We start from the raw sequence: 117,028 nt of genomic DNA, 5'->3' as shown, positions 1-117,028 counted from the left end.
TTAACAGCCTCTATGCTCCCTCCCCCCCCCCCATTTTCCCATATGAGATTCACCAGTTTAGGAGTTCTCAGAAAGAATTAAGGGACTCATCCAGGTTTACACAGTTAGTATGGGTTACAAGTGAAACTTGAACCCAGGTCTTTGTTCTGACACCAGACTTTCCATGAGGTCATATTATCCCTCTTCTCTTGTTTTCAGTTTTGTTTCTTTTGGTTGACTAGTTGAGTTAAATTATTGCTCTGAGTCAGTGATTCTGCCAAGTCCTGGATTTACAAAGAAGGGAAAAAACACAGGCCCTGCTCTCAGGGAGCTTTCAGTCTATTGAGGGAGACAACAGGAAAATAACTTCACGGTACAGAACTATTGGATATTTGGAAGGGATTTTCAGTGGGAAGGGACTTCAAGAAGTAAAAAGATTCTAAGACATCCTCCAAACTCTTGGTAATAAAGCCTCTTTTGATTGGAGATTTTCTCATCTTAATTGGAGTACATCTCGTTCATTCTGGGACCTGGGACTTGTGTTCTCATTAAAATAGAGACAGGCTTGGCATATGATCAGGCATGACATACAGTGTTTCTGTGTGTGTGTGTGTGTGTGTGTGTGTGTGTGTGTGTCTGTGTATGAGCACCATATCCAACTGCCTAAGGAAAGAACAGCTGGCCCAGCTCTAAGTGTCCCAGCTGGCTATTGGTCAAGTCAGCCTGGGAGTGACCGCTGCACTTCCAATGTGGGTGAGATAGAGAAACTCAGTGTGGGAAGGGCAGGGCAGCAAAAGTGAAAAGAAAGAAGGGAAGGGACCACCAGAAAAGGGGTCATAGATCCCCATCTATTTGAGACTAGATTTTTGCCCCCTCCCACCCCCTAAGTCTAAGGGAAGGTCGTGTCTCAGAGGGCCTGCTATTCTTTTCTAGACTTCTGCTGTTCCAACCTAATGGACCTAGTCAAGGACATCCAGAAGAAAAGTATTGGCATCTTCCACCCTTCCATTGACTGCATTGAGTTTGTGAAGCGGTACCTTCAGAAGAACCTTCCCGAAGATATTCACAAGGTGGCCTCCCAGAGGATGGGCATCTCCCTCACTCGGCTGCCAGATATAAAGAATGTGATTATCACCCACTTTGCCACTAGAGATGAACTCATCCAGGTGGGTCTTTGTGGCTGAGTCCGGTTTGAGCCTCTAATGAGAGAGTGGCAGATTGGGCAGCCTCAGAGTGCTGCCAGTCATCCCTGGCTTTGGTCAGGAGATCTGACTTTGATCCTAAACTGTTACTGACCAGAGCTGTGGGACTTTGAGCAAGCCCCTGCAGGCTTGAGCATCCTTCTTTGAAGGAGTCAGGCTAGGTAACCTGGCTCTACATCCTTTGATTTCCCAGTGGCCTCAGGAGTGGGTGTAGAAGGTGACAAGATACTTTTCAGGTTGGGGTGAACATTACTGGAATATCTGCCCTCTCTGGGAGGATCGTTCTGGCCTACTTTGGGGAAAATGGCTGCTCTGGCCAGGAGGCAACTGCCTGGAAGCACATGTTTATCTTAGACCAGGGTGTCAGGCTTAAACAGAATTGAGGGCCACAGACCCATCCAAGAGGATACCTCTGGGAAAACAGTGACTTATCCAAACCACGGATTAACATTCCTTATGGTATCGAAGCACACTTGGGAATGTGATGGTTGTAGGGTGTCCCAACTCAGGTTGGTCCTTTTGCCCTAGAGCCCTTCCTGCCTTGGGTTGAGAGATCAGACAGAAGGGCCTCCAAGGCCTGTCACTTCTGTTAAATTCATTTTGTGACCACTGTTTGTAAAGTTCCGAGTAGGCACCAGGAGGAACAAGACAACTAAGGTAAAGACCCTCCTGACAAGCAACATCTAAAAAATGATGTGAGCTAAGCTTGCAAGTAACTGATATGAGAGAAAGGGAGCCAGAGGGGTCTTCTTAGGAGAAACTCAAGGAGGGAGCTGCCACTCTCACGGGGGCAGTGGAGTATTTGGAAAGGTGTCCTGAGGACATAACGGGAAGATGAGAGTTCAGAGGCAAAAAACTGGGACATCATGAGCAAAGATGGGCCAACAGCAATGGAGGGGTTGGTTTTGACTGGTCCAACCATGGCATGAAAGTAGGAAGGCTGAACTGGCAGACTTAGGTTTTCTTATTTTCTTCTAGAAACTATGGGGAACCATTTCGGGCTGGGAAAGATGTGGTCAGACCAATGCTTTAGGAAGATGATTTTGGCAACCATGTGGGAGAGGGAGACCCAAGGCAGGGAGAACAGGTAGGAGGGTGTTGTGATAATGCAGGAGGGGGGCGATAGAGACTGGCTAGGATGGCATTTGTTTGAATGGGAAGGAGGGACAGATATAAATATTGAAGGGGGGGCTGGCAATGGGATGGAGAGGGTGAAAAGGGAAGAATAAAAATTGATTTTGAGTTTGGGTGCCTGAATAACTGCAAGGATAGTGGAGCCACCAAGGCAGAGAAGGGAGGGGAAGGACCATACTTTAAGGAGAGCCAATCTAGTTAGGATGTTGAAATTGAGGAGCAAGTGAAGACAAGCAAGAAGTGGTCAGACATGTGGGATTAGAACTGAGGAGGGACTAGAAATGAATTGAAATCATCAGTATTGAGTTTGTTGCACCCTTGAGGATAGTTAAGACAGTATATAAAGCAAGGAACAACCAAAAAACCAGAGAGAAAGAGAGAGAGAGAGAGAGAGACAGACAGAGACAGAGACAGAGACAGAGAGAATGGTAGGAAGAAAGTCAGAAGAGATCAGTGTCTCCAAAAACAAGGGGGCAAAGCATGTGGTGGATGTGCCCTACTGTGTGGAATAGGTCATGAAGTAGCAGTAGGGTCAAGAAGACCAAAGACAGAGAAAAGGTCACTGAACTGAGCACCTAGGAAGTTCTGAGTGAGTGGACAGAGCCATTTGGTTGAGATGGGCACCTCAGGAACCAAGTGATAGTACTCTGAAGTGGGAGGCTACCAATGGGGACCCCTTTTTCATCTAGTACTAAAGGGTAGGAAGAATAGAGGATGATAGCTTAAAGAGGTGAGACTCCAGGGAACATCGTTGGAGTCTGGGGGGGATCAGACTCAATTTTGTTGGTAGAGGGGACGGAGATTGATGGAGGATTGATTTCTCTAGTAGGCAGAGAAGCTGATTTCTTTAGCTGGTAGGAATGGCTTCATAAAAGTTGAGAAAAGACTAGTCCTCCTGATTCCAGCCAGAGCTCTATCCACTGTACCACCTATCTGTACTCCTTTGTCTCTGATAATAATCAATCTGGCCACCAATCAATCCATCCACCAATCACCAAGCATTTATTCAATGCTAATTATGGCAAGCAAGACCCTTGGCACTGGAGATGCACCAGAGACACAAAAGTCAAACCAACCCCTGCCCTACAGGACCCTACATCCTTAATTTGGAAATCTGTTTTAGGGCAGCTAGGCGGTGCAGTGGATAAAGCATTGGCCCTGGAGTCAGGAGGACCTGAGTTCAAATCTGTCCTCAGACACTTAATAATTGTCTAGCTGTGTGGGCTTGGACAAGCCAGTTAACCCCACTGAACTGCAAAAACATTAAACAAAACCTGTTTTGTTTTCATTTCATGGAATGATCAAGCATTTCCCATAACATAGAATAATAAAAAGATGTCTACAGATCTTCCATGAGCAAATAACTATTTCTTCCAAATACACAGCAAAGTTAACATGCAAAAGAGCCCCCAAGGAAATCATGAGGCTCGTGCAGCTTCTCCTTGAAGGTGTGTGTGCAATGGAACCTTTCTTTCCCTTCTTCTCCTTCCCAGGCAGTCATCTGCAGCATTTTCTTCCCCTTCTACTGTGGTGTCATGCCTCCCAAGTTTCGGGGAGAGGTAAGTGGGTGGGTGCTTTTCTAGGTCCTTGAGAAGCTCTGGGAAGAGATGGGAAGGACCAAGCACTAACTACATTGGGTGTGGCTCCTCATTGGGTGACTGAGGGTAAACAGAGGGGGTCCTGAGTGAGTGAGGTCCCATCCAGCTCTATGTCTATAGACTGGCGAGTTAAATGACTTTAGGTAATCATAACTAGCATTATGAGAGCCTGTTAAAGACTGCAAAGCATTTCATATATCTGAACTCGCTTGGTCCTCCCAACAACCCTGGAGGGCAGGAGCTATGATTCTCCCCATTTTACAGAGGAGAAAACTGAGGCACAAGAAAGGAGAAGTGATTGAAGCTGGAGTTGAACTCTGAGTCTCCTAGTCTCCAACTTCTATTCTCTTTCTCCTCTGGTCTCAGTTTCCCCCTCTGTAAAATGGGGCTGGACACTAATTCATCTAAGATGGTCTCCATTCTGTTAGTTATGACTATGTAATTAGCAAGGGGCAGCAAGGTGAAAGAATTGGGGATGGAAAGTACTCTATCTTGATTTATCCATCTGAATGCCTGATATCCTGGGGGCGCCTTTGGGCACAGAGGACTCCGCTTCCCTGGTTCAAATCCAGCCCCAGACCCTGACTAGCTGTGTGACCCTGGGCAAGTCACCTAACCCTGCTTGCTTCAGTTTCTTCCTCTGGAAAAGGAGCTGGGGAAGGAAATGGCCAGCCCCTCTAGGATCCTTGCCAAGAAAACCCCACACAGAGCCATGGAGAGTCAGACACAACAAATGGGATTTCCTTCCATAGAACAGAAAGACGTGATTGCTTCCATGTTGTCCCTTCAGCCACAGTACTGAGCACAGAGTGGGGCTGAATACGTAATGAAAGCATTAATAAAATGGATGAATGAATCAATGGAAATGGAAAGGGCCAGCTGCCTCTTCGAGTCTCTTGGCAATGATCCTGGCCAAGATGCTCTCCTCTCCTGAGCCTCAGTTTGCTCACCTGTCCACTGGGGCTAATGAGGCTTGCACCTCTCTCTCCTGGAGCTGGGCAATCTAGAATCCCTGCAGAATGGTGGCTGTGGGTCTCATTATCGCAATAAGCAGAGGGCAGAAGGGGGTTGGGTGGGATTGTGTCTAGGCATCCACCCTTCAAGCTGACCTCTCTCTTGTTCCACTCAGCGATATGTGAATGGAGCTCTAAGTAACAACCTACCCTTCTGTGATTCGAAGTAGACCATCACCATCTCTCCTTTCTACGGGACTGTGGACATCAGCCCGGAGAGCGATTCTGCCAGTATCCTTGAAATCAACCTCTGCAATGTCAGCTTGCAACTGTGCGTCAAAAACTTCCATGCTGGGATATTGAGTATCTTCCCTCCAGAGCCCAAGGTACAGCCCCGTTCTTCTCTGGCCCACCCTTAGGCTGTTTTCAGGGTCTGGGGGGCACCTAGAGTTGAAGAGCTCTATCTGGGGCTGCCAAAAATCCTGGAACTAAGCAGCTCTATGGCCTTGGTGGCAAAACCCATTACATACGGTCACCACTCATTTAATCCCTCCAATAATCCCATGAAGTAGATACTCTTGTTCTACCCATTTTGCAGATAGGCAAACAGAGCACATAAGTCTTGCTTATATTCACACAACAAGTAAGGAGGATGTGAACTCCGGGCTTTCGCATTCTACCTTCAAGTTTCAAGATGCCTTCATGCGGTTGATCTGGCTTCTCTTACATTCAGTTCTGCCTCTGAATCTATGGTCTTGGGACCTCTCTGGGCCTCAGTTTCTTCATCCGTAAAATGAGAGGGTATAGTCGATGGTCTGGAGACACCACTTTCACCATCAGAATGGGTCAGGAAAAGCTTAGGCTGAGTTGCTCCACGTAGCCCAGATGGACTGGGCTGCTCCAGGAGGTAGTGAGCTCCCCATTGCTGCAGGTCTTCCAGGCAAGCCTGAATGATCACTTTTCAGAAATGTAGGAAGTCCTGTAGAGGAGTAGGTTGGACCAGAGCCCTCTGAGGCTCTGAGCATGGGAGAATCTCACTGAGGCCAGCTGAATGCTGTTGAATTATTGGAATATATTAAAATCCTGCCCATTTCCATCACTTTGGAGCTTTAAAATTTACAAAATGCTTCTTGCCCCATCAAAGCCATCAAATAGATAGCACAGGTATTAATATTATTGGCACAGGGCTTAGTGCCTGGCAATCACTTAATAAATGGGTTTTCATTCATTCGTCCCAGCTTAACACATGAGGAGGATGAGGCTAAGAGGGGAATGACCACACAGCTAGTGAATAGTAAGCCCCAGAATGGACCTCCAGGCTTTTTTCGCCTGTGCCAGGTGGTTTCTGCTAGTCTGCTGCCTATCACCTTGGCAAGAGAAGCAAAATTCACTTTTGCATCATGTCAGAAAAATGAGTGTGTTGTATGTATTTCTGTGTGTCAATGTAACATGAGTGTGTTTGTATATATGTCTCTTTGTCTTTGTGTGTGTGTGTGTGTGTGTGTGTGTGTGTGTGTGTGTCTGTAAGACCACTTTTGCATACCCAGGAGACTTGGATGGAGCTCAGAAGTTCAGCTCAAGCTGGCAGCTGCTCACAACTCACTACCCCCCCCCCCCCCCACTGGGTTCAAACTCTGGGCATGGTCTCAGGCTGGTATGATCAGGGTAGGCTGCTTCCATGAGGATGGAATCCTAAAACCAGGCTCGCCTCTTCTCTTACATTTCCCTCAGCGTGCTCCTAGAACTGGAAAAATGCCCAGCTGTGATTCCTTGGGCTGGTGCCATCACACTCCGGAAAGGCCCTGAGCTGGGTGGGGAATGGCAGTGGGAAGGGGCATGGGCCCTTGAAAGTACTTTCTCTTACCTCCAACATGGCTTCTGGCTGTCTTGTGTTTGCAGGTCCTGGCGAATGTTTGCAGACAAGGCTATTTAGATACTTTGAGGTTCCTGGAAAGACGAGGTATGTCTTGGTTGCTGTGGAGCTCAGTGACAGGTTTATTTACAAGCAAACATGGACTGGGGAGATGTTTTCAGGGTGGCATGGAAAATATGCTACAAAAGAAAGCAATTGGCTCAGGAGGCAGATAATTGCGTTCAAATCCCTCTCTGATGCCTCCTCTCTGAGTGGTCTTGTATAAATCACCCCTGAACCTCAGTTTTCTAACCTGTAAATTTGTGGGGTCAGAGTAAAGGGGCTCTGGGGGCTCAAATTGTACAGCTTGGCTCTTCAACTTATGACTTCACCTCTAATCCTGGGTTTTCCTCTAAAAGGGATGATGATACAACTACTGATCTCACAGCAAAGTCCAATATGAATTGGAACTATTTTTAAATTATTATCTCCTCACTAATATCCTCTTCAATGCCTTCCCCACTGAGGCCCAAACTCTGACCAGTCCTGGATTCATGTTTCTGTTGTCCTAAATCTAGTCTGGCCAAGTGTGATGTGGTCACAAGGCACTTCATTTTTCCAGCCACAGTAGTTCATGGAAGAAAATGTGTTAAAGTGGGAGGAGGGACTGGGGTGCTGCAATATGTGTTCATGAAGGGAGACAGGACTCAGGGATACCATCATGCTTAGTAACCAGAAGTACGAAGACTGAAGGATGTCTGATGCCAAGTCCATTGCTACTTTTATATCCCTACAGTCCAGACACCATTCAGATACAGACAACAGGAGATGGGAGTGGTATCGGTGACCTTAAATCTGTCCCTTCCCCTCTCTATAACTCCAATTGATCCTCTATAAAATGAAGAGTTTGGATTAGGCTTCCTTTCTGCTTGAAATCCATGATCCCAAGTCACACGCAGCCTCTCACAAGTGTCTTCATTTATAAAACAAGGGTAGCAATTGTTTTTTTAAGGGTAGCAATTCTTGAACTGCCTGATTCATAGAGGTGTTGTGAAGTGATTTATGAATCTTAAAATGCAAAAGAGAGAACAGTTCTCCCTGTCTTGACACTCTGTTGTGCACTCACATCTTCATGCATATATGGGTATCCACATGCATGATGCCATGTTCAGGATGGGAAAATGGTCTGGTTTATGGTATTTTTCCTTTGTGATAGCTGGCATATCATTCTTCATCTTTTCTCCTTCCTCAGGTCTTACAAAGGAGGGGGTCATGGCAGACTTGTCCAATGGGGTGACTCCAACACCTACCTCCTTAATTTGGCCAACCAGCAGTAATGCGGGAAGAACTACTTGCAATGAGGAAGAGAGAAAGTCAGGGGAGCCACAAATCAACTGGTCCGTGCCCAATGTACTCATCAAAGACATAGCAAAATTTGAGCTCTTGTCTCCAGATCTTGAAGCAGGTAAGACTAATTCAGCCAGACAGACAGCCAACCAGCAGGAATGCATCAATCAATCAAACAGTAAGCCATTTTAGGGAGCATTTTAGTGGCACAGTGGATGGAGTGCCAGCCTCAAAGTCAGGAAAACTCATCTATCTCAGTTCACATCTGATTTCCAACACTTAACTGGTTGGGTGTTTCTGGGCAAGTCATATAATCTGATTTGCCTCAGTTCCTCATATACATAGTAAGCTACAGAATGAAATGGCCAGCCACTCCAGCAGCTCTGCCAAGAAATCTCAAATGGAGCCAGGAAGAGTTGGACCTCAATGAACATCAGTGAACATATAGGTTGTACCAGGAATTGAGATGGGTTCTAGGGCTCGAAGTACAAAGAATTAAATAAGCTGGACTTGGACGAGTTGCAGGGCTTCTTCTGGATTCAAGACTTGAGTTTTCTGGGCAAGGTACCATGGGGCCATAGATGTAGACAAGAGCTTCTTTCTCCTCCAGAAGTTTTCCTTCTACCTCTATACTCTTCTCTCCTAGCTTTTCCCCTACCTTTCTAACTACTCAGTCTCCCTGTCTCCTCTCCTTCCTAAATGGGAGTTTTGTCTTTGAGTATTGTCTTTGACCCATGAGAGATCCTGGCATCACCCTGAATATCTGAAGGTTTGGTTCAATTTGATCCAAGTTTCCTTGGATCCTGCCCATGTTCCTTCTTCTCTTACTATCAGAATCTTCTTACTACCTTCCTTCCTTGCTATTGATTCTACTTTTGAAATTTCTCTCACATTCGTTCCCTCTTCCGCTCTCTTATTTACAGGACCTTTGATCTGGCCTCATCATTTCTTCTCAGAATTATTATATTAGCCTATTAATTTATCTTCATTTCTGTCATCTCTCTGCTCTCCGAGCTATTCAATGTATGGTGCCCAAGGAATTATCCAAATACACAGGCTTGATCATATTACTCCCCAGCTCAAAAATTGTTAATGGACCCTTGTGGCTGGAGGATAAAGCTGAAATCCTTGGCCTACCAAAGAGGATTTCCATAATTAGGTGTCTATGATAATCCAGCATCCCTTTCTCTTCCATGCTTTGTGTAATTTTTGTTTCAGTCAAACTGATTATTCACTTCTCTTGGAGTATTTTTCCTACCACCTTATTTTGGGGGGGAGGGTATAGACCTGACTTCAAAGGCAAAGAATGGGGAAAAATTCCCCTATTACTGCCTCTTGTTTTGCATTGTATTGTCTTAAGAGAGTTAGCTAGAGGTGGCTAGGTGGCATAGTGGATAAAGCACCAGCCCTGGAGTCAGGAGTACCTGGGTTCAAATCTGACCTCAGACACTTGATAATTACTTAGCCGTGTGGCCTTCGGCAAGTCACTTAACCCCATTGCCATGCACAAACCAAAAAAAAAAAAGACAACAGAGAAAAGTTAACTGACTGGTTCATCAAGATTGCCTAGTCAAGTCTTGGGATCCAAAGTTCTCAGTTTGAATTGATTCTGAAATTGAGCTACCAGAGTGACCTTGAACCAATCATTTACCTTTCTGGGTCTCAGTTTCCTTATGTGTAATATAAAAATGTCTCAGTATTTTCTTCTCCCAGGGAATTTTTGAGTAAAGCACTTTGTTAATCTTTAACTGCAAGAGAAATAGGTGAACTTCTTTATTCAAAACTGGGGTTCAACGAGCAGGCAAAACAGGGCCCCTCAGTCACTGGGCAATCTAACTAGGTTTGGGCTTCTCCGGCAGCAATTAGACAGTGACTAAGGCATTGAGAGACACTTGGAAGAGAAGATCCAAGCTCTGTGGAGCCCTGAGGAATTGTCTGTTAGGTGACAGGGAGCCCGAATCCCTGGCTTGTTTTGTTAGGCTCCATTAGGAAATGTGGAGAGAATGGGCAAGAACCCAGTTTGTGGATGTCTGAAAATGACCACTAGTGAGTGGAATATTTTGTTTTGAAAACACTCGGAGGGATTAGAATGACTGTGTGTGCTAATCCCAGGTCTGCTGACTGATGTTTTAGCAAGTTTAGGGAATGTCCTAAGGAAACTCCTCTCTGAGTCACAGGAAAATGAGGGGATTAGACCAGATCAAGTCCAGGCCCTCTTCCAGGTCTGACCATTCCTATTTCAGTGTTCCTCCTAGTCATGGCCTTCCTTGTTTGATAGACTTGGCCCAGGCTTGAGGTTCTGGGGTTTTCAATCGAATGTCACCACATGTTGTTGTAGCCTTGCAGAGATCATGTGAAAAGCCCAATGGATTCTTTGCCCGATTTTCCCGCTCAGTTCCAGGCCAAATACTGACCTACACATTCTTGCCCTGCACGCTGCCCTTGGCGTATGTATACTTTAAGTCTAAGAGGTAAGTGAGATCTTGTCATGGGGTGAGAGACCCTGTGAGGAGGGGGTCAGACACCACTTTGACAAAGAATGAATGTAAACTTTAGGGCCATGGGTAATAATCACAATTTTGATCCCATATGAAGGTTTGTAATAAGAAAAGGTTGGAATCCTTATTGAGGCGCAGGGAGAGCCCAACAGTGCTTGAAGTCATATAGATTGGCAGTAGGGAAAGGCAGCTTGGTTTTGGTGACTTTCTCCAAGAAGTCTCTACAGTGAAGTAGTGGAAGTAGAAAATGGAGGCTGAAGAGCCAGGGCGGAGGGTCAGCAGGCTGGGGAGGTAAAATTGTCTGGAAAATCTAGATGTTGCAGCCAGAAAGGGACATTAGGAAACAGACCCTTGCACCGGCAGCCAGGGACTTTAGAACATAGAATGTTCAGGTGTAGGACACAGACAGCACCGGAAGGGATCTTAGAGCTGAGAGGGACCTGAGAACAGGGGAGGTCAGGGTTGGGAGGGACCTGAGAACAGGGAGGTCAGAACAGGGAGGGACCTGAGAACAGGGAGGTCAGAGCTGAGAGAGACCTGAGAACTGGGGAGGTCAGAGCTGAGAGAGACCTGAGAACAGGGAGGTCAGAGCTGAGAGAGACCTGAGAACAGGGAGGTCAGAGCTGAGAGAGACCTGAGAACTGGGGAGGTCAGAGCTGAGAGAGACCTGAGAACAGGGGAGGTCAGAGCTGAGAGAGACCTGAGAACTGGGGAGGTCAGAGCTGAGAGAGACCTGAGAACTGGGGAGGTCAGAGCTGAGAGAGACCTGAGAACTGGGGAGGTCAGAGCTGAGAGAGACCTGAGAACTGGGGAGGTCAGGGTTGGGAGGGACCTGAGAACAGGGAGCGCTCTTTGAATTCTTGTCCAAGTATCTCCTTTTACAAATGCCAGAACCGAGGGCAGAGAAGGGAGCTGGCTTTGTTTGCTCATGGTCTCCCTTAGGCTCTCAGGCCCTGGAAGCCCTGGAGAGGTGGCTGTCGTCTTCCCAGAGCTCTCGACACCTCGGAGTCATTCCAAGTCTTCTCCAGAGACTGATTCTTCTTTCTCTTCTTCAAGAAGTCCTTCTCCACCTAGAGAACTGTCTTCCAAATCTCCCCACCATGCTTGGGAGCTCCTCTCTCCCCACCCTGGGCTCAGATCTAGGAATATCCCCCTTTTTATGTGGCCCAAATAAGATTTTCTCTGTTAATTCCTAACAACTTAAATTTAAAGCTGGAAGGGGCCTTATGCGGTGTTCTATTCTAAGCACCCTAGGGCAGTCAGGTGGCCCAGTGACTAGAGCACTGGCCTTGGGCTCAGGAGGATGGGAGTTTGAATTCAGCCTCAGCCTTGAATCCAGATGCTTGACACTGACTTAGCTGTGCAACCTTGGCCAAGTCACTTCACCCTGACTGTCTCGCATCCAGGGCCATCTCCAATCATCCTGTTCCATACCTGGCCACTGGACCCAGGTGGCTTCAAATGAGTAACTGAGGCTGCTGACTTAGCCCCCTCACTCAAATCCAAGTCATATGCTTGTCCTGGCATCACCTCCCTGATGTCCCTGTCTTCTTCTATAGTGGAAGACAAACATCATCATCATCTAAGCACCCTCATTTTATATATGAGTAAACTGAGGCCGAGAGGGTTTAAATGACTTGTCCAAGGCCACTAAGCTTGTAAGCAAGATTTCTGATTCCAGGGAGGGTATATTATTATCCCCTGCTGCCCCTCTTTGCTGCTGACTCCCAGTCCCTTCTTCCCCATCTGTTGCAGGATAATCAGCTGGATTCCAGAGGCCCCAGAAGATATCCTGTGGATGCATAATGAATTCAAGAAATTTGGCAATTTTGTCTTCTCCGAAGTGAAAGACAGACTTCTGGGGTCAGACGGGCAAGCAGGAGTGGGAGGTGGACCACCAGACCAAGGCATGATGGAACCAGGCCCTGAGTCATCTCTAGGGTTTCCTTCCTGTCCTTCTCTATGCTCAAGCTACCCCAGTGAATAACAAAACAACACTCCATTTTTCCTTGGTCCCTGCAATCTTTCTACCTTCGGTTTTATTTCTCCCATCTCTTTGGGCATCTAGACCTAATGTCTCATCATACCCTGGCCATTTACAAAGGAGTAAACTGAGGCCCTCAGTGGGGAAGTGACCTGCTAATGCTCATACAAAAAGTCAGTAGCAGTATCTCTTACACAAAATCCATTGCTCTTTCCTCCTTACTAAACCACAACATTTTTCTCTGAAGGGAGACTTTCCCATGGGGGACATGCTTTCAAGTGTCCTTCCTTCCTCTTCCTTGCTGATACTTTCCCAAGAGTACTGTTGAACGATGGAAACTTAATCATTAGGATACTGACTGAGTTTGATATTGATGCCACCCCCCCTGGATGCCCAGGGTCCCCCAAACACCTCCACAAACTGTCTTCCTCCCTGCCAGGAGACCAAGAGGGGGTTTCCCTTCAAGTCAAGTGGGGACTTGAAACACAGGTTCATTCATCCAGAGTTGGAAGAGACCCCAGAGATTAAGGTATCATACCCTGAACTTGAACAAGAATCACGTCTACATTAGCATATGGCCTGGAAAATAGCAGGTGTTTAATAAATGTTTATTGATTGACTGATAGATCACAGTGAAAGAAAGAGCTGGGCCATTCAGTGGTTATAGTCATGACTGTGGAGTCAGGAAAACCTGAGTTCCAATTCTGCCTTAAACAATTATTATCTGTGTAACTGTGGACAAGATACTTTACATCTCTGTGCCTCCCTTTGCCCATCTGCAAAATGGAGACAATGAGCACCTACCTCATAAAGGTGTTGTGAGAAAGAATGGAGATAGCTTTTTCCAACTTAAAAGTATTCTATCAGTGCTAGCAAGAATTACAAGTGGCCAGATCCAGGATACCCACCCAGCTTATCTGATGTACTCAGAGCTCCCTTCCAGCTTCTGTCAGCTCCTCCAGGATAACCCTTCAGATAATGGAAGATGGCAAAAATGCCTACAATTAGCCCAAGGAGACAAGTATTGGGAGGATCACTCTCCAGGTCTTCTGGCTTCTGAAGGGCATTCCTGTGGGAGGTTTGCTTTATTCTCACCAGGCCAACTGGGAAGCAGTGATGGGAGAGGAAGTCACTGAGAGGCAGGAATTGGCTCCATATAAAGACAAGCTTCCAACCAATCAGAACTGTCCAAAGTTTGAATGGAATGCCTTGGGAGGTGATGAACTCCCCCTCCCTGGAAGGCTTCAAATGAGGAATACTTCAAGGTGATTTCTGCTCAGGACTGGGTTGAATTGCAGGCAGAGTTGGGAAATTATTGGTGAAGATGCTCAATGGCTGCAAATCTCTGATTTCATTTAAACCAGAGTTCTGATAGGCTGAAAATGATGAGCTGATAGCCCTTCTTTTTTTTCCCAGGTGGCAGATTTTTTTCTTCTGCTCCTTCTATTGCATTGCAGCCTCATATTTCCCAGCCTTCCTTGTGAAACCCTGACCACTCCAAAATGCACATATCGTTGGAAGAAATTGTCCTGCCACCCCAACTCCTCAGGGCATAAAATGACTGACAAAATGGGAAATGACAGCACAGTCCTTGGAGGCATTGCCCTTCCTTCCTAATCAGTTCCACCATTCTTGACCAGAAGACAAGAGTAGGAAATGCCCATCACCCAGCCCTGGCTCCTGGGGGTGCTGTCTGGTTGGGCATCTCTGGTCAGGAGATGCCCTGGGGTTATGTCTTCTGTTCCTTGGAGTTACTAGGGGACTGAAATGGTCTTGATTTAATGCATGGGGCATCAGAAATGGTAATAAACCCATGGTTGAGTAATCGATCTCATTCAGACCCCTTATCTTCCCAGTTCATGTCACCCCTCTGTTTACATTTTTCAATAGTCTTGCCCTATCTGCTAAATTTCTGCCCCCTTTGCCTGGTAGTCAGGGCCCTTTATGATATTATTGGACTTGATCTTTCCAGTCTTTCCATATGTGATAACCAACCAGACCCTACACAGATGAAACATAATGGAGCATTTCAGTCTTCCAGATACATCCTGCTTCCTATGCTTGGTGTGCCAGATCCTATCTTCTATGCTTTCAAATCCAATTCAGATGTTATTTCCTTCATGAAACCTTCCATAATTCCCCCTAATTAGGGAAATTTTTCTTAGTATTCACAGAACCCTTTCTTTGCATTTCTTCTATGAACATCCAAGATGCCAATGGACTTGCATTCTCAGTTATGATCACAGATCAACTGTTAACAAGGCAGACCCTGGGCATATGTTCAAAAGGCAAGACTCATTGAATAATTTAACAATAGAGATAACACTATTTGGACCCCTGAGGGGTAATATGAAGTGCAACATAAAATTTTGATATATATGCTCACTAAAGGTCATTGGTACCATCATGGAGAAGGTCTAGCATCTTCCAAGTTGAAAAGGGTTCAAGTTTTTTAGATATTCTGGTTCATAGTTAACAACAATAGCCACAAATAGAATCAAAAATAATAAATAACAGTAAATTATACCCAAGAATGCACTGTTAAAAGACCCAAAATGAGATCTATAAACATTCAAATGTATTTAGAATGGTGCTTGCTTCGGCAGCACATATACTGAAATTGGAATGACACAGAGCAAATTAGCATGGCCCCTGTATAAGGATGACATGCAGATTCGTGAAGTGTTCCATATTTTTGAAGAAAACTAAATTGCTAATATCATAAATGAAAAAAGGTGAACTCACTACCAATGAGGAGGAAATTAGAGTAATAATTTGGAATTATTTTGCCCACCTCTATGGATAGGCAAATGGATGAATATTTACAAAAAACAAAGTTGGGCAGGTTAAATAAAGAGGAGATTAAATACCTAAACAACCCTATCTCAGAAAAAGAATTTCAACAAGCCATCATTTGAAATCCCGAAGAAAAAATCTCCAGGCCCTGTTGGATTCACAAGTGAATTCTACCAAAGATTCAAGGAACAATTGGTTCCAATGCTATATAAAGTCTTTGGAAAAATAGGGAATGATGGGACTCTGCCTAACTCTTTCTAAGAAACCAATAAGGTGGTGATACCTAAACCAGGAAGAGTTAAACAGAGAAAGAAAATTATAGACCTATCTCCCTGATGAGTATAGATTCAAAAATCTTTAAAAAATCTTAGTAAAACAATTACAAGTTATCACTAGGATGATACATTTTGACCAAGTAGGATCTATCCCAGGAATGCAACCTTGTTTCAATATTAGGAAACTGTTAGCATAATTAATTATGTCAACAACAAATGTATCAGAAATTATATTGTCATATTAATAGATGCTGAAAAAGCTTTTGACAAAATACAGCACCCATTCCTACTAAAAACCCTAGAGAGAAGAGGAATACATGGACTGTTCCTTAGAATAACAAGCAGTATCTATCTGAAATCATCAACCAGCATTATATTCAATGGGAAGAGGCTAGGGGCATTCCCAGTACAATCCGGGGTGAAACAAGGGTGCCCATTATCACCACTACTATTCAATATCTTATTAAAAATATTAGCTTCAGCAATAAGAGAAGATAAAGAAATGGAAGGAATTAGAATTGGGAAGGAAAAGACAAAACTTTCACTCTTTGCAGATGACAGGATGGTCTACCTAGAGAATCACAAGAAATCATCCAAAAAACTACTGGAAACAATTAGCAATTTTAACACAAAGTTGCAGGATATAAAACAAACCCTCACAAATCCTCAATTTTTCTATATATGTCTAGCAAGATACAGCAGGAAGAGCTAGAAAGAAAAATACCATTCAAAGTAACCTCAGACAATAAAAAATGCCTGGGAGTCTATTTGCCAAGACAGACTTAGAAACTTTTTGAAAACATTTATAAAACACTTTTCACACAAATGAAATCAGATTTAAATAACTGGGCAAACATCAACTGCTCATGGATAGGTAGAGCTAATATAATAAAAATGACAATTCTACCAAAACTAAACTACCTGTTTAGTGCCCTCCCAATCAAAATTCCAAAAAATTACTTTAATGAGTTAGAAAAAGTTGTAAGTAAATTCATATGGAGAAATAAAAAGTCAAGAATTTCCAGGGATTTAATGAAAAAAGTGGAAAAGAATGGGGCTTAGTTCTACCTGATCTAAAATTATATTATAAAGCATCAGTCATCAAAAATGTTTGGTATTGGCTAAGAAATAGAGTGGTGGACCAGTGGAATAGACTAGGTGCAATAGCAGGAAGTGATTATAGTAATCTGCTGTTTGATAAACCCAAAGAGTCCTCTCTCTTTGATAAAAACTGCTGGGAAAATTGGAAGTTAGTATGGAAGAAACTTAGATTAGACCAACACCTCACACCCTATACCAAGATAAGATCCAAATGGTTACAGGATTTAGACATAAAAAAAACAATACTATAAGCAAATGAGAAGATCAAGGACTAGTTTGCCTGTCAGATCTATGGAAAGGGGAGCAGTTTATGACAAAGGAAGAGATGGAGAACATCACCAAAAACAAACTAAGTGATTTTGATTACATTAAATTAAAAAGCTTTTGCATAGATAAAACCACTGTAACCAAGATCAAAAGAAATGTAGTCAATTGGGAAACAATCTTTACAACTAATGATTCTGACAAAGGACTCATTTCTAAAATATACAGAGAACTGAGTCATATTTTTTTTAAAAAAGCCATTCCCCAATTGATAAATGGTCAAAGGATATGCAAAGGCAATTTACAGATGAGGAGATCAAAGCAATCCATAGCCATATGAAAAATTACTCTAAATCATTAATTATTAGAGAAATGCAAATCAAAGCTTCTCTGAGGTACCACCTCACACCTCTCAGACTGGCCAATATGACCAGAAAGGGTAATGATCATTGTTGGAAGGGATATGGGAAATATGGAACACCAATACATTGTTGGTGGAGCTGTGAAGTCAACCAACCTTTCTGGAGAGAAATTTGGAACTACGCCCAAAGGGCAACAAACATGAGCATACCTTTTGATCCAGCAATACCACTACTGGGTCTATACCCTGAAGAGATGATGAAAAAGGGTAAAAACATCACTTGTACTAAAATATTCATAGCAGCCCTGTTTGTGGTGGCAAAGAATTGGAAATCAAGTAAATGTCCTTCAATTGGGAAATGGCTCAGCAAACTGTGGTATATGTATGTCATGGAACACCATTGCTCTATTAGAAACAAGGGGGGATGGGAATTCAGGGAAGCCTGGGGGAATTTGAATGAACTGATGCTGAGCAAGATGAGCAAAACCAGAAAAACACTGTACACCCTGTCAGCAACATGGGGGTGATGTTCAACCTTGATGGACTTTCTCGTTCCATCAATGCAACAACCAGGGACAATTTTGGGCTGTCTGCAATGGAGAATACCATCTGTATCGAGATAAAGAGCCATGGAGTTTGAACAAATTTCAAGGACTATTCCCTTTAATTTAAAAAAAAAAGATAAAAAATAAGAAATGTAGTAAATTGGGAAACTATCTTTATAACTAATGATTATGACAAAGGACTGACTTCTAAAATATACAGAGAACTGAGTCATATTTAAAAAAAAGCCATTCCCCAGTTGATATATGGCCAAAGGATATGCATGGGCAATTTACAGATGAGATCAAAGCAATCCACAGCCATATGAAAAATTGCTCTAAATCATTACTTATTAGAGAAGTGCAAATTAAAGCTTCTCTGAGGTACCACCTCACACCTCTGAGATTGGTCAATATGATCATAATTTCAAGGGTCATTGTTGGAAGGGTGTGGGAAATATGGGACACTATTACACTGTTGGTGGAGCTGTGAACTCATCCAAGCTTTCTGGAGAGAAATTTGGAAGTATGCCCAAAGGGCAACAAAAATGAGCATACCCTTTGTTCCAGCAATACCACTACTGGGTCTATAGCCTGAAGAGATGATGAAAAAGGGTAAAAATATCACTTGTACCAAAATATTCATAGCAGCCCTGTTTGTGGTGGCAAAGAATTGGAAATCAAGTAAATGTCATTCAATTGGGGAATGGCTTAGCAAACCGTGGTATATGTATGTCATGAAACACTATTGTTCTATTAGAAACCAGGAGGGATGGGATTTCAGGGAAACCTGGAGGGATTTGCATGAACTGATGCTCAGTGAGATGAGCAGAACCATAAAAACACTGTACACCCTAACAGCAACATGGGAGTGATGTTCAACCTTGAAGGACTCGCTCATTCCATCAGTGCAGCAATCGGGAACAATTTTGGGCTGTCTGCAAAGGTTTGGATTTGTTAGCAACTTGGGTAACTCTGAGCTATTTCCAATACACTTGATTCCTCCTCTTCATTTCTGGGCCTGGCTTTTGGTTCATCTGCAGAACCTTGGTAGAACTATGCACATGGATGGATAGCCTCAATGTGTTTTCTGGTCTTTGAAACCACAGGCTGTGATAAATTCCATTTGGATTATAGATTTGGACATAGGCAAAGGTAGAAAAAAGGTACTATTGCCTTTATCTGAACTGTGGATAGAAAAGAAATTTCTATTTTTTGAAGAGATTGAATTACAATAATAGTCAATACTAATGGGCTATCTTATAAAGATTATCTCATTTGGCCCTCACAATAACCCTAACAGGGGCTTATTACTATAGTCATCTTATAGATAGGAAAATTGAAGCCCAGACAAATGAATTTGAAGCAAATTTCAAATAGTTGAAAAACTATTCAAGCTCCATAATAATCCAAGAAATATAGATGAAAATAAATGTCTATAGTATGACCCCATGCTCTTAAAATAGGTTTAAGTTAGAATAAAAAAGATGTCAAAACTGGAAGGGACCTTAAAGCACTGAATGTTGGAGTTGGGAGGGAGTTTAGAACAGGGAATGCCAGATCTGGGAGGGGCCTTAGGACAGAGAATACCAGAGATTAGAACATGTCATAGCTGAGGGAGATGTTAGAACATGGCATCAAGGAACTGGGAAGGGATTTAGACCAGAATGTCAGAGTATTAAAGAACTGGGAAGGCCTTTAGGGCAAAAGATAACAGAATAGGCAAGACTCTTAGAACAGAAGATGGTAGATCTAGGAAGAACCTTAGAACATGGAATGTATGATATCCAACGGGCTTTAGAACAGAGAATTTCAGAGCTGGAAGGAGTCTAAGAATGGAGAATGTCAGCTAGGAGGGGTCTTAGAGCTTCAACATTCTGCTCTTTTCATATTAAAGAAGAAATTAATTACCAGACAGATAATGACTTTGCCTAGGGTTAAACAGACAGCAGAACAGAAAAGCATTATAAGTGTTACTATTCTCTAGTAGTCCTCAGGAGCTGAAAAAGTTAGGGGTTCAGCAGAGGGTATATACTCTCTCAGGAGCATGATGGCAAAGTCCAAACAGTTCAGGGAAATAGCAATTTTGTAGCTGAAGAGGACCTAGAATCTAGGTCTCCTGATACTAGGTCCACTGTCCATTGCCAGTACCAAACTGCCTCTCCAATGCCCATTTTCACATGCTTCCCTCCCTCTGTCTTGGGTCACTACAAGAGAGACCTATATCCTCCTTATTAATTAATCCTATTCCAACCCCATCCCCAAGAATCCAGTATTTACATTCCATTCCATTCCTTCTCTCTTTTTTTTAGGTTTTTTTCAAGGCAATGGGGTTAAGTGACTTGCCCAAGGTCACACAGCTAGGTAATCAGTAAGTGTGTGAGGTAGGATTTGAACTCAGGTCATACTGACTCCTGGGCCATTCCATTCCTTTTCATGCACTGTTTTCCCTGTATCTCCTGCCTAGCCTTCACCACTCCCTCATAGATGAATGGGAATTGAGTCACAGGTTATGGTTAGAAAGAGAAGCTGGAAATATTCAGTGAAGGTAGTTTAACAAATAACAAACAAATCTAATACAATGGATTTCCCTTGTAGTCAGTACTCTTCTTGATAAAGGGAGGGGACAAGGGGCTTGGTAGGTGAGCTCTCTGCTTGATGGGAATCCAAGGTCATAGGGAGTCATTTGGAAGAAAGGGAGAATATTTACTTATTCACCAATTCATTCATTTCATAGTTTTATTTAATAAATCCATTCATTCATGATCTCTCCCATTTTTTCCTTCCCTTCCTCCATACCTGTGCAGCTGCTGAAAAATGAATTCATTGAGGAAGGAAGGTCCTAGTTTTAGTCCTGGAAGTCTAAAAGGTAAGTCACCAGAATTGGGATTAGAGGACAAATTTAGACATCATCAAAAGAGGAGATGTTGTTTAGTGAAGATGATTGAGGGAGGGAAGCAATGGGGGAAAGGAATATTCTGATTAGGGAATCAGTCGTGGTATGAGATAAAGTGTAGCTAGTATTCACAGATTTGAGTAAACTAAAGGAGTAAGAGAAGGAAAGCAGGGCAGCTAGGTGGAGCAGTGGAAAGGGCACCTGCCCTGGAGTCACCTGAGTTCAAATCTGCTCCCAGACACTTGATATTGACTAGCTGTGTGACCTTGGGCAAATCACTTAATCTGCCATTGCCCCACAAAATAAAAAACAGGAGAGAGAGAGAGAGAAAGAGAGAGAGAGAGAGAGAGAGAGAGAGAGAGAGAGAGAGAGAGAGAGAGAAAGTTTGTTAATTAAATAATAGGCATTCCAAAGCAGACAGTGAAATAGTGAATATTTCTAGAGGGGGAAGCCAGGAAGCCAGGAGACAATAGGGTTGTAGTAGATAAAGCCGAAGCAACATTAAGTCTTGGATATTAGTTTCCAGGGATTCAGGGTCACTGTGATGAGAAAGAGTGTGGGTCTCTTGAGATTCAATCTGAAAAGGGACCATTCAAAAGTGGGATAGGTTCCCTTGGGAAATAATAGATGTCTCCAAACTAGAGATCTTTGTTTAAAATAAATTTCTAAAAGATAAATACAATTAAAATAAATTTCTTACGTTATTATTGTCCTGAAGTGGGCAGACACCAGCAACAAGCTTGAAGAATTACATATGCAACAAAGAACAGAAAACGACCCAGCATGAAGCCATGATTTTCCTTTATATACCATTTGTTGTGGCATTGCTGTTGGTCAATTGATTCGGATGTGTCCAAACCCTCATGACCCCATTTGGAGTCTTCTTGCCAAAGATACTAGAATATTTGCCACTTCCTTCTCCAGCTCATTTTTATAGGTGAGGAAACTAAGGCGAATAGGGTGAAGGGACTTGCCCAGGGTCATATAGCTATCAAGTGTCTGAGTCTGGATTGGAACTCACAAAAATAAGACTTTCTTCCTGCCTTCAGACTTGCCATTGCATTCACTTTGCCAGTAGCCTGCTCTTTTTTGGCACTAGGGGCTTCAAAGTAGCCAATGAAGGGTCACTGGACACAGAAGTTATAGAGAGGTCAACTTTTTACAAGTTGGACCTAGTGGGCTCCAAAACCTCTTCTGGCTCTGAGCTTCTAATTCTATGAATTGGTCCAGCCTGTAGTGTAAACACATTACTCACATTTCTGGTGAATAAGATGTTAGTTTACAATACACATGGTGTGAAGCAGCAAGGAATCATTCAAAGCAAAATCTCCCAGTTCAAAACAGTCTAGTCTCTTCTTCTCATTTGATTCTGAGTCCTTTCAAAATATATTTACTGATGGACCAGTCTGTGGTCTAGCTGGGTCTCCAGTTGCACTGTATTATCTAAACCACTTGGATTTTATATGTCGTTTATTGCACTGAATTCTTTGAGTGGTCATAGATTTCCTTTAGGAGGTTCCAAAGCATTCTGAGTCTCAATAAAATCCATTCCATGGTACCTGCAAAAAAAGACCCTGCAGTCTTAAGGGACTCCCTCTTCCATTTGGACTTGGAATAGAACATCATATCAGACAGGAACATTTTTAGAGAGCTTATGTCTTCAGACTTAATGTTTTATTTAACCCTTCCCACTACTTACAGTCTCTTTTCTAGGAAACATCTCAGCACTGACATTCTATGTTCTAAGATCCCCCTTGGCTCTCATTCCCAGATCTAAGCTTCTTTTCACATCACTCATTTTCCATTTTAAAGCCCATCCAGCTCTGACATTTCTGTTTCAAGGTTCACCTCAAATCTTAATACCCATTGGGAGGGTCTCTCCCCATTATGATATGTCACAGTATAAGGTTCATCTCATCTGTGACATTTCTTGTTCTAAGTGCCTTCATAATTAAAAACAAAATATTTTCTACTTTTTAAGACACTTCCCAGCCCTGACATCCTACATCTGACTATTACTGTTGCTGTTTTTATCATAAGGTGCTGCCTACAATTAGGGGAAATCTCCCTTGATAGACTGTAAACTCCAGGAGGGTGCAACCACGTCTTTTATGTGAAGTAATTTCACAGCACAGAGCTCTGACCATAACAAGAACATTCTCAGTTTTTATCGAATGGAATGCACTTGACCTTTGGTCCAGATCCAGGAGAGAAAGAGAAGGCTGATGGGAATGTTTGGGTCACCTGTGGCAGCTAAGAGCATCTCCAGTTCCTGTGTGACTTTGGGTCAGGCCCTTTCCATTCTCTGGATTCCTTATGGGGTATCTATGGCTTCATCCAGATCGAATTCTTGCAATCTGGGATCCAGAATAGGGTGGCAGGTTCAGGGTTAAGGGAAGGCGGGGCTCGGGGCTAGGGTGGTTCCGAGGGCTGGGGCGGAGGAGGAGGCGGGGAGGAGCCACGGGTACATTACGTCACCTTCTCTTGAGCCCTGGTGCTGCGGGTGCGGGGCTCCTCTCTGGGGCGCGGTGCTGTTTGTGTCTGCGTGTGTCTGTGTGTGTGTGTGTGTGTGTGTGTGTGTGTGCGTATGTGTTTGAGAGTCGTGGGGGAGAGGCACCCCGCCAGCCTGGAGAGTCTCTTTTGGTCCTCCACCCCCGCATGCCCAGAGGCGGGGCCTCTGGCCAGGGAGCTCATTCCCTCTGCGTGTCTGTCCATCTGTCCCCTGGAGCATCCAGACTTGCCGGGGGAGGGAACCCGGGGGAGGGAGGGAGGGAGGGAGGGGGCCTGGGGACCAGCTGAGCATCCAGTCAGGGTTCCAACCAGCCGCAGGAAGAGGCGGCACGAGGAAGAGCTGGGGCCAGGGACCCAGGACCAAGGACAGCGGCTGCTCCTGGCTCCGCGCAGCATCCCTCCCTCCTTCTGCAGGAGGCAGTGGCTGGGCCCCGGCGAGAGAGGACCAGGGGCCAGACACTAAGGACCAAGGACAGCGGCACTGCCTGGCCTGGCACCGCATCCTTCCTGCCATCCTCCCAGCTGGAGGAGAGAGGAGAATCTGCTGCGGGAGCGGCGGCGGGGAGGTAGGGGGGCAGGATGGCGGAGAGCGAGGCGGAGACCCCGAGCACCCCAGGCGAGTTCGAGAGCAAATACTTTGAGCACCATGGGGTCCGGCTGCCGCCCTTCTGTAGGGGGAAGATGGAGGAGATCGCCAATTTCCCAGTGAGAGACAGCGACGTCTGGATCGTGACCTACCCCAAGTCAGGTGGGAGCCTCACTCCTTCCCTCATCTAACCTCTGTGGGGTCATCTCTGACCAGAAGGATCCCTTCCCCCACTCCTTTCCGTAGCTCCTCCTTTGGACAGGGAGGGTGGGGCTGTGGGAGGGCTTGGCTGGCCCCAGAGCGGGGTGGGGCCAGAGGGGGATGGGGAAAGGTTGGGGAGCCTGGGGTAGGGGGTGGGGAAGGCATGGAAGTGGGGAGGGGGTGAAAGAGAAGCTTGACTCCTGGCTATCAGAGAATGGAAAGAACCTTAGGAACTGCCTAGTTCAATTCCTTGTTTTGCAAGGCGATTAGGGATCCTGGGTCTCAGAGAAGGTAAGGGGTTGGCCTAAAGCCATACAGGAACTAAGGGCCTGAGCCAGAATTGGAACCCAGGTCTTTGGACTCCAAACCACAGATTCTTCCCATAGCTGTTTGTGAGGTGTGTGTGTGTGTGTGTGTGTGTGTGTGTGTGTGTGTGTGTGCGCGCGCGAGCGCGTAAATATTTGGGGGGGGAGACACTTTTGTTTTTAGTTTTTACAAGGCAATGGGGTTAAAGTGGCTTGCCCAAGGCCACACAGCTAGGTCATTATTAAGTATCTGAGGCCGGATTTGAACTCAGGTCCTCCTGACTCCAGGGCCAGTGCTCTATCCACTGCGTCACATAGCCGCCCCTGGGAGATATACATTTAACAGGTACCTCTGACTACCCAAGATGCTGGCAGACCCTGGACTTTCTTTCACTTTAAATCGGGTCTTCCAAAAGAACAAATTTAGTTTGACTGTGCAGGGTTGGGTAATAATACTCCAAATGCTGTGCAACAAAATCTCACTTCTTTAAAATGAGGGACCATCCTGCAGATCCCTTTCCAACTGCAACATTCTATGAGTGCTAGGTTGGAAGTCAGGAGATCTGGGTTTTAGTCATGCTTTTACTTCCTCTGTGACTTTGAGTGAATCACTGTTCCTCTCCAGGCCCATTTATCCACCTGAGAAATAAGTGTTTTGGTTCAGGTGGTCTCTAATATCTCTTCCATTTCTACCATTTTATTAGCAGGAAGGTCCCCAGCTCTCCCTGATAGGTTAAAATATCAGTCAGAATTTATTCCGTCTGTGTGAGACTCAGGAATCTAAATCTTGTGTCAATTTAAGTCACCCGGTCCAGACTGAGGGATGATACCCTCACTTCACAGAGTCATATCCATATATGATTTAGTGTGACCTTGGACAACTCGCTTCTGCTGTTTCCATTTCACCTCCAACCATACCCAAGACTGAAGAGCTGTTTGATTGCCAGCAGCTGTGGGAGCCTTCTGAGGAACTAGTCTGGTTAGAAATAAGAACTAGAAACATCCATCTTTATCAGTGACTAGATTCCAAGTGTATGTCCAGTGTTTTCTAGTGAATAGAAGGAAAAAAAAGAACCAGGGAAGCACAGTGGGAAAGGACTTGGATTCTAGGCTGGGTTCTAATTAACTCTGGAATAGCAGGATCTCAATTTCTCTTTCTATAAAATGAGAGGGATGAATTCTTGCTATCTAATGTCTCATCCAGACCACATGATTGCATAAAATTTAAGATTTGGTTTCTTCCCTCAAGGAGCTTATAATGTAGTTGGGACAAGATATATAGCATGAGAAGAATAGAGCTGGACAAGGATCTCAAGAGACCATCAGGGTTGCCTCTTCTGCCTTCATGTAGGTTAAAGGCAACATTATGCTAGGAAGTGCTCTGGAGACTTCCCCTCCAATGTTATGGAGCACCGAGTTCAGCCCTGTCTAATGTAATGATCTTGACAGGAAGTGGGTCAGAGTTATTGAGTGGCAGTCCTAGCTTCCAGATAATGAGCTTCACCAAGGGCACAGAATCTGGATCCTCCCAACTCTGCATCCTCCCCAGCTCTGCATATAGCACATGCTTGAGGTTGATTTCAAGAATGAATAGTCCAGGGATGTCCCAGGGGTGCTGTGTTGAACTCTACCCCTGCCCTAAATTGCTCCAGACAATTCTACTTTTGAAGCTTTTGGGGTCTATTTTTAAAAAAACTCTCCCTGATAATCTCCAAGGACCAAGACTCCATGTCCTTCCTATAGAACAGTTCTTGAGCACACACAAATTCACCTGGTAGTTCTATAATGGGGCTCCACATAAGCCTCATCCTTTCTTCAGGTGAATGAATTTTAAAAAGTTATTGCTCCCCCCCATCCCAAGTCTTCTCCACCTTTCAAAAAAGTTAAATGTACTTGGGGGGGTGTCACAGCTTTGAATATCAACTTGCTTTGATTCTTTGGTGTTTGTGGTTTCAGCCATAGTGCTACTTGCTTGCTTCAGAGAAACAGATCACCCCCTAGCCAAGCCTGCCAATCTTGTGTCTGAGTGATTTCCTACTTAAAATCCCATGAAGGAGAAGGATGGACTGGGGAGGGCTCTTTATCTAGTTTTAACCTTCTTTTTGGCATGGACTCTTTTGGGGAAATTTCTTAGGACAATGTTTTTAAACAACTGAATAAATGCTCAACTTCAGTTAGAGCTTAGTGAAAATAATGATGACATTTTTTTTCCATCCAAGTTCAGGAACCCCCTGAAATTCCTTGTTTTTTAAAATTTATATATTTTTATTTTCATTAAATATTTCTTAAATGCACTAAAAAACATTTAAAAATCATCCTTTAAAAATTTTGTTTCAAATTCTGTTCCTTTCTTCAACTTCTCTCCCTTCCTTGAAAAAGCAAGTAATTTCATATCCCTTATACACATGAACATGTGGAAAACATATGCTTCCATATTAGCCACATTGAAAAAAATTCACAGAAAAAAAACAAAAAGTAAAGTTAAAGTATGCTTCCATCTGCATTCAAAGTTCATCAGTTTTTTCATAGTTCATCAGTTTTCTCTCTAGAGGTGAATAGCATTTATCATCACAGGGTCCTTGAAATTGTCTTGGATCATTCATTGTCGATCGGAGTAGCTAAGTTTCTCACAGATGATCATCCTTATGGTATGACTGTGGACAGTGTTCTTTTGGCTCCACTCACTTCTTAGTTTTTGTATTGTTGTTCAATTGTGTTCGACTCTTCATTTGTTTTGGGTTTTTTGCTGTTTTTCTTTGCTTCAGTCTAGTCCAACTCATCATGACCCCATTAGAAGTTTTCTGGGTAAAGAAACTGGAGTGAGTTCCAATGGTCTTCTCCAGTTCATTCTACAGATGAGGAAACTGAGGCAAAAACAAGGTTAAGTGGCTTGCTCAGGATCACACAGATAGTATCTGATCCAGATTTGAATTCAGGTCTTCCTGAATGTTCTATCCACTGTTCCAATAAGTAGTGCTCTCATTTCCTGTGCTTCCTATTCCTCTAACTCTTCATAAGTTTTTCTGAGAGCCTTCTGTTCGTCATTTCTTATATCACAATCTTATACCACAACTTACTAAGTCATTCCTCAATTGATGAGCATCCCTTTGATTTCGATTCTTTGCCACCGCAAAAGAATTGCAATCATTATTTTTATACATATGAATCCCCTCCTTAAAGAAATATAGACCTTGTAGTGGTATTTCTAGGTCAAGGGTATACGCAATTTTATAGCTCTTATACATTGTCCTCCAGAATGTTATGCTAGTTCACAACTCCACCAACAATGCATAGTATCCCTGCTTTCCCTTTTTCCTTTCAGTATTTCCTCATCTTCTTTTTTCTGATTTGTGTGAGGTAGTAACTCAGAGTTGTTTTAATTTGTTTCTCTCATCAATATGACTATTGACAGTTTTGATTTCTTTGTCTAAAAACTGCCTGTTTATACTTTGACCATTTAATCAGCTGTGGAATGGCTCCTATTTTTACAACTTTGGCTCAGTTTCTTGTATATTTTAGAAATGAGACCTTTATCAGAGAAACTTGCTGTAAAAATTCTCCCCTCCCCAGTTTCCTCTTTTCCTTCTAATTTTGGCTGCATTTATTTTGCTTGTACAAAAGCTTGTTGATTTCATGTAATTTTTTTTTACTTCCTGTGACCCTCTCTATCTCTTGTTTGGTCATAAACTCTTTCCTTCTCCATAGATTGAAAGGCATATTTTCCCATGTTTCCCTAATTTACTTATGTATCACTCTTAAGTCTAAATTATTTGTCCAGCCTGACCTTGTCTTGGTATGACTACCTATTAAGGAGCCCCACTTTCTCTATATGGATCAGGTGCTGATGCCCCTTGGTATGCCTGCCTCTTCTAGCATGGCCTCTTTCCTGCCTTTCTCTTGCCTTTTCTATCTGATGCATTCTAATCTGCTGAGGGCTGCCAACAGAAAGCATCAAACTTGTTAAAACAAAAGTAAGAATAAATAGCTTTTATGTTACATCATGAGGGTTCTCCTTTGATTAGGATGATTTAGTCAATGGACTTATGGCAATTTGTTTCCAACTCAGCTGTCTCTGGTCTTCCCTGATCCTAAGCTAGAAGCATTCAGTTTCCTGCTCTTCTTTTCCAGAACACTTAGTTCTTAGCTATCTTATGGCACTTATTCTACCTAATATTATAGCAGGGACATGCTGTGAGGGGAGACAGAGAAGGCAGAGAGAGATATGCCTCTCTTCTAACAGCAAAGGATTGAGTACATATACTAAGTGTGTGCCAAGTATATGCATTCAACTCTTCTCCATCAGAAGTGAGACACTCCTGCCTTCTCTCATCACATGTCTCGGTATTATAGCTATCTCCTTCACCATAAATTCAACCTCTCAAGGGCATGGATCCTCAGAAAAAGGCTGCCAGAAGAATCAAGTGGCCCTTCCTGTTTCTTTCTTTCTTTCTTTTTTAATTTAAGGCAATGGGGTTAAGTGACTTAAGTCACACAGCTAAAAAATTATTAAGTGTCTGGGGTCAAATTTGAACTCAGGTACTCCTGACTGCAGGGCCCATGCTTTATCTACTGCACCACCTAGCTGCCTTGGCCCTTCCTTTTTTCAAAGCTGGGATCTTTTGTAGTCTTCAGTCCATCTAGTGAGCCAGAGGAAGGGGTGCTGGTAAAAAAAACTTAACTAGCTCTTTGAAAAGCATGACCCTACTCTTCAGTTTAATCAGGTATTAATAATCTCTTCCATCACTTTGTAAAATCCAGATAATCAACAAAACAGCAAGTCATGCTTTGACTTTGTAGTTCCTGCCCATTTATGAGGGACCAATATCCAGACTGAAAATTTAACATTTGACTTTTTCAAGCTAACTCCAGACAAGATGCAACTCAGGTGAAGGGGAAGCTGAGAAAAAAAAATGATGAAAGATAATGGTGTGTTCAGACCTTGCTGAAAGCTACCTGCTATTCAAGGCCATATCCCCAATCAGGTCTAATGAGCCACAGCTGGTGCTAACAAGCACGTTTGGAGAGTAGTCATGGAGAAGTAAAAGGATCACTGACTTGGTCTGGAGGGACCTTCATCTCAGTCCTGCTTTAGATGGTTCTCAGTTGGGTGACCCTGGGTAACTTCCCTTACTTTAGGGAGTTTCCATATATACTCCTATGTATGGTAAGTAGAATAATACTTATAGGACCTACCTCCTAAGATTGTTGTGGGGAAAGCCCTTTGTAAACTGTAAAACCCCTGGAGAAATGCAAGTTGTTAAGTTAAATACTCCCCAAAGGACAGAGATATTTAAAACAGTCCTTCTCCTGCAGCATAATACCTAGTTAGGAAGACATATCCAGTGAAACCCTTGAAAGAATATCCAACAGACATTATCATGTCCATTTATGATGGGGAAAATGGGAATCACTTTATCTATAACTATTAAACATGAGACACAAGTTCTTCTGGCCTTCAGACCAAGACTCTTTGAATCATGGGTCCCAAAGACCTTTGAAATCATATCCTAGATCTGGAAGTGTCTTTGAAGGGTCATTCAGCCCATCCTTCTACCTCAATGTTGCCTGTAGCTAACTCTGCTGAAACAGTCTGTAGAAATTGGAGGAAAGAGCATTCATGGACCTTCACTATGGCTATCCAGATGGAAACAGCTTTTTCCTTCTCCAGATAGGGGCTGAGGTTAGGAATATGATAAAAACAGCACAACATTCTACCTTCATCATAACCAGTATTAATTCATTCATTCTCTCCTCCATCCACTCAACATACATGTGTTAGGCACTACATTAGCTGTTGAATTGAAGATAGAAAGGCGGCAAGGAATCAGTCCCTGCCTTCCAGGAGTTCCCATTTTTTTCAGAGAATCAAGTATGTCCACAAGAAAGCAAATACAAAGTACTTCATTATATCGCTTTTCCATCTTCACATCAACACAAAAAGGAAGTCTTAATTTTATACTTATTTTATTGAGAACTGAGGCAAACTGAGGTTAGGTGACTTGCCCAGGTCCCACTGCTAAGTGTCTGAGGCAGATAAGAACTGTCTTCCTGATTCCAAGCCCCTTTCATTCACTCAGCAGTCCAAATACAAAGTAATTGGAGGAGGAAGAGGGTGGGGAGGAGGAAGGCACTACTAGCAATTGAAAGGAACAGAAAAGGCCCTGAAAAATGGAGATGAAGATGGAGGGCATTTCAGACCTGGGTGACAGCCTGGGCATAGGCAGGGAGACAAGAGATTAAATGTGCCAGGTACATTAAGGTCAGCTTTGCTGGAAGAATTTATAAGGGGAAGGAGCTGGATTGTGGAGAGCACCAAAGCAGATGAGATGGGCAGGGTTTGCTGAGGCCAGAGCAGTTGCTGGACCTTGCTGTGAAGGGTGGGGCACTTACTCAGCCAATCAGACTTCTAGGGGTTGGCCTGATTGTCTTAAGACCCTGCAGAGCCTCCAAAATGAGATCTATAATCATTCAAAAGGGTTTAGGCTAACATCTACCTGAGACAAACCAAATGGATGAAGCATGACGCTTGTGCAGACTATAACATGTAATTGGACAGACAGCCCACAGAGCTGTCTCAGGGTAGGCAGGACTATTTTAGATATGCAATAAATTCTTGTTGAATTAAATGAAATGTCATTGTCACAGAAAAGCAAATGGAGACTTAAATATCTTAATTACCATATTTATACGATAGTACATAGTGAATAGTTAATACATATTTGATGTACAAATGAATATATTCTGTTTTCCCTTCTTTGCTCTGATGAGGTCTATAGGTTCTTAAGTATTCAGTCCATCACCATTAGAAGAAAACACTGGTTCAGGAGTCGAAAGCTCCAAATTTCTGTCCTACTTCTGCCATTTAATTATCTTGTCACCTTGGTCAACTCACAAATTCCCTGGGTCTCTATTTCCTCCTTTGTACCATAAAGGAGGACCAGATGATTTTCAAGGTCTCACCCAGATCCAGTATTCTATGTTCTGAGAAAGTCAGGTGGTCCAGTGGATAGAGTACTGAGTCTGGAGTTAGGAAGTTCTGAGTTCAAATATAACTTAAGATATTTGATTGTAAAGTGCTTAGCACAGTGGCAGACAAAGAGTAGGCATTTAATAAATGACTGGTTTACTTCCTAAGGTCTCTTCTAGCTCTCATGGTCTATGTTCTGAGATCCCTTTAGATTGCCCAACTTTTAAATAAACTACCCAGTTCAATATTGCCCAGCTTTTAAAAATTGAGATCCTGTGTTCTGTGCTCAGTCCCCATACTTGGTTCATTATGGCCCCTCTGTCCAGTAGTGGCAGAACCCAGGAGATTCTATGTTTTTTTTGGGGGGGGGGGTTGCCTTTATTTATTTATTTATTCATTCATTCATTCATTCATTCATTCATTTATTTATTTATTTATTTATTTATTTATTTTCATGGATATACACATGTATATTTTTAAGTTTCAAAATTTCCTTTGACCCTCCCTTCCCACTCCCCTCAATGGCAAACTTCAGGTTAGCATTGTACATACATCTTTTGATAAACATTTGCATGTTAGTCATTTTCGGTATGAGGAATTAGGATTAAGGGAAATAGATAAATAAGAAATAATTTTTAATGAAGTGTTAATCAGATTCTAAAGGGTTGGTTCTGTTCTGTTTTGTTTTTCTTCCTCTGGTTGGGGATAATATAGTCCATAGCCAGTCTAATACAATTGTCCTGGTTCTCTGGACTACTGAGAGGAGCTGCTTCCATCAAAGTTGTTCATTTCACAAGGTTGTTGTTGATGTGTATATTGTTCTCTTGGCTCTACTCCCTTTGTTCAGCATCAGATCCTGTAAGTCATTTCATTCTTCTCCAGAGTCCAACCATTTATGGTTTCTTATGGAACAATAGTATTCCATTGTTGGTGGAACTGTGAACTCATCCAACCTTGCTGAAGAGAAATTTGGAATTACTCCAAAAGGGCAACAAAAATGTGCATACCCTTTAACCCAGTAATACCACTACTGGGTCTATACTCTGAAGAGATGATGAAAAAGGGTAAAAATATCACTTGTACAAAAATATTCACAGCAGCCCTCTTTGTGGTGGCAAAGAATTGGAAATCAAGTAAATGTCCTTCATTTGGGGAACGGCTTAATAAACTGTGGTATATGTATGTGATGGAACACTCTTGTTCTATTAGAAACCAGGAGGGATGGGAATTAAGGGAAGCCTGCAGGAATTTGCATGAACTGATGCTGAGTGAGATGAGCAGAACCAGAAGAACATTATACATCCTAACAGCAACATGGGAGTGATGATCAACCTTGATAGACTTGCTCTTTCCATCAGTGCAACAATCAGGGACAATTTTGGGATATTTACGATGGAGAATACCATTTGTGTCCAGAGAAAGAATTGTGGAGTTGAACAAAGACCAAAGACTGTTACCTTTCATTTAAAAAAAACCCCATTATCTTATTATGTAATTTTGCTCTCTTATACTTTATTTTTTCCCTTAAGGATATGAGTTCTCTCCCATCACATTCAACTTAGATCAGTGTATACCATGGAAACAATGTAAAGACTAACAGACTGCCTTCTGTGGGGGGTGGGGGGAGGGAAGGGAGATTAGGGGGGAAATTGTAAAATTCAAAATAAATAAAGAAATTTAAAGTGGGAAAAAAAGAATAGCATTCCACAACATTCACACACTGTAACCTGCTCAGTCATTCCCCAATTGTTGGGCATCTCCTCAATTTCCAATTCTTTGCCGTTAGGAAAAGAGCTTCTATGAATATTTTGGAACATGTAGGACTTTTCTCTTTTTCTATAAATTCTTTTGGATATAGACCTAGAATTGGAATTGCTGGATCAAAGGGTATGAACAGTTTTATTGCTCTTTGGACCTAGTTCCATATTGTTCTCCAGAAAGGTTGGATCCATTCACAACTCCACCAGCATTGCATCAATGTCCCAGTCCTCCCATAACCTCTCCGGCATTAATCATTTTCACTTTTTCTTATCTTGGCCAATCTGATAGATGTGAGATGATACCTCACTGTTGTATCAATTTGCATTTCTCTAATCAATAATGATTTGGAACATTTTTTCATATTATCATATATATGTGTATATATATATATATATATATATATATATATATCTCTTTAATTTCTTCATTTGAAAGCTGTCTGTTCATATCCTTTGACCATTTATCATTTGGGGAATGACTGGTGACCTTATAAATTTCATGCAATTCTCCTTTTAAATTTTTTTTTTTAGTTTTTGCAAGGCAATAGGGTTAAATGGCTTGTCCAAGGCCACACATCTAGGTAATTATTAAGTGTCTGAGGCTGGATTTGAACTCAGGTACTCCTGACTCCAGGACCAGTGCTCTATCTACTTTGCCACCTAGCTGCCCCCAATTCTCTATATATTTTAGAAATGAGACCTTTATCAGAACTCCTGGTTGTGAAGATTATTTTGCAGCTTTCTGCTTTCCTTCTAATTTTGGCAGCATTGATTTTATTAGTGCAAAAGCTTTTAAATTTAATATAGTCAAAATCATTCATTTTTGCAGTTTACCATGTGATCTAATTCTTGTTGGTCATAAATTTATCCTCTTTCCATAGATCTGATTTTATTTGAGCGAGGAATGCTTTATAATTGTGCTCATACAGTTTCTGAGTTTGTTTTCAGAGGTAGATTCCAAATGGAATTTCTCTTTTCATCTCTTGCTCTTGGGCTTTGTTGTTCATATATAGAAATGGCCATGATTTATGTGAGTTTATTTTATATCCTGCTATTTTGCTGTATTTGCTAATTGTTTCAAGGAGTTTTTTAGATGATTTTCTCAGGTTCTCTAATATACTATCATATCATCTGCAAAAAAGTGAAAGTTTTACTTCCTCATTGCCAATTCTGATTCCTTGAATTTCTTTTTTTCCTCTTATTGCTACTGCTAGCATTTCTAATACTATATTGAATAGTAATGGTGATAATGGGCATTCTTGCTTCACCCCTGATTTTATTGGAAATCCTCTGAGTTTATTCCCATTATATACAATATTCCTTGATAGTTTTAGATAGATACTATTTATTATTTTAAGGAAAACTCCATTTATTCATAAATCTTCCAGTGTTTTTAGTAGGAATGGATGTTGTATTTTATCAAAGGCTTTTCCAGCATCTATTGAGATAATCATATGATTTCTGTTCGTTTTACAATTGATACGTTTAATTATGATGAATATTTTCCCAATGTTGAATCATCCTTGCTTACCCAATATAAATCCTACCTGATCATGCTGTATTATCCTAGAAATAACTTGCTGTAGTCTCATTTTTAAAATTTTATTTAAGATTTTTGCATCAATATTCATTAGGGAGATTGGTCTATAATATTTTTTTGTTTTGGTTCTTCCTGGTTTAGGTATCAACATCATATTGATGTCATAAAAGGAATTTGGCAGAACTCTTTCCTTTACTATTTATTTAGATAGTTTATGTAGAATAGGAATTAATTGTTCCTTAAATGTTTGATAGAATTCATTTGTAAATCCATCTGGATCTGGAGACTTTTTCTTAGGGAGTTTAATGATGGTTTCTTTAATTTCTGAAATGGAATTATTTAAGTAATTTATTTCCCCTTCTGTTAATCTACACAGTTTATATTTTTATAAATATCCATCCATTTCACTCAGGTTATCCAATTTATTGACATACAGTTTGGCAAAGTAACTCTGAATTATCTCTTTAATTTCCTCCTCATTGGTAGTCAGTTCACTCTTTTAATTTTTGATACTATTAATTTGGTTATCTTCTTTCTTTTTTTTAAATCGATTAACCAAAGGTTTTCTATTTTATTGGTTTTTTCATAAAACCAACTCTTAGTTTTATTTATGAGACCAATGGCTTTCTTGCTTTCAGTTTTGTTAATCTCTCCCTTGATTTTCAGAATTTCTAATTTGATATTTAATTGGGAATCTTTAATTTGTTCTTTTTCTAGCTTTTTTAGTTGCATACCCAATTCATTGATCTCCTCTTTCTCTATTTTATTCATATAAGCATTTAAAGATGCAAAGATTCCCCCTCAAAACTACCTTGGCTGCATCCCATAAATTTTGATATGATGTCTCATTTGTATCATTTTCTTGCATATAATTATTAATTATTTCTATTATTTGCTGTTTGATCCACCCATTATTTAAGATAAAATTATTTAATTTCCAATTAGTTCTTGGTTTATCTTTCCATGAACCTTGATTACATGTAATTTTTATTGCATCATGATCTAAGAAGTGTGTATTTATTATTTCTGCTTTTCTGTATTTAATTATAAGGTTGTTGTGCCCTAGTACATGGTCAATTTTGGTGTAGGTGCCATGTACTGCTGAGAAAAAGGAATACTCTTTTCTATCCTCATTAAGTTTTCTCCAGAGATCTATGATATATACTTCATTCACTTTCTCAATTTCCTTCTTGCTTATTTTGTTGTTAGATTTATCTAGTTCTGAGAGAGGAAGATTGAGGTCTTCCATTATTAAAGTTTTGCTGTCTATGTATCCCTGTAATTCACACAACTTTTCCTCTAGGAATTTGAATGCTATACCACTAGGAGCATACATGTTTAGTGATGATAGAGTTTCATTACCAATGGTGCCTTTTTAGAAAATGTAGTTTCCTTATCCTTTTTTTTTTGCAAAGCAAATGGGGTTAGGTGGCTTGCCCAAGGCCATATAGTTAGGTAATTATTAAGTATCTGAGGCCGGATTTGAACTCAGGTACTCCTGACTCCAGGGCTGGTGCTCTATCCACTGTGCCACCTAGCTGCCCCTCCTTATTCCTTTTAATGAAATTGATTTTTGCTTTTACTTTATCTGACATTAGGATCACTACCACAATTTTTTTACTTCAGCTGAGGCATAATATATTTTTCTTCTACCTTTTACCTTTACCCTGTGTATACCTCTCTACTTCAAATGTGTTTCTTATAAACAACATGCTATAGTATTCAGGTTTTTAATCCATTCTGCTATCCCATCCTTCATTCTCAAAGAAGACCATGACATCAGGGAAGTGATACCATGACAAGCACATGAATAGGATTTGAGTGAGAGGGTGCTGTATTAAGTCACCATCCTCACTTTTTCCTCCAGAGTCATCTGGGTCCAGTAACCAGAAATGAATCAGGACAACTGGAGATGGCCCTGGATGCAGGGCAGTCAGGTTAAGTAATTTAAACAAGGTCACAGCTAGTAAAAGTCAGAGGATGGATTCGATCTCCAGTCCTCCTGATTGCAAGGCCAGTGCTCTATCCACTGCACCAACTAGCTGCCTCCAGAGGATCCAGGGCTAGCCCTAGACCTAGACTCAGGAAGTTCAGCTCCAGCTTTCATCACCTCATGCCTGGGTTATTGAAATCAGTTGCTGGGGGGGGTGCCTGACTTCCTCAAGGTACTACTCAATTCAGTCCATCCTCCACTTCTAAGCCCTCTTCCATTCTAGGGCCTCCCTCCTCAATTATGTCCTATTTATGCTGCCTGTAACTTGTTTGCACATATTTATTGACGTGTGGTCTTAAGTTATGAGCTCCTTGAGAGGAGAGGCTGTTTTTTGTCTCTTTATGTATCTCCAGAGCTTGGTCCAGGGCCTGTTATAAATGGGAGTTTAATATGTGTTTATTGACTAACTGTATAACTTGTATTATATACACAGTTGCCTTCATGTTTCCCTAAATAGAATGTAAATTCCTTTAGGTCTTAGACTGTGTTTTTTAATATTCCTTATGTCTCTAAGGCTTGGCTTAGTTCTTGGCAAAAATAAGCTCTTAACAAATATTTGTTGATTGATTGGATGGATGGATGGATGGATGGATGGATGGATGGAGGTAGCAATGTATCTGTGGCCACCTATCTTGTAAGACTCTTGTCCATATCTTCCCTTAACTTCACCATAAGAGGCCCACCCAAGTACTGGAGATGTTTCTGGATTTTTCCTGATGTTACAAGGATGCCATATAGCTCTTGGATTGTTCTCTGGTCATCCTATGCCCTTGTTATAAGACCGGCCCTTCTTCTCTCTCTTTCAGACATTTTCCTGATGACAACCTTTATGCCTATTCCTTGGGGTTCCTCACCGATCATTTGTTTTAGCCTGCTCACCCAGATTAACCTCTGTGTGACTCTCCTTTTCACTTCTTTGAAGAGTGTTGTATCCTGTGCTTCACAGTTATAGACAAATCCACTAGTACAATGTTGGTGTGAATTAGATGAGCTTTTGTGTCTAGATATTAAAAAGATGGACTTTTGTGGCAGTAGTGGGAGAGAATGTTTCTGAACAATCCTGTGTGATTTTCTAAATGTAACCCAGCCTGGTCATTGCCTTGCTATCTATCTGTAGGGGCTAGCTACATTATTCAAGAGGGGATGTAGCTTGATGTATTGGAAGGAGCATCGGACAGGTTGGACAATATTGGACGATAGCTGTGATGCTTGCAGTGACTGTATTTTTTTGATTGACATTTTATTTTTCCAATTCTGTAATATGAAAGTTTTTCAGCATTCATCCACTTGCATCTTTATGGTACACACTTTTTCCCCACTATCTCTTTCCCTACCTCAGTGGTAAACAGTCTAGTGGATGTACACATTCATTTGTATTCAACATGTTTACATATTAGCAATTTTGTGTATAAGGAATTAGGACCCAGGGAAAAGAAAGAAAACCAGGGGATAGGAAGGAAAAATATAAGAGAAATTTTTAAAAAGTGAACGTAAGTATCCATTCAGATTCTGTGTTTTTTGTTTTTATCTGGATGTAGATGGCATGGTCCCTAACAGGTCTCCCAGGGTTACCCTAGCTCATTGAACTGCTGAGAGGAGCTGCATCCATTATAGTTGATCTATTTACAATGTTGTTGTTAATGTTCACTCAGTATCAGTGCCTGTAATTCTTCCCATGCTTTTCTCTAAAGCCCAACCAATCTTGGTTGCTTATAGAACAATAGTATTCCATATCATTCATATACCATAACTTGTTCAGCCACTCTCCAGTTAATGAGCATCCCCTGGATTTCTTTGCCACTATAAAAAGAACTGCTACAAATATTTTGCAATATGTAGGACTTTTCCTATTTTTATGATTGCTTCTGGATGTAGGTCTAGTGTTGATATTTCTGGGCCAAAGGGTATGAGCAGTTTTATTGCTCTTTGGGTATAATTCCATATTGCTCTTCAGAATGGTTGGATCAGTTCACAACTCCTCCAACAATGCATTAAAGTCTCCCCCCCCCAAAAAAAACCCCATTGTTTTCCTATTTTGTTATCTTAGCCAAAGTGACCAAGTTTCAAATTCCAGAATGGGAAAGCTTCTATTGGGGGGGGGGAATCCAGCTACTGGAGCCCATATTAGTCTTCCCCTCTTTGAAATCCTGTAGCCCTCAGTCTTCTGGGGCCATACCACTTAGTCTTCTCTACATCTTTCCCTATAACTCGGGTTTATAAAGCACTTGAACATTTGCATAGCCCTTACTTACATCTGATCCTCACAACAATCTAGTGAGTGAGGCGCTATTGCTATTGTTTTCATGTTACAGATGAGGAAACTGAGGATGTGAGAGGTTAAATAACTTACTCAGAAGCAGGCAGCCAATGAGCATTTATTAAGTATCCGCTATATACCACACACAGAGTATACAAAAGAGACCTGAGGTGGTTCCTGTTCTCAAGGAGCTTTCATTCTCATGGAAAAAACAATAAGCAAACAAGTCATATATGGGACAGATCATAGATCATTAAAAGAGGGAAGGCACTAGAATTAAGAGATTGAGGGGGCGGCTAGGTGGGGCAGTGGATAGAGCACGGGCCCTGGAGTCAGGAGGACCTGAGTTCAAATGTGCCCTCAGACACTCAATAATTTCCTAGCTGTGTAGCCAGGCAAGTCACTTAACCCCATTGCCTTGAAAAACAAACAAAAAAAGAGATTGAGTTACACAACTCTATGTGTCTTTATCAATATTTGAAAGTGGATACATTTGGCTCCAAGTCTTGTATTCTATTCACTTTGCATCCACCTGCCTTAAAGCCAGAGTCTCTCTTGGAGATGAGCTGGCAGCAATGGCACCACACCAAGCCATCAATCAATGTTTATTAAGCCCCACCTACATGAAGGGAGTTGGGGATATCCTTTCAAGACCCGAGGGCAACCATTTAAAAGTAGGGTTTTGTGAATGTGCCCTGGATCCCACTAGGGAAGTGTCAGTATCAGTCAGAGACTTCAAGTAGTGTCACTTCAAAGGGGTGGAGATGGGCAGGAGAGGGTGACAAGCAGTCAAGAATCTCAGAAAATGGGTCCTTCAGCAATCCTGTGTTTGTGAAAGGTCTGTGTCCTTTATTTGTCCTAAAATCATGGACTATCTGACTTCGGAGGAGCCTTGGAGATCATTTCATTTAATTCCCTCTTCTTTCAGAGCTCAGAGATGGGTAGCGGACTTGTCTCAATTCATAGGCTTAGTGATAGAGACCCTTATCTCCAGACTCCAAATCCCTCTCCTGCCTAATAAGGGTTTCTGGTTCAGCAGCCTCATCTCAAGAAAAGCAAGAACTGAAATTCTAGAATCAATTCAGATTTTTTTTCCTCTTTCAGCATTTCTGATAGAACATTTACCCAGGGCAGGGGGTGGGCCTGGGAGAGAGCTTTGTGAAGCAGGTCAAGTGACTAAATGGGGTAAGGAGGAACAGGTTATGAGGAGAATCACAGCTGTTCCTCTTCTTCCTCCTGCAATCCTCCCTGCTGAGGAAATTGTGCAAAGGATAGCTTAATCTAAATTGACACTGTTGCTTTGGATCTAGGAAGACCATTCCCCAAATCTGGAACCAAATGAAGCTTTTCAAATTTTATGGTTTTGTGTTTTATCTTATCTTCTCCACTCCAATTAAAATATATATATATATATATATATGTACATATATATATATATATATGTATATATAAAACTAAATCCCCAAAGAAAGGTTTAAATATAAAGCTACTTAGAAACAAGCCAAGATAATATATTAAACATTATTTATAATTTGAAAAAATCCTCAACCTCATTAATAGTCAAAGAGATGCATATTAAAATAACTTCAAGGTTCTACATCAGACTCATCAAATGGCAAAAAGAATTAAATGCAAAAGAACTTAGTGATGATCAGATTGTAGAGAAATAGGCCCGGTCCTTCACTGAGGGTTGAATTGCAAATTGATAGGACCTTAGAAGAGAACAATTGGCTGGAACGTGAAGTTACAAAAAAGAGTCATGTTCTTTGGCTTAGTGATTCTATTCTTAGGAATAGACCCACAGAATGTTATTAAAAACAACAACAGAAACGAGCTCTGCTCAGAGACATTCATTTTTCATCTTTCAGCATTATATGTCACGGCACAAAACTCACAAGCAACTAAATGTTCGCTAGGATACCGCATAAATGATTTGGATACTTATGTATGGAACATCATGATGCAGTGAAAGCTGATCGTAATGCAAAGTGAAAAGTCAGCACCAGAAGAAGGGAATGCATGCTAAAACTCTAAGAGGGAAGGGGAATGATAGATTGAAAATCCTGATGGGGGGGAGAAAAAGATAGGAAAGTCTAGGCATTGAAATGGATGAAAATGGAAAATAGTCTCAGTTTCCACTGTTCTTGCTAGATCTTGTTTTTATGTCATCTACATTTCCCATGGTACCTCCTTCCCAGAGTGCCATTCTTCATAGTGAATAAAAAAAGAGTAAGAAAAATCAGTTCAACAAATCTAATACCTACTGAGTCTGATGTTAGACCTGAACTCCCTCACTTCTGCAAAACTCTTTTGGGGAAAGAGATAAATAAAGCCAATGGAGGTGGTTTTCTCTCCAGAGTTCCCTCTAGCCTTCAGGTCTGATAGGTTCCAGTAGTTTTCAGTCCAAGAGTTCCAGATACTTCCAATGCATTTGACTTTAGGCAAATCACTTATCCTCCAAGGCCCTCAGTTTCCTTATCTGTAAAATGAGAATGTTCAATAAGTTGACCCCCTGGCACTCGATGAGGAGTTCTTTTGTTTTATGTCCCAAGTCCCTTTGGAAGTCTGGTGATGCCTATGGATTCTTTCTCAGAATCATGTTTTTAAATGCATAAAATAAAAAATCAATAGGCTGAAATACTGTACTCAAAATATTTTAAAAATCATGGAGCCCAGTTTAACAATTCCAACTTATATTTAAATGGTACTTAGAAACATCTTATTTTATCCTCACAAAAGCCCTAGGTGATGGGTACTTTCTTATCCTCATTTTGATGATGATGATTTAATGATGATGCTTGTTCTTCATCCTCAAAGAAGACCATGACATCAGGGAGGTGATGTTATGACAAACACATGAACTGGATTTGAGTAAGGGGCCATGAGAAGTCACCAGCCTCAATTTCTCCTCCAGAGCCATCTGGATCCAGTGACCAGATGGGAATTAGGACAACTGGAGATGGCCCTGGGTGCGAGGCAGTCAGAGTAAAGTGATTTGTCCAAGGTCACACAGCTAGTGTCAAGTGTCTGAGTCCATATCCCAACTCCCATCCTCCTGACTCCAAGGTCAATGCTCTATCCACTTCACCACCTAGCTGCCCAATTGAGAGATGAGGAAAGCGAGGCAGGCATACAGAGATTAAATTATTTGCTCCGAGTCACCCAGCTAGTAAGTGTCTAAGGCTCGATATGTATGACTGCCCTAGAAGGAGAACCCCTTCTCTAGATGTCTGATAATATAATCCCATGATTTCCTCATAGCCTCAGAATTCTGATGGCCTTCATTGTTTTCTGGCCCCTAAATTAGATCCAAAGTTCCAACTGCCTTCTTCCCTAGAATCCCAGTGGCTTCTCATCTTGCATTCCAGTGGGGTTTGGATGGAACCTGACATTTAATCTTCTCCTACATCAGTGCCCAGCCCATAGCTGTTGATTTCTTGTCCTTCATGGGGGCTCAGCAAGCTGCTCCCCCACATCCCTGCTAAGCACATTTGCCTCCTCTTACCTACCCAGCAAGGTGGCTCTGAGCACAGCCGCCCTCCTGCTTTTCTATTTTTAAACCCAGCCTTCTCTGAACCTCAAACTGGATTTGTTGTGGCAATTAGACTGCCTTGCATCTGCAGTTTCAATTATGACAGTCAAGCCCCCTCGATGGGGGAAGGGTGTGAACAGTGGGTGGAGGGGGTACCCTCCTGCTCAGTCACTTGTCTTGGCAAAGGCCTTTGTTTGACATGGAACCTTCTCCTTTCCCACCCCTAATCATTCTGGGCCTAAATGGACTCATCTTTTTGCTGAGCCCAGGAAGGCAGTGACCCATTCAGAGAAGGGACCAAGAATCTGTTATACCCCATGGAGCTCCAGAATTCTGAAATGGGCCTAGCCTGAGTAGCTATGCAGGGGTGGAAGACTGGCCCAGACTTGGACCTAAGCAGGAATCCCCTCAGCAGACTCAAGTGGGTGTTCAGATGGTGTCTCAAGATCCCCAGGGGTTCCTCTTTTTAGTCAAATTAGTCCCTTCAAATTTTCACCTGAATGACATCTTCTATTTGACCCTTTCCATGTTACTTCCCTTGCAACACTTGGATCTACCCAACTGGCCTTTCTGTTCCTCATATATGGCACCCCATCTCCCGTTGCCACATTTTTGCCTTGGCTGACTCTTTGCCAGGAATGCACTCTTTCCTTGCCTGTTCCCTTCCAAACCCAGCTGAAACCCCATGAACAAATGAAACCTTTCCTGATTGCCCCAACTGCTGGAGCCAGAGCTACCTTTGTAAAAATCTCTCAGTCTCTCTCTCTCTCTCTCTCTCTCTCTCTCTCTCTCTCTCTCTCTCTCTCTGTTTTTTTTTTGTTTTTTTTACAGTAACAAATTTTTTCATTTCACTTTTATTTGCACTCTAATGTCATATTTACTCTCATGCCATAAGCTTTTGTTTCTTCAGTTTCTTCTGGGATATCTTTTTCTTTTGAGCAACTTCCTCTTCTGGTTTAGGAACAATTTGTTCCTTTTCAGTAAGTATCATCTCAATATGGCAAGGAGAACTCATGTATGGGTTGATTCGGCCATGAGCCCTGTAAGTATGCCGTCTCATTTTGGGAGCCTTGTTAACCTGGATATGCTCAATGACAAGAGAATCCACATCCAAACCCTTTAATTCAGCATTGCTCTCTGCATTTTTAAGCATATGCAGCAAGAACTCAGCACTCTTTTTTGGCCGACAACCCTGTGTCCAACCCCACTGCTTAGCCTGGGCACACCTGCCAACGCCACCATTATATTGACGGAATGGAACACATTGTTTCTTCAATGTGACATCTTTCAAATACTTGGTAGCTTTTCAGATGTGCATGCGCTTGATGGCTTGAGCTGTTTCATGGGTGTTCTTGAAGTGGACCCGGAGATTTGAACCCCTTGACTTGCATGATTTTGTGGGGTTCTCTGGATCAAGAGAATACCTCACCATTTTAAATGATTACTCAGGACGGCTCAAGGGAAGAGCTCTCTTGGTTTTTTTTTAACAAAAGATCTTTACATGGGCATGTTTATTCCCCTTCTTGTCCTTGGACCCCAACTCCCACAGCCTCTGGGTTGACTTAGGGAGGAAAAGTGAGACAAGACGAACATACCACATATTTAGCTAGATGTGTGTATAGGTATAGATAGATATGCACAGACATGTCCTACAGAGATACAACTATGTACAGAAGAGTCACAGACTAATTGAGGGAGGGGCTGAGGAGAGGATTGATTTATGTTGGAGGTGCCCCCCTCCAAGATAAAGCTCAAAGGACACCAGGGATTCTGTGAGAAGAGGGGCAGGGCAGACAGAGATGCTATATCCAGTGACAAGGGTCATTTCTGAAGCTCTAGGGCACCAAAGGAAAATATAATTCGGGGCCAGGTTGTGAGAGTCCTAATTCTAGGCAAAGGAGTTTCTTTGTATTTGACTCTAGAGATGATAGGGGGCCATTGGCCTTTAAAGAGTATGGAGTAGGTGGGGGAGGTATCACACTTAGGAAAACCCTTTGGAGAAATTGGAAATATCAAAAAATCAAGTTGGCATCTGTGTGGCAGTTGTAACTTGAACACCCATGGGGATTCAGATGGCTCCTGCTGCAGCATTCAGTCTGAGAGCCCTCTGAGCCCACCTGTGCCTTCTGGGTTGAGGCCAAATGTCTTAGAGACCCACAGAATCTCAAGGCCCAGGCTCCCAGAGTTGAGAGGGATGTTGGACATCATCTAGTCAAGTCCCCGAGGGACGAGACCAAGACAGAAAATGTGTGTTCTAGTCAGGGGCAGCATCAGGCCATGGGGTAAGTGGGCTAAGATTTGGGGGTGACTATCAGTTTCACAATTCATTTAGAAAATCTTTCCTAAGTACCTTGGTAGTTGCCAAAGTGCCCTTCAATGGGGGAGAGGCTTTATTTATCCTTGGGGTCCTTCAGGAAGCATCACTGGCCTAGAGAGAACACGCAGCCAGGCCCCTTGACTTCCCTACCTATCGTGATATTTCAAGGACCCATTCTCATGCAGGGGAGCAGGGCTGCTTCGAGCATTCCCACCTGCCAGGGCAGACTTCCCAAGGCCAGAGCTAGGCAGGTCAGAGCCTGCACTTGAAGAGCTGGCTCTGAATCCTGGAGCTGACAGTTTTCTAGGGATATGACCTGGGGCAAGGCGTTTCTTGGTTCTATAACTATAAAAGAGGAACCCTTGTTTCTTTTTTCATGTTTTTTTCAAGGCAAACGGGGTTAAGTGGCTTACCCAAGGCCACACAGTTAGGTAATTATTAAGTGTCTGAGACCGGATTTGAACCCAGGTACTCCTGACTCCAGGCCGGTGCTTTGTCCACTACGCCACCTAGCCGCCCTGGAACCTTTGTTTCTATATTGCTTTCCCTACCAGTATATGAGGAGAAAAATACTTTGCAAACCAAATTCCTTTTGGATATAGCTTGGACCAAATGGTGTCTGAGGTCCCCTCTAACTCTTGAATTTTGTCAATTGATGAGTCTGTGAAATCATCCTGGAAAGAAAGGGTGGTAGTGAAAGTCTTCCAATGCCAAACAGAGCTTTTGAAACTGATGCTGGAGGCAGTCTTGGTGGCCTTGCTTTAGGAACATCAGTTGGGCAGGAAGGATCGGAGAGGGGAGGCAGGATGGCTTCTATTTGAGTAATTAAGGTGAAACTCAACTAGTGAGTAATGAGAAGGGGATGTTGTAGGCAGCAAGGCATGGTGGGTGGGGATGAGGGAGAAGGATGGAGGGGGAGTGACTCCAAGTTTTTGCCCTCGAGTCTCTGGAAGGGAGGTGGTGTCCTCCCAGAAATGGAGATGTAAGGGGGAGGATGGGTGTAAGGGGCATGATGACATGGAGATACTGAGCATTGTGTAATGTGCTTTTGGCTCAGACTCCTGGAGCTCTCTGAAGGATAACATTGAGTTGGTGTATTATGTAGTGACTTCTAGGTAAGTATGGCAGATGAACTGAGCTGGAAAAGTCTCTGAATGAGAGGGGCAGGAGCTTCCCCGACCTCTGAGGGTCAAACTACAAGCAAACAGAGGCAGTGACATGTGTTGGAAAGAGTTCTGAACTGGGATCACAGGGCCTGAATTCAAATCCTAACTCTGCTCCTTGTCCTCTGAGACAAGTCCTTCTCCCCCTGGCCCTCAGCTTCCTCATTTGTCGAATAAGGGGGTTGGACAACCTGAACTCTAAACTCCTCCAAGCTCGAGTAGAAGATTGTGACTCAGGACCCAGAAGTAGTTCTCCCAAAGAAGAGCTATCCCCAAATGAAGTGGGCTGCCCCAGAGATCTGCAGGCCAAGGCTCAGCCTTCTCAGGCAAGAGGTCATAGGGCTCTTGTCCAGTCTATACTCAGAGAAACCAAATCTAAGGCAAGCACCCGGAAGTGAGCTGCTGGGCAGACAGCTCATTCTGTGAGAAAGAAGTTTAGGCTGTAGGGAGAGGGAGGAAGACATTCCCAGATCCTCTCCCAGGACTCCCAAGGGAAAGCCCCACAGAAGGGCCGGGAACCCAAACCATCAGTTCAGACTAGGAGACTCCTTCTGAGAGCCTCAGAGGAAGGGCAGTGTTTGAGGCCTGAGGTATTCTCTGAAATTGAGGCTGCCATGAATAACAACATCACTGGAGTATGCCAACCATGTAACCCATATGATCTCATCTGATTCTCACAACCTCAGAGGAAGGGGTGGGAGATAAAAAGAGTTCTCCATTTTATAGGTGAGGAAACTGAGGAAAAGCTAGTAATCAATCTTCCCTGATTTAAGCATCTATGATGTTGGAGAACAGGACTAGGTTCTGTGGCTATAAAGACAAAAATGAAAGAAGGAATATATTTGGGGGAATATAATTGATCAGAAGACCCAGGAATATCAGGGGAATCAGTTGGGGGAGGGGATAAGCTTTCAGAGAGAGAGGTTGACTGCTGCTCATCCAGAATTCAGTCTTCACTCTCTTCTGCAGAGATGCTGTTATCGATGTGTCTTTGAAACAGTCCATTAAGGAGAGGTGCTTTTTTTTTATGGGTTCTCTTCAGAGGTATTTTTGGTTTTCTCCATTTGCTTTCTCCCAAAGGATTCCCATGCAGACTTGAGACGTTCTGGGAGTAAAGCAACTGACACAGTGAGGAAATCATGGAATTGTGGACTCAGAGTTGAGAGGGTCTTCTGGGGCCAGAGGGATGATGGAGCAAGCTAAGTGGGAGCCCGGACATCACCTTATTTTCTAGAGAAGGATGCTAAGTGAAGAGCTCTGCCCAAAGATATCTAGTAAGCTAGCAGGGGGCTCAGGTTTTCTCACTTCCCAGACTGGCTCACTTTTCACTATATTGCTCTGGAGGACAACCTTGTTGAGTCTGGATTTCCAAAGGAGGCATCTGACAAAGTCTAAGTGGGCCTCAAGCAGCTGAGAGACAAGGACATTTACGGAACTGGGGGGAACAAGAGCTACAATTACTGCATGGCTCTGCTCTGGCCCAGAAGCAAGCTCCAAAGTCTTTCCTGAGTGAGGAGATAGAAAAAGAGGAGAAGGAAAGCATGTCTTCCCATCTTCTGAGCATCTTAATTTTCTCAGCTTTGATGCTTCACCACTCCAAGAATCCTGCATCCGCCAACCTCTTCCTTGCGCTTACCACTCCATGCCACTCTTCAACATCCTTCTAACTTCTTTATTTCTGCTGAGGGCATCACCGTGCTTCTAGGCTTGGAGTCATCCTTGGATCTTCCTCTCCTTCATTCCTCAGAGACAATCAATCAACAAGTCAGTGTTGATTCTGTTTTCATGACCTCTTTCATCTGTGTTTCCTTCTCTCCACTCACACATAACTACCCCTCTTGTCTGGACCTTTGCAATCTTCCTCTGACTGATCTCCTTGCTCTATTCCTTATACCTCCTGCCTTTCTTTCTTACCCTTGCCTCTTAGAGGCCCAAAGTTCTTCCTAATCTCAGTTTGAGGGTCAACTCTTTTTTTTTTGCTTTGTTTTGTTTTTAATTTATTAAGGCAATGGGGAGGGGATGTTACCAGCTAGGTAATTATTAAGTGTCTGATGCTGGATTTGAAGGATTTGAATTCAGGTCCTCCTGATTCCAGGGCTGGTGCACTATCTACTGCACCACTTAGTTTCCCCCTGAGGGTCAACTCTTATGAGACCTTTTGTGTATTCAGGGATCCTACCTCTTTGCTTTCTCCTTTCACCCACTCTCCAACATTTCAACACAGTACAAGGAGCTTTCTCCTCTTCTTCCTGAGCCTTCTTTATTTTCACACTAAAAAGAAACCTTCGACCATTTGTGGAACATGACATTGTCCCCACTAATCTGGAGCATGGAGGACAGTCTTCAAGTCCTTTGCCTTCTTTTCAAAGAGAGAGACCATCATGCACTCAGAAGCATATTAATCTCCTGGGCATAAATTCAAATGTCCAATTCTTTGTAGGTCATTGCAAATTCTCCCTGTTTTCCTCATCTGTTAGAAGTGAGATCCCCAGTCCACTTGGTTCTCCCTGGGGAGCTGTAGTGAGGGCCATAAGCTCTAACATAGGTAGTTTTCTGCTGGGGTCTGTAGAGTCTGCTCTTGGCTCCTGACACAGCCCCATAAATACTGCCATGAGTTGACATTGAGATGCCACAGTACAGAAGGGCATAAAAGTCCAAACTCCTCAGGAGGAGGGGAGAGGAAGAGACCCATACTGAGGCTGAGACCCCCACTCCAATGGATTTCTTGTTAGGGGCTTAGCTGAAATGCTCACTTCTTTACCCTGCTCTAAGTTAGGCCCCACAGGGCGCTGCTCAGTCTCTCACCCAATCAGAAGAGACTCCCTGACATACCTTGCTGGGTGCCATTTGATATATTCAAAGACCTACCCCTAGTTCTGACAAACTGATTAAATAAGCAACATTCTTTCTTACCTGACACAGGTAATTACTTTCAAATGGGATGGAATAATCACCCTTACATTTTAATCCACTTATTTCATTAATTATATTTTTCTTCTCCTGGAGTTTCTTCTTTTACTCTTTCTCCTCAACTCCTAGGCTTCTCTTTCATCTCTTAAGGTCCTTGATGTGGAATGAATGAATTGGAGATGGCTTCCACACCCCTTTCCTCTCCAATTATCCAATATTATGTATTCTTCAAGATCCAAGCAAGTCCTGCTTCTGCCATTAAGATGGTCCTGATAAATTCTGGTCCACATGGATTTCTCTCATCCTGATTCAATGGCAAGCTCCCTGAGGGCAGAATCTGGGGTAGTTCCTATTAGTATACATAATAGAAATTTAATTTATGCTTATGAAATTCCATTGCATCATTGACTTCCTGAAGCAATTATAATCCACATCCCACCATGCTAGCACTTTCAGGACATTGGCACTCTGATCAGAACTGTTGGAAGTGAGTGACTGCTGCATATTACCTTTCTGAGCCTCAATCAACCCTACTAACCTTTGTTAAGCAACTGTTTGGTGCCAGTCATTCTATTAGATATTGAGGAGGCAAAGACAAAATTTTTTAAAAAGCCTGCCCTTCAAAGACTTAGGTTCTACTGCACTCAGTTCTCTGTCCTGTAAAATGGGGACAATCAGATTTGTCTGTCCTACCTCACAGTGCTTTCTGAAAAAAGTGCTTTGGAAATTCTTAAGAGAAGAGATCAGAGTTGGAGATGAAGATTTTTGAGTCATCTATCTAGAGACAATTTCTAATTTTGTGGGAACAGGCAAAATAACCAAAGGAGAGAATGTCTAGAGAAGGAAATGAAGGGGTCAAGCACAGGTATTTGGAAGACACTCCCATGAAAGGAAGTGGAAGAGGACGAGATGCTAGCAAAGGAGATAGAGGAGTGGACAGACACAAAATGGGGAGACAAAGGAAAGTGAGGTGTCTCTGAAGACAAGGATAGTTGGTGTAGGGGAAGAGAGACAGAGGTTGAAGAGGAGTCAAGGAAAATGAGGGCAGAAAAATACTTCTAGACCTGGGGATCAGGATGTCTTTGAGGATATTAGGACAATTTCAGTTGAGTGGTATGAGTAAGATTCCACTAATAATATAGAAATAATATAATAAATTAAGGATGATTAAGTGTCTACTACATGCTAGACACTAATGGGACAAATACAGCTCTCAAGGAGCTAACAAATTATCAGGGGAGACAACATGGATCTCTCTAAATACATACAAAATAAAGACTTATCCCAGCAGACTGCTAGCAACTCTCATTGTCTGGTTGAGATATAGCCAACCAATTCGATGGATCTCCTCAGTCTATAAGAAGATTCATTGGCTCACAGTACCAGCCCCTTGGTTACTCACCAAGCTTCTGTGAAGTGAACTTGAACCAGGCAAGCAATATTGTATATACCTGTATAATCCACCAGAAAGGGCTATTGCAATCCTGCTCTAAAGACTGACCTCTCATTGTCTAGGAATCTCCCTAACTATCCCTCCCCTCCCTGCCATTTTTACAAGGCTTAATCACAAAAGAAGGAGAACAGGGGAAAAGTTCTGGTCATGAAACCAGAAAGAAGCCATGTAGGAGCAGAGGGTGGTCAGCAGCATTAAATACTTCCAAGAGGTGAAGGACAATGGCAACTCTGGAGGGTGCAGTTTTAGGTCAGGAATGAGATTACAGACAAAGGATTTAGAAGAAAATGAGAGGAGAGGCACTAGACACTGAGTATTTTCAATAGATTTATCTGGGAAAGGGAAAAGGAATAAGGGATCTCACGGATGATAAGATTTAGGTTCATTGATTTTGTTGGTGCAAAAGCTTTTCAACGTCATGTCATGAAAGGATGCGTTTTCTCTGCCCCTGTTCCCTTTAATTGGTTAGGAATTCTCCTGCCTGCCCAAGCCCAATCCATGCTCTGGACTACAGCAATGAACCTGATCTGGCAGACAACTTCTTCAAGAAGTTTTGCAGTAGATAGAAAGAAGAGCATCTGGAAAGACCAGAAGGATCCAGGAGATGGATTATATTGTTTAGAACTGAGGAGACTGGAGTGTGTTTTTAGGTACATGGAAAGGGCATGACTGCTGCAACTTAATTATGGAGTAGAAAGGAGAGAGTAATGGGTCCATGGGTGTCCTAGAGAATGGCCATAGTGACCAGAGGGATAGAGACAATGGGTGATGCTATGCTGATGCTGCTAAAAGGTCTTAAAGAATAGAGGAGGGTGATGGAAATGGTTTGACTACTGAAATGGATTTTTGGAACCTGTGTTCCAGTTAGGAGTCTCATCAGGGAGTCTCAATGATGCCCTAAATCTTTGTGAAAAAGGAGGACAGAATGCCCTGCTCCAAGTGTGTGGGCTTGTAATTATTTTTCTGAGGACTCTGAGATATGACCTATTAGATGGGCCCCAGACCCAAAATAACTTCCTTAACAACAGAGTCCCACTTAATGCTTAAATATGTCATATGCAGAAGGAGCCAGGGAAGTACCCAGGAGGTATCCCAGAGTTGGGATACCCTTGTCAGGAGGGCGAAAGGCCACCTATTTCATCAGCCCCTTTAGCTACTCCTTCTTCCCAACCCAGGCAGCGAGCACTGTATGGTGTTCTGTTCTCGGAACGTATTTGTGACTAGATTGACAAGGAGAGTCTTTTTCCATGCTCTAGACTCTCAAGGGCAATTTGGTACAATGGAGAGGGTATTAGACTTGCAGCCGTGGAGCCTGGGTTCAAACCTTGCCTCAGACACCAGTCACAGGAACCACGTCACCTCTCTAGGGCTCAGTTTCCTTATGTAGCAAGTGAGAAGGTTGGACTCTGTGACTTTCAAGGTCTTGCCAAACTCTAAGGCTATGTCCTGGGTTCTAGTTCTAGTTCACCTTTTGCAATGCTGTTACATGAGGATCCAATAGGTGTTGCCATATGGGCTAAGAAGTGGCGACACCAAGATAAAACTGACATCATCCCTGCCCTCCAGGAGCTTACCTTCTACAGAGAGGTAGAGAGATCATATGTGAAGGGAAGCCAAGACCCCTGGGGTGGACAGGCAGATTGAGCTGTCTGGAAGAAGCCAGAGAAGGTGGTCTAGGTGAAGACTGCACTAAGGAGGTTGTGGGAATGTCCTATACAATGGACAGCAAGTCGTGAACTAGTCTGTGTGGCTTCACAGGGGACACCCATGGTCCCATTATTTTCTATGGTTAGGGTTAGGATCAGTTTTCTCATCTGATTATAATAAGGAGTTTGGATAAAATGGTCTCTATTAGCTTTATTTATTTTTTTATTTATTCAAGGCAATGGGGTTAAGTTGACTTGGCCAAGGTCACACAGCTAGGCAATTATTAAATTTCTGAGGTCAAATTTGAACTCAGGTGCTCCTGACTCCAGGTGGTACTCTATGTGCCACCTAGCCCCCACCAATAGTTTTAAATTCTGTAATAAGTTATAGAGAGGCTTAATATAAGGAAGAATTTTCTAATCACTTGTTCAGGTGTTTTCAGGTATGTTTGACCCCTTTTGGGGTTTCCTTGGTAGAGATGCTGGAATGGTTTGCCATTTTCTTCTCCAGCTAGTTTTGTAGATGAGGAAATTGAGGCAAATAGGGTGAAGTAACTTGTCTAGGTCACTTCTGGTGAGGAGTCACAGATAGTAAGTGTCAGAGTCTGGTTTTGAACTTAGGAACATTGGTCTTCCTGCCTTCAAGCCTGGAGCTTCATTCACTTTGCTGTCTAGCTCCACCAGTTTTCTAAAAACTAGAGTTATTAAACAATGGAGAGAGTGTGTGAGAGGTAGACATAGGAAAATAGGCCCAGAGGATTAATTATGATACTAAGAAATCATTTAGGATTTGAGGGTAACAGAAGTAGGAAGCCTCATCTTGAATTCTAATCTGGTCTCAGACACTTCCTAGCTGTGTGTCCCTGGATGAGTCACTTCACTCTGTTTGCCTCAGTTTCCTCCATTTTAAAATAGGAATAATAATAGGGTTGTTGTGAGGATCAAATGAGATATTAAGAACTTAGCACAGAGCCTAGACCAATAGTAATTACTTTTTAAATACTTATTCCCTTTCCCTTCTACCCGATTCCAATGAACTCTTTTTGGGAGCTCGCCATATGGTTGGGGCTAGGATTCTTGTCCTAGCCCATTGGCGAACCCTAGCTCTATCTTCATGCAGATTGACTTTGGTCCATTGGCCAAACTTCATATCATTCACCTTCTTTGAAAATCTTTGTGATGGTTGCAGGGAGCCCCTCTGCCCATGCAGCTGATCTCAAACCACCATGAGGCGCCTCCTAGGAAGGAAGGTTCTTTCCTGGCCTTGCTGGCAGATCCCCTCTGCTCAGGGAAAGAATGGCAAGCAAAAAAGATAGCCAGAGCCTGGGAATGATAACTCAGGTTCATCTGAGCTACCAGGTGTGAATGGTTAGCGCAGCTATGAGGGGGCAGTTCTCTCTTCCTCTTCCATCCCTCCTCCACAGAATGTTTTAGAGAGAGTGAGAGTGAGAGTGTGTTCTATGCCACATGTTCTGGAGAGAGGAAGAAGAGTATAACAGAGGAAGTTGTCTTTCCCTGCGAAGTCTGCTCATGGAGTGACTCTTCCTGGCCAGTGGTCGATCCTCTTGTGATGTGTCCTCCTCCCTCCCCAGGCTACCATTATGGGACCCTATACACAGGGATGATGTATCATCCCAAAGTTCCAGGTTCTTTAGTGCTGAGTGTGTGTCCCCAGAAGTGCTGGAGACTCTTCATGTACCATAAGACAGTCTCCGTAGACTCATCCTTATGTATGCTCCATGAGCATATACCAATCGAACTCCTCCTTCACAAGCTGGCAAGGGAAAGAGTCTCTGATAATAAGATAATTGGAAATCCTGGTACGTGGGATTGGCCGAGAGAAGAGGGCACTTGGGTGGGCCATGGTTACCATACTGAAATAAATCAGGGGCTGTCACAAGACAAAATTTGATGACATGTGAGCTTTCAGAGGGGATGGCCTTAGTGGAAGTGATGAGGATGAAGATTGTAAGCTAAAAAATGATTAGAGCTGTCTGCCTCCTCTCCCAGGTCCTGGGGGTGTAAATAATGAAGAGACTGATGGTCACCAGATGAAGATGTTACAGAAGGGACCTTGGATGAGTGAGGGTTGGCTCAGCTGACTTCTAGGTCTCTCCCCACTTTGAGGCTCCACAATTCCATGGTTTGAAGAAGAAGGCCCCCAGGGGATCCTCGATCCTCATCATTTCAGACAGAAATTGCTGCAGCAGTAGATTTCCTTGTAATAAAGGAATCTCCCTCCCCCACCGCTTTTTCCTGGCTTTAATATTTCATGAGGATGAGGTGCAGTAGCCAAGGTCCACAAGAGTCTTTTAATGTTCAAAAATACTCCTCTGGCTCATCAGCCTGTGGAGGAGAGAGGGGCAGTAAGCACTAAAAATAAAATAGATATAAGGACCAGAATATGTAAAAGACCTTTCTGAGAATGATATTTCTTCTGGAGGCAGGCTGGAAACGGGGCTATTTCTCAGCCTGGAAAGTCCAGTCAGAGATTTAGAGCTGGGGTCTTAGAGGCCATCTTAGAGATGGGAAGACTGAGGCTCAGGGAAGTAAAGGGAAGTTACAAAGGTAACACATGGGGGAGCCCAAATTTAGACATAGGTCTTCTAGCTCCAAATCTGGGGGCTCCTTGTCTCCCCAGCCACCTGAGTACCACATCATGGAAAGTATTGAGGCTAAGGTTTCATCTAAGCAATGAGCTTGTTGGGCATGTCCTATGCATAGAGCACTGTGCTCTGTTCTAGAGGACAAATAAAGGAGAGAGAGAGGAGATGGTGCCTGCCCTCATGGAGCTGCCAGCTGGTGGGGGGAGAGAAAAACTCAGGAGCCAACGAAACCCCTGAACATCCTCCGTCTACGGGGTGGAGCTCCTTATTCCCATCAATGGCAGTTCTGGCATTGCTGACCATCATATTGACTGCTCACTTTCTTTCTTTCCTGTTCCTCCTCCAATCCCTTATCAAGTCCTACGGATTCTGAGCCAGAACCATTTTGTTCTTCAAGGCTTGGAATGGGGCAGGAGTGAGGTCTTGAAAAGTGGGTAGAGGAAGGTGCAGGCCTCCCAGGCATGGGAGCAATCGTGTGAACAAGGGAGAGAAAGTTTGGAGAAAGAGGGAAATGGTCAAAACTGTTTCATATGAATCTCAGTAGAAATAAAGGGAGAGTGGGGAACAGTGAAATCTATCCTTAAGTAATGAAGGGTTCTCATGCGCACAAGGGATTTGATGGACTGCACTTGGGACCAGGTGATGGCTCTAGGAGCAAGAGGGTGAAGTTGGATAGAGACTGGAAGGAAACAGAAGGAAATATAAGGGGGGGGGGAACCTTCTTAAAATTGCAGACAACCCAATATAGAATGGGACATTTTGCTAGGTAGTGAGATCCCTGTGACTGGAAGTTTCCAAGGAAAGCTAGATGACCACTTGTCAGTGAGCCCATGCTCTAAGGACATTAATGTCACAGAGTTTAGATGTTTCTCAGGGAAGAGTTAGAATGGATGAATACCGAGATTCTGATAGGATTCTCTGGGCTGGGTTCTGGAGATGAAGATGCATTTCTGTCAAAAGGTTAGGACTGGATAGGCAGAAGGTAGGGGGAGGAAAATCCAGTTCAGATTGGGCCCAATCACAGGGCAGGAAGAAGACTGTCAGATTGGGGAGAGACAGTGAGAAATGACGAAGTGAAGGCTATGCTCGGGGGGGGGGGCCTCAGGAGAGCTGCGGGGCAGAGGGGAGCAGACCATGAAAAGTCACCAGATTGAAGAGTGTAGTCTGATCCACTCTCCATTTCTGATGAAAAGAAACAGAGATGTCAGAGCTGCTGTTCAGAAGGGAAGAGAGTGGTTCAGAGAGAAGCAGCAGTGCCACGTGCTCCCAAGGGGAAAAGAGGCCAGATGCAGTCTTTGTGGGCAGCCCTCATGACCCCTGGCTGGGGGGGGAAACAGCAATGGGTGGCTCAGGATGTGGCACAGCATGCACATTCTAGCAGGAAGGCTCCAACAGACGCAGATTTTTAGGCATATTGCTGATCTAGTACAAATAGGAGATTTTCCCAGCACCCATGGGAGGAGATAAGATACTTTGGACCAGCAAAGTGAGGGTATTATCTTTTTTTTTTTTTTGGCAAGGCAATGGGGTTAAGTGGCTTGGCCAAGGCCACACAGCTAGGTCATTATGAAGTGTCTGAGGCCAGATTTGAACTCAGGTTCTCTTGACTCCAGGGCCAGTGCTCTATCCACTGTACCACCCAGCTGCCCCTGTCTCTTTTTTTTTATATTTTATTTATTTATTTTTCCAACTATATGCAGTGGTAGTTTTCAAAAATCATTTCCTTTGCAAGGTTTTGAGGTCCCTATTTTTCTGCTTTCCTCCCCTCCCTCCCCATTCCTCCTGTCAGAACACAATCTAACACAGGCTGTACATGTGTAACCATGCTAAACACAAATTCATATTAATCATGTTGTGAAAGGAGATTCAAATCAGAATGGGGAAAAACATTAGAAAGAAAAAATGATATATAAGATAACTTTGAAAAATTAAAGATAATAAGCTTTGATCTGCATTTCCCTGGATCTGGACATTGTTTTCCAGCACAAGTCTTTTAGAATTGTCTTTGATTGTTATATTCCAAGATGAAACAGTCCATCCTGCTTGCCCATCACCAGTGGTGCCGCCAATGGGTACATTGTGCTTTGGGTTCTGCTCACTTCACGTAGCATCAGGTCATACCTGTCTTTTCCAGGCTATTCTGAAGTCCCATTGTGAGGGTATTTTCTGAATGGCCTAAAGAGGGAGAGGAATGAAGGGCCACTACCCAGGTTTGACCTGGGCCTTCTGGGCAGAGGGAGAGGACAAGCTTCCTTTCCAGGTAATCCGTCTTCACCTCCATCTCTTTAGGGAGCCTGGGGCCCACTCCCTCAAACCATTGATCATCTGTCTTAGCAGACAATCGGTGAAGCCCGAGGGCCTCAGTCCACAGGATCATTGGGTGGCTCAGATGGGATAACATGGGTCCCAGAATCTTCATCTGAGAGTCCTGGCCATCTGAGAGTGGTCCTTGCGCTCAGGGTCACACAGGCACATGGGGGTGGCTCATCCCTTTTCTTTTCCAGGCACGGGCTTACTCCAGGAAGTGGTATACTTGGTGAGTCAGGGGGCCGACCCAGATGAAATTGGCTTGATGAACATCGAGGAGCAGCTTCCTGTCTTGGAGTACCCTCAGCCAGGCCTGGACATCATCAAGGTGACTGGCTGGGTCTCCCTCCTGGGGGTGCCCTTGCTCTTTGGGGACACAGTGGATACTCCAGACTCTGAGTTGGGGGGAGGCTCCCATCTGCTTCAGCCACTGGTTGGGTAGTTTTGGAGAAGCTATTTAGCTGTTCTGAACCTCAGTTTTCTCATCTGTAAAATGGGAGTGATGATAGCCCTCAGAAAAAGGGCTGTTGTCAGCTTCTCTGTAAAGCAATCAGTAAATCATAAAGCCCAACATAAATGCCTATTGTTTCTATTGTTATTGCTGTGGTTATCAGACCCTGACATCATAGAATTCATAGTTTACTAGGGGCAGGAGACATAAATAGCAAAAATGAAATAGAAAATATGGTAATAATACATTTTATAAATTTTTTATAAAAATTTAAATATGAATGCCTGTAAGACAGTTTTATAAATATTTCATACCATATAATAAGGAATATGGAGGTGTCCTAAAATAGAATGGACTCTCCTAGTCTGGTGCTTAGGTAAGCGGGATCCCTTTGATGTCTGAGTTGGCTCAGGTGGCTACTGAGGTTGCTTCCATTTCTTAAAATCGTGATTCTGTGAAATGCTCAGTGTGTCCTAATAGAGCTTCCAGGCATCAACTTCTTAAGGGCTGAGACAGTGTTTGCACACAGTCAGTGCTTAATAATTGTCTGTTGAATTGGACCAAACCACGTGAGAAAGATACAAGTGCTCAATGGGGTCTTAACCATCAGCATTGTGGGTTATAGGTGGATACATAAAATTGGTGATGGATACATAAAATTGGTGATGTAGAAATCAATCAACAAACATGGATTAAGCACCCACTGGGTATCAAGTTGCACGTGCTAGACATGGGCGGGGGCACCAAAATAAAAATGGGAGCCCCTTCCTGGAAGGAATTTACATTCTATCAGAGGATAAAATCAGGCATGTAAATAAGCAAATGGAATATATACAAAGAAGTATAGGTTAGCAAGGGAAGAAAGTTCTGCTTTCAAATCCTGCCTCCCATACTTACTAGCTGTGAGATACCCAGCAAGTGTGCCTCAGTTTTCTCATTGGTAAAATGGAGATAATAATACCACCTCCCTCCTAGGGTTGTGAAGATCAAGCGAGATCTGTGTAAAGCCCTTGGCAAACCTTAAAGATAAACCCAGTGCTGTGTCCTATGACTTGTATTAGTGCTCCTTGTACTTCTGACCTCACGGGGATGGTCAAGGAACACTCTTTGTAAACACTGAACCTCTGCAAGCATAATTAGACCCATTTTACAGAGGAAGATTCAAAGGCAGATGAGTCCTTAGATGTCATTGGGTATCTTACAGAAGGAGAAACAGGGAGACTATTTGCTTCCTACCTCACAGGGTTGTTGGGAAGAAAATCATCTAAAGCTGTGGGACATGATTGATAATTATGGATATTTATTCTTCCTGTCCTTATTCTCTTGCAGGAGCTCACATCCCCTCGACTCATCAAAAGCCACCTCCCATACCGCTTCTTGCCTTCAGACCTCCACAATGGGGACTCCAAGGTAGCGGCCTCTAGGTGTTCCCTAAGCTGTCCAGGTCAGCTTCGGGGAGCTCAGGAAGAACTAATAACACTGTCTTCCTGTTGGCAGGTGATATACATGGCTCGCAACCCCAAAGACCTGGTGGTGTCTTACTACCAGTTCCATCGCTCTCTGAGGACCATGAGCTACAGGGGAACATTCCAAGAATTCTGTCGAAGGTTCATGAATGATAAATGTAAGAATGCATGCCTTTGCAGGATGTTTCAAAGAATTCATTAGGCATTTTAGCTTTGTTTAAAATGACGACTGGTTTGTCAGTGCCATTCATTCCCCTAAACATTTTTCAACCTTTCCTAGATATAAAGCCTCATATTGGATGCTGGGAACAATGCAAAGGCATTTGAGTTATAATTCTGCCCAAATGGAACTCCCAGGACAGCCAGAATGATTGGAGAGGAAATAATTCACCCTGCTCCAGAGGGTCAATGGTTCTGGGCTCTTATCGGTGTGGAGTAGACTGGAGCCCCTCCAGGCCTGCCCATCCTGTGCTTGTTCATGAGGTTTCCAAAGGGAAGCCACCCATTGTGCTCTCCTGTGACATTCTTGCCTCTCAGAGGGTCTGAGCAATGTGGAGTATGAGCTGTCCACTCTCTTCTGATCTGTCATTTTTTCCCCTTTTTTTCAAGGCAATAGGATTAAGTGACTTGCCCAAGGTCACACAGCCAGGTAATTATTAAGCATCTGAGGTCAGATTTGAACTCAGGTCCTCCTGACTCCAGGGCTGGTGCTCTATCCCCTGTGTCACCTAGATACCCAGGCCATTTCTTTTTTGACACCCTTTGCCCTGATCTTCCTCCTTCACATCCTTATGGCTTGCTCACACTCACCTCTACATTGTCCTTCTATGAATCCCAGCATCAAGTCTTCAGAATCAGAATGTGAATGGAACAAGTGCATAGGAGAGGAGTGAGGAAAGAAAGTGCATTTCCAATGGGGGGAATCAGACCATGGAAGACTTCCTAGATGAAGTGGCATTTAAGCTTGGTTTTGTAGGATGGAGAAGGTTCAAGGAGGCAGACTGTGTTACAAACACAGGGACTATCATGAGGTGAAGTGCTTGGAGAGGGAGGAGTATGCTTGGGAGTTGACAAAAGACAGCATGAATACCCATGGGGAAGATGGGAAAGATGGGACACCAGTGGATGGGAGGCCTGGCACTAGCAGTTAGGGTTAGGGTTAGGGTTAGGGTTAGCCTAGAGCACCAGTCCTGGAATCTGGAGGACCTGAATTCAAATCCAGCCTCAGGCACTTGACTCTTACTAGCTGTGTGACTCTGGACAAGTCACTTAACCCTGTGCCTCACATCCAGGGCCATCTTCAGTTGTCCCGGTCCATATCTGGTCGCTGGACCCAGGGTTCCAGAGGAGAAAGTGAGGCTGGTGACTTAACACAGTGACCCTCACTCAAATCCAATTCATTTTCTTGTCATGGCATCATCACCTCTCTGATGTCATGATTTTCTTTGAAAATGAAGGACAAACATTATAATTCCATTTTCAATCTTTCTGTTTCTAACCTAATACCAAACTGTTTTGAAAATTACAACTTTGTAGTATAGTTTTAAATCAGGTTTTCTCTCTCTCTCTCTCTCTCTCTCTCTCTCTCTCTCTCTCTCTCTCTCTCTGTCTCTGTATTTTTTTTCACATCCTTTTTTTCCCCCTCTCCAGATCAATTTTTTTTTGTTCTATAAAGTAGTCTTATGGTAGTTTGATTGGTATGGAACTGAATAAGTAAATTAATTTATGTAGGAATCATTTTTATTATATTGACGCAGCACACTCAAAACTAATTTCTCTGACTATTTAGATCTGTATTTTATATAATTGTCTTTATAAAGTTCCCGCATGTGTTTTGGCAAGTAGACTCTCAAGTATTTTATACTGTTATTTTAAATGGGATTTTTCTTTCTATCCCTTCTCTGCAGAAATGCTAATACTTTGATTCAGTTTATTTTTATATCTTCCAATTTTCCTGAAGTTATTAATTTTTTCAACTATTTTTTTTCTAGTTGACTATCTGGGGTTCTCTAAATATACCATTAGATCTACAAAATTGTCTTTTCCTATTCCTTATATTTCTTTTTTCTTCTCTTAATGCTATAACTTGCATTTCGACTACAATATTGAATAGCAGTAATGATAATATCTTTGCTTTACTCCTGATCTTATTGGAAAGGCTCCAACTTGTCCCCATTGCAGATAAGGCTTGATTTTGAGTTTAGGTAAATTCTGTATATCATTTAAAAAAAATTCTGTTTATTCCCATGCTTTATAGTTTTTTTTAAACAGGAGTGGGTTTTATATTTTGTCCAAAACTTTTTATTTTTGCATCTACTGAAATAATCATACATTTTTTGTTGTTTTTGTTATTGATATGTTCAATTATGCTTGCAGTTTTCCTAACATTGAACCAGCCCTGCATTCCTGATATAAATCCAGCCTGATTATGGCATATGATTTTTTTTGAGGGGGGGGATGTATTGCTGTAATCTCTTTGCTTGCATTTCCTTAAAATTTTTTCTTTGCATTACTATATACTAGGGAAACTAGTCTCTAGTTTTCTTTCTCTGTTTTGACTCTCCCTGATTTAGGTATGAAGACCATATTTATGTCATAGAAGGAATTTGGTTAGGTGTTCTTTATGGTTTTTTTTTAAATAGTTTATATAGTATTAGAATTAATTGTTCTTTAAATGTTTGGTAAAATGCATTTGGAAATCCATCTGGTCCTATTTTTCACCCTCTTGTTTGGCAGTTATTTATGGCTTATTCAATTTATTTTTCTAAGATATGATAAGTATCCTATTTCCTAGTCTATTAATCTGGTCATTTAATATTTTTGTAATTATTCTTGGGGCAGTTAAAGTGGTGCAGTGGATAGAATACTGGGCCTGGAGTCAGGAAGATCTGATTGATCTTGGACACTAATTAGCTGTGTGACCCTGGACAAGTCATTTAGCCCCTGAGTTCCTCATTTGTAAAATAGGGACACACTAAAGAAATGGCAAACCTCTCCAGTATCTTTGCACAAAGTCCATGGAATCACATAGAGTTGGACATGACTAAACAACAACAAATATTTATATATTACATTAGGTCAGTTTTATTGTTATTGCTTTAAAAACAATCCAGTTCCCAGTTTTGTCATTTTAAAAAATTTTCAATTTAGTTAATCTTTCTTTTGGGTCTCAGGATTTATTTTTTAGGTTTTAATTTTTGGGGAGTGTTTAATTTGTTGGTTTTCTAATTTTTAAAAATTGAAAGTCCAGTTTTTTTGATATGCTTTTTTCTTTTTTTTTAAATTGATGTAAGCATTTAAAGAGGTAAAATTTCCCTTAGTGTTCCAGCTGCATCCTGCAGATTTTGTTACATTGCCTCATTGTTGTCATTATCTTTAATGAAATTATTAAGTTTTGATTTTTTTCCTTGACTACTCATCCTTTTGGATTAATATATTTAGTTTCCATCTGATTTTTAATCTCTATTTTAAAGATCTATATTAAAATAAATTATATTGCATTATGGTCTGAAAAAGATGAATTTAATATTTCTGGTTTTCTGCATTTGTTTCTGGGTACCTGGTTATGCATTAACACAAGGCCATTTTTGTTAGGGTTCCATGAACAGCAAGGTAGAAATACTCTTTTCTATTCCCTTTCAATGTTCTCCAAAGATCTGTCATATCTAATTTTTGTAAAATCCAATTTATCTCTTTAACTTCTTTCTTATTTATGTTCTGGTTATTTATTTCATTCTGAGGAACAAATTGAGGTCCATTATTTACTTATACTATTTCCTCCTGTGAGTCATTTAACTTTTCCTTTAAGAATTTAGATACCATTTGGTACATACATGTTTAATATTGATATTCATTTCTTATATAGCTTCTCCATTTCTCTCTTAAAGTTAGCTATTTTTTGATTTTGCTTTGTCTGCAATTATGATTGTTCTCTTTGCTTTTTTTTTAAACTTCAGCTGAAGCATAACAGATTCTGGTTCAAGTGTGCTTTTCATAAATAACATAACTTGGATTCTGAACTCCAATCCATTTTACTGTCCTCTTCCATTTTATAAATTATGTCATCTCAGTCCTAATTCCAGTAATGATTTTCACTATGCATTTCCCACCATCTTATTCTATTATACTTTTCCCTCTCTCTTTTTTTTTTTGGTCTCCTCTTTGAGGGCCTGTTTTGCTTCTGATACTGCTTCTCTTAATCTACCCTTCCTCTTATTTCCTCTCTTCCTTCCTTTAACTCCTTTCTCTTCCACTTCCATTTTGAATCAGATGACTTTCTATATCCAACAGTATTATGTGTATTCTTCCCTCCTTAACCAGTTCAGATGAGAGGGAGGTTCAAGAGTTGCCCGTTCCTCCCATGACTCCTTCATTGTATTAACACTTTCTTACAACCCCGTTGATAAGAGAGAATTTTCCCATTTTTCCTTTCTCTTCCTTCCTTTCCTAATGCATTTGTCTTCCTATTCTTTCATTATTCCAACCTCATCTGAGGTCTTCTGTCTCCCCTCTAAGACCTCTGAAGATAATAAAATTCTGAGAGGCTACAAAATCTCCCCACATAAGAATGTAACCAGAAGTCCCTTATGAATTCTCACTTATGTTTGTGTTTTGATGCTTCTCTTGAGTCCTGTATCTGCATTTCAAGGTTTGACACAGTTTTGCTCTTTTCATCAGAGATACTAAGAAGTTCTCTGTTTCATTAAATGTCCATTCCCCCCTTTAAGATTATCCTGTTTTTCTGGGTAAGTTGTTCTTGGTGGGAAGCCTCTCTCCTCCCCTCAGAACTTCAGAAGCTAGGCTAACTAAGGCATGGGACAGGAAGCTGCCAGGTACCTCCATCTTTGGAAGTGAAACCTCTCTTAAGATCCCAATAGCTTTTGTTGACTGAAGTGTCACACTGTGGATTCATATTAAGCTGGCAGTCTCTGACACTCTGCTCCCTGCCTTTCTCCTCATTCTTCTTCAGAGAATGTTTATGATGGAATCATGGTGCTTTAGAGAAATAAAGAATTCACTTTGATCATAACTGGCCCAGAGAATGTAGGACAGCTCAGTGCTTCTAGGTACGCAGGAGGGAAGGAGATCTGGATAGCCTGAGAAGATAGAATGCTGTCAAGGAATGAGAACAATGAGGATATAGGGTATGGGAGGCATTGGGAAGGGGGCATCAGGAAATCTTGATATAGGAAAAGTCCAATGGGCTATTATCCCTGAGAGCACTGAAAGTCAGATTTTGGAGAGACCTAAGAACAAAGAAGTTCAGTGCTAGAAGAATATCATCCATCCTCTCCTTCCACCCCTCTGACAGAGAAGTTGAGACCCAGAGAAATTTAGTGACTTGTCCAAGGTCAGAAGGAGTCCATAGCAGAGATAGAATTTAAATCCAGGTCCTCTGAAGGACGTTAGCAAACAGGAGTGCATTAATTGGAAGACCACCATTGCGGAGAGTTGTAAGGCCGGTTAATGTGAAGATCACAGAAAGAACTAGAGACCCTTAGCTTGCAGATGAGGAGACTGATGGGGCTGGATGGGCTGAGTAGTCCCAGAACTGTTGTTGAAGAGGATTCTATTTTTCATTATCATCACCATTACTGCCACCACCTTCACAGTCATCACTATAAGAAGGCTGGTGTCAGCTCTGTTTCAAGAATAATTAGAGGCTTCCCAAAATGGAATGGGTTATCTTCAAGAATGGGCAGGACAACTGCCCACGTGCTGGGGAAATTACTTTTTAGGTGTTACCTGGGCTCTGGAGTTGTTTTGCTCCATATCTGGGGGACATAGCAATGGGAAAGAGGTTTCCTCTGCCCCAGGCCTGCTATGGACAAGTCTGTTCCTTGTTTCTGTAGTGGGATACGGTTCATGGTTTGAGCATGTCCAGGAATTCTGGGACCATCATATGGATTCAAATGTGCTTTTCCTCAAGTATGAAGACATGCACCGGGTGAGTAGGGTCTGGAGACACCAATGCCCTGGACTTTTGAAGGCAATGACTGCTACCCTCAGACAATGGTTCCATCATGCTCCTCCTCATCAATGTGAAACCTCATACCTTTTCATGGATTCACTCTAAAATTGAATTGGATCATCCATGGGTAGGAGCACCTTAAGGGGTGAGGAACATTAGACTTGCTCCATATATCCCATGTGTGTATCTATACATCATCCTTGTCTCTCATGAACATAAGTCATGGGTGTGCTTTTAAATATTAACATATAGACAAATACTCTCATGCCTAATCTCTGCTTCTCACAAGCACAAACCCATTCACCCACTCCAAAGTAATTTTGTTTGTTGCTTGAAGAACAGACAAGTTAGTCTTTCTACTAGGTGGTACAGTGCTGGATCTGGGGATCAGAAAACCATTCTCTTGGGTTCTTAATTCTTTTTTTTTTAATTTAAGGCAATGGGGTTAAGTGGCTTGCCCAAGGCCACACAGCTAGGCAATGATTACGTGTCAGAGGTCAGATTTGAACTCAGGTCCCCCTGACTCCAGGACCAGTGATCTATCCACTACACCACCTAGCTGCCCCCTGGGGTCTTTATTCTTTTGACTGGTAGATGCCCTCTTGAATGGTCTTCCTCTTTGGCCTTTTCTAGAAATGGCTGAGAGTTGGAATCTTGGCTTCAAACTTTGGACATTTGACTGGGTCACATTCCTCTCTATGCCTCATGTGTAAGATGAGGGGGCAGTATTAAAGAAGATTTTTTAAGGATTTTTCTGGCTTCCAATTTTATGATTCATTTTTGAGAGGAAGCAACTGAGGCCCAGAGAAGGACTTGCTGACAGACAAATATCTCTTTAAATGTCAGATCCAGTTTTCAAACTCAGGTATATTGATGACAGTCCAGGATTCTTTTCAATCTCCCACTCCATACAATGGTTTGAACCATCCCCACAAAACCTCTGAACATCTCAAGGTGGGATTTTGTCTTCTCCTCCTCCTGTTTCTCTCACAGCCTCTAGAATGTAGCTGGTTACCTATAGGGGCTCCTAAAAGACCTACTGTCCAACTGAAAAGACAGGCATTTTAGGAGCCCATAGAGACTTAGCATTTCAGTGTCAAGAGAAGGAAGCTGAGAGAGAGACCTCAACAAGAGGGCCAGTTCCTCTGGGTACATCTACATGACCTTGAGCAGTGATTTCCCCCTCCTGAGGCCTTGGTTTCCTCATGTGTAGACTAGGTGGTTTTTCAGGTCTCTTCCAGTTCTAGATGACATGGCTACAGGTGCATAAGTTGCACCCATCATTTCCCACTTTGATGATCTAAAATGTGTCTTCCTCATGTGTCCTGGGCTCCAAGCCTGCCAGCTGATTCCTGCCACATGGACGATGCCCGGGCAGCTCTACCTTGCTGTCTTCTCAGCTCTGGTCCAGTGACTCCCTTCATTCTCCTTGGTTCTTGGAGCTTGGCCTGGTCTACCTCTCTAAGGGTGGAGGGGGGGTGAGAGGGGAGGAGGGACCCCTTTGCAGGGTCCTCATGCTTCTGTATTTCCCTCAGGACCTGGCGACAATGGTGGAACAGTTGGTGAGATTCCTGGGGGTATCTTATGACAAGGCCCAGCTGGAGTCCATGGTAGAGCACTGCCACCAGCTCATTGATCAGTGTTGCAATGCGGAGGCCCTTCCTGTTGGGCGGGGTACGTTCTTTTCTTCCTTCTTCCCATCTGGCTTTATCACCACCATTGCCAACACCCTTCCTGTGAACAGAGAGCCCTGTACTAGGGACTGAGGCTGATCCAAGGGACCCTGCCATCATGCTAGTCAGACAATGACAATGTGCAGTGTTACCTGCTAGGTAAGTTATGTGAGGGAAGGGGAGGCTGGCCAGGGGGGAGGTCAGACCTTTGAGAGGGAATCAAAGATGGCATCCTGAAGGCTTCTCAGGACTCACAATTGACCACCAACCTGGCTCAGGCTGCCATCAACTCTGGCCTAGACCCATGCAAGAGTTATTTAATTGCCATCCTCACCTCAAGTTTCTTACCACTCCAATCCATCTTCCACTCAGGTGCCAAGGCACAGGTGTGACCTTCTCTGTCATTCCCCTTCTCAGTAAACATCAGCAGTGCCTTGTTGCCCCTAGGATAAATTATAAAGTCCCCTGTTTGGCATTAGATGCTCCTCCTGGCCTAACCTATCTTTCTAGTTTCATTAGAACTATGGAGGACAGAAGGCCATATTGGCTTCCCTTGTATTTCACCATAATCCATCTCCTACTTGGGCACCTTTCCATTATGCTAGGCCTTTGCCTGGAACACCCTTCCACCTTTCTGCCACCTCTAGGAATTACTAACCTCTTTTCAAACTCAGCTAAGGGGCCTATTTTCTTCAGAAGGATTTTTTCTGGACCTCTAGATGTATTTATTCTCCAACCCACCAAAATTATTCTTCAGATCTGTGTATGTTACATTCCTCCAGGAAAATGTAAGCTCCTTGAGGGCAGAAACTGTTTCCTTTTTTTGGATCTTTAGGACTATTCATAGGACCTGGGCCATAATATACACATAATAAATACTTGTTGAATTGATGTGAATCTTTATAGTCCCTTCTAGCTTCAAATCCTGTGATCACTTAATCCTCAGTTTTTTCCTTAGCCAACATCAGTTAGACTTCTGCATCTCAAGATATAAAAACACAGATTCTCTAAGTGGGATTGGATCTCAGAGGCCTCCAACTCACTCCTTTCTACAGCATTCCCATGGAATGCCAAGGCAGCCTGGGTCCGAAAGATCAACCAACAAGCCAGTCCCTGTGTGGCAGATATGTTGCCAGCAGTTGGAGATATCCCGTAGTAACAGCTGGCATTTCTGGACGACTTCACACCTGGTAGAGCTACTGACACACCTAGTCTTATGAACAGACCTGCAGGGAGGCCTTCTCCCCGTTGGGATTGTTTATATTTGCCCATCACCGTTCAGTCCACCCATTCAAGATGGACCAACACCAGGTTCCTCCTGAAAGACTTACAGTCCTTAGCTCCTGCCCTTAGGGCCCAAACAGAACAAGACAGTCCTTTCTGTCTTGTACTACCCCTTCAGATCCTTGAAACCTGCTGCCACATTTCCCTCAAATTACTCACTGATCATCACCCCACCCTGGCAACTCTCTTCTCCAAACTCTCTCCCACTCGCCAGCAACCCTCCTAAAATGTGGCACACAAAGCTAAATCCAATATTCCCAATGAAATATGCCCAAAGCAAAAGACAGCAGTACTACTGCTTCTCCCTAGATTTGGACACAATAATTGATGATTCAAGGCCAACAGTAAAGCAACCATCAGATCCTCTCCATTGCTAAGGGATGACCAGTATTCTGATTGAAAAAATATCATTTTATAATGATTAGCTACATTTTTAGGTATAGGCAAACCTTTTAATAGCTAGAATGAATCATTGAGTGGCAAATGTGGATTTGGTGATGTGTATAAACAAGTCACATTGAACATTTTCAGTGGGAATAGTCCATTCTGTGGTAGATTGGTTAATTTCCACAATTCAACAAACCCGGTAACTGCTCTCTTTCATTATCTTCTCTTGAATAGAAGAAGCCTTTGAGTGGTCCTGTCTTTTCTTTCTTGTTGTTATCCTTAGGAAAGATGAGATAAGGCAATCTAGTTTTACCAGATTTCCTACCCAGAGTGACAATTTTCTTTAGCTGTGAACAAAGTAGGAAGGGCAAGGTCTATTCTGAGAACCACCCCAGCCAAAGCTGGCTGAGTAGGTTTTCATGTTATGGAAAGAAATTTTTCTTTTTAGTATGCCACATTCCCTACATTGCCCTATGAATGAATCACAGTTTTAAACAGAATGAAACTGAGGCACAGAGTGGTTAACAGATATACCCAGGGTAGCACAGATAGTATATATATTAGAGGTGAGATCCTCTGTTACTTGGTAGTTGCAGATTAGGTGGCAACACAGAGAAATTCTTTCAATTCTCCTGGGCTTTGGCCAATCTACCACTGAACTCTGTGCCTATATCAGAGAAGCAAATGTCTTTTGGGACATCCCTTCTAGACATCTGAGTCCTACCTTGAGAACTGCATTTTGTGGAATCCACCCCATCTGGAAAGGGCTAAGCTTGCAGTCATCAGGTCATGTATTACTTGTGCTTCCTTGGGCAGCTCACTGCCCTCACTGGGCTTCAGATTCCCCCTCTGCAAGATGAGGGGTTAGATTAGATTACATTCCCTTCTAGCTGAACCTCTAGGATCCTTTAAGGTTATTCTAATGAAGAGAAGATTTAATAGGCAAAGGTACCTATCATTATTGAAAGGTCACCATGGAAGAGGGAACAATATTCTGCTGCTTGGTTCCAAAGAGCAAGACTATTCCAGAGAAGCATAGATGGCTTCAGGAGGTAACTAATCAATTAATGAATAAACAAGCATTTTTAAAGAGATGACTCTATGCTGGCACTCTAAGGAGTGGAGACTGGAGGATGACTGGTTCCTTCCTATTTGGGTCTAGGCTGGACTGGATGACCTTGGAGGATATCCCCACCAGCACTAATATTCTATGACCCTGTATTCAGATATGGTTGGGATCAAGTCATATTGCCCCAAACCCAACCACCTCAGTCAGTGAAAGTTCCAACTGTTGAAGCATGATTGTCCTATAAATTATTTGCTGGTTCTATTCTTAGCCCACCATGTTCTAAGTAGAGTCTGGAGTCTGGTGTTTTCATTGCTCAGGGTTCCCAGAGACCCTGGGATTTGGAAGTTTATGATGTAGGCATGTAGAAATCGAATGACATCTTTTCTACTTTTTATTCTAGGAAGAGTTGGGCTCTGGAAGGACATCTTCACTGTATCCATGAATGAGAAGTTTGATCTGGTATACAAACAGAAGATGGGAAAGTGTGATCTCGTCTTTGACTTTTATTTATAAAAGAGAGAAAACTCAAACTACAAAAAACTTTGCATGCTCGCAGCACCCATGTCCTGTACGACTAGCTAGAAGCCCTTGATGCGTTCCCTTATGACTTGCTGGACAAACATTGGTAGCTCTGTGTAAAACAACTGGAAAAAGCCAACAGCTAAGTAACTATAGGCCACGTAATTACCTTCAGTCCCAAACAGCCCTCTAACTGTAGTGTTTGACGTCCCTTATCTACTCGTATGAACGTAAGCTGTTACAAAAACATGCAGCTGTGATGGACTGTATCATATATAAAGTACAAAGTATGTAACATATATGCAATTAGAATGTAAACCTTCTCAACCCCATCCTGATTATTGTATTTTATAGAGCTTTTCACCGAGACTCTGAATAAACATAGTCAACCAAATAAATGTTCATTTCAGAGGGGAATCAGTGACAAGCCCAAATGGAATTCTAGAATGATCTCAGGGGTTAACTGTTGTATTTATTTTTGTAGTTTTATCATAAAGGGCACAATTATCTGGTTCTTAGATGAGCAATGCTCCAAGATGGAGGGTGGGGATGGGGTGAGAGTCTGGAAGAAAGCTCTTCCTTCTTTGAGTTTATTATGGCTCGGACTTTGGTGTCTCTTCTGAAATGTAGGCCTATATCCTGTTTCATGTAGTTCCCAAACCTTGTGAAGGTAAGGCATTACTAAAAAACAATGCTAGAGGAGCAGTTAATTCTCTAAGAATGATGTTATAAATCAGACAAGAAGCAAAGTGGTGGTTAACAGTGCTTGAATGCCAGAGGCTAGCTCAAATCACTCCTAACGATCAGATATGGTCTGAAGCAAATAGCCAAGTCGCACTAGGGAGGGCTTGTGCTAAGTAATAGCAAGACTGAGTTTTATCACATTAATCACATCAGCACAAGTTGGTGTTGACTGGGCCACATCCTGTGGCGTGTGCCCATGGATGGATAAACTGGCCACTAGGTTTTTCAGATGGGGAAGGGCTTTCTGCATGACTTCCTTTGGGTGGACTTGGAGGCTTGTGAAGGTTGTTAGGAGAACTTTGACGAGGGAGGCCTAGAAAGAGGAGTTCAGCACAGGGACACGTAATACAATTTGAAGTATTCACATGGAAGGTGACATTTACAATAACAGAGAACATTAACCATAACTGCAACTGGAAATTATGTTTTACTCTGTAGCTGCCTTTTTTTGTCCCCTAAGAAAGCAGTCGACTGAAACCGGCAAGCAGATTGCCAGCTATGAGACTTCTAAAATAATCTCGCTTTTTTTCCCACATTGTTTATGTTGTTCTGTCTGTATGTGAGTCCCTGGCTGCAGGAGAAACTTTGCAAGCTTGACACTGTTCTTGCTCCTGTTTACATGAGCCCTGACCTCATGGTATCTGAAGGGAAAAGGTGATAGCGTCATCGTCTTCCCACCAGACCCGAAGCACAGGGAGCCCAGAGGGATAAAAAAAGAGACTCTCAATAGCATCAGAGAAAGCATGGGGGAAAGGAGAACCAGAAGGGTGGTAGGAAGGGATGTAGGCAGCTGCCTCCTGGTTCTGAATCACCTTCTTGATGGGAGCTGGAGGAATGCCTGCCTCTTCTAAGATCAACCAGCGACTGAAATACAGCACTTACCCAGGGTCTAGGACTAGACGGGCAGATACCACCTCAAAGGGCTCAGTTCTGTGCTGCTTTATTTGAAACAGGTGTAGACACTGGATTTATACTTTTATTCCTTTTTTTAAATAAAAAAATGAAAAACTTGTTTGGAGAGCAGGTGGCCGAAAGTGTGGCCGGGCACCATCTCTTGTCTAGCTGTGTGTGAGGCTGCTTTCCATGAAATTTCATTTCTATTTTTCTATTTTTCGTATTGTATCTTAAGCACTACGTGTTATTTCTGTGCTTGCCCGCTTGCTTCTCTAATAAAGACATATTCCGTGCCTGGGGTCCTTTCGAATGTCGCCGTCATCATAGTCTATGAAGCTGTGACGTTTTCTTATTCACAAAGGGCTTCAGACAATCCAGGTATTTTAATCAGGGAAAGAAACTGATGCCCAGCAAGGGACCTTACTCACCCAATATCACCCTGAGGATGAGGGTCAGAGCCAGGACTGGAGGGTAAGGCTTGAAGGAACCTTGAGAGGTTTTCTGTCTAGAGCCATGAGCACTTAATAAAGACTCGTGTCTTTCTAATCTTGTTCCACTGAAATGCCATTGTACCAACCAAGTTAACCTCTGCAGATTGCTGCAGGGACTGTCCCACATAAGCACCCCCTTATCCCTGACCTATCTCCCTTTGTCTAGGCCAAACCCCTGTTAGAGGCTTCATTAAGGTCAAATTCCTTTGCAAAAGTAGAGTTCTTGGTCCATGAGTTACCTACAACAACCTTTACATTTCTTGCTATCCATGGGTGGCTCTGCAGTCAAACTTCCTAATATCTACTACATCCTATTAAAAATTCTTGGAGCCTGTTAAACTGCCAGAGTTTTAATCTCATCCCACAGATACACCAGTAAGCAGAAGAGCTTACGGTCTCTGTGGTCTATTTTTGGGTATGTGTTGTCTCCCCTGATTGAATGCATATTACATTATGATACATTTAGAGCCAGAAGGGACTTCTCAGGTCAAGGATTCAAAATGCTTCATTTTAGGCAGAAGAATCTGAGGTTTGGAAAGGAAAAATGACTTGCCCCGGGGTCTCACAGATAGTAAGTGTCAAAGGGGGGTCTTGACTTCAAACAAATGCCTGCTCCAATACACCAAAGCTGGGCCAAGCAAAGTACTTGGTACACAGAAGGAATTTAACAAATGCTTGCCTGCTTTATCTCAAGAAGAAAAAAAGATAGGAAAATACTTGTAAAGCCTTGCTGTACGTTTAGATGCCAAATTGTACCAGAGGGAAATAATGAAATTTAAAATGTATTATAAAGTAATAATTATAAATATTACAAAATAATATCTAGTGTAAGTTAAACACTAGAAAAGTAGATCAATGAGACAGACAAGACACGGAAGCACAGAGATAGTTGGACTTAATAGGATAATGTTTTATAAGCCTAAGAACATAAATTTCTTAGGGAAGAATGATAAAAATTGTTGGGGAAAATGGAAAGCCAGTGGAGCTTTAATTAAATATAAATCAACATGCAGCACCATATTATACAATAAATTCAAAATACATATTTGACGTACATTAAAGGTCATGTATTAGTCACAAAATTAGAAAAGAATTGGATCAGATACTTTGATATTGATAGCTCAGGAAGTGAGTTCTAGAAATGATCATAAAAGATAGAAGACGTTTAATTTTGACTTACCTGAAAATGACACATTTTTGCATAAATAAAATTAAGCAACTAGCATAAGAAGGGAAAGCAGTCAACTGGTGAAAACAATCTTTCAAAAGGGTTTGATATCCAAGATATCCAGGGAACAACCCAAATCCTTAAGTTCAAGGACTGTGGACTTGTAGTCAAAAGATCTGAACAAATAATTCACAAAAGATGAATGGCCAACAATCGAGAGATTTAGGAAAGACTACTCCAAATCACTAAAAAGAAAAGAAATAAAAGCCAAAAGAAGCCTGAGGTTCTGGGAGGAGGACAGACTCGATTATCTTGAAAACCACTAGGCTGCTAAGCAACTTCTAGAAGCAAAAGTCCTACTTCTGTACTTTCTTTTCTCTATACCATTTTTATCAGGTTATTCTACACATGTAAGCATTTTTTAGGTGGTTTTTTTTTGCAAGGCAATGGGGTTAAGTGGCTTGCCCAAGGTCACACAGCTAGGTCATTAGTAGGTGTCTGAGGCAGGATTTGAACTCAGGTCCTCCTGACTCCAGGGCCGGGGCTGCATCCACTGCGCCACCTAGCTGCTCCTATAATATTCTCGACAAGTCTATTAGAAAGGAGCAGGTACACTTGTGCAAGCAAGAGTCCCCATGATGGGGGGCAGCTAGGTGGTGCAGTGAATAGAGCCCCGGCCCTGGAGTCAGGAGGACCCGGCCTCAGACACTTAATATTCACCTGGCTGTGTGACCTTGGGCAAGTCACTCTTAACCCCGTTGTCTTAAAAATAAAAATAAATAAAGAGTCCCTATTAAGAACGATCCCTTGAGGGCTAAAGCAAGAAAGACCCCCGTTCAATGATCCTCTCCTGTCCTCAGGGAAGGCCTGGCATGAAAATGTGGGCTCAGCAGAAGGGCTGGCCCCGTCCTGTGGCTGATGCGGACGCCCCTGAGGGGGCCGGCGCTGTGCTGAGGGCATCAGTCCTGGGAAGACTCGGGCACCTTCCACCAGATCCATCAGCCCTGGCAGGGGCTGGGCTCCCGTCAGCGTTTGGGAAAACAAGAGCATGAAGATGGCGACAGCTCCTGCAGCAGCATGGGCGGCGGAGGATGAGGAGGGGAGACCCAGAGGACCGCGGGGCAGAGGGGTGCCCCCGGAGGTGCCCGGGGAGCGTGGGGAGAAACACGGGAACCAAAGCTAGGCGGACCACGCGGAAAGCTCGCCCCCAGGGCACAACGTGCAGTGGGAGTGGGCATGTGACGTCACTGATGTCTGGCGGCCTGTGGGGGATGGGAGTTGCGCCCAGGCCACATCAAAGGCTGCCCCGGGGAGGGAGAGGATACAAAGTAGCACCGGGCCCGCCCCTCGCCCCTAGGCCCCGCCCCACTCCCCGCATCCTCAATGAGCCCCGCCCTTCAGTCCCCTCTGAGGCCCCGCCCCATCCCCAGTGAGGCCCCGCCCCATCCTCAGTGAGGCCCCGCCCCTCGCCTCCCAGGCCCCGCCCCATTCCACATCCTCAGCAAGGCCCCGCCCACCCCACGTCCTCAGTGAGGCCCCGCCCCTCGCCTCCCAGGCCCCGCCCCCATTGCACTTCCACAATGAGGCCCCGCCCCTCGCGCGCCTCTCGGGCCCCGCTCGCTAGCCCCTGCCCCTTGCTCCTCGGAGCCCCCCCCCCCCCCCCCCCCCGCCATTGTGCCATTCTTTCTCTGAGGGTCCCGGGCCAGAGGCCCAGCCTCGGCTCCCCCAGCCAGCAGGCCCGCTCCGGCGCTGCGCCCTCTCATTGGCTCGCTGGCGCCTCCGGAGGGGCCGGATTGGATGGGGTCGAAGCGCGGGCTCCGGAAGTCCCGCCCTCAGCCCCTGAGGTGCGAAGAGGCGAGGACTAAAGGGGGAGGAGGCGACTGGCAGGGGTCGCGGGGAGGCCTCGGCCGATGCCCCCTGCCCAACGCGCTCCAAGTCTCGGCTTCTGACCCCGGAACTTGGTGAGAGCTCTTCCCTGCCCCCCGTAGGTCATTTGTGAGGAAAGAAAGGGGGTCCCCAGAAGCCGGGGCCTGACCCCCCCCCTTGGAGAGCACGTGGGGACGCCCCTCATCGAGGCACCCGAGGGGCCCAGGGACCACCCAGGCCCCCCAGCCCGGACGGCCACTGACCCGGGAAGCCTCGGCCAGGGCCTGGAAGCCCAGAGAGCTGGGCCGCCCCCACCATCCAGCCCCAGCCCCAGCCCAGCCCCAGCCTCTCCTTCACACTGGCCTGGAGAGCCTTCTCCACAGTGACCAGCATGGCAGGCCTGGCCGAAACCCTTCCTGGAAGACTCCTGAGACCTGCCCCCGAGCCGGGGGGACGGGGTGCCCCGTGGGTCCTTACAGAGCCCGAGGGCCGGCTCTCTTACAGAAGGTTGGTGGAAGAGTGGCCGAGACCAGGAGAAGGGATGGATTGGGCAGCATCTGGGCCCCCGAGTCATTGGAGCCTCCGCAAGGTAGGGAAGTCTATGTTACTAGATGTCATGTGTAGCATAAACCATACAACATATGTAAACCTTCTTAGATGCTCTTCCTAGGCACACTATGTATACTGGCTTTGTTCATTGCCGGGATCAGTCTGAATTAAGCCTTGGTTACCTTTCTTGTTTTCAATTTTCTTCATGAATAATCAGGGTCAAGTGACTTGTCCAGGACCTCTAAGTGTTACGTGTCTGAGGCTGGATTTGAACACAGGCCCTCCTCTCTCCATTGTGCCATCTAGCTGCCTTGGTTTCCCTATCTTTCAAACTAAGGGTTACTTGGGATTTTCTCTAATGCCTCTTCTGGTTCTAGAGCTATAATCCTGTGATCATCTGTTATCTCATGAATTTCTAACCAGCTACTGGCAGTGCAAAAACTCCTATTTTAAAGATAAGAAAAATCTGAATTTCAGAGGTAGAGACTAAGCTAAAGGCACAGATGTTTATTCAGGTCTTTTGACCTCCAAGGGACCTCCTTGCTGTCACTCTCCCCAGCCTAAAAAGGCCTGACTATTTTTGTCTTCACAGAGGAAACTGAAGGATTGTTTAGTCCAGGAGGTTTCGTTCATTGAAATTGTTATTGCTGTTTGGACGTTAGCTCTTTTAGTTATTGAGCCAATATTAAGCTAGCCCAAATGAATTTGGGTTTATATTTAGAGTATTAATATTTTATAAGCAATTATTTTCTCATTAAATATGTAACATCATGAGTTAAAATTTCCTAGATCTCTGTGGCTGTCATCACACTCTGTCTTATATTGTATAAAGTTATCGAGATCCAACTTCAGAGTCAGGAAAACCTGTGTTTAAGTCCGACCTCTGACTCATACTAGCTGGGTGACCTTGGGAAAGTTACTAAGTTTCAGTGCCCAAGACAGCTCTTTAAGATCCTAAATTGCAGAGCAGATTGTTACGCTGCCTCAGTGGAGGGAGTTTTCTCATGTGGAGTTCTCTATAAAAAAATGAAATATGTACACGTTAGACAGTTATTGAGGATAAGAACCAACTTTTATTTCAACCATGTACCCCCCTAGGCTCCAAGTCAGTACATTGCAGATAGACTCATTATAAATATTTATATGAATTGACTTAGCTAGAAATTTCCATTATGTATTGGGGTCAAAATGTGCTTTTGGAGGAGCACATGTCCAATTTTATAAGGGAATTTAACAGGAAAAAGAATTGTTTGTGCAGAAATTTGATTTCCAGGCCATTTATCTTGGAATGTGTGTATGCCCTAAAGGCCCTTGCATCCCTAAGTACCTGGCACTCTCTCCCTTCTCAAGGAGGAGTCCCTAGTTGCTCAGCTGCTAGTGCCTTCCTCTCTGACATTACTTCTGATTTTTCATGCATATGTTTGATGTGGCCATAGCTGTTTACATGTTGTCTCCATCAAAATGTTGGCTTCTTGAGGGTGTGATTTTACCATTCTTTGTATTCTCAGTACTTAGCACAGTGCCTAAGAGAGTCACATAAATAAGACGGAGGAATGCTACAGGTCTATTTCATGTTAATTTTATTAAGGTGTTTTCCAGAAAAGTTTAGTTACATGATTTGTGTACAGCTCTGACATAGAAAATGAAGCTTTTGATATTTGGGGACAAAAAGCTCTCAAAAATTCTATGGTTTATTTGCAAGCATTGCTCAATCCTAAAATGGGCAGATTTACATGGACATCACCTTTCAGGTTTAATTTACTAAGTTAATAATGTTCATAGCCACCAGCAGCAGTTAAGTGTACTTAAGATCATTGCTATGGTACAGGATTCAGAGGCAAAAGAGACCTTTGGGAACATCTTATTCCTCCCTGTTCTTTTACAGAAAGCCTAAACCTGAGACCTAGACAAGGGAAATAGTTTATTCAAGGTCATCTAAATAGTAAATAGATCCAGGAGTCAAATGTAGGTCTTGTGAATCCCTCTTCAGGGCCCTTTCCATTATACTCTGCTGTTCCTGCCCTGGCCCAAGTACTTCCACATTATTATTGAGTCCTGAATTGTCTTGATGCCTGGGGTCTGATAGATAAGAGCCTGACTGTGTGGCCTGGGACACTTTCTCTAATGGGGGATGCCATACCAAAATGTTTTTCTGGTTCTTTGGTAAGAAGGATGAGACTTTTTATGCGCCCAAGGACCTCTTTTCATTTGCATCCTATTGCTTAACTCTGAAAGCACAATTGATCCTATAACACATTCCCTGGGATCGATTGAATGTGGCAAGTCCTGCCAGGTTGGTCAGTCTTAAATGGTAAAATGAATAACCCAGATTTTTGCTTCCTTTTTTTGGAGAATACTGTAGGGAGCTGCTGCTGCCACACCAACTAATCCTGAAGAACAATCCAATGAGAGGCAGCATGGGAGCCTGAGATCTCCCAGGAGACCCTGGCTGGCTAGGTGCCACTGTTCTCATTGCCCTGTCTGTCCAGTATTGATGGCAGTAATGGTGGAGAACCATTCTCTCATCTTCAGACATCTGTTCCTTTCCTCTTTTGAATAGGGATCCTTTTTGCTGAAGGGGGTTACTGCATAGACATACAGACCTCTGACCTCTAAACCTCTTCCCCAGATGCTGGAAAGATCTCATAGGCCATGCAATCCTTTTTCTAATTTACATCTATCAACCCTGAAACTTCTTTTTGGGATTTAAAAACAAAACACTGAAAAGAATTTTTTTTTTTTTTTAGTTTTTGCAAGGCAATGGGAGTTAAGTGACTTGCCCAAGATCACACAGCTAGGTAATTATTACCTATCTAAGGTCAAATTTGAACTCAGGACTTCCTGATTCCAGGGCTGGTGCTCTATCCACTGCACCACCTAGCTTCCCCTGAAAAGCAATTAAAAATACATATAAAAAGAAACTAGCACAGGCAAAGAGAAGAAAGATCTTTATGACTTGAAGCAAAAAAGAGCCAATTTCTCAGTCATTTAAGAAAAAAATGGTTTATATTTTTCTTTAGAAGAGAAGCATTTTCATATGGTACATATCTAAAGAACAGAGGAAGACTTTGTTGCATTTTTGGTGGTTCCTCTAGATTTACAAAAAGATGTGGAAGAGAAGGCATGAATAAATGGCAGTCTATACTATGAATGATATATCCACAGTATACAATGACTTCATGTATCTAATGAAATGAACTGTGGGATTAAATGAATTCATTTTCTCAACAACATATAACTTTTCTGTATCTGAATCTCATTCAGAGTTTGGTGGGATTAATAATGACACCAAAAAGAGAAAGAGGATGTAGGTTGTTGTAAATGAAATCATCTTGCCTATAGCCTTGGATTCTTTCTCAAGACAGAATTCAGTGTGATTACTAGCTTTTAGGTCTACCTTCAAAAGCCAGTAGAGTGTTTTCTTGAAGTCCATTGGTCTTGGATTTAAATGGAAAGAAGCTGATGCTACTTAGCCTTCCCTTTGCTTTCTGAGAGCTAGCCTTTGGAATGAACATATCCAGGAGGGACCCTTATGCATTCATTATTGTGTACTCCATGTGAAATTCAGATATTAAAAATGGAAAGAAGAATTTGTGAACTGTTGAACTTATGCCCTCAGATTGAGTCTGTGCAAACCATACATCCAAGAAGGCAGTCTCCTAATACTTATTATTCCTATACTTGGTTTTGCATAGGAAAGGTTTTCTTTTTTGTTGTTGTTGTTGTTGTTTAGGTTTTTGCAAGGCAAACGGGGGTTAAGTGGCTTGCCCAAGGCCACACAGCTAGGTAATTATTAAGTGGCTGAGACCGGATTTGAACACAGGTACTCCTGACTCCAAGGCCAGTGCTTTACCCACTACGCCACCTAGCCGCCCCAGGAAATGTTTTCTGAAAGAATTTTCTACTGACTCCATGGAAAGTGGTAATATAACCTACAAATAAAATTATTTCTTTCACTAATGAGCCTCAGTGGGGACAAAAACCTTTGTTTTCAAGATCTTACAATAGTTTTTGACCCAAGAAAGCAAATCAACCATGTTTTCAGTCAATTTGAGTCAAACATAACTTTCTCTTTTGATGTTTTATTTCTACAGAGCTTGAGGAGGGTTTTGTGGAGAAATCACACTATAAAATTTACAGCACTACAAAAAATGTGAAGTTATATTGAAATTTAATATCCCCCAAATATATTACTTATAGGATATGAATTTATTATAGGGGTTAACATTTTTCCCAGAGGAATACATCTCTAATTTTATAATTGGGTCAGTGGTAAGGAGAAAATTAATATACATAAATTAGTTTTATAGGACAACTGTGGTCAATCTATCCTAAGATACTCTTCTGGCTCATTTAAGAGAATACCATACCACACTGAGTTTGGCTTTTTATTTTGATCTGTGTCTAAGGGAGCATTCCCCCCCCCCCCAAAGAATGGACAGATAAGAACAATGAGTTCCAATTACCATGAAGGTGGTTGAAGCAGGCTCTGTGGAATATTTAGAGCTTGGTCAGACATCAAAGATGCCAAGGTCATCACTACATCCTGGGCCAGTGCCAGTCATTTTGATTTATGTCTTGCTACTGAACTTTGATGACTCTGGAAGAGAGTAAGACTGCTAACTCTGCACAACTTTGCTTCACTTAAGTTCAGTTCACATACAAGTGAAGATATTACCCATCAGCCACTATTTTACCCCAACTTTGTGATATCATTGGCCCTTTTCGAAATCAAAGGATGAGCAACAGCAACAAGGGATTTGTTGGGCTTTAGCTCAGCACCATGTTGAGCTAGGGGGAAAATGAGTCTATGATAAAGTACCGACTCTGTCAGGAGGTCTGGGTCCAAGTCTCTCATTTACAAGGGGTGTTTTCAAGGGAATGTAGCAAGATAGATAGTAGCAGTTCATGGACTGGGGTATTATGTGTTTCCCATAGGCAAGGTCCAGCTCTTATACTTGTTAACATCCCCTGGGATCTGACACAAGTCCTAGAATTTAGAAGGTGCTTCATGAGTGATTATTGATTTTTTTGTTAAGTGTTTTCTTTTGGAGTGGCACTGTGCTTGGTTTTTATTTTTGTTTTGCTACTGGACAAGGGGAACAAGGAGCATTCTCTTTTAACCGGTTCAGTAACCTTTTTGTAGACAGACTTCTTTAGTTCCATGGATGCAACAATTTTGCTTTTATTTCTAAGGTTCAGCTTCTCGATCAGAGAACTATTTTATTATCTCTATATCACTGACAGTGAAATGAAAGACAGACACATATAGCTGGGAATTCAGTTTTGATTCTTAAGAAATTGTGTTGTCTTCCATACTCATCGGGATGCTAGAGAAGTATTTTTGTTCAGGTTGGTTTAGATGGCTTCTAAGGTCCTCCCCCCCCCCCCCCCCACCCCACCGGTATGTATGCTCTGAAGATCCAGGGACCTTTCACTTTTACCAGTCTTTCTTCATTATCTCAGTGTTGAAAAGGTGCCTAACATAGGTTCATAGGAGTGAGAGGTAGAAGGCGTCTCAGAAAAGGAGTTTCAATAGCCTTGGTTTACTGCTAAGGAATTCATGAGTAAGAGAGAGGAAGTAGCATGCCTTGGGTCTTAATAGTAGTAGTAGCAGAGCCAGATTTCAAAGCCAGGCAAGCTGACAGAAACTCCAAGCAGCAGGGAAAGCAACTTGTGTGGGCGTCCAGGGATGTCATAATAATTCCTTGTATTTGTATTAATGTTTTCTATTTCTCATTGTGCTGTGTTGACTGTTATCTCATTTGGTTCTTTCACATTACTGAGGTAGGCAAGTCACATTGCAGATAAGTAGACTGAAGTGCAGAGGAGTCTTTGATTGATTATGTCCAGGGTCAAAAACCAAATTGTAGTGGAATAGAGACTTGAATGCAAATTTTCTTACTCTAGTCCAGGAGAGCTCTTTTTTACCACAGCACTGGGGAAATCCTGAATGAATATAAAATAGTAGACCATTCCTACTGAGGGTAATTGGAGGAATTTCTACAGGAGCTAAGCAGTTGTACTTTTTTTCTGAGCTATGGAAAAGTGAATCAAAGGTAGACTGATTTCTCAGGAGATCCTTGCCCCTTCAGTTGGTGTTAAGCCTTGGCTGTCTCTGACCCATTTGGATGTTATCAGGTATTAACAAGAAAGAATGCTCCAGGAGATGTCACAGGCTGTGGTTCTCAAGTGGAGGAGTGGTGGTTGGAGGGGAAGAAGGCTGGAGTTTGCAGAGGATTTTGGCTCAAAGCAAGGAAATATTCCCTTTAACAAGAGCCAGGCTAAAAATGGAGGCTCAAGCCAGTTCCCTATCTGCCAGCTGCCTTCTGGTAGAAGTCGAGCGGGAATTCCTCTGTTGTATGGGTTTGACTTAAGAAATCCTTTCTAACTCTGAAATTCCATGATTTCCACCATGTAAGGGATGGTAGTGCCCTTAGTTTTCAACATGATCTTGGTAAAGGCACAGGGAGGGAAAGTAAGTCTGTTGCTTCAGAGAAGATGCTATCATGGATACTCATAGACTTTTCTTAAGAAATGAGGACTCATACTTTGTGGCTAGTATGGAAGATGAAGAAAAGAAGTTTGGGGATGTGAACTTGCAGACAACATTTAGGGCTGGGTGGGAAAGTTGATTTTGCAGCATTTACATTCCTAGGCTGTTAGAGCCCACTGAAACCTTAGAAAGCATCTGGTCCAACTTAAGAAACTGCCATATCATATGGCATGCCCAAGGCCAGACCAGTAATAAGTAAGCAGAAGACTTCACTACTGAACCCTCTTAGCTACAGATTCAGAGCTTTCCTTCCATACCTGCCTTTAAAGTGTTAGGCTAGTGGGCACAGATGCTCCATTTTACAGAGGCCAAAGGAGAAAACTGACTTGGTTGAGTTCTTGCACTAAGTTCACAGCCCAGCAGAGTGTATTCCTGACTCTCATTGTAGTTCCATTATTCATACTTCTTCAGGAAGGCTGCCTGTTTCTGGTACAGAAAAGGGGAGGGAGTCCAGGGCTGTCCCTGACTTTTAGATCAGTCAGTAACCAGTTTTATAGAATGAGAGCATGAGTAGAAGGTTCAGACAGCTAAACAGATATATGGTCAGCTGTAATTGTTTGAAGTGTAGGAGGATGTCTTGATGTGAGTTTTGGATGAAGTCAAGAATCAAAGCATCTAGTTTTCATTGTTCTTAATCAACCCAATTCAATTCAATTCAGGCCACTTAGATAAGAGATTAAACTTAGAGACTCAATAATTATTTTACCTCAGGACTTCTGCCCTTTCAACCAGGAAACTTCAGGGTGCTGAAGGGAAGGGGCCTTGGTTTTAGACTCAGGGGACCTGGGTTCAAGAGTAGGCTCCTGTTACTTAACTCCTCTATAACTGGTCAAGCATTTCCCTTCTCTGGCTTCCTTTGTAGAATAAGGGGTCAGAACTAGATGACCCTTGTGGCTTCTCCCATCTTTATAATCTGTGGTCTTAGGAAGAACTCTACCAGATATTATCCATAGTCTGTATCTTAACAATAACTGACATAATCTGGGGTTATAAAATACATTAAGTTTCATATCTTTTAATATATACCCAACTGCTTTTTTTCCATGGCAACACATTTCATATTCCTAGCCTTTGCATTTGCCCAGACCCTTCTCTATTAGGAAGCTTCCCTGAGCATAGTCATTCCAATCTGGCTTCTGAATATTTCTGTCACCAGTCTAGGAGAAAATTGTGATGCAACAGATAGCATATGAGAAGTCTGAAGCAGAAGGGACCATATGATACAGAATGTTAAAGCTGAAAAAGAACTGAAAACATCAAAGATGACAGTTGGAATTGGCTTGTGAACATGGAATGCTGAGTTAGAAGAGATCTCAAAAACCATTTAGTCTAATCTCTTCACTTGACAGAGTGAATTCTCTCCTTCCCTTTACAATTTTCAAGTTATTCATGAAAACCTCTCTTCCACCAATACCTTATTATCCTTTCGAACCCTGGTGTCTTGAAGTTCATGTCTTTGGAACACAAGCTCTGACAACTCTGGCCTATGGAGCTAAGGAGGCTTTGAGTGTAGGCGTTATTGTAGGCCACTCCATGGTCCATTATCTCATGAAGACCTTCTACTCAAGTTTGAGGCATTCTTGCCAATGAACTAATGAATTTTTGTAAGCCTAAAGGATTAATTAAAAAAAATAAACCATATATAATTATATTCTGTACTTGGTGGAAATTGATCAGCCTATTTGCCTTAAAGGTGTTGTTGGTAGTGAGGGGCATTCAGCTTCAGAAGAATGGACAGCCTCATGATGGAAAGATTGGAACTTTTAGCCATTCTTTGTGTGTTCTTAGCATAGGACTGCACAAGATTCTTCCAGTTCTTAAATTAAGAGTACTAGAAGGATCTCTGGACTGGGACCTGGAAATTTGGGTTTAAGCCCTAGTTTATTCACTAACTCTCTGTTTGACCTTGGGTGAGACCCCTCCTACCCTCTGTACCTCATTTTGCTTGACTGTAAATGAAGTGGAAAGGAGTATTTATATAGTATCTACTATATGCTGGGCACTCTGTGTAAATTAATGACTGCTTGAGTGACCTCGAAGGTAGCTCTGATATTTTAGATATTTTGTTTTAAAGGATTGACTCTTTAACTAGTGCTCTTTGTATAGAACATCAATCAGCAATGTTAATACACCAGACTTCCCTACGATGTCCTGGTGGTATAATTATGTATCACAGTCTCATAACAAGCTTTTTTGGTTCCTTCATCACCAAAGCCTCTTGAACAGATTTCAAGGCAGATTTGCTCAATACCAACTAGTGAATTCTTACATATTTCTCTTGAGACTAAGCACAGGCAATGAGAAGTGTGCCAGCAATGATGTTTCAAATGTTGTGTTTCCCTTTTCTAGAGGCAGTGCAGTGGCCGTTTTGCTGGACTTGGCTCTTAGAGGCTTGGGTTTGAATCTGGGTCCAGAGACTAATTTGCTCTGGAGGATAAAGTAAGGCCTTTCCTCTGCTCAGTTTCAGTTTTTTCCTCTGTGATATGAGGGGTCACCTAGAGCAGAGCTGTCAAGCACCAGGTTAGGGAAAGTGGCCAGGATCTGCTAGAGATGTAATTTGGAAATATTTAGTAAAATAAATAAGAATATGGTAAAGATAACATGTGGTTCTCAAACCCTCAGAGATCCTTTTGGAGGCACCACTGATTTAGAGCATTTCTCAGATTCTTTGAAACTCTCTTACTCTTAAGAGGTCTCTCTGAACTGGTTTCTTTCTCCATAAATTGGGGGAAGGCTAATCCTTGCACTTTCTCAAATCATTAGAGAAATGGGAGTTTATTTAGTTTTACCAAGTAACTTAAGATTGAAAAGACTGACTGAGAAAACTGTCATTCCCCATACTCAATAGACTCCTTTTTGAGTGTGTGTGTGTGGGAATAATGGCAAGTTGCAAGGCCTTGGAGCAGTGATTTAATCATTTTAGGACAACTTTTTAAAAAAGGGTGTGTGTGTGTGTGTGTGTGTGTGTATGTGTGTATTGTATCTGGGAGAAGAAATGTCTGCATAATTAATATTTCCAGTCACTAAGGTAGTATTTCTAATGTACCCACAAATAGAAGTATATATATTTTTATATTTATATATAATATATATAGTACTTAATTAAGATGCTCTTTTGTGGTGAGGAAAATATGTATTGCCCCCTTCCCCTCCACAACTTTTAATCCATTGTATTTTCAAGTTCTTCAGAGTCCAAATAGCAGACAAACATGGGCACTGTATCCACAGCAGGAGAGACTGAGTGTGGGAAGAAAATCTCAAAAAACATACACGAGGGCAGATAAAACCTGCGCATGTGGAACTTAATTTTTGGTAGATTGTGGAACAAGTTATACGTCAGTATTCCTTGTTCTTTTCTTGTTTGGCTTCTACTATACCCAAGTCTCTAGGAAACTAAGGGGGGGGGAATAACACAATTTAATTCCTTTCCCCCTGAAAATTCCAAATGCAGAGTTCAGGTGCAATTCAGATTCCAAATGCTGCTTCTTCACACTGGACTTCTTCCCCTCCCAGAGTGTATTGGCACCAGTTGATAAGGGTTAAAGACTTTCTCCTTGACTCAGAAGAAGAGTACTGCATGACTTCCTAGGAAATAAAGAAGTTTGGGGCAAAGAAGTCTTTTTTCCAAACAGACATTTTCAGATTGCTGAAAATTGATATTGCTGGTACAGGCATGCATCAATCAATGTCTTCATCTGGGCATGCCTGTGGCTCCTCACATTCACTGCTAGGTAAAAATATCCACCCTTATGGGTTTTTAATGAATATAAAATGTTAGCAAGATTCTTCTATATGGTACTGAATTCAAGAATTCTGGAAGAGCTTTTCACAATCAGCAAATGTTTCTACTGTGGAGGGAAATAAAATATTTGACACAAATGAAAACCCCAAAAGAAAAATCCTCTCCCCGAGCAACTGGACCAAAAATATCCCCAACCATTCCCCAATTGCATAGCTCTAAGAGAGTTATTTGTATGGTCGTAGAAATCTGGAAACTTTGGACCGTAGTAGCTTGATAAATGATCTTGGGAACATCTCCTTGGATTCTTGTGCTGTATACTTGAAATAGTTTTGAGGATGTGCCAACACATCAAAGAGGGCTTTAATCAACTTCTTGTCCTGTGGAAGAAGAAATAAATAGCATAAGGAATATGATCATTTTGGAATACTCTGAACATGACTTTTTAACAGCTTCTTTGTTTCCAGCTCATTGTCTTTGTTCCAATTTGAGCTTTAATCAGTGATAACAACAATGTTATCATGAGCCAGCATCTCCTTCCTGGTCCTCTTGCATAAATGACTTGGGAGACTAAATATTCTACACTTCATGTATGATAGTGGATAAAAATTGTTAGTTGTTGTACACTGGAGAAGAAAAATGAAAGAAGCCAAATCAGAGACAAAGTAGAAATGGCACTCATAGAGAAAAGAATTGATAATGGAGATTTTAGCTATATTGTGCATTGGGGAGATAGAGCCAAAAGAGGGAGGACACTAGAGATGTATCATTGCCTTTTCTGAGAAATTATTGGACTGCTAAGAAAAGCCACAAAGGAAACAGAAATTGCTGAAAAGAAAGAGAAAAGACAATTCCACCCCACTTTTGGCAGAGATAGGACTTTTGGAAGCATGCTCATTTGCATAGCAGTGATTTTCATTGGAGCTGTTCAGATGAATGAAGGAGAGTATATATAGAGAAGGAAAGAAGTTTAGGGACAGAGCCAGAAGACACAGGCAAGAGGAGGGCAGGAAAGAGATGAATGATAGATTCAGTCAAGGAAACTCAGAATTGTCAGACTGGTAGGAATATAACCTAGATAGATAGTTGTCCTTTGTATTCAAAGAGGACCATGCCAACCAAGTTTATGGTGGCATGACTTGCACGTTATGTTTATTATAGCAAGGAGTATATTGTACAAAGAAGACATCTCACTTGTCTTTTTCAAAAACATTTCATCCAATGACCTGATTTGCTAATACCAGGATTTCTGATGATGGTCTGAATGCATCTTGATTTCCCCTCCCAATATTAGTGAGGAACCTCAGCATTCTAGCAATGTCAGTCAAAGTATAATGTGATATCTGGTGATAGAGTAGTGATTTATGGTATATCTTTTTGTTGTTGTTGTTTTTGCAAGGCAATGGGGTTAAGTGGCTTGCTCAAGGCCACACAGCTGGATAATTATTAAATGTCTTAGGCCAGATCTGAACTCAGGTACTCTTTTTTTTAAGGCTTTTGCAAGGCAAACGGGGTTAAGTGGCTTGTCCAAGGCCACACAGCTAGATAATTAAGTGTCTGAGACTGGATTTGAACCCAGGTACTCTTGACTCCAGGGCTGGTGCTTTATCCACTACACCATCTAGCCACCCCTCAGGTACTCTTGATTCCAGGGCCAGTGCTCTATCCACTGTACCACCTAGCCACCCCAATTCATGGTATATCTAAGCCTGAGAAGAGAAATGAGAGTACTGCAGGAAAATCATGAAAACCAAGTCAGCAACTTGGTGAAGTAGTGATAAAAATACCGAAGAAAATAACATCTTAAAAACCAGTTTGAGTCAAATGGAAAAAGCAATAAAAGGCCAATAAGGAGAATAATGCCCTAAAAAGCAGAATTGACCAGATGGAAAAGGAGATACAAAAGGTCTCTGAAGAAAACAACTCCATCAAATGTAGAATGTTGCTAAGGGAAGCTGATGACTTTCTGAGAAATCAAGGAACAATAAACAACCAAAAGAATGAAAAACTAGAAGAAAATGTGAAACATCTCATTGGAAAAACAACTGACCTGGAAAACAGATCCAGAAGAGATAATTTAAAAATTAATGAACTACCTGAAAGCCATGATAAGGACAAGACCTAGGTTTCATTTTTCAAGAATAGTCCAGGAAAACTGCCCTGATATCCTAGAAGTAGAGGGTAAAATAGAAATTGAAAGAATCCATCAATCACCTCCTGAAAGAGATCCCAAAATGAAAACTCCCAGGAATATTATAACCAAATTTCAGAACTCTCAAGTCAAGGAGAAAATATAAGTAGCCAAAAAGAAAGAATTTAAATATCACGGAGCTAGGATAATACAAGGAGTTAGGGATAATACAAGATTTAGCAGCTTTGACTTTAAGAATTTGAAGGGCTTGGAATATGATATTGGAAGGCAAAAGAGCTTGGATTACAACTGAGAATCAACTGCTCAGCAAAACTGAACATACTCTTTTGTTTGTTTTGGGGGGTGTTTTGCAAGGCAGGGGTTAAGTGACTTGCCCAAGGTCACACATTTGCCCAAGTATTAAGTGTCTGAGCCCAGACTTGAATTCAAGTCCTCCTGAATCCAGGACCAGTGCTCTATCCATTGGGCCACCCAGCTTCCCTTGAACATCCTCTTTCAGGGGAAAAGATCGATATTCAATGACATAGGGGACTGCAGGAAAAATATTGATGGACTTGTGATAAAGAATGGTATCCATCCCAAATACAGAGCTGAATACAGACTGAAGCATGTTTTTTTCTCACCTTATTTTTCTTGAGGTTTCTCTTTCTTTGTGTGTGGGGGAGGTATGTTTACTTTTACCTGACTATTGTAGTAATGTTTTTCATGGCTACACATTTTTAAATAAAAGTACCCTTAAAAAAGTAAACCAGTGAAAAAGAGGTTTGGAATAGGGGAAATGAAGTTGTTCAGGGATGTGTGGTCTTGGTGTTTATAGTATAGTCATAGATTTTTTAAAGGTATTTATAGTAGAGTCATCAGAGGTGGAGGGGAAGAGAGAATGGTGGTGAATTGTATTCAGGAGTAAGGCCAAGGTTGAGGTGGGTCCTGAGACTGAAGACCTGTCCATCAGTCTGTCCAGAGTCCATCAGTCAGAATTTAAGAGACTACTATGTGACCAGACATTATATGCTGACTGATGGAAATAGAAAGACACAATGGAAACAATTGTTGACATGGAGGAGTTTACCTTCTGTCCGTGGAGATAAAACACACAAATACATGCATGCATGCATATACATGAACTAAGCATGAGGTAAAGGAGATCAGGAATGGGTTCATATAGATGTTATTTGGGCAAAGCCTTAATGAAGGCTAGAGATTCTAAGAAATAGAAATTAGGAGGGAAAGCATTCCAGGGACAAGAAAGGATGAGCAAGAAGGCTGAGGTTAGCTGTACCAATGAGTGCTCAAGAGGATTACATGTAATAGGGTCGCATTATAACAGGATTTTGTGTTTTATTTTGTGTTTATTATATTTTGTGAATGGCTTCTATTACTTTTTTTTTCAATTCCAAATTCTCATGCTCCCTCCACCTGCTCTCTACATTCTTTATGGTCCCTATTATACATATAAAGTCATTCAAAACATATTTCCACATTAGCCATGTTTTGAGAAAAAAAAGGCAAGAAAAATTAAATGAAAAAATTTGATTCAATGTGCATTCTAAGTTTATCATATTTCTTTTCTCATGTGAATTGCATCTTCATGAATTCTTTGAGATTTTCTTGGGTCATTGTGTTGATCAGAGTATCTTAAGTCTTTCACAATTGGTTATTATTACAATGTTGTTATCACTGTGTACAGGGTTCTCCTAGTTTTGCTGTAAAGAGCCATTGGAGCTTTTAGGGAAATGAGATGTAAGTTAGGGAGGTCATGATCTATTGTTCCTACAAGTATTTCTTCTCCCTCTGCCTTTGAACAGACTGTGCCTGTGCTTGGAATGCGTTCCCTCCTAACTTCTACTTCTTAGAATCTCTAGCCTATTTAAGCACTTGGCCCAAATGACATCCCTTTGAGGCCATTCCTGATCTCCCTTTATTCTATGTCTATTTAGCATATATCTGTGTGTTTGTGTGTACATATGTTCTCTCAACTGATACAGTGTAAACTCTTCAGTGGCAAGGAATGAGTGCTTGACTTTGAGGAGGATAGAGTGGAGAAGGGTGTCTTGAGACAGAGAGACTAAGAAGGTGGCAATCATCTGTGTGGAAGCCTGAGATTGGGCAGTGGTCACAGTCTAAGTGGAGAGAAGGAAATAGATATGAGGAAGCCGAATTAACAAGATCTGGCAAATTATGGAACATGAGTTGCTGAGAATGATCATGAAGTCATGAAGCACCAAGAGTGACTGGAAGAATGTTGAGAACATGGAAAGAAATTGAAATATTGAGAAATTGATAGGTTTTTTAATATAATGACTTTTCTTTTGGACATGTTGAGTTTGAATTGCCATGGGGCTGAGGCTTAAGAAAGAAGCCAGGGCACTGTTATAGATTACTAAGGTTAAGTAAAAAAACTGAAGAATTTAGGATTATGAGTATTTTCATTTCTATTACCAATATAAAAAAGGGTATTTAGAAGAGGAGGGTAGGTAGGTGGTACAACGGATAGAGCACAGGACCTAGAGTCAGGAAGACTCATCTTCCTGAATTCAGACCTAACCTCAGACACTTACTTGCTGTGACACCCTAGACAAACCACTTCATCCTGATTGCTTCAGTTTCCTCATTTATAAGATGAGCTGGAAAAGGAAATGGAAAACCATTCTGGTATCCTTTCCAAGGAAACCCCAATTGGGATCCTGAAGAGTCAGACATGACTGAAACAACTGCACAAGAAAATTTAGAAGAAGACTTAGGAAGTTAATAGTTAGCTAAGATAGTTCCTGAAAAATGGGATTCAGCACACCTTAAACTATAGGAACAGTGAGCTTTTGACCGAGAATGGAGGCTACCTTATAAGGGACTGGTAGAAGCATATATAGTCAAGATGCCTTTTAACTCAAAATGAAAGTGAGGAGAAAAAACTGAATTTAGATCTGTACAGTTTGGTATTTTAGAAAGTAGCAGGTGCAACACAAAGAGAAAAGACCAGGAATTCATAGGAAAAAATATTCACAAAGAGAGGCAGCAGTGAAGTTCATGGACTTTAATTCTTTGCACAAATGAACAAAGCATGAGCAATAGGAAAGGCAAAAAGTGTAAATTTGGCTTCACAGGTGTGTTGGAGACTCAGCTGAGAGCTCACTTTACTTAAAAGGAGCAGTAAAAAAGTAAAGTAAAAGGGACTGGGGGCTGCAGAGAGGCAGGCCAAGGGTGAAAATAAAATTTCCTTATCATTAGGAATAGAGGCTTCCCTTCACTAGATATCCTCAAATGAGGATTTAATGACCACTTAGCAGTATTGAAAAGAGGATTGAGTCAAGACTGGGTTGAACTAATTGGCCACTAACACCCCTTTCACTTCTTACATTCTAGGATTCTATGGATTGACCTCTATTTGGGTATCATGACTGGCAGATTCATTTTTCCATCTATTGCTCTTTGTTGAGGTAATATTGTTCATGATTTTCAGTTCAGCAGTCATTTATTACTACCTCCTCCATGTAAGACACTGTGCTTATGTTAGAGGGATAGAATGACATATTGGACAGCCTCTGTTCTCAAAAAACTTACCTGTCAAGGGACTATAACATGCAAGGATAAGTATAATCTTAGGGAGGGGAGTGAAGGAGTCAATGGAGGAAATTAGATAAATGGCTATAGGGCAATTTGAGGAAGGAGAGATCACTTTGAACTGAAGAGATCCAGAATGAGAAAGTATATACACTGAGCTTTGAAGGAAGATGAAGATTCTAAAAAGTGCCCATGAAGAGAGTATGTATGCCAGGCATGGGAGACATCTTGTACTAATGCCCAGGGGCAGGAGAAAGAGTAGTTAGACTGGATAGAAATTGAGGAACAGCAGCCAGGAATCCAGTTGAACTGGAACATAGAGTGCTGGAGGAGGAGTAATATGGAATAAGGGTGAGGAGTTAAGTTGGATCAGGTTATGGAAAGGTTTAAATCTAGGGCTGACAAGTCTGTATTTGTTTTTTAGGTTTTTGCTAGGCAATGGGGTTAAGTGACTTGCCCAAGGCCACACAGCTAGGTAATTATTAAGTGTCTGAGGCCAGATTTGAACTCAGGTACTCCTGACTCCAGGGCTGGTACTCTATCCACCTAGCCACCCCCAAGTCTGTATTTTCTCCAAAGGACAACAAGGAGATCGGGGTCTAATGTTTTGTCTGTGTTGAGCTTGAGATGCCTATGGTGCGCCAGTTTTTATGAAGGAGAGTGATATGGTCCATCTTCTGCATTAGGGATTTAATTCATCCAATACTTTGCTAGGTGCTGAGCACCTAGAAGATGACTCTTGCCCTCAAGGTTTTGGTTTCTTTCAAAGTGAATAATGTCAATACAGATTGGTTCAGTATCTCCAATATGTACCAATTCACTGGTTGCTGGACAAAGGGTTTCACATTCAAAGCCCTAATAGTTTAGTGAATATTTGTAGGCAGTTTAAAAACAGTATAATTCTTAGGTTAAGGGTCATTTAAAAATTGTTAATGGGTTATCATAGATGAAATAATTCATTACTTAGTGAATGACCTGTTAATGATGAATCGCCCTATATTTAGCTAGGATGAGGCTTAGGCAGTAGAGAGTATGTGTTACTAGGGATTTGTTCTAAGCCTTTCCAGTTTGCTAGAGCCAGTGCTTGCATTCCATTAACACAGTCTCTGAGAAACTGGGTCACTTCTCTTCTATGAGGAGTCATGAGAGGAAGACTTTTATGGAGGGCAGTTTGTTTTATCACTACAGAAATACTTCTTTGGCATTTTATAACTTTAAAAATATATGCATTAATAAGAAATCAAATGAAGAAGTCTTCATTTTGCTTTCTATAATGTAGCACCCTAAATAGTTGCATTTCTTGCCTTCCCCAAAGCTTGCTTTGCATATCTTCATCTAGTCCAATTCCTTCATTAAATAAAAGAAGACATTGAGGCCTAGAGAGGAAATTTGGCTTGTCTGAAACCAAGAGTGAGTTAGGATAAACCTAGGACTAGAACTCTGGCCTCTGCTCCAAGTCCAATATTCTTTTCACTATGGTTACTTTCCCCTAGAGCTGCTGCTGTTCTAGGACTGAAGAATCATGGAGCACCCTAGCTGGAAGAGACTTTCAAAGTCTTTAGTTCAGTCTACAATCCTATTCACACCGTCCACAGCAAAGAGCATCTTAAACCCTTCCAGTGATGGGGAATTTACTACTGTTCTCAGCTCATAATAGCTTAGTGTCTGACTTCTGAAACTCCCTGAATCAATGGAGGACTTGAGGCATCTCATCAAACCTCTACTTTCTCTCCTCCTTTAGCTATGCCAGAATCATCTTTGTATTGTGGAATGGGAGCTGTACATGTTGTCAGGTTTGAAATTTGCCTCTGACAACCACCAGCTGAATGACCATGAGCAAACCATGTCATTTCTCTGGGCCTCCAGTCTTTCTCTTTCAAGGGAGCAGATATCTAAACCATTCACTTTGCAAGGCTAGAGTGGTGATTAAATGAAATGTGTACAAAGTGCTCTCCTCTACTGTGGTGCCTGTCACTCCAGGCATTTTCAAGTGAATGGGACAACAGAATTGTCAATTCAGTAGTCAGACCTCTCTCAAGGAAGAAGTGTGCATAGAAAGGGGTGGGGTGGGGGCTTTAGGGATTCATCAGTCCTTGAGAAACAGAAATTCCACCTTTCTGCTTTCATTTGCACGCTACTTATATGTCAGAAATTCCTGCCCACAGGGATTTAAGCAAAGCACTCACTTTTAAAATTTCCTGATGATTTTCTGATGCATACAATCTTCCATCTCGGACTATATCTTCTATTAACTGTTGATAATCCTCTGTGAATTGAAAGCAGAGAAGAGGAAAAGTGATTCGAGAGCATCAACTGGAAGTTGCTTCCTTCTGCCCCCTCCCAGCCAAAAAGTTACTGAGCATCTGTTCAATGGAGAGCCTCAGGCAGTCCTGGATCTTTATCTCTCTGTTCTCAGCACAGACTTGTGCTGTGAACCACCAGTCTGACCCTATTTTGTCAATTAGGAGAGTGCCTTGCCTCTAGTAGATACCCAGTAAATATTTGTTGAACTGGATTGGAAATAAAGATGGGAAATGATTCCAGCCTTACCATCATAGGTCACGTAGGGTACTTGGAATCCTTTGCCGCTGTTTCCTTCATTTGATTTAAATTGAATCCAGAGCTTTCGAGACCGAGATGTGAAGGCTATGGGCCTCTCATAGGTCTGGCATGTTTCATAAGTGGTGATGGATGTGGGGGAGGCTGCAAAGTGAAGTAGACATCACCATATTGGAGGCCATCCTGCGTTTTCATCCCTGGGGTCTGCCTGACATTGCCAAGACAGTCATTTAGATGTAAGGCAAGGGTGTATAGACACCCTGGGAAGGGGGGAGGATCTTTCCTTTTTGTCACTACTTTCTTCCCAGCTGCTGTTTTCAATCCATTCCCAAGTCTCGTTTTCTTTTACATAAGCATCATCTCTTGGATTTATCTTCTCTGCAGGAACACACTGATACTAAATGAGATAATTGATTCCTAATTGGACTTCCTGACTACATGTTTCCTTTTTCCAAGCTAGTCTCATTACTGTAACCAATGCACAGGGCTAGCTATTTCATTCCCCTGCTAAAGAAATCTTAGAGTGATTAGTGAATAAAATACAACTGTTCAGCTTGGCTCTGTAAAGTCCTCCATGTTCTGGCTCTATCCTGATTTTCAAATTTTACATTCCCTTCCCCCCAATATGGGAGCACTTGATGTTTCATGCTTTGCCCATGATGTGCCCCATACCTCTCTGCTTAACTCTGCCTGTTGCAATCTTCCTTTTCCTTCAAAGACCTAGCTCAGGTGCCACCTCCCCCATAGCCCTTCTCAGGTCTTCTTCTGCCCTCACTCTTGGGTGGAAGTGATCTCTCCTTTCCCCAGCTTTCTTTAGAGGATTATATCTGAACCTTTTCTTTTCCTCATTGCATGCTAACTTACAGTGGTGCAGAGCAGGGATTTCTATTTCTGTTTCCTGGCTAAGACACTTAAAAAGAAGATGAAAGGAATTGCCCAGAATCACACTGGTCAGGATAGAGTGCCTGGCCTTGGGCCTGGGGGCATTCTGACTGAAGATCAGGGCTCCTGACAAGGTGCTGCACTGCTTTTTAGAAACAATAAAAGATGAAAATGCCTTCAAAACTACAGTGCATCTGTACAAATGCAAGTAGTGCTTGTGAGGTTATTTATGTAATGATTAGTACTCTGGGAATATCCTGGTATAGGGAAGGCTTTTGGAAAGAAATGTGTGAGAGTGTGATATGAGCATCTCCCTCTGTCATCAGTACAGTGAGGTTGTACTAGGTGACATCTAAGGTCCCCTACCACACTTAACACCATGTTATTTTTTTTTCTGGAATGATAGGATACAAGGACTCTAATTGGCCTGAAGAGATTAGTAGTATGGTGTTAGGCTTTTGTGAAAATGTGAGTTTAATGACAAGAGCCCTTGATGGGAGTCAAGAAACTCAGGCAGATTCCAACTCTGACATTTATTAGCTGTGTCATTCTAGGGAGTCATTTCCCCTCCCTAGGCCTCAATTTCCTCATTTGAAAGCACAGGCAAAACTCTTGGTAATACTTCACATGGGATATTGTGAGGAAAGTCTTTTTTAAAATATTAAAAATGAGATGTTAATAGTAATGCTAATTTAGATGGTTCTAATACTTAGATGGTTCAGTTGGCTTCCCTTTACTGAAACAAATTAAATTGGACCATTGACTTTTAAACAAAGAGATAGAGTTTTCATCATATAGTAGAGAATTCTTTGGCTGTAGTATTTTATGAACAGATCATGATAGGAGCGGTAGTAATAATAATAATGATTTGGAATTTACTTCATTATTAACAGACGTATCATTTGACTTAGAGGTCAATATAATTCATCACCATCCACTTACCACTTTTTCTCATCACTAAAACATCACCACATTCATCTTCAATAGGTAGGAATATCTCTGGCACCACAATGAGAATTCTCCTTTTGGGTGGAGGGTTGATGTTCCATATGCATTCCACATTGGCTGGGTAGTCACCAGGGTAATTGGGAGACTCGATGTAGCCAGTATAATCTCCTAGTTCTCCTCCACAGTGCTGGTCTGTGGAGAAACCAGAACCTTCAGGTCCATGTCTTATTTATCTTTGTTTCAATCCTAGCCCTTATGCAGTCTTAGTGTTTGTGGAATGAAGGAAAGTAAAATTGGAAATTGGTCTTCCTCCTGGCCACTTGTGAATTAGCAAATGCTTAGGTTTCATTTGCCCTGAGAATGAGAATGGATGGGCTTCTAAACGGTATCTTTGTGTCCTCTCATCCATTAGAGAAGATGGTGAAGACATAATTGCTTTCTTCAAATATCTGAATGACTGGCAAGCAGAAGAACCATTTGCCTGGTTTGACTTGGCCCTGGAAGCCAGAACTAGAATCAGGAGGTAGACATTGCAAAAATACAAATTCTGGCTCCCTGTAAGGAGATGATTTTTATATTTTATAATTTTATATATTTTATATTTTATAACTTTATATTTTATAATTATCAAAAAGTGAAATTGATTCTCTAGGGAGGTAATGGGTTTCCTGTCACAGATTACAAATGGAGGCTTTAAATCCTTTGATTCTAAGATCAAGGTCAGAAATTTCAACACTGGTTCTATTTAGATAGTTGAACAATGATGAATATTCAATGGATTAAAAACCCAGACTGTGATGCTGACCCAGCTGGAGACTTCACAATAAACCACTGACAAACACCAGTCTTCAATTCTTTCTGTAACTCTCAGGTCTGACATCTGACATCACAGAATATGTTCTATTAGGTCTTGATCTACAAGTGCTACAAAGCTAATTTTCATTTAGAAATGACTGTGATGAGGGGCAGCTAGGTGGTGCCATGGATAGAGCACTGGCCCTGGAGTCAGGAGTTCCTGAGTTCAAGGACCTCAGACACTTACTAATTTCCTAGCTGTGTGACCTTGGGCAAGTCACTTAACCCCATTACCTTGCAAAAACCTAAAAAAAAAAAAAAAGAAAGAACTGTGATAACTGTAGCATTCCTGACTGGAGTTCTAGATCAACCTGGTGTCCTTCTAGGCAGCTGTGGGGACTGGGAATATTGTATGGAAGCCAACTTTTCTCTAGCCCAGATCCATTAATGTGACAGAAGTGCTGCTGGCCTGTATATGAAGTCCTCAGAAGTTAAAATAAGACATGAAAGAGGTCTCCCAAGAGGGCTCCCAACTACCTTCCATATTGGCATGATAATGTCCAGGGCTATGTGAAATCAACCACAATACACATCTCTATTGAAGAGGAGGAAAAAGATCCATAGCATGAGACTTCCCAAAAATTTTTCCACTAAATAATAGATTTAGGTTTTCAACCCCACTACACATTCTGTCAACTGTGTCATGTTGCTTCTAGAAAATGATTTTTTATCCTGGAATCAGCACAGTGACAACAGCTGGCTTTTAGCTAGCATTTATACAGAGCTTTGTGGTTTACAGAGTACTTTACAAAGATGATCCTAGGAAGGAGATGTTGTTTATTTTACAAATAAGGAAACCAAGGCACATAGAAGTTAAGTGACTTCCCTAGGGTTACACAATGTCTGAACCTGCATTTGAACTCAGGACTTCCTGATCCCAGATCCTGCACTCTGTCCACTGGGTCACCGAGTTGCCTGTGATAGTCACCAGGCCTCTAAGTAATCTCTGTGCTTAAGCCCCATTTTTCCTTCTAAAAATTGAGACAATAATGCTTGCTTCTCTTATAATATAGAGATGGTCAACTAAGAGAATGTGTATGAAAGTGCATTAACTATAAATGTCATGTAGATGTGAAGTTATCTTAATCATTACTTAGCAATACATGATCACAATTATTATTTTTAATAATAGTGGAATCTCAGTACTAAGTTTATGGCAGTCACCTCGATAGGAGAAGAAATGACTTACTTTTACAATGAGTAACATTGGTTGAGCCATCAAAATCAGTGCTTGTGTTGCCCGGGCAAGTGATGCAATAGTTTTGACCAAATTCTGGCTGGTAGGTGCCAATGGGACATCGGATACAACGATGGGTGGAGGAGTTGTAATAGTGTCCAGGAGAACAGTGGACTGCAAAGAGGCACAAGACAAATTGTCACCACAGTCATTAGTAAATGAAAAATTCATGGTGTCCATCACCTTCTATCATTTTCTTTACAGCATTGTCAGGAGCAACTTTTCACAGAACTATGACCTCACTAATTGATCTGAAGGTAAACAGTGACTCCACTATGGAGTCCTCCTAGACCCTAGCCTGATGGACCTACTATAGAGTTCATCTAGACCAACTTCCTCATTCTACAGATGAGAAAAACTGAGATCCAGAGAGGTAACAGGACCTGTTTTGCTTTAGTTCCCCATTTTGGGAGGAGGGGGAGAACTCTAACAAGTGAACAGAACAGTCAAGAAGAGAGAGAGGGATTCCTGTCAGGAAGGTGGCCTAGTTGTGTTGATCTGTTGTTGTCCATCTCATGTGTATGTGTTTTTGTTTGTGCATGTCTGCATGTGTGCATGTATGTATGTATAAAGCACATGTATGTGTACAAATGTGTATCAGATGTGTATCATTGCTTATGCTGTGTGGCTTTAGATGTATATATGTGTGGCTGTATATACATATGTGTATTGTATACAAGTATATGGGTATGTGTCTATATGTATGGTTAAAGATGGCAATCAAGATAAAAAACTTTAGGAAGTGTTGACAGAAGCTGGAAGGAACTGCTTTTTATTTTGTCTCTTTATCCTTAGTACCAAGGGCAGTTCCTTGCATACAGCAAGCATTTAATAAATGCTTGTAGGATCATACTAGATTATACTCTTCTGGTATGACCTCACTCGAAAGCCTTTCTCTAACTTGCCAAATATGGGTGGGGGGAGCTCTGGACCTCCTCTCTGGTCCATGCCCCCAGCTGCATCATGCCACTTCCAAATTAACTGCTAAGCACTAGAGGCAGGAATTGGTGTGAGGAAGGTGCATTTACCTTTTGTCTCACAGTCCTGAAATGAAACAGCTCCTTCATACTTGGTCACCAGCCCCCCTCCACAGGGGAAGCACAGGGTGCGTCCTGGCTCAGGCTGGTATGTGCCCAGAGGGCATGGCCTGCAAGGTTTGAAGCCATCTGATGAGTAGAAGCCAGGAGAACACTGTCCTGAAAAATTAAAAGTCATCTCTTATGGGAGGAAGCTGGCCCAACAGGGACCAGTGGCCTGGGGAAAGCTTCTGAAATGACAGAGCCACCAGTAGACCAGCTACCTCTGTGATTTGGCTCTTTCTTCAACCCACAAGTACAGGGAAAGGCACTTCTGGCAAATTCTGGAGAGGGGAGAGTTTCTAAATCTGATCTATTAGAAGTGGCTTAGACAGTAGGGCCCATAGTTCTAGAACCAAACATCTGGGAAATTCAACAGATGAGAACAGATGGGACCACTTTTGACGAGCTCTGATTGAGCTATTGACTATACCTACACCTTCATCCCATTTTTTAAACAAATTTGCTAGGAATTCATTGGATTTAGAACTAGAAAGGACCTCATAAATCATGTAGTACAAACTTATTTTATAGAAACTGAGATTCAGAGCCCAGGGTTACATAGGTAGTAAGAGCAGAGCTATCTTTCGGAGGGGATTGCTCTTTGCTTCCCCAATGGCTGTGATTGTGCATCAAGAAGTTATTTCCTTTTTGTCTGGGATTAGATTAAAAAGCAGGAGCAGGTCTGGGATGAACTTTACATGGGGTTGCATGAGAGTCTGAGGGAACGGAAATAGATACTTATAAGTCAGTAGTACAGTATTACCCAGAATCCTCTCCCAATCACTCCTTTGGTTTGTAGTTTGACCTGAGTTGATGCCATTCCATTGAATAGAATGGCACAAATCATGGGCCTAATTGTAAATGCCTCTGCTTCTCAAGACTGAGACAACATAGGGCAGCTGGTGGACTTGCCCACTCCTTTAGAAATCAAGTTTCACTTGCCTCCACATTCGGATACATTTCGGGCTCCCACTAAGCCTTGGCCATCATTACTTGGGCAAGGTTCACAGGTAAGCTGACCTTCTGTATCTTGATACGTTCCTGGTAGGCAAGGAAGGCACTCACTGTGCTCTCCACTGTAATAGGTGCCTGGTCCACAGGTCACTGAAAAACCAAAGTAGAACCCAAAATGAGGACATACCTAAATTTGCTTCTTGATCAGGACCTCAAACCTGGATCTCTTCGAGGCTTCAATCTGCCTCATTCTTCTTTCACTTTCTGCCCAAGAACAGGACACCTCTTACTCATCTCCCTCAGACAGGATCTTATATTTAGATTTGGCAAGGACCTTAAAGATCTAGTCCTGCTTTCTTATTTTATAAAATAAAGAAATTGAGGGCGCCACAGGTGAAGTGATTTGCCAAAGTTGTAGGTCTAACCCTACCTATTCCATAGAAGTGTTGCTAGTTCCCATTAGAGGGAATGAATAAGAGGGAACCAAATTCTTGAAGTGAGGTCTGGCCAATCATAAATCATAAATTCTTATCTGTTCCCATAAGAATAAGTGTATGATACTGTCTATAACTTAACCTGTGTATTTTCACCACCTGTACACATGTCATCATTGGCTCTGCAGATAAATCATAGAATAAATAAAATCACATAAATACTACAATATTAAAATTGAGAAGAATCTGAGAGATCATCTAGCCTAATGGAGCTTCAGATTCTCTACTCTGCCTTGCTAACTTCTTGGCTGTAGAGCTCTCTCAAAGGGGAGTGGGAGAATAAGAACCTGAAGGTGATTTCCTGGCATTGCTGAGCACTTACCTTCCTTTTCTCTTCTCAGACCTCTGAAATCTGGTTTCTATCATTTGACTGAACTTCAAAGTTACTGATGACCTTTTAATTTTCAGATCTTATGATCTTTTATCAGCCCTCATCTATCTTTTTAAATTTTTTTTAAAAATTTTATTTGCAATTTACAGTTTACAGTGTTCCCCCTAATCTTGCTTCCCTCCCCCCACCCCCCACAGAAGGCAGTCTGTTAGTCTTTACACTGTTTCCATGATCTACATTGATCTCAGTTGAATGTGATGACAGAGAAATCATATCCTTAAAGAAGAAATATAAAGTATAAGAGATAGCAAAATTACATAATAAGATAATGGGTTTTTTTCCTAAATTAAAAGTAATTAGTCTTTGGTCTTTGTTTAAACTCCACGGCTCTTTATCTGGATACAGATGGTATTCTCCATTGCAGACAGCCCCAAATTGTCCCTAATTCTTGCACTGATGGAATGAGTGAGTCCCTCAAGGTTGATAATCACCCCCATGTTGCTCTTAGGGTGTACAGTATTTTTCTGGTTCTGCTCATTTTGCTCAGCATCAGTTCATGCAGATCCCTCCAGGCTTCCCTGTATTCCTATCCCTCCTGGTTTCTAATAGAACAATAGTGTTCCATGACATACATAGACCACAGTTTGTTAAGCAATTCCCCAATTGAAGGATATTTACTTAATTTCCAATTCTTTGCCACCACAAACAGGAATGCTATGAATATTTTTGTACAAGTGATATTTTTACCCCTTTTCATAATATCTTCAGGGTATAAGCCCTCATCTATCTTGATCTCTGCAGTATTGTTCTTTTTTGATGATCCTTTTTTAGATTCTCTCTCCTCTTTGGGATTCTGTGACATTGCTTCTTCTTGGTTCTATCTGACCAATTCCTATAAGACTACTTTGCTAAATCATCACCCATATCATATATCCTAACTAAAGATGTTCACTCAGGTCTTGTTTTCTTCTCATTATATACTATCTGTCATTAGAGGTTCTGGGTAGTTTTCTTGTATTATTTTTGGAATTATAGTGTTAAGGTTTTTTGATTTGTGTTCTTTTGGAAGATCTATGATGCTCAAGTTATCTCTATGCATCCTGTCTTTCAGAGAAATATGTGTTGCTTATATAAAGATCATGTTTTATTTAAAAATTATTGCTTTTGCTTTCTTTCCCCCCCAACACTTCTGTGTATATGCATTATCAACCAGTTGTTCTCTTTTTTGGGTAATATTTACCAGTAGATAAGAGTGCCAGATCTGGAGTCAAGAAGACTCCTCTTCCTGAGTTCAAGTTCAACTTTAAACACTTACTAATATGTGACCCTGGGCAAGTCACTTAACCCTGTAGCCTCAGATCCTCATCTGTAAAATGAGCTGGAGAAGGAAATGGCAAACCACTGCAGTATCTCTGCCAAGAATGAAGTCACAAAAAGTCAGACAAGACTGAAAAATGATTTAAAAACAAATTCAAATTCTCTGTTCCAACAGTTATTTTTACTGTGCAGGTCACATATTCTGCTTTCATGATTCTTATTTCCCTTTTGAACTTTAAGGAACATCCTGCTGTACTTCCATGATATCTTGGGAATTCATAAGATTATCTACCTTATCTGGTATTGACTCATTTTCCTTTGTTTTACATTATTTATTCACAAATTATCTACTCATTTGGCTGATCTGGAGTTATGTTTCCTTTTTTGTTATTAATATCTTTCCTATTATTATCTTCTCTACTTATGCTCAAAGTTTTAAACTTAGTTTTCTTTCTCCTGAGATCTTTGGTAATTTCAGTCTTTTTGCCTTGAATTTCTATATCACTCATTTTTTGACTCTTTTCCCCTTTAATGATGGTTTGCAGGCTAGACCTTAAAGCTATACCCTATTTTTCCCATAATGAGAAATTTACTTTTCAATGATCTCAGTCTATGTCCCAAATTGAATTTTCTTTTGGTGGGGAACAGATCTTGCCCAAGCTGGATGCTCATCTTCTTTTCTTCTGATCTAGTGGATTTTGGCATCCTGTATCTCTGACCTTTAGTTCTCTGGCAGAATAGTGTTTCAGCAGTGTGCTTCTACTCTGTTATCTCAGGCAGGCAAATTGCCCACTTTCCTATACCTTGGCCTAAAAGTAGAGGGGATGTGGATGGTATGGGTTCTGGCACAAGCATTGAGTTGTGCTACCATGCCACAGTATGGAAGGGGACGCCAAGAGTGCACTTGGGGGATTAGGTATTAACCTGGTCTGCTACTAGTTTATTGGGTTGGTCTCAGATAGTAGGGACAGCTGTGATTTCTGTTTCTTTTGAATACTTTTTTACTGTTCCACAACCTGTCAGTCTGTACTTTCTCACATAATGACCTCATAAGCTCATGAATGGCAAATGACTGCCAAAATTTAGAACTTTAGACTCCTGAGTGCCAGTCCTACACCATCAACTACTTATTGGACATTTCAAAATAGATCTACAATAGGCATCTTAGACTCATCATGTTCAATACAGAACTCATGAACTTTCCCTTACACCCTCTCCTCTTCTGATTAGGTTATCACCATCCTTCTCACCATCCAAGTTCACCAACTAGGCATCCCCAGCTCCTCATTCTTCCTCACCTTGCTTGATAACAATCTGGTGCTTTTTACCTCCATAAGTTCACTTCCTTCTTTCCACCTTCCATTAGCTTCATCCCCTTACATCTGGGCTATTGTAATCTAGTAGCCTTCTCTTTGGTCTCCCTGCTTCATGCCCCTTCTCTGCTGCAGTCCCTCCTCCACAACTTGCCCAAGTGATGTTCCTAAAGTACAGTTCACTCTTGCTCCACAAACTCCTGTGGCTCCCTGTTACCTCTAGGATCAAACACAAACTTCTTGGGCATTTTAAAGCCCTTCATACCTTGGCTCCAGTCTACTTTCCAGGTTCTCCTTCCCATATTCTGTGCAAGAGTCAAACTGGTACCACATGCACAGCCTCCACTTCCCATCCCCACCCCCCTCCCCATGCCCCCAAGTCCACCTCCTCCTCTTAGAATCTCTGATCTCTTATAAGACTTGACTCAAGTGCTGCCTTCCACAGGAAGGCCTTTCCTCATTCCCCCTCTGCCATTGTCCTCACCCCCACACTGCGTATGTATATGTGTAGGCACCTGTATATCTCTGGATCTATCTTTCAGATTTGTAGCCCCAGTACCATGCACATAGTAGATACTTTCCTGTCCTCCTTGACTGTTTGACTTACCACACTTGCTGTCCTGCAGCACCAGGCCAGGGCTACATGCTTCCTGCCCTTCGGGAGTTTTGGCTGGTTTCTGGGCCACTTCATACTCTGTACCCGAAAACTGAAGGTAAAATTGCTGTTTATTAATAGATTTTCGCAGCGTTTTGATGGCGGCCTGCAACTTCTGCTCCAACTTTTTCCGGATACAATCAGTGTTACAGGTGTCTGAGTAAGATATGGACAGGAATAGTTTTTAATAGTAACTCATGTTTCTACAGTCTTTTAGGGTTTGCAAAGTGCCTTGGGAGGGAGCTAGGGTGAGGATTAGGATCCCTCTTTTGTAGGTGATAAAGCTGCTGAGAGAGGCCTGAATTCCAGACTTCTAACCACTTCTGGGCTAAGTTTCTTTCTACTTAAACTCCACAGTTATCTGTTTACATCCCAGACAGGAGGGTGATCTCCTGGTGGAGTGGCTGGCTTTCTGAATTAGAATTTGGAGGCCTGAGCTATGAGAGGAACTTTTGCCAGGTGACATGTCCTCTTAGGTTTAGCTTCCTCAGGTGTAAACTAGGGATCAGAAGAGCACTTGTGTTGAGGATCAAATGAAAAAGTATGTTCAAGTGCTCTGCAAACCTTCAAGGGACCGAGGAATGTAAGGACTCCCTTAGGATTTCATTGGTATCAGGACTTTCTGATGAGGAAACCTACTTCTACTTCTCTCTATGCCTTTTCCACCATGCAGAGTTTTTGAGAGCCTCCTAAGGTAGAGAGAATGAACTCTTTCCTTGGGGTCATCTTGGTGAGTGGGGACATGTTGGAGGTGGGCCTTGAGCCATCATCTCTGACTCTGAGGCCAACATCCCTGCTGCCTCTTCTATGCCTCTTCTTGTCATTGTTGTTATTAGCACTATTTCCTAAGCTGCCTCAGAGAAAAGCTTCTTGGGTTATTTGTTCAAGCATGTTACCAACCCACAGAGGAGGGACACTTTCTGCCTGGAATCTTTATGGTTAAAGTGTGTGTGTGTGTGTGTGTGTGTGTGTGTGTGTGTGTGTGTGTGTGTCTAGCACATGTTTGGGTGCATGTAATAGGACAAATAGCATACAGTGTGTATTATGTGCACACATACATACATATATTATTGTTATAAAATTATAAAAGTCTGTAAGAAGCCCTTTCACAAACCTGAGACCTCATCAGACTTCATCTCAACCTCAAACTCGGCAGTGATGTGGGACACTTCCTTAGAAGGAGACTTGCGACCCCGACGCTTCTTCTTGGATGAGTCACACTGGAGGTTCACAAAGGTCACTTGGCAGTTGTCTGTACAAGGGAATTGACCACCTTGGCATAACAGAGGTGACGTGAGAGAGAGAGACAAGAAGTGTACGGTAGGCAGAGCTGGGAGGGCAATGATTGGACAGAGTCCTTCATGCATGGGGGAGGCCCCCAGGAAATATCAGTTTAATGGATGGATGTCCCATTAACCAGAGGCCTCCATGGAGGAGGTTGTCAGTGGGTCCTGGGGATACAGAGCTGATGGATGACACCATCCCTTCCCTCCAGGAGCTCATAGTCCAAAAGCGATAATAAAACGGGATTACAATGACAGCATAAACTAGAGATTAAAGCCATGGAAAACAGCCCAGAGTCATCCTTTACCAATACAGACTGACTCCTTGGCAGTGTAGAATTTTAGAGGGTTGCCAGAGAAGGGAAGAGGCCCCACAACTGCCCCATGTCCTCCTAAATTGGAGGCCAGCTCCAACTGCTGTACCACCATGGATGTAATGAATGAAAGTTAAGCTGCCACCTCCACAACTGTAATATTTTTGTGATGGGAAATAAAAGCAACCCAGGTACAAAAGGTACATAGGATATGAGCTACAAGATCTAAGAGAACATCATGTCCTATTGTGTCACTTTACAGGTGAAGGAACTGAGGCCTGGACAAGGTCAGTGACTTGTCTGTCACATAACTAGTGAGTAGTAAAAGCAGGATTTAAACATACATTCCTTTCTGGTCTCTCATGTAATAATACAACACTCGGTAGGTTGCAAAATGCGGTTTAGTCCTCACAACAACTCTAGGGTGTAGGTAGCACATCTCACATATCTTTAATAGATGGCAAGGCTGTGATGTGCCCGATGCACATGTCAGAGGAAAGCCCAGAGCCACTACTGCACAATCAGACACCATGACCCTGGGGAGGTCCCTTCACCTGTTGGCCTTAGTCCTCCCAACTGTAAAATGGGGATGATAACAGTGTTGACCTCCTAAGGTTGCTGTGCAGCTAAGGGAGATAATTTTGTGAAAAAGCTCTTCCTTGTCCTGTCACTTGGGATGGGGAGAAGCAGAGTTGATCATTATGTCCTCAGCTCTTTGAGGCCCAAGAGTGGGGGAAGGTGAGTTATTCTGCTTCAGCAGCTTGGTGACCATGGTCTGGAGAGACCTGCAGCTTCTCCTGCTTTGGTTCCCTGATCAGAAATACATTGTTCTGATGGATAATTTGTCCTCTTTCAATGGTTCAGAGACTAGAACCCAGGCATTCTGACCCATTCTCCCTACTTTGTTCTGCTGCTTGCTTAGTTCAACCTGTCACTGTGCCCCAAATATCATATTCTTCCCTGGAGCACAGAGATTTGGTCCCTGGTTTTCCTTCCTTTTGATTGGAAGGACTGGGTGCCATCTGTCTCTGTTTCTCCAGTCCCTTCCTAGTCAGGGCCTTCCACTTGGTGCATATCCATTCCCCCTTGTCCTTCCTGTTGCCTCCCCTCCTTGCTGTCAGACTCTCAGGTTCCCATGAGATGGGAGGCCAGTCTCCAGCCTCCCTGGTGGGCAAGCCACTCACCTAGTAGCGCTTGCTTTCCCACCTCCTTGGCCTTCTCCTTGCTGCGTCGGCGTAGGTGGCATTTTGCATCTCTGATTTTGAAGCGGGCTCTCTGCTTGACAGGGGGAACCAGAGAATCTGCACAAAAGCCAAAGCAGAGACTCCTGAGTTCCAGGTGCCAGGGTACCCCTCTGGGGAGAACTTCGAGGGGGGACCATGCTGTTCCCAAGACATTGTCTGTCTCCTTCCCTGGCCCCCTGTCCTCCCCTGAATATTGGCAGTCTGTCAGTTACTCTGGCTGAAGTGCCCTGTGACTTTTGACCTTTTAGGTCACCTGAAAGAATCAGGAAGGGCTCCAAAGGGGTCAAGAATAGAGTTACCCATTTCCTTAACTAGAGCACAGAATTACCATAGACCAAACTCTTCACGTTTTCTAAGCCTAAAATCTTGGGCCCTCTATACCACAAAGGGGCAGCAGACTTTCCTAGAGACATGGAACACTTAGGATCACAAAGATGGGTAGGAAAAGCCAGCCAGGAGCAAGAGCATTCATCAGCCATGCTGGGTCCACCAGAGACACCTGTCATCCAGCTCACTATGTGTTCTTCCTTTCAATCCAGTCAGCTTTAGGATGTTACAACCAGCTTTTCCTCATAGAAGCCAGGAACCTTTATTCTCTCACATTTAATCTCTTGCCTCCAGAAAACTCCAGTGGGTTAGAGAGGACTGTTCTTCTTAGAGTTATTGTCAGTACCTGCTGCATTCCTCGGCTTCATCTTTAGCCAAGTCCTGGCCTTATTGTGGTGAGCAACCAGGATGGGTGTATCTCTCACCATCCTTACCCTACATGGGCTTTGGCATCCACAGTCACAGCCCCCTAAGGACCACCCAGTCTTTCCATTTGCTATGAAACTCAGCTATGTTGTCTCCCTTAACTAGAATGTGAACTTCTTAAGAGGAGGGGCTCTCTTCCTTTTTCTGTCCTTTGGCACAGCTTAGTTTGGGGCATCCACTGCTAAATAAGTGTCTTTCCTTTCTATTTCTTCTTTTCTCTTGATGAAATAAGAAACCAGAGGGATTTCAAGATTGAGGTCTAAAGGACTTTGGCTGATGCAACGAGTGAGGCTTCTCCCACAATGGGTTCTGACTTATTAAGGGCAGAACCGGGAGCCATTTCTATATTGTTCTTAGAGCTAGGTAAATGGTAGGCCCATGATTCATACTTATTGATTGAATTATTGAAAGAGGATGGTTCCTGGAGGAGCCATTGAAGCTCTTTTTGCGATTTTTAGTTCCAGTTAACAGAGGGAATGAACAAAGGGAAGAAGCCTTCAGGCATTCAGTTGCCACCAGTTAGTCAAGATATTTACCAAAGCTTCTTAGTCCAGGCCTATTTCTCCCTAGTCCTCCTCTTGGTAGGAATGTAGGTTAGAATAAAGCACCACCAAAATGCAAACTGAATTGGATGAGAAAGCCTTTCTATCTTTCCTATAGACATGTCAGGAACTCTGGCAAACAAAATCACTGGATAATAGATTTAGAGTCGGACAGGGACTTACAGATGAGGAAACTCAGGAAGGTATTAATGAAGTGATTTGCCCAGGGTCACACAGCTAATAAATGTCCGAAGCCCTTCTGGCTTCCAGGTCCAGCACTCTGTCCATCCTGATAAGTTACCTTTCCTAATGATTGTCTTCTCAAATGATCATAGATTCAAGGAAAAGTATGTTTGTGTTGGAGGCAAATGGTAACTGGCCTGCAGTCTTACAGTTTTAAAGGAGCACTTAGAGTTTTCAGGGTTTTGTTTGGCATTTGTGCCAGAGGTGGGGCTTGAACTCAGGTTCTCTTGCCTGAAGCCATTTCTCTGTCTATTCTGTGCTGCTAATGAGAATTGGAGAATTTGAGAATCTTGATCAGAAGTTTAGAACCATGCATTCTTAGCGTCTCAGCATCTTGGGGCTCCTTCAGTTAAAAAGAGAACAGCTGGGTGGCACAGTGCTTAGAGTAGGAAGGACTGAAATTCAAATACGGCCTCAGCTGCTCATTAGCTGTGTGACCCTGGGCAAGTCACTTCATCTTGTATCCCTCAGTTTCCACATCTGTAAATTGAACTGGAGAAAGAAATGGTAAACCATTTCAGTATCTCTGACAAGCAACTCTCAAAAAGGATCACAGAGAGTTAGATATGCCTGAAAAACAACTGAGCAGCAACAATAAAGAAGCCTCTTTCCCCCCTGTTAGACTGACCACATCCCTAATATTTTTGTGCTCATCTTCCCTAGGGCCTGCACAGTGTGAGGAACCAGGAAATGAATAAAAAAAGAGGTGCTACCTGAACAGCTGGGAACAGTTGAGTTGCTTTTCTGCTGTAACTTGCCTTGTTGTCCTGGGATGCCACAACTCAGTGAGTAGCTGTTCTCTGAATCTGAAAGAGGAGAAAGATCAAACACACTGAGTCTCTGGCAAAAATTCTTGGGGACATGAATCTTCCCCAGAGTCTCTTAGATTAGTGTTGTTTCCCCCCATTGAAACTGGAAGTTGTCTGAGAATGAAATCATCCCAATAATGTGGGTCTTGGCCAAAGAAGGTTTCATCTGGGTGCAGATGCATCGCTAATTATCTGCATGTTACTGATGTAGGTTTGCATTGGACTGGATCTGTGATTTCACTGATCAGGGAGGGTCTGTGCATGTTCTAGTCTAGGGGAGCTGCTTGGGGACCCAGGATGGGGCAGAAGTGGGTCCGGCACCCAGTTTTCCTAACCGATGAGGCAATAATAAGAACTTGGGCTAGTAACAGAATGACTGACATTTGGCCAGTCCTTTAGAACAATAGCAATAATATCTTCAGCATTTTTCCAACAAAAGCCCTTTTGGGGTTGTTCAGACAAGTATTTATATCCCCATTTGATGAGGGAGCACACAGAGGCTCAGAAGGGGGAGAAATAGGGCATGGCCCAGGATCATGCAGGGAAGGAGCAGCTAAGCGGGACCCATGCAGCTCTCTCTGGTGCCCCATCTGGCACTCTTTCTACTGGGCCACATCATCTTTCAGACAGTAAGAATGACCCTTTGTATTCAAAACCAGCTTTTTTTCCTTTTCAACACCCTTTCAATGTCCCAGGAAGTATTTTATTGTATAATAAAGAGATAAATTCATAGTCAAAGCAGATCTGGGCTCAAATCAAAAGCCATTCAGTGACTCTGTCCCCTCAGCCTACTCCCTATAAAGGAGAAGTACTATCATTATTTGTGTGCTCCCTCTCCTCCACTGTTGTGATGATCAAATTAGAGAATACCTTGGAAATCCTTTAGAACTCCTAGAAGTACTCTCTCAATGTCAACTATTAAATCCCATATGACACATGGGACAGTGGAGGCCAGGAGATGAAATAGGTCATCAAAAGACCCCAAGGTGATCAGGGCCCACTGAGACTCAGACTTTGATCTCCTATTTAGTCCAGAGTACTTTCCACTCTCCAATCAAATCTGATCTAACTAGTACTCATTAAATACCTACTATGTGTTCATGATGCAAAAGTTAAAAAAAAAAAAAGAACAAATTCCTCAGGGAGCTTACATTCCCCTGGAGGTGACACAACACATAGATGGTCTTGTATAACATGCTAATTCAACGAAGGTCAGAGCTAACAACTAAGGGGATCAGGGAAGGCTTCTTGCAGGCAACTATAGGATCTGAGCCTTGAGGGTAGTCAGGGGCTCTAGCCATGTTTCTTTTGTTTGACTAGAAAAGTGAAAAAACCCTTGATCGAGCCATAGGAGAAGAATCCTGCCTCCTCCCTTTGGGAAGGACCTCCCTGCTACCGGGGTTACCTGGAATAAAGAGTGCGTTGGCTGGGCAAGCCAGGAAGCAGGTCTCCAGGCCTCCAGTCTTGCTGCAAGCCAGTTGGATGCGGGGGGCCGCTTTGGCACCAGGGAGGCATTTCACTGTCTCTGAGGAGGAAGACAGAAGTGGTCACATGCCAGGGCATCCCCATGGAAGAAACTCATGGAAGGATCAGGAATGGGGAAGAGCAAGGGGGAGAGAGAAGGATTTCTCAGAATCCATGCAATCAGAGCCAGAAGACTACCAGTTTAATTCACTTCACCTCAACAAAGTTTTTAACTCCCACCTCAGGTAGGAGCCACGGTGAGGCAGGCAGAATGTTCAGGAAATCAGGCCCCGCCATAGCCATGCCCCTGCCCAGCCTTCTCAGAATATGATCTTTGAGTACATTAAGAGAGACACTGGGAGAGGGAGGGCAGAGGCTTCCTGGTCAGATCATTTCTGGTGTGGTGTGTTGTGTTGTGTTCTGTAAAACCCATCTTTAGGAGGTCATTAGTCAGCTAATGAGCATTGAGCACTAGTGATGGAGGACTGGGTAAAGAACTAGAAATATGGTAGATAGGGGGTCATCTGAAGGATCTGGGGCTATGTTGCCTGAAGGAGATAAAGGAGGCCATGACGGCTGCTTTGCAGCATCTAAAAACTGTCATGGAATGAAGACATTGGTTGTGTTTATCCTGAGCATAGCTCAAAGCAGTGGGTGGCAGCTGCAGAGGCAGACTTAACCAAGAATGACAGGGAGAATTATTCTAAGAGGGCCAAGTGTTGCTGGAGTTTGATGGAGTTGATGGAGTGGTTTCTCCATCAATGGGCCTTTTCACCTGGAGTCTGTCTGCCCCCATTGTCAGGGTTATTGTGGAAAAGAGTTCTGCTTGGGATTACATTGAACAAGGTGATCTTGGATGCCACTTTTCACTCTGAGATCAGTAAACACATTTAAAAATTGAGATTTTGTGGGAAATGTGAGGGTCCAGGAGAAGAAATAACTTGTCCAAGATCATGCAGCAAGTTATGGCAGAACTGGGACTAGTGTGAAGGATCTTTTTTTTCTATTTTCTCTGGGGCTGCCATCCTCTGGAGGAATGTTCTCTTTCTTTTCTTTTCTTTTCTTTTTTTTTTAGGCTTTTGCTAGGCAATGGGGTTAAGTGGCTTGCCCAAGGCCACACAGCTAGGTAATTATTAAGTGTTTGAGGCTGGTTTTGAACTCAGGTACTCCTGACTCCAGAGCCAGTGCTCTATCCACTGCACCACCTAGCCACCCCAGGAAAGTTCCTTTCTACCATACAGAATAAGACAATGGGAAGACCCTGATTCTGGAGTCACAAGGGTTCCATTTGAGTACCCACTCTGCTACTTACTACTGACTTAGACAGTGATTTTCTTAGATATTTTCCCTGTAAAATTAAAAGGTTTGATTAAATGACTCTTGTGAGGAGTCTTCAAGCTCTAAATCTATGGTCCTATGATCCTGTAACCCAGGATCCTGTGGTGTGGTTTCCAGTCCTTTCACCATGTTGATAATGGTGATAATTCTTATCTCCTTCAGTAGGTTCTAAAACCCCAACACTGGTGATAGAAAAGCAACTGGAACTTACTCACCAACACAATCCTTCTTGTTCCAGTGGAGTTTTCTTCCAGCAGGACAGGCACACTCATAGCTGCCCATCGTATTGATGCATCCATAGTCACAGCTCCCATTGTTAATACTGCACTCATCCACATCTGGAAGCACAGAGGGTAGGCAGTCTTTCTGACTGAAATGCAAACTCACCAGATAAAGTGGAAAGAACATTTTCTGGAGAAGGTTTGCCATGAAAAGAGAAGACAAACACCCAGAAATGGAGTCACACGAGCAGGTAGCCAATTTGAGGCAATTTGAAGGATAGAAGGGGTGCACTGATTTGGGGATAAGAATCTTATTTTGGGGGGACAGCTAGGTGGTGCAGTGGATAGAGCACTGGCTCTGGAGTCAGGAGGACCTGAGTTCAAATCTGACCTCAGACATTTAAGTAACCTAGCTGTGTGACCTAGGGCATTGCTTTGCAATCTCCTCCCCCCCCCCCCAAAAAAAAAATCAGGAATCTTATTTTGGGACCTGCTGGTTGGAATCCCTTTGCTCCTTTCCTTTCTTCTTGCCATTGCCTTCTTCATTTACCTCTCTCTTCACATCACTTCCCCTCTCCCCTGTCTCATACAGAGGGTTCAACTTCTGTTGCTGTTCTCTAGGGACAGCTTTGATCTATGTTCATATTCACTTGTGGGTTTATTTTTTCATTTCCTTGCTCATTATTGGTCACAAGCTGTAGCTCTAGCTAGAGTCCGTGGGAACCAATGAGATTGTTCTTTTCTAGAAATCCAGTTAGATCTAGGAGTAAGAAATGATAGAGACCAAGGCAGCTTAGGTTTGACCACTGGGCAGCCTTTCACTTCAGTGCCCAAGAGCCTTGCTTGAGCAGAAAATAGAGACATGGACAGAACAGAGAATAACTTTCTCAGCTTCTTTGTAGGCTAGTACTCAATGTGACCTGATCCAAGGGATCAGTTGGGTCTTTCTGGGCTTCTTATGTCTAGAACAGGCTCTAAGAGGGATGAGTGGAGTGAAGAGCAAGAGGTAAAGGAATCAAGTAATTTAGATCAGGTTACAAGTGAACTCCACCTCTTCCACCCAAACAAACAAATAACTTAACTCGAGGCTGGCTTTGTGTAGAATAGGTTCTAGACATGAGTCTAGAGGGGTAGCTCCTTTAGGCACTATGTGATTATGAGAAAATTGTTTAACCCATGTGGGTTTCAGTTTCTCATCCATAAAATGGATCAATTAAAATATTTGCTTGACCTACATTTACAGGATGGTTAGGAGGAAAACACTTTGTAAATCTTAAAGAACTACTTAAATGAAAGCTGGTATTATTATTAATAGTAATAATAATAATAATTATTGTTTCCTGCCTCCCTTGCCCTCAAGTCTGTAATCTCTACAATGCCACAAGCTTTGAAACTATCACTCTAACAACCAAAAGTCATCTGTCTGTGAAAAGTGATCCCTATCATAGAGACTTTACTAAACTCTCTATTAGTGACTTAATGGATGGATATATATATATATGTATATATATATATATATATATATATATATATATATGGTTTTTGCAAGGCAAATGGGGTTAAGTGGCTTGCCCAAGGCCACACAGCTAGGTAATTATTAAGTGTCTGAGGTCACATTTGAACTCAGGTCCTCCTGACTCCAGGGCCGGTGCTCTATCCACTGCCCCACCTAGCTGCCCCTAATGGATTTATGTTAAGTAGCCATTGTAACCCAAAATATGAAGCTCTACTGATATATTTTTGGACCTTATAGTTGGCTGGTGAGAGAGTTGTTTTGGATCTAGGAACCTTCCCTGGAGACTTTCAAATCAATTTGCCCATCTACTTTTGGGTCTGACTCTGCCATTCAGCAGTCTTCCCTGCATCTCTTGACCCTTTTAATCAGTACCTTGTCTGCATTTAAATAGAACTATGATCTGTTAGAATGGAAAGGGGATCCTAGAACACGAATATGGAACATTAGACCCAGAAAGAGCTGACAATGTTGCAGCCACAAGGAGATTTAGGGATTGTTTAGTCTAATCTCTTCATTTTACATATAAGGAGACTAAGGCCCAGAGAGAGGGAGTGACTTACCCAAAATTAATTTAACTAATATTTAGTTTTAATTTGTTCTATGATATTCAGTTTCAGCTTAATTTCTTTCCCCCTTGAGATCAGTACTTGTCACCCAGTTGCCTAGTTTACTTTCATAAGTCTCAGCCTCCCCCCCCACCCCCCACCCCCAGCTCCCTTGGCTAATGAAGGAGTGACTTCAAACCTCCACAGTGGGTCAGGCCATACAGAGTGTAGCCACGGTGACACAGGCACTCGAAGCTGCCCGGGGAGTTGATGCAGGTGTGGTCACAGGTCCTCTCAAAGGAACACTCATCTATGTCTGGGGTGAGGGGGGAGAAAGGGCTAGTTAGGACTTCAGAGTCATCTTCTTTGAGTCAGCCAGATGGTCAAAACCCCTACCTGAAGAAGTAGCCTCTCCTTCAGTACTTGCTTGGAGGGGCAGCCCAAAGCTTTGCTGGACAGCTCTCTTGGCATTTTTCTTTTTATTGAAATGTGCTTCCTTCTCCCATTTTCTCCATTGGTCTCATCTTCCTCCATAGATCAACTTCTTAAATACTCATGTTCTCATCGAGTCTTAGAGTAGGATGGGACTTGAGACTACCTGATCTAACCTGTACTTGAGTAGGAATCCTCTCATAGTTAATAAGCCATCAATTAACATTTATTAAACACTTACTGTATACCAGCTGCCTTCATGGAGCTTACATTCAAATTGATGAGAAATTGTGGACAGACATGAGCGTATATAGATTATGTACAAAATTAATTCAAGGTAACTGGGGGGGGTGGCATTTGTAGCTGGAGAGCTCAGGAAAAACTTAATGGTGGGGGGACTAGAGATGAGTTTTTAAGGAAATGAGAAATTTCAAGTGGTAGAAATGAGAAAGGAGAGCCTTCTAGAGATGGGGGTGGTCAATACAAAGGGTGTGTGTGTGTGTGTGTGTGTGTGTGTGTGTGTGTGTGTGTGTAAATATGCAGGAAGATGGGAAATGTAGAAAGGATCTGACTGCAAGGAGCTTTAAATGCCAACCAGAAGAGCATATATGGATTTTATTGGGTAGGGGGTGAAGATTTGCACTTTATGGAAATCTCTTTGGCAGCTGTTTGGATGCTTGACAGTGAAAATGGCCAGCCAGCAAGGTGCCATCTCTAGATATTCTGCCTGAAAAATCCCAGGGATAGAGAGATTAGCATCTTCTTGGACAATCCACTTCCTATTATTGGGAAGATCCTATACCCAGCTGAAATCAGTTTTATTCACCTCCTACCCTTCACACCTCCCTGTAGCTCCTTCATACTGGCCACATAGACACCTAAGTGTATTACATTAACCAGAATTGGACCAGATGCTCAGGACTTCTGCCACTAGGTGTCAGTGCAGATTGTAAAATCAGGCTATTTGTCTAAAAATAGGACTTTGGATCATTCAGTTTTCAGATTATTCCTTCTTACTGTAATGAACAGAATCATAGATTTGGAACTGGAATAGACCTTTGAACATTTATAGAATCAAAGAGTTGCAAGGAGACCTTTGATTTTAATTCATGCACTAATGGCTGACAAGTGGCCAGGCTCTACTTAATGACTTTTAAGAAGCATGACCCACCCCACTGGAGGCAAGTAATTCCACTGTTGGACAATACTGATTGTTCCAAAGTTTTTGCTGACTTCACAAGTAAAGTTTCCTCTCTCTTTTTTTTAAGTTTTTTGCAGGGCAATGGGGTTAAGTGACTTGCCCAAGGCCACATGGCTAGGTAATTATTAAGTGTCTGAGGCTGGATTTGAACTCAGGTACTCCTGACTCCAGGACTGGTGCTCTATCCACTGCACCATCTAGTCTCCCCCTAAGGTTTCCTCTTTAAGAAATTTGCGGTTTCTCCCCACTGTTCCTTGAGTCTACCCTTTGGGGCCAAAGAGAACAAATTGAATCTCAACTCCATGACAACTCTTTAAATACTTGAAGATAGTTTCAGAATCTTGTCTCCCTGTGCCTTCTCTTCCTCAGTCTAATTCTGCCCAGAGCCTCCAGTGGATTGTCAAAGACCCATCACCATCTTGATAGCCATCTTTAGGACACTGTAGCTTTCTTTCAACAGTGTCTGACAAGGACAGAACTCAGTAGGAATATCACCTTTTTCCAGAATTATTGATGTCTAATCAGGTCTTCTCCTGTGTAAAACTGATTTTTTTGGTACCTAAGTGTAAAAATGTAAAAACCAATTTTAACTGAACTCATAAACAAATCTGAATTCCCTGAGATTATTGCTTGATTCTTAGTTGTCTGTCAAGATGCTTTTGGAGCCTTACTGCCATCTAATGTGGTAGCTTACCCCTTCCCACACTCACCCCTCCCACCAACTTTTGTCATTTGCCAATTTGGTGAACATGCCATCTATACCTTTATCTGAGTCATTTGTCAAAATGTCAACCAACAGCCTGGAACTAATCCCTGGGGCCCTCCCCTAGAGACTTCCTACCTTGTAGATATCAAATTATAAATAGTGATTTTTGATTCTGTTCATCCCACCAGCCTGACTCCATTTGATTGTATTGGCATATAATTCAGTGTGACCTGGAGCCATCAATTCAAATATAAGAATCCCTGTGACAGATGCATATTGAATTAGTTGTAAAATGTCATATTACCTAGGTTTTACTGTATTTTTATTTATTTATTTTAAGTATTTCCCAGTTTAATTAAATTCTCAGTTTGTTAATTGTTTCCCAGGTTAATCTGGGTTGGACTTCACTATGGAGTATTG

General features: G+C 42.4%; 3 protein-coding genes and 1 non-coding gene across 11 annotated transcripts in view; 3 read left to right on the top strand and 1 right to left on the bottom strand.

Annotated features, from left to right (window-relative positions):
* The first annotated feature begins 932 nt into the window (after window positions 1-932).
* LOC141512276 (patatin-like phospholipase domain-containing protein 5) lies at window positions 933-23,863 on the top strand. The gene is made up of 9 exons (XM_074221084.1): window positions 933-1,145; window positions 3,809-3,874; window positions 5,097-5,252; window positions 6,766-6,826; window positions 7,971-8,183; window positions 10,404-10,536; window positions 12,319-12,445; window positions 12,987-13,076; window positions 23,708-23,863. The coding sequence occupies exons 1-9, from the start codon at window positions 933-935 to the stop codon at window positions 23,861-23,863; spliced, it is 1,215 nt and encodes a 404-aa protein (XP_074077185.1).
* LOC141515655 (U6 spliceosomal RNA) lies at window positions 15,138-15,244 on the top strand. Its single transcript, XR_012476416.1, has one exon. It is a non-coding gene; the product is annotated as a U6 spliceosomal RNA (small nuclear RNA).
* Window positions 23,864-23,872: 9 nt separating the features above from the next.
* Window positions 23,873-69,650, top strand: SULT4A1 (sulfotransferase family 4A member 1). Its single transcript, XM_074220840.1, has 7 exons — window positions 23,873-24,041; window positions 57,034-57,164; window positions 58,617-58,697; window positions 58,785-58,911; window positions 64,606-64,700; window positions 66,260-66,398; window positions 69,538-69,650. The coding sequence occupies exons 1-7, from the start codon at window positions 23,873-23,875 to the stop codon at window positions 69,648-69,650; spliced, it is 855 nt and encodes a 284-aa protein (XP_074076941.1).
* Window positions 69,651-80,787: 11,137 nt separating this feature from the next.
* SCUBE1 (signal peptide, CUB domain and EGF like domain containing 1) overlaps window positions 80,788-117,028 on the bottom strand; it is a 228,219-nt gene continuing 191,978 nt past the window's right edge. For 5 of the 8 annotated variants that reach the window (XM_074227126.1, XM_074227129.1, XM_074227128.1 and 2 more), the window contains 14 exons: window positions 114,469-114,585; window positions 112,203-112,325; window positions 110,591-110,710; window positions 109,090-109,182; window positions 106,779-106,895; window positions 105,112-105,270; window positions 103,950-104,153; window positions 99,876-100,037; window positions 98,883-99,050; window positions 97,807-97,968; window positions 95,757-95,954; window positions 93,924-94,076; window positions 93,560-93,639; window positions 80,788-86,043 (listed from right to left, as the gene is read on the bottom strand). In XM_074227126.1, the coding sequence (XP_074083227.1) occupies window positions 85,891-86,043; window positions 93,560-93,639; window positions 93,924-94,076; window positions 95,757-95,954; window positions 97,807-97,968; window positions 98,883-99,050; window positions 99,876-100,037; window positions 103,950-104,153; window positions 105,112-105,270; window positions 106,779-106,895; window positions 109,090-109,182; window positions 110,591-110,710; window positions 112,203-112,325; window positions 114,469-114,585 (2,009 nt within the window). In that variant the 3' untranslated portion in view covers window positions 80,788-85,890. The remainder of the gene's footprint in view (window positions 86,044-93,559; window positions 93,640-93,923; window positions 94,077-95,756; window positions 95,955-97,806; window positions 97,969-98,882; window positions 99,051-99,875; window positions 100,038-103,949; window positions 104,154-105,111; window positions 105,271-106,778; window positions 106,896-109,089; window positions 109,183-110,590; window positions 110,711-112,202; window positions 112,326-114,468; window positions 114,586-117,028) is intronic. The other 3 variants (XM_074227127.1, XM_074227130.1, XM_074227133.1) reach the window with 1 other exon arrangement.

Source organism: Macrotis lagotis, chromosome 2, assembly GCF_037893015.1.
Source record: "Macrotis lagotis isolate mMagLag1 chromosome 2, bilby.v1.9.chrom.fasta, whole genome shotgun sequence".
In the NCBI taxonomy this organism is placed as follows: Eukaryota; Metazoa; Chordata; class Mammalia; order Peramelemorphia; family Peramelidae; genus Macrotis; species Macrotis lagotis.
The sequence above is the reverse complement of the archived record's forward strand: the minus strand, read 5'-3'. Positions and strand labels throughout refer to the sequence as shown.

Coding starts and splice junctions, on each gene's coding strand:
- LOC141512276 (XM_074221084.1), top strand. CDS start 933: ATGGACCTAGTCAAGGACATCCAGAAGAAAAGTATTGGCATCTTCCAC. Junction 5,253..6,765: donor TCTTCCCTCCAGAGCCCAAG/GTACAGCCCCGT, acceptor TTGTGTTTGCAG/GTCCTGGCGAATGTTTGCAG. Junction 8,184..10,403: donor GTCTCCAGATCTTGAAGCAG/GTAAGACTAATT, acceptor ATGTTGTTGTAG/CCTTGCAGAGATCATGTGAA.
- SULT4A1 (XM_074220840.1), top strand. CDS start 23,873: ATGGCGGAGAGCGAGGCGGAGACCCCGAGCACCCCAGGCGAGTTCGAG. Junction 58,912..64,605: donor AAGGTTCATGAATGATAAAT/GTAAGAATGCAT, acceptor TTGTTTCTGTAG/TGGGATACGGTTCATGGTTT. Junction 64,701..66,259: donor AGTATGAAGACATGCACCGG/GTGAGTAGGGTC, acceptor TATTTCCCTCAG/GACCTGGCGACAATGGTGGA.